The sequence below is a fragment of the Mytilus californianus genome, unplaced genomic scaffold (assembly GCF_021869535.1).
Source record: "Mytilus californianus isolate M0D057914Y unplaced genomic scaffold, xbMytCali1.0.p SCAF_6, whole genome shotgun sequence".
Taxonomy (NCBI): domain Eukaryota; kingdom Metazoa; phylum Mollusca; class Bivalvia; order Mytilida; family Mytilidae; genus Mytilus; species Mytilus californianus.
This window is the reverse complement of record NW_026262712.1, coordinates 106,619,341-106,763,519: the sequence shown is the minus strand read 5'-3', so window position 1 is coordinate 106,763,519 and position 144,179 is coordinate 106,619,341. Positions and strand designations below refer to the sequence as shown.

General features: G+C 32.4%; 1 protein-coding gene across 1 annotated transcript; it reads left to right on the top strand.

Annotated features, from left to right (window-relative positions):
* Positions 1-53,449: 53,449 nt before the first annotated feature.
* LOC127704294 (uncharacterized) lies at positions 53,450-120,233 on the top strand. Its single transcript, XM_052208302.1, has 9 exons — positions 53,450-53,485; positions 54,986-55,189; positions 58,154-58,172; positions 59,106-59,201; positions 60,741-61,031; positions 99,731-100,048; positions 100,497-100,592; positions 104,693-104,745; positions 119,523-120,233. The coding sequence occupies exons 2-9, from the start codon at positions 55,097-55,099 to the stop codon at positions 119,550-119,552; spliced, it is 996 nt and encodes a 331-aa protein (XP_052064262.1). The 5' UTR covers positions 53,450-53,485; positions 54,986-55,096; the 3' UTR covers positions 119,553-120,233.
* The last annotated feature ends 23,946 nt before the right edge of the window (positions 120,234-144,179 follow it).

Genomic DNA, 144,179 nt, shown 5'->3' with positions numbered 1-144,179 from the left:
TTGAAACAAAAAAAGACGTAGACAAGAGCATACAGATATGTTATTTGGTGATGTTACCAAAAATTTTTAATGAAGTAAATGATAAAAATCAATGGAAAATGTGATAAAACTTTTGTGATAAAATTTTTGAGATTTTACCTGTTGTGGTTAATTAAATAGTTATAATTGAACGTTTTTCACTTTTCAGCAGAACTTAAATTATGTGATAAATAGATCATCACATATTTGTTACGAAAACCTTGGGTTTTGCATATGTCATAACCCTACAATTGTCCTACTCATATTGCTGCCCGTGGCAAAAAAAGTGGTTATTGGTTATTGTGCCCCGGTTCCAAATTACGTGACGTCATTGCGTCCTTAACGACATTGGCGAACAATGACGGTGTTTGTATTGAAAATTATGAGAATTGTGCTACAATGGCCACTAGTAACAATGTCCAACCAATTATTATCGATTTAGGCCAAGTTATGCCAAATTCTCGCTTTCGTGTATTACCATATTAAAAAATAAGGGGAATGTTACAATAAATTTGCATGCAGTAAATATTAAAAATTAATGGAAAATGTGATAAAATCTTTTTAGATTTTACCTGTTGTGGTTAATTAAATAGTTATAATTGAACTTTTTTTTTCTTTTCTGTAGAACTTAAATATGTGATTAATAGATTATTTATAACATGTCTTTTCCATATTGGCCCTGGTATCATACCTCGACCCATATCGTCCCTCGGCTAAAGCCTCGGGCTGATATGGGAGTCTCGGAATGATACCAGGGCCAATATGGAAAAGGGCATGTTATAATCTATAATTATAACATGTCTTTTCCATATTGGCCCTGGTATCATCCCTCGACCAATATCGGCCCTCTGCTCAAGCCTCGGGCTGATATGGGAGTCTCGGGATGATACCAGGGCCAATATGGAAAAGGCCATGTTATAATCTATAAATATTCACCTGGAGAAAAGTGATATTCACCGCGCTGAACGTCACGCGCTTTTACATGTAACGTTATGAAAAAATGTTTGATATACAATTGGTTTTGGTAAATATGTAGGACTCTAAAGTGCGATGGTAATCTAAAGTGCGATGGTCACGCTTAAGTGCGATGGTCTACGCTAAAGTACGATGGTGTCTCACGCTAAAGTGCGAAGGTTGTTTGTTTGCTAAAGTAAGATGGTATATCACGCTAAAGCGCAATGGACCAATAGGGTAAGATTCGAGGGATTAAAACGTTAAAATGTATGGATTTTAAAAAAAATAGTCTTTTTGCAAAAGCTAGTATGCTAAGGTATTATAACATATGTGATAGGCTTTATAATTTACCGGTAGGCTTAAGTGATTGTTTCTTTTAGAAGACCGACCACGTAATAATTGCTAAAAGGGTAATTTAGGTGTCACAAAATACTGTATTTCCTGTTAAACGAGTTTTTAACAATCCGGGCGTATTAAATATTTGGATAATTGGTGTAGCTTGCCGCTCAAACAGTCTATCAATAATCTTAACACCCCCTTTTTAATTTATAGTCGTCATTGTAAATTACAAATACAAAATGCGTTCATTGTCGGAATAAGTAACATTTATTTGTACAAGGCTTGAAGCTTTAATTTCAATGCGAGAAAAATGCGATATTCGTCGAGCTTTCTCCTTTTTCGTAACGAGTACAAATACATGTTATATTTTCCTACACTGTAAAAATTATGTTTTAGCCGACAATTTATAATTTACGCTTAAAAACATGTACCTTTATTTTACCGACATTACTTTTCAATAAAATCCACAATATTCTAATGGGGACCGCAAAGTAAACTGCAACGTAAACAATGATTTAAATGTATCCGTTCGCTTCCATACTATTTTGTATCTATATAGTAAAATGATCGACTGCAGGTAACAAGTCCTTCTTCCAGCACCCGAAAAAAAAACACATTTGCTTCAGCCGACAAAGCACGGTTAGGTTTAAAATAATTAAGTCAAGGACATTTGGTTTAAAAGTTGTTAATCAAATATTCTTAATTTATCTTCCAGCATGTACATTTTTGGTTTGTATAAACGACTGTTAACGTCATAATCCAACTACGTTTCTTACGTCTATACTTTCGCGGACCATCGGACTTTAGCGTATGGAGGCATCGCACTTTAGCGCAGACCATCGCACTTTAGCGTGACCATCGTACTTTAGCGTCCCCATCGCACTTTAGAGTCCTACAAATATATGACTTCAAATACATTGTTTTCTCTCGGAAAATGGAATAAAACAATAACTGTCTTTTGTTTCGGTAAATATGTGGTTTAATTGATATCAGTTTTTCAAAAGTCAATAAAACCGCATATTTACCTCATCAAAAGACAGCAACTGTATAATATTCAATCAGCGCTTTTTTCATAGTTGCTTGAATGTCTTAAACAGTGATGAAAACCCCATAAATACTCAATACAGCAAGATAAATATAATTCCTAGCTACATATTGTATATTTTTGTGGAATTTCTCGATGGTCATATATCTTATGGGAGGAACATCTGTATAAAATGAAGAACTTTGTAGATTATAAACCAACACTCTATGACTGACGAATTAAAAATGTATATACCTCAAATCTGGATACCTTTAACTTCATATATACAACATACCTTAACAGTCGAATTCAAAATGGTTATTCCCAATTGTTTATATTTTGACACCAAAACTACTCCAACAGAGTTATTAGGACAAACGACTGTAAACAACACCATCACGAATTAGTTGACCTGTTGTATTTGTATGTGTCTCAACTCACTAGCGACATTTTTGTGCTGACTTAAATCTTTAGATACAAAAATAATCGTCTGATCTATAAATTTTCCGATTAAGTCCTATTCGCGATTGTGACATTTCGGCGTAACCTGGCGCTCATGCATTTCCCTCAGTTATTGTTATTTCCTTGATTTGTACCTTCTTTATAAATTTATAAGATTTAAAAATCCGTAAACTACTGTTACCTATGATAAATAACTCTTTTGCTTATGTACGTTTGCACAAATTAATCCTTTCACATCTTACTGTTTTTTTTTTGTTTTGGAAAAAGGCAATTTCAACAAACAAATCAAATCGAGAATAGTTATTGTATAAATTATGTTATGAATCTAGCATATGGACACAATTACAGTTTATTCAAAAAACGATAAGACGGTACATATTTTGGCAATAGAAAATCAAAGCTCAAGGCATACAAAATGAACCGAGGGTAATATTTTCTTGATTTTATGTAAAAAAAAACCGACTGATCTTTGACAGTTTGTGTTTGATTTGTTCATTACTTTTCAGAACTCAGAGCAATAAAGGAAAGCTTGACATGTACAGACTGTTGTCTATTGGTAAATATTTTAATATCTTTGTTTATCATTGGGTTGTTGTCACAATGTCGTATACTCAACATCTTTATTCATTCATATGTAAAAACAAGTTTTGGTCGACATGAGAATGAAAAGTTAATTTTTTGACTGGAATTAAACGTATTTGAATAACACTATCTGAAAATAATGCTGCCGAAAACAACCTAATAATTTTTATGACACTGTATTTCGTTGAAAGTTTTGTAAAGACGATCAGAACCTAGGTTGAATAAAAAACAACCCAGAAATACTATAGTAGAGGGTCCGGGAAGGGGGGTCCTTCATTTTGTATTCTTTAATTTTTTGGGCTATTTTTCTCTAATCTTTATTCTTTTTGCCCATTATTCTCTATTCTTTATATTTCAGCACCCCATATGCATTATTCTCTATCCTTTATTTTTTCCCCTATTTTTCACTATTCTTTATATTTTTTTTGTCCTTTAATCTGCACTTTGTGTCCATTATTCTCTATTCTGTAACCCCATCCAGACTCTCGTAGAAGATTAAAAAAAAACTTTCTTGAACGTTGAAATTTTGTCACTGTGGAACATATCAAAAAAGGAAAACCAAGAAATAACCTAAATCAGAAGTTTCTTTATTGTGAATTAAAATGCATCGGCCTGTAATTCAGTGGTTGTCGTTTGTTGCTGTATATCATATTTGATTTTCGTTCATTATTTTGTACATAAATCAGGCCGTTAGTTTTCTCATTTGAATTGTTTTACATTTGTCATTTCGGGGCCTTTTATAGCTGACTACGCAGTATAAGTTTTGCTCATTGGTGAAGGCCGTACGTTGACCTCTTGTTGTTAATTTCTGTGTCATTTGGTCTCTTGTGGAGAGTTGTCTCATTGGCAATCATACCACATCTTCTTATTTTTATATTATTTAGATATTCATTGTCCACAAAGGTTTTACCTGTTTTGTTTAATTTGATCTGATCTGCAATGTAATAATATGAAAATTTTACAATTGTACGCTTTGATTTGTTATAACCAAAATCTATTCGAATTTCATTAATCTGTACTGCAGTTTTCTAAAAACTTGATTGTAGTTTTGTCCGTCACAGTGTTACGTTACGGATATATTTTGGTATGCATTTCAAATAAACCGTCATCATGTCTGTCACACACCACGCTTCATAAGTATTTGCTTATTTGTTATATATGAAATGCGTTGGCATTTATTGAAAAGTATTATATTGCTCCATCAACAGGGACATTTTGATTTATTTCATAGAATGGTATTATATGTACTGTCATCCTGTGAATAATGATGGTTTTTACTCTGAGTCTTTCTTGACCTTTGTAACAATCTAAGTTATATTACCTTCTATCTTGAGATTTACTTCTAATTGCACATAAGTCAGGCTGGTGTCGATACATTTATATATCCCCTGCTCTGTTCTTGTAATGTTGAAGATTCTGAGGTTATATTCACCATGCTGTTTATTCCCAGTGATTTCCATTGAATTGCTGTATTTTGCATTTAGATGAATACCCTCTGTTAAAATGTAATAAGGAGCGGTTGTGTTCATTGTATACGACCATGTCATCATTTCTATCATGGTTTCACTTTTAGTTTTACATTTAAGTACAACAGTTTCTCCTGGTTTGAAATACTTGTTTATCGAATGTGTGTCAATTGTATCTAAATAAAAATAGAAAACGAACGCAACTAATGCCATAAATCTAATTCTTATTAATCACTTTATTCATTTTTTGTTCACTTTTTTTTTGTCCATTTATTTCATTATCTTTTATTTTTAGTTCATATATTGTGAATCGAACATGAATTCAGTGAGGTTGACGTTCAACGTGAAATGGGTGTGTCTACCTAAAGGTGGCACGGCATATATATATAGTATTTACATTCCGGAAATTAGGTTGCTCTTTTGTGTAACCTACTTTAGTCAATGTATTTTGAACACTGTGATTGGACAAAAAATACAGTATCAACTGAACATACTTTCCCAAGCTGAGGGATGAATCATGTATAGAAAATTATGAAATAATTTAACATACAAATGAGAATGAATTTTTGAGATTTTTTTAAAATTTTGTATTCACTGCATGACAAAAGACATAAAAGCACTAGTGGCCTAAGGTTTATAAAGATAGCAGAAAAGTAAACGGTCATCAAATTTATTTCTGAATATTATAAGGATAGTACTTCAATTAACTGTGTATGAAGGTTCTTCGGCAGTGGTAGAAAGTGGTGAAAATACTATAAAGGATATCATTTATATCCCCATGGGCCAGGAAATACTACCGTTCCACCTTAACTGGTATATATATGATGTACACTAAATTAATTAGGGTATTTTTTTATTGAATTTGTAAATTTATCAATGAAAATTTGATTTAGGACAACTATATATATATATATCTTTATTCTCAATAAATCATATACAAAGGTATAGAAGAGACATGTATGTACAATATTTACAATAAGACAGAACAAACAAAACAATTGCTAAGACAATATATATGAAGTACATTTTAGCCAGGAGCACATATACCTGTGTTGATAATCTTTATAAATTTACAAAGTTTAATCAGTTCTTATTTGTATTTTGAAAACATAATCTGCTTGTATTTAACAATAACTACATTACATGTATCATGTTTCATTATAACACGTTATTTTGATTGGCTAACAGCAATCTCGCGTCATTCTGAAATTAACCTTCATTTCAAAATGAAATGTAACATTCATGATGACATGAGCTTCCACAATAAAGTGCACAGGTAAATAAAAGAAAAAACTTGATAGAAATTGTGTTTTCATGATCCTAGCAAAAAAATGTAATTATAAGTATTGAATGTTTCTTCTAGTAATTTTATAGGGTTGTAAAAGCGTTGACCGTGCGCACATTTTTAGAATGAAGCGCTTCCGCGCTTCATACAAAATGTACTTCGGTCAACGCTTTTACACCCCAATAAATTTACAAAAAGAAGCATTCAATTCTTAAATAATGTGACATACAGTGTTTCCTGTTTTCGTCAAAGTATTTACATTCTAATATGTAATGAAATTCATCGCCAATATCATTTTTATTACATAGAAGACAAAGTCTATTATTTTTAACTATATTATTCTATCTACCCTGTTCAATAGAAAAAAACTAGAATAAGAACAGCCCTTAAGTTCCATCCCTGGGAGTGAAAATTGGTGATTCAGCAAATGACCTGTTGGTTATAATGTCAAAATTTACCTAGAGAGTAGAACTTTATAATTTTAATGTAACTTGCAATAGAAGTTTTATTATAAATGCTGGCTTGAACCTTTTGCAATGTCTGACATATGAGAAACCACTGGAATTTGAGATGCGACATATTTTAAATTAGTTCCCTGTACATCCTACAATTTTCATCGAAATTGATAAAATGTATAATTTTTTTTCCACACAAGTATAGTTATACTTGATTTTTTTGGGTTTAATTCGTAGCTCTGTGGTAACATGACGCTAGTATGAGCTTTTATTTTACCAGTAAGTGGTTAAGGGGTCCTTACTTATTCAATTAGCCCCATAGGTGAAATAGAGTTAGCATTAAGGGTTTCATTACACAGACAAGACAATTTTTTTGGACAAAGAATGTGATTACCATTATATGACAGAATGATTAGATAGTTTGTTTTTAATTTTCTATGCAAATGTCATGAATTGTTTTAATTTTCTGACCCTGAAAAGTACAAAAAAAGGTAAAATTGATTATGTAAGGGGACATTATTTAACTTAATGCATACATGAGAAAGAAACACACAGCCAACTAAGATATATATTATAGTACATGTATTGTCAAAAGATTTAAAAAAAATAGTTTACTGCCATCTATAAAATCTTGTTAAGTTGCCTACATAACCTGGAAATGTTTAAAGGAATGTAAGGCATGTTGTAAAATGAAGAATGGACTTTACTATCTTTTTTCATGATTTGGTACTTATACTGTTTCTTTCAGTCTGATTAACTAGAAATAGAGTTGGTAATTCAATAATTCCTCCTGAACCACCACGCTTTGCTTCTGTGCTGATTTGAAACATAATATATTTGGTTTTTGTTCACTCCTTAAGTAAAAGTGGTAAGATGCAAACAAAAATTAAAAGTCTGTCAGCTGCAATAGGGGTACACATTTTTTGTGGGTAAGAAATAAGTGCAAACAACTATTATTTATTGCAATATGTTTCCTAGTAAGAAGTCTATACATCATAGGTGTCATGACTGGTTTCAAGTTTGTGATTTCTTTGGTTAAGGTGGCACGGTAGTATTTACATTCCGGAATTTAGGTTGCTCTTTTGTGTAACCTACTTAAGTCAATGTATCTGAACACTGTGATTGGATAAAAAATACAGTATCTACTGAACATACTTTCTCAAGCTTATGGTGAATCAGGTGTTGAAAAATATGAAATAATTTTACATACAGGTGAAAATAATTTTTTGAGATTTAAAAAAAAAATTTTGTATTTACTGCATGATGAAAGATATAAAAGCACTAGTGGTCTTAGGTTTTTAAAGATTGCACAAAACGTAAACGGTCATCATACATATTCAAATTTATTTCTAGATGTTATAATGAACGTACTTCAGCTATTAACTGTGTATGTAGGTTCTTAGGCAGTGCTAGAAAGTGGTGAACATTCTAAAAAGGCTATCATTATCCCTATGAACAAGGAAATACTACCGTGCCACCTTAAAGACACATTTGTCACTTAGTTTTATTGATTACTAATAATTTTTATTGTCAACGTCAATTGTTGTAAAGTGTTTCTTTAAAGTTTATAACTCAATTTTGCAAAGATACCAAAACGTAAAAACGTGAATGTTGATAATACAAAAATGTTCACGGTAAATGCCATATCCAGTTACCTAACTGCTTTCGGATGTTGTGGGACCAATAACACATTTAAAAATATATTTATCACATTTAAAGTCAACATAAATACACGACACTTCATAAGATAATGAATTAAAGGGTAAAATGATTCCCTAACCCTGGACTCTTTCGGAGTCATGGGTAAAATATATATATTAATGTCCTACAAAATGATCACGTTTTCAAAGAAAGAATCTGTAAAGTTTCTCAAATTTCTGAAGAAATGCGCAATTTTTATATTGTAAAAATTCTGTTTTACGAACAATTTGTGGTAAAGTAAGAAACTATCAAATTAAACCTTTCTTACCTTTTGTTTCATTGATAAAAAAGTAACACGAACTTGCCCAGTGTCCACTTTGACGGTCAATTAAAATACTTATTTAGCCCTTTATTTATTTGACATTACTTAACGATGTTTTGATATTATTTAATATAGTATATGAAGTCATTACCTAATGATATTTCGATATTACATGATATGGTTTCGTATTGAATTGATATGTCATTACTTAGTATGCGTATAATACATAAATGAAAGTAGAACGTAATTAAAACATTTTATTGTTAGTATTTACAATGCGTACTCCTTAAAAAACCACAATTCTTTGGGAAATAATATCTTCTTCCATCGATTTGCTATTTCGTATCCTAATTTCCTATTCTATGGGGGAAAAACACTTTATAAATGTAATTTCTACTTTCACTTTTTGTTTCTACTTCGGTGTTTGCAAAATAAGGTGCTGATGTACAATTGCTAACTATTCTCACCTGGAGTTAATGCCAACAAGATACTACACATTTGTAAGTATGCACTGAACATTTTTACTCATGTATATATTCTAAAAGAAATAATAAAATTATTATTTAATATATCATCGAATTAAGTCTTGTTTACATTTGACTGCATGCCAAAAAACTAGTTATTTTCGTAAGGTTTTAAAAAAGAAAAAAAAATTGTTTTATCGGTGTCAAAATGTTTCAGAAATTTTTGTTTTTGACGATTATTTTAATAACAAGAGTCTGCTGTAAATATGACTTCGTTGTCTTTCATATAGTTCAAAGGTGCGTATATTTGTTCAAACTGATAGAAAAATTAACGAACTCGATATTAGCATATCAATAATACATGTTAGGCACTAAGGCAGATCTCAATCGACTGGCTATTACCATCATAGACCACAACACTGCTTGATCTAGGGACTCACTTGGAAACGATTTTGGATAAGAAAATTAAAAACGTTGGCACCAAATGGGATCAATGAAAAGGTGTAGTTCAAATCGCACAGTGCCATGCATTTGTGATGTATAATTACGCAGTCTCTGTTGTAATTTCTTTACCTTCGTCAACTTTGAATATAATATACTAGTACATTTATACGAAAACCGGTTATCAATATGTTATTTCTATACATGCTTATTATATGCTTAACAAAATTATCATATTTAAATTTGCCTGTGTACGTTACTTTATTTAACGCCATTTTGTCCTAGGTTAAAGTAGTCTTTTTGACATGGTTACATCTTTTTTTATTGCTTCGCATCACGGTGCGGAGCTATTAGTTTCAGTCGACATACACGCCATCTTGATATAATTACCTATCACATATAGATTCTGATTGGTTGCTTTATGATGCGGCTGAGATACAGCAACATCTATTGACTTAAATGAGATAAAGAATTACAGACTTTTCTCGTCACAGGATAAGACATCAAATGCCGGAAAATTAACTATGTGTATTTCAGTTCCGATCAACTGTCAGTAATTCATGTTCGTTTTATTATGCATATATTGCACACTGAAATTCAATAATGAAATATCAATTATTAATATATGTTCATTTGCTTTGTTAATCTGCAATGTGCACGATTTGTTTTGCTAAACAATATATATACTATATACAATGTTTACAAAAATGCATTATCTGTATTTTATAACTTCTGCCAATCTAGGCACACCTCCAGAGTCGTGTCTATTTGTAAATGTTTTAATTTTCAACAAAGTGAACAAAATTTTAAAAGCATTGGTGTACAACGCAAACTCTTAAAGTAGAACAACATCATTTTCACTGAAACTAAATATTTATTGCTGTTTACAATTATATTTTATTGGTTCGCATTGCAAGCTTTATGTAAATCGTCGGTGATACGAATATCAAGTGATAATTGTTTTCGCGCGGAAAATAATATATATACAAAAATTGATATTCCAAGTCTAACACATCCACTTTATATCAATCAATTTCTAAAAAAATACCACATTTCCAATACTAAATCAACAACCACATGCACACATATTACCTTAAATTAGGAAAGAGCGAAGCAGTCCACAGCTTTTTAAGAAAGCTCAAACTTGTTAATATTGTATTTATATTGTGTCATGGATCAAACTTATTCGTTCAGTGTATATTTACTTGTTTCTGTTTATATGTCTTTTTGATCGAGTTAAGCCATTCCAATTAATATTTTATTGTGTGTCTTTTTATGTTGTAATTTAACACTACTGTTTCAGGTTAGGGTGAAGGTTGGCGCCTGTTAAAACCCGCTGCATTTGTATGCACCTGTTTTAAGTCAGTAGCCTGTTGTTCAGTGGTTGTCGTTTGTTGGTGTGGTTCATAAGTGTTTCTCGTTTCTCGTTTTTTATATAGATTAGACCGTTGGTTTTCCTGAATTGTTTTACACTAGTCATTTTTGGGGCCCTTTATAGCTTGCTGTTCTGTGTGAGCCAAGGTTCCGTGTTGAAGGCCATACTTTGACCTATAATTGTTTACTTTTTACACATTGTAACTTGGATGGAGAGTTGTCCCATTGGCACTCATACCACATCTTCTTATTTATTTTTACATATGCTTTAATAAAATGTTCCGCAGGGCGCAGCTTGATACGACCGCAGAGGTCGAACCCTGAACAGTTGGGGCAAGTATGGACACAACATTCAAGCTTGATACAGCTTTGCATTTGGATTGTGATTAAATATTTGACACAGCATAGGTTTCTGACACAGAATGAATGTGGTCTAAGAACTTAAAAATTTTAAATTGGACATTCACCTATTATGGTCCAATATCCAAAATCTAAATACATGGTTAGATTCAGCATATCAAAGAACCCCAAGAATTAAATTTTTGATGAAATCAAACAAAGTTTAATTTTGGACCCTTTTGACCTCAATGTGGACACAGTTGATAACGGGGCCCAAAAATCAAAAATCTAAATACATGGTTAGATTCAGCATATCAAAGAACCCCATATATTCAATTTTTGTTGAAATCAAACAAAGTTTAATTTTGGACCCCGATTTGGACCAACTTGAAAACTGGGCCCATAATCAAAAATCTAAATACATGTTTAGATTCAGCATATCAAAGAACCCTAAGAATTCAATTTTTGTTAAAATCAAACTAAGTTTAATTTTGGACCCTTTGGACCTTAATGTAGACCAATTTGAAAACGGAACAAAAAATTAAGAATCTAAATACACGGTTGGATTCGGCATATCAAAGAACCCAAATAATTCAATTTTTGATGAAATCAAACAAAGTTTAATTTTGGACCCTTTGGACCTCAATGTGGACCAATTTAAAAATGGGGCCCAAAATCCAAAAACTAAATACAGGGTTAGATTCAGCATATTAAAGAACCCCAAGAATTCAAGAATAAAACCCCATTGAAATTGATCAAGAAATAAGCAATTTATATGAAGTATCTTCTTTTGCACAATACTGTGCAATTAAATATTTCTTGTTATTGTGCAATACTGTACAATTGACAATTTCTTCCTATTGCGCAATATTGTGCTATTGGATATTTCTTGCTATTGCGCAATACTGTGCAATTGAAGATTTCTTGCTATTGCGCAATACTGTGCAATTGAAGATTTCTTGCTATTGTGCAATACTGTGCAATTGAAAATTTCTTGCTATTGCACAATACTTATTATATAATAATTTACACATCCTGTTTGGTGTGTATCTCCTACCATATCATTATTATTTGCTTTTAAATATAAATCAGAAATAACCAACTTAAAATGGAAAATTTTAAAAGAAAAAAAAAAGGAAAAAAAAAAAAAATCCCCCCCCCAATTTTTTTGAACCCCCTTATGATACATCACCCCAAACTCAATCCCAGCCTTCCCTTTGTGGTATGGTACCTTGCAGTACAATTTCAGAGAGATCCATACACTTGAACACAAGTTATTGTCTGGGAACTAGAAAAATGTGTTTTTTGGCCCCTTTTGGCCCCAAATTCCTAAACATTTAGGGCAATTACCCCAAAACTCAAACCCAGCTTTCCCTTTGTGATATGGAACCTTGTAGTACAATTTCAGAAAGATCCATACACTTACACACAAGTTATTGTCCTGAAACTAGAAAAATGCTTGTTTTTTGCCCCTTTTTTGGTCCCTAATTCCTAAAATATTGAGGCAATTACCCCCATCATCAATCCCAGCCTTCCCTTTGTGGTATGGTACCTTGCAGTACAATTTCAGAGAGATCCATACACTTGAACACAAGTTATTGCCTGGAAACTAAAAAATGCTTATTTTTGGCCCCTTTTTGGCCCCAAATTCCTGAACGTTTCGGCAATTACCCCCAAACTCAATTCCAGCTTTCCCTTTGTGATATGGAACCTTGTAGTACAATTTCAGAAAGATCCATACACTTACACACAAGTTATTGTCATGAAACTAGAAAAATGCTTGTTTTTTGCTCCTTTTTTGGCCCCTAATTCCTAAAATTTTGAGGCAATTACCCCCAAAATCAATTCTAGCATTCCTTTTGTGATATGGAACCTTGTGGTACAATGTCAGAGAGATCCATACACTTACACACAAGTTATGTCTGGAAGTTACAAAAATGCTTATTTTTGGCCCCTAATTCCTTTACTGTTGGTACCATAACCCCCAAAATCAATCCCAACCTTCCTTTTGTGGTATTGAACCTTGTGGTAAAATTTCATAGAGATCCATTCTCTTAAACTAAAGTTAGAGTGCGAAAACTAATGTGTCTTCGGACAACGCAGGACGAGGCCGGACGACGACGACAACGACGACGACGACGACGACGCCAACGTCATACCAATATACGACCACAAAAATTTTTTTGTGGTCGTATAAAAAGTCATATGAAACGAGTTTCTTGAAATTATACCGTTATCGAAATTATTGAACCAATGCATGCATCTATACTAAACTAAATCCATTATGCACGGTTTTTTTTTTACATGTATTACGAATCTATATATATAACGTATTATCGACAAATAATATTTTATTTGGTGATTGTTGATCGCAACCAAATTAACTTTCAAAGTTGTTGCCGAAGTTTACCGGCTTGTGACATTGATAAACAATCAACAATACAATACAATACAAATAGTTTATTTACATCTCACTATTAATATTACAAAACATAACATAATACATGAATACATAAAATAATATGAAAATATTAATGCCATTCTAAAAAGAATTATGAAAGCACGTGGAGTACGTAAAAAAAAATAAGTGATTTGATAGGGCCATGAGATTTTTTTATAGTTTACATGCGTATCCATTTGTAAATAAAACTTTTCCTTAACAGATGTTTAATCATTTGGTGTATTTAATTTGTTCTTCAAGAATCATTTATTACTATAATTTACCTTCCAGTGCAAGTTTGTTTACCGGCATTCTTTCATCTCGGTTTCCCCCTCGCACTTGCGCTGTGCGTTGGCCGAAGTTCTAACGAGACGTCCCATAATTGAGGTGCATACGGGAAAATATCGACCAATTAGTGTACATGAGGACAATAATTCAACAGCAGTACATTTGTTAAGATTTTGATAATATAAAGGATTTTCTATTACAAGAAAGTTCACGTATACTTGTTTTATAGTAATTAAAAACTTAGCCATATAAGTGTATAAAACATATTCAACTAATTTTTAATGAATATTACCTTTTCATGAAGGCCATAACTGTATTATTATACTGAACTGAGTACAAAGAAATAGTTCTTGTTTGCAAAATCTTGAGGCGGCCGCCAGATTTTCCAGACGTCAACAAATGATTTGACGTCACTAGCTTTGTGCGCCAAATTTAAAAGATTTATTTTCGCCCTACGGACATTCCCGAACAGTTATTTCATGTATTTTGCCGACGCGCATATTTCCAAACAGTTATTTTGCCTACGCGCAATCTGCCGCGGGAAAAGGGGGTTAGTCTCCTTGAAGGCATGAAAAACATACGGTAATGTCTTAACTATTTCATTAGTGGTTACTATAATTCTTATTTGTTTTCGTCCTGAATTATTTACCACTGGACGTAACACAAGCAATCATACGGGTCTTTTAAACTGGATCCATATTATGAAATGGATTATAGCTGCAAACCGCTGCTTGTTGAATATAATTTTTTCGATTTTAAGTATATTGTTTAAAACTGAAGCATATATGCATTAATTTCAATTTACATTGAAAAAATAAAGGTTAACATACTACTTACCATTATAATCATAATATATTTTATGCTTCCCTTCTTTTTGATACCTTCCCCAAATAATATCCAATGACACCAGGAAATTTCTTTAAGTAGACAATTTTACATTATCTCAGAAACAATTAGGGAAATAAATAAATCATTTCCGTTTATCTCAAAATAAAATGTATTCACAATTCTCTGTGTCACATCTTCCGCCTTTATCTCAAATCAATGACTATTAGTTGAATTGCTATGGAAGTGTGCAATGAACACGTGAAAATCCTTACATGAACTTCCGAAAGCTACAGAAATTTTCAAAACAAATACCTCGATTATCAGTTTCACATATAGTAGAAAATATTTCAGCTGGAATCAGTATATTTACAACCACATACAAAAAACACTTGTAAGTTAAAATACAGTCCTACTTAAATTAATATTTTAGAAATGATTCCAGTCCAGTACAAAATAAGTGAACCCTTTCATATTTTTTAACATTTAATGTTAGACATTCACATTTAAATTTAACCAGTACAGTTTGATACATTTTCATGTATATGACATGTATATATGACATTTTTTTAAAAGTAGAGCCCATAAAATTATTGAGTTACCGACACATGGTCGAAATGCTATGCACGCAGGTTTTCCGATATTTTAATTCTTGAATTAGTTATTCGTTTAATAACACTGACTTTTAGAGTTAATTTAGTATGAAATACAAGAAAATAACTTTTTTTCTATTCGTCCTCGCTTCTTTTTTATGCAACATCGATCTTAAAAGACATTAGTGAATATATCGAGAGTATTTCACGCATGAAATATCGGTTTCTTTTCGACTGGAAAATCATGGAAGAATCTATTAAGAGAAATATTCAATTTGCAAAAATATGATTTTTATACATTCACTTGAAACTTTGAAGTACCATGAATTGAAGTAACATGGATTTATTAGTGTTTTAAATTTGTGAATGTACTGCAAATAGGATTAAAACATACGCCCACGTAAAAATCTGCTGATTCCTGGTCAAAATTAGCTCTTGCGTTATTTCCCTTTGACCGATATTAGTTTACGCTTACTTGATCTCAGAATATAGTGTTCGCTTTACACTTTTAAAGTCACTATTCTTCCCGCCATTACGTTACAATACCTTAAATGGATGAATTGCATAAATGTTATTAGCGTCCACTTTACAAAAATAACATATACAATTAAAAATCATACAAGACTAACAAAGGCCAGAGGCTCCTGACTTGGGACAGGCGCAAAAATGCGGCGGGGTTAAACATGTTTTTTGAGATCTCAACCCTCCCCCTATACCTCTAGCCAATGTAGAAAAAACAAACACACAGCAATACGCACAGTAAAACTCAGTTTAAAAGAAGTCCGAGTCTGCATATATGTCAGGACGATATTACAAGGATTAATATGACCCTTGACTTGTTCTCGATTCGAAATTTTTAATGTGCAAGTTAACAAGGTAATAGTACCCAGGAAGACATGCCAACCTAACCGGAAACATTATTCTGACACCGGGCTAACCGGTAATTATCCGTTCTCCTAAATACTACATAGCAGAGAAGCAGCAAATGCCAATTTTAAAGATTTAAGTTTTACTTGGCATGGAATCGAGCCCCGACCCCCGTACTCGATGTGTACACGTTTTCGAAGGACCGTCGACGCGTTTTGGAATTCCGTAAAATATTCATACGAAATTTGTCCCCCTCCCCCATTAAAGTATTTCCATTTTCTCTTGCATTTCATTCTTGGTCTATTTGGCTATATTGAACATCTTTAGCCCACTCTTAAGAATGAGGCAGAAGATACCAAAGAGACATTAAAAACCCGTAAGACAACGAAGAAATGACAATAAGTTTACAAAACATTACAAACTAAAGATAAGGGAACACACAAACCACATCAAAAACGGAAGGTGATCTCAGGCGCTCCGGAAAAGAAAGCTTATCCTATTCCACATGAGGCACTCGGCGTGTTGCTCACTGTAATAACAAATTTGGCGACAAGTCTCATTCAGTGATGTCACAATCGAGTAAAAGAGGCCATGAGAATGGCTACGACAATTGGAACAAATCCGTGGTCATCTGTGACACAGGTATCACAACGGTCAACCAACTCGTGCTGGTGCTCGTAAATCTTCAACTTTACCACTATGAATCCTTGGTTCAATAGCTTCCTTGTAAGCAGTGATCCTCTATCAAGGTAGTCATGAAGCAAGCTCTGGAATATCGTATCAACTAGGAGATATTACTCCATATGCAGGCGCTGCTGGTATGTTGCTTCATGGAAATGAAAAGTTCACATTTGGAATGTCAAATTATCCCTGTCGACCGACCGTCACTATCAATTTTGAGATGACAGAGACTAAGCTGAATCTGTTATGGTATCCTTATTTCAAGTTCGATTAAAAGAATCCGTTCAATATAGTTGTAGGACTCGGAGGTGCGATGGGGACGCTGAAGTGCGATGGTCACGCTGAAGTGCGATGGTCCACGCCAAAGTACGATGGTCCTTTCGCTGAAGTGCGATGGTTTGGCATGACGTTTGAATATTGTGACGTTTTCAAAAATAATGACACTAAAATACAACATGGATTCGCAGGCTGGAGGATAGGGTTTTGGAGATGAAAGTTTCATGCTAACAAAGGAAAGGAAGGGGGGATAACGAAAATAACGAACGATTCAAGTCCTGAACAGTTTTGAGCAGTGCAGGTGCAATTTACAAAAATATTTAAAACTATGTCAGACGGCAAGTCATGTGGCACAAAGCGGCAAAATGATGAACTTGGTTTGCAAATGAGCTAACCAGCGTTCGAAAGTATGCCGAACCTTTTTACGACAAATAACATGTCTTGATCTAAATATAAGTTTTGCTTAATTAGATATAAGAAGATGTGGTATCAGTGCCAATGAGACAACTCTCCATTCAAGTCACAATTTGTAAAAGTAAACCATTATAGGTCAAGATGCTTAAGTATGCCTCACACGATTTTGTGTGGAAAATTTAATAATGAAATTACTTACTAGTTAAGTCTCCCAAACAAAGTTTGGAGACTTATTGTTTCTTCTTCGTATCAATCTTTCGTTTGTGCATTGGGATTCTATTTAGTGGTATTTTGAGGGGCCTAAAGAAGGGAGGGGTTTACTATAGAACCCTATGGGATTTTATTTGTTTTAAATTTTCAAATGACTTTAACTTGAAATCAGTAAGTGATAGACACATGCGGTCTTCAGTAATGATCACAGGACAATAAAACAAATCAAATAAAATATAGGATGAGTCCCTGGGGGTCACCCCACCCCCTTTCAATTTGAGAATGTGCTTTTATCTTGTAAACAGTCTAGATCCCCACCCCTAAACCATATATATTCTTGTATGGGACAATAAAACAAATCAAATGAAATATTAAGGGAGTCCCCGGGGGTCACCCCATGCCCCTCCTGTTTGAGAACTTGTAAACGGTCGAGTTACCCACCCCTAAACCATATATATATTCATGTATGGGACAATAAAACAAATCAAATGAAATATAGGGGGAGTCCACGGGGGTCAACCTCAGCCCTCTTCTGTTTGAAAACTTGTAAACGGTCGAGATCCCCACCCCTAAACACTATATATTCTTGTATGGGACAATAAAACAAATCAAATGAAATATAGGGGGAGTCCACGGGGGTCACCCTCACCCCTCTTCTGTTTGAAAACTTTGTAAACAGTCGAGATCCCCACCCCGAAACCATATATATTCTTGTATGGAACAATAAAACATATCAAATGAAATAAAAGGCGAGTCCCCTGGGGTCACTCCCACCCCCTCCTGTTTGAGAACTTGTAAACGGTAGAGATCCCTACCCCTAAACCATATATATTCTTGTATGGGACAAAAAAACCCAAATCAAATGAAATAAAGGGCGAGTCCCCTGGGGATCACCCCCCTTTTTTAGAACTTGTAAACGGTCGAGATCCCCACCCCTGAACCATATATATTCCTGTTCGTCATTTCAAGAAGATTTGAATGACATACAGGGTCAATCCCTTGGCGTCACTTATGCATATCACTTTACTAGACCAAACCAATTTGTACTGGACTTTGCCCAATGTAAGGCGCCCATGGGAATGACGAATTATGGGAGCTTTGTTTGGGAGACTTCGTAACAGCATCCTGTTACAATTATTTCTTGTATTAGCAATGTTTTTGCAATATCAAGTTGATGTAATGTTGTTTTAGTCCCCCCCCCAAAAAAAATACTGATTTGTAATAACACTGTCGCTCTAGCCATGTTTTGTTGTGGTTACAGTGTTAATTGTCTACAACATGTTAGGCTGAAATTAACATGACTGGTCCCTTCGTGTACTTTCCAATTTATTTTATTCTCCTGAGCGGCGAATCAGCAAATTTCAAAGTTTTTGGTGGAAAACGTGACAAGTACTTTTATATAGACCTACACGCTGAATAATTTTCTTCACCCTTGAACACCATATTTTCTGACTCCATACTAATGCGTACTAATCGGAGAATTGGCAAATTCAAAATTAGATTAAAACAAATCGAGATTTTAAAGTCTTTGGTTTAAACTGAACAGAAATTAAAAGCTACTTTGGTAAAATCTTAATGATGTTATTTTATTTATACAGCTCATGTACATTTTGTTTTTTACTCAATGTCATGATCACAGGCAGACCATCGCACTTTAGCGTAGTTATCAACAAGTTAACGTCACAATGTCACCATCGCACTTCAGCGTGTTAACCAACGCACTTAGTAAAGTAATCTTTATTTTATTTTAAAGTCGGGTTTCATATATACATAATAAACAAGGAACATGAGCTCTTAAGAGCTGTTTAACCGACTGATATTAATAAACAAAACATGCATGTAATAACATCAGATTCATATACAACACAAACATACAGACAGCACATACATGTATTAATCATGTTAATACATAGATAGCACATGCAAAATAAAAGCTAAGCAAGATATATATTAAAACAAATGTCAAATATTAGCACATAGTAACACACACTATATGTATCCAAGTAGCACATGCAAAATTAAACACTATAAAGCACAAACAAAAGACTGCAAGCAGCTACAGCACAGGTAATGCATAAGCAAAGCAAATTACATATAAATTATATATAAATATACTAAATAAATAAATGATTTCGAAAATACGTTGAAGGTATAAAATGTCATGAGAATTCTGAATGCAAAATACGTTGAAGGTATAAAAAGTCATGAGAATTTCGAATGCAATTAGGTAAATTTCCGTTAATATATACTAAATAAATAAATGATTTGGAAAATACGTTGAGGTATAAAAAGTCATGAGAATTCTGAATACAAAATACGTTGAAGGTATAAAACGTCATGAGAATTCCGAATGCAATTTGGTAAATTTCCGTTAATATGTTAACATGTTGAACTTCGACCCCGGGTTCAACTGGGGTTAATAAACCAATTGACAAATAGAGATCTCCTTGCGCTCAAATGTAATTCTTAGTGAAGTATACTGGCAACTTCTTTTACAGAAATATATACACATTTTATCATTAATATATTGTCATGCTTCTGCATATTCACTTTTGTTTACGCTGAACTTTAGTTAAATTTGATTATATACAAATTTTATTACGTCAAGCAATAGGAGTAAGAATATTTTTCGCGCCAAAATAACCTGCATCACTGCCTGCATCAGTATTCTATCGTAATCTGTCTGACATTTCATTTAAGTAGCGTTTAATAATATAGAGTAATTTTGGTAAGTATTACTTATTAATGTTAAGGTTCTCCAGAGGTGGTTCTCTAGACCTTCTTGACGGTCAGTTAAATTCCATTTATCAATTATCCCCGATAACAGAAATGTTAACCCAGTCGATTTGTGTCATGAGTGAAAGTCTTATCTATTTGATGAACTAATTTCTTCATTAACTGTACATGCGATATTTTTGTATTATTTGACAACCAATCACATTCACTTTGCATGATAAATGGGTTATGTATGTGTGAATTGTGTAGTGTATTGTAAGGGCGATGCAAATTTGTGACGTCAGTGCGCGATCACGTGACATTGTTATTTGTAAACAAACCAGCTCCCCATGTAACACGTGTGGGAATTATCCATACAAAGTGCAATCAATCTTATATTTCACTATTTTATGATATTTTGTGTCTGTTTGTAGGTTTGCAGATCAGTAGTCAAAGTAAAATAGACATAGACATAGTATTATTGTTCCTTTTCTGAGTTGTGATTTTTTTTATATATCCCGGATAGAATTAGAAGGTTCATTTAAGTACATTAGTCGTTATTTAACTTAAGTCTGAAAAGATGACCCAACTTCCCTGTAATTTTTCCTCAATTTTTGAAACACGCAAAATTTAAAGAGCATTTGCTTCCCTTGAACACTATTTGACCCCCTCTACTCCCCATTTCCCTCCAAATTTGCTCAAAAGTCATACTCATAGTCCAACGGCTATTTTGTGATTTTGACATTTTAACTATTATTTTCATATTGAACACATTCAACCATTCAGCTTCCATGTATTTGCATCTTATATGAACGAGGTATTAGGTCATGTTTTCCTATACACTTTATTTTTATTTGTCTGCCATTACTGGACATCACCCAGGTTCCTGTAAAATTTTGATGTCACAATACAAAATATCTGATGCCACAATTGAAAAATGATTGTTGCATGACGTCAATAGTTCAAGCAGGACAGATTATCAGTTCAGCTTTCATGTATTCGCATCTTATATGAAAGAGGTGTTAGTTTTATAACATTAAACATTTCAGCATCGCCGGAAAATGAAGCTTTGAGGTAAATATCTTCTCATTTAAATTATTTTGACATTGGAAACTAGACAAAAATATAGAATCTTATTATATTTCCATAAACCTAGATATACAGTTTATCGCACATCCTTTTCTTTTTAAATCAGTCGGAAAGAAACTGTCAGTTTCATTTATTTGTTACCACTCATCCCTTATTTCCGTCTATTTTTCTAGAAGATTTATCTACACCAAATTAGGACATGGCAACTGGTTCAACATCCGGGTTGTTTGGTTGTAGAAACCCAACTTCTTGGTTCTATCCGTGTTCTTTTCTAATATTCCTGTTGAACTTTGAGAAGATATCCGCTAGTATCCGAATAAAGAGATATAGTAGGTCCAAGACGCTTACCTTGTTGTATATCATTTATACATTCCAGCATCGCTGGAAAATGAAGCTGTAAGGTAAATACCTTCTCATTTTAATTATTTAACATTGGGAAACTGGACAAAAACATAACATCGTATGCATCTTAACCCAAATATGCATGTGCAGTATATCTAACATCCGTTTTTAGAATCAGAGTCATTCCGTTTTCATTTATTTTTCACTATCATTCCTCATTTCCGTCAATATTTTTCTGAGAAGTTTTAAAAACACTGATTAGGACATGTCTTTCATTTGGCCAATGATATATGTGCATATAGCACTTCGATCCTTTTGTAGTAGCGGTGAGCATCTGGGACATCCATTTCCCTTTTCATATATTTTAAAAATATGTATCCTGTCATGCAATGCGGGATTAAGCTGTTCCGCAGAGAAATAAATAGATTCGACAAAAATCTGATGCACATGACACCCCACCAAGACTATGTCTCTAATCACGATTAATCACAAGCCCTACTGCCATGGCCAATATAAAAATCGGTCGGGTAAATTCATTTGTTCACCACTAGCCATATACATGTAACCTACACGAGTAAATTTCATCACTGGTAAGAGGCCTTACAAGTTACAATTTTAATACAGACAATGTAAAGTATAAGAAATTTGATTTAAGATTGATTTTCGGTCTAGAAAGTCAAGAAGCTTTTCAAAGACTGAATTCGCCCTGAAAAAAATGTCTCACAAAAAAAAGCCATATAAACCAAAAGAAATTCCATGAATTACTGATTTTCGGATTTGTAAGGGAGAATTTTCCTCGTACCAGGAGACAATAGACCATATCGCTAATTGAATATCAGAAAACTTGACCTGATAATCTGCTACACTTGAAGTATTGACGTCATACAACAATCACTTTTCCTTTGTGGCGTCACACATTTTGTATTGTGAAGTCAGAATTTTACGGGAACCTTTGTGATGTCCAGAAATGACAGACAAATAGTGATAAGGTCTATCCAGTTTACCAGAACGTTGAATATGTTTTTCGCATCTTAATTGCACGGGTCTGAAGGGAAAGTATTTGAAATTCTTTGTGGGGGAGGGGGGGGGGGATTTATTTGACATAACATTCATTTTCACCTGTTACTAAAGAGGCTTACCTTAAAGTCTGATAATACTGTGCTCATCTAGCAAGTTGGTTGATTTAATAGTTCATATCATTAAAACTGAGGTTCGAATCAAATCACAAGGATCATATGTGTCATGATTCAGGGGTGGATCCAGCCATTTTTAAAAGGGGGTTCCCAACCCAGGATAAAGGGGGGTTCCAACTATATGTCCCCATTCAAATGCATTGATCGTCAAAAAAAAGGGGGGGTTCCACCCACCCCCGTGGATCTGCCACTGCCATTCCACAGCTAATACAAATGTTGAAAAGGACCCAAATCGGTTAAGGAACCAGAGCTACAGCATATATAATAATAAGAAGATGTGGTATGATTTGCAATGAGACAACTCTCCACCAGCCTGAGACCATATGTCATTGAAGTTAACAACTATAGGGTACCGCGTACGGTCTTCAACAATGAGCAAAACCCTTACTGAATTGTCATGTATGAATATTAAAGGGTGAATGTCACTATGAATACTATGTAAATAATGTTTAAGAAAGGAGCACATATAGATTTATCGACTTAGAATAAAATTTACTCTAATACATATATTTTTATTCGACCGCAAACAAATTTTGCGGTCGTATATTGGTATGACGTTGGCGTCGTCGTCGTCAGGCGTTGTCGTCGTTGTCGTCCGAAGACACATTGGTTTTCGCACTCTAACTTTAGTTTAAGTGAATGGATCTCTATGAAATTTTACCATAAGGTTCAATACCACAAAAGGAAGGTTGGGATTGATTTTTGGGGTTATGGTACCAACAGTTAAGGAATTAGGGGCCAAAAATAAGCATTTTTGTAACTTCCAGACATAACTTGTGTGTTAGTGTATGGATCTCTCTGACATTGTACCACAAGGTTCTATATCACAAAGGGAATGCTTGGATTGATTTTGGGGGTAATTGCCTCAAAATTTTAGGAATTATGGGCCAAAAAAGGGGCAAAAAACAAGCATTTTTCTAGTTTCATGACAATAACTTGTGTGTAAGTCTATGGATCTTTCTGAAATTGTACTACAAGGTTCCATATCTCAAAGGGAAAGCTGGAATTGAGTTTGGGGGTAATTGCCCAAAACGTTTAGGAATTTGGATCCAAAAAGGGGCCAAAAATAAGCATTTTTCTAGTTTCCAGACAAATAACTTGTGTTCAAGTGTATGGATCTCTCTGAAATTGTACTGCAAGGTTCCATATCACAAAGGGAATGCTTGGATTGATTTTGGGGGTAATTGCCTCAAAGTTTCAGGAATTAGGGGCCAAAAAAGGGGCAAAAAACAAGCATTTTTATACGACTGCAAAAAAATTTTTGTGGTCGTATATTGGTATGACGTTGGCGTCGTCGTCGTCCAGCGTCGTCGTCCGAAGACGCATTAGTTTTCGCACTCTAACTTTAGTTTAAGTGAATGGATCTCTATGAAATTTTACCATAAGGTTCAATACCACAAAAGGAAGGTGGGGATTGATTTTGGGGGTTATGGTACAAACAGTTAAGGAATTAGGGGCCAAAAAGGGGCCAAAAATAAGCATTTTCTAGATTCCAGACAATAACTGTGGAACGGTGTATGGATCTCTCTGAAATTATACTACAAGTTTCCATACCACAAAGGGATGGTTAGGATTTGCTTTGGGGGTTATTGCTCAAACCGTTTAAGAATTAGGGGCAAAAAAGGGGGAAAAACAAGGTTGTCCTCATTAATGGACAAATACTTTAGTACAAAACATAATTTAAAGCAGTGTAAGGGAGATAAATCAAATACATCATTGAAATTATCTCCCTTACACTGCTTTTAAATTATGTATAAAGTAATGGTTAATGAACAATTAAGATAATTTAAAACAGTGTAAGGGAGGTAATCCAAATACAACGTTTTGGTTACTTCCCTTACACTGCTTCTAAATTATGTTTAAAGAAATGCATATTTATAAAGGAAGACCAGTATGGCGCATTAGATTTGTAAAATCTTTGACCACATTTATTTATTTGTTATGCCGAATCTAACCAAGTATTTAGATTTTTAATTTTGGGTCCAGTTTTCAAATTGGTCTACATTAAGGTCCAAAGGGTCCAAAATTAAACTTTGTTTGATTTTAACAAAAATTGAATATATGGGGTTCTTTGATATGCTGAATCTAAACATGTATTTAGATTTTTGATTTTTGGCCCAGTTTTCAAGTTGGTCCAAATTGGTTTCCAAAATTAAACTTTGTTTGATTTCAACAAAAATTGAATATATGGGGTTCTTTGATATGCTGCATCTAACCATGTATTTAGATTTTTTATTTGTGGACCCCGCTATCAAATTGGTTCATATTGAGGTCAAAAGGGTCCAAAATTAAACTTTGTTTGATTTCATCAAAAATGGAATTATTGGGGTTCTTTGATATGCCAAATCTAACAGTGTATTTAGATTTTTAATTTTGGGTCCCGTTTTTTAAATTGGTCTACATTAAGGTCCAAAGGGTCCAAAATTAAACCTAGTTTGATTTTAACAAAAATTGAATTCTTGGGGTTCTTTGATATGCTGAATCTAAACATGTGTTTAGATTTTTGATTATGGGCCCAGTTTTCAAGTTGGTCCAAGTTGGGGTCCAAAATAAAACTTTGTTTGATTTCAACAAAAATTGAATATATGGGGTTCTTTGATATGCTGAATCTAAACATGTATTTAGATTTTAGATTTTTGGCCCAGTTTTCAAGTTGGTCCAAATTGGGGTCCAAAATTAAACTTTGTTTGATTTCAACAAAAATTGAATATATGGGGTTTTTTGATATGCTGAATCTAACCATGCATTTAGATTTTTTATTTGTGGGCCCGCTATCAAATTGGTTCATATTGAGGTCAAAAGGGTCCAAAATTAAACTTTGTTTGATTTCATCAAAAATTTAATTATTGGGGTTCTTTGATATGCCTAATCTAACCGTGTATTTAGATTTTTAATTTTTGGTCCCTTTTTTTGAATTGGTCTACATTAAGGTCCAAAAGGTCCAAAATTAAACTTAGTTTGATTTTAACAAAAATTGAATTTTTGGGGTTCTTTGATATGCTGAATCTAAACATGTGTTTAGATTTTTGATTATGGGACCAGTTTTCAAGTTGGGGTCCAAAATTAAACTTTGTTTGATTTCAACAAAAATTGAATATATGGGGTTCTTTGATATGCTGAATCTAAACATGTATTTAGATTTTAGATTTTTGGCCCAATTTTCAAGTTGGTCCAAATTGGGTTCCAAAATTAAACTTTGTTTGATTTCAACAAAAATTGAATATATGGGGTTCTTTGATATGCTGAATCTTACCATGTATTTAGATTTTTTATTTGTGGGCCAGCTATCAAATTGGTTCATATTGAGGTCAAAAGGGTCCAAAATTAAACTTTGTTTGATTTCATCAAAAATTGAATTATTGGGGTTCTTTGATATGCCAAATCTAACCGTGTTTTTTAGATTTTTAATTGTGGGTCCCGTTTTTTTTAAATTGGTCTACATTAAGGTCCAAAGGGTCCAAAATTAAACTTAGTTTGATTTTAACAAAAATTGAATTCTTGGGGTACTTTGATATGCTGAATCTAAACATGTGTTTAGATTTTTGATTATGGGACAAGTTTTCAAGTTTGTCCAAGTTGGGGTCCCAAATTAAACTTTGTTTGATTTCAACAAAAATTGAATATATGGGGTTCTTTGATATGCTGAATCTAACCATGTATTTTGATTTTGGACATTGGACCATAATAGGTAAATTAAAAAAATTGAAGTTCTTAGACCACATTCTTTCTGTGTCAGAAACCTATGCTGTGTCAAATATTTAATCTCAATCCAAATTCAGAGCTGTATCAAGCTTGAATGTTGTGTCCATACTTGCCCCAACTGTTCAGGGTTTGACCTCTGCGGTCTATCAAGCTGTGCCCAGCGAAGCATTTTATTCTAGTTTCATGACAATAACTTGTGTGTAAGTCTATGGATTTTTCTGAAATTGTACTACAAGGTTCCATATATATCACAAAGGGAAAGCTGGAATTGAGTTTGGGGGTAATTGCCCAAAACGTTTAGGAATAAGGGGCCAAAAATAAGCATTTTTCTAGTTTCCAGACAATAACTTGTGTTCAAGTGTATGGATCTCTCTGAAATTGTACTGCAAGGTACCATACCACAAAGGGAAGGCTGGGATTGAGTTTGGGGTAATTGCCTCCAAATTTTAGGAATAAGGGGCCAAAAAGGGGCAAAAAAACAAGCATTTTTCTAGTTTCAGGACAATAACTTGTGTGTAAGTGTATGGATCTTTATGAAATTGTACTACAAGGTTCCATATCACAAAGGGAAAGCTGGGCTTGAGTTTGGGGGTAATTGCCTTAAATGTTAAGGAATTTGGGGCCTAAAAGGGGCAAAAAAACAAGCATTTTTCTAGTTTCCAGACAATAACTTGTGTTCAAGTGTATGGATCTCTCTGAAATTGTACTGCAAGGTACCATACCATAAAGGGAAGGCTGGGATTGATTTTTGATGTAGAGCCCCAAAACGTTTAGGAATTAGGGGCCAAAAAGGGGCAAAAAAACAAGCATTTTTCTAGTTTAAGGACAATAACTTGTGTGTAAGTGTATGGATCTTTATGAAATTGTACTACAAGGTTCCATATCACAAAGGGAAAGCTGGGTTTGAGTTTGGGGGTAATTGCCCTAAATGTTTAGGAATTTGGGGCCAAAAAACAAGCATTTTTCTAGTTTCAAGACAATAACTTGTGTTCAAGTGTATGGATCTCTCTGAAATAGTACTGCAATGTACCATACCACAAAGGGAAGGCTGGGATTGATTTTGGGGGTAATTGCCTCAAAATTTTAGGAATTAGGGGCCAAAAAGGGGCAAAAAAACAAGCATTTTTCTAGTTTCATGACAATAACTTGTGTGTTAGTCTATGGATCTTTCTGAAATTGTACTACAAGGTTCCATATCTCAAAGGGAAAGCTGGAATTGAGTTTGGGGGTAATTGCCCAAAACGTTTAGGAATTTGGATCCATAAAGGGGCCAAAAATAAGCATTTTTCTAGTTTCCAGACAAATAACTTGTGTTCAAGTGTATGGATCTCTCTGAAATTGTACTGCAAGGTACCATACCACAAAGGGAAGGCTGGGATTGAGTTTGGGTTGATGAATCATAAGGGGGTTCCAAAAATTTGGGGGTGGGGGTCTTTTTTTTCTTTAAAATTTTCCATTTTAAATTGGTTATTTTTGATTTATATATAAAAGCAAATAATAATGATATGGTTTGAATACGTAAATTAAATTTTTTTAAGCTCTTAGACCACATTCATTCAGTGTCAGAAACCTATGCTGTGTCAAATATTTAATCACAATCCAAATTCAGTGCTGTATCAAGCTTGAATGTTGTGTCCATACTTGCCCCAACTGTTCAGGGTTCGACCTCTGCGGTCGTATCAAGCTGCGCCAAGCGGAGCATTTTATTGTTGATCGAATCGGTCAACCAAATGGTTTAGTTTTAGTTTCACTTTTTGAGTTTCAATGTTGACATTCTTTTCCTTTTATTAGCTGAACATGCCTAGTTTATGCCTAATCAATCTCTAGCTAAGGAGTTTTATTGAAGGTCACATAAAAATGGATTTAATGAGGTTGAATTATTCACTTGCAAGTGAATAATTAATCAGCGATGTTTCTTAGCTTATTTTGATAAAATTGGACCAAACTGGCTGCTAAAAGCGAATTATCAATTCACTATTTCACTTTCATTAATTATATATATATATAATGATTGAACAAAATGGAAAAGTATTTTTTCCATACATGTATCTCGTAGCTCATGCCTCTTTAAAGCTGATATTTTCATTTCTTGCTTTTTTTTAATTTTGAAGCTCGTGACAGCTTGATTATAAAAGTTGAAAATAGCAAATAGCAAAATGAATGAAAAAGAAAATACGAAAAAATTAAAGAAAATGTAAATATCGCCACACAATGTTTGTGTTTTAGGACTAGGGTCAAGCAAAAAACAGAACATAAATTAAGATGTAAAATGAATCTACCCACGGGATTGCAATTTCATGAAATATCTCCAAATAGGGTATATTTCTCCAAAACGAATGACATTGATGAAATTGCACCCTTTTTATACGCCCGTTTACGGGACGTATTATAATATACTGTTTCCATCCGTCGTCAACATGTCCGACAATAACTCAAAAACGCTTTAACCAATTTGCATGAAACTTTGGTAAATTGTTTATATCTGTTACTGTGAGCTTCCTTTCGTTTTTTATAAATTTTAGATATTAACTTTCCAAGTTATGGGGTTTTATTCATTAAAAAGGGGGATTTTCCAGTTTTCGGAAAAAAAACTCAAAAACACTTTCACCAATTTGTATAAATCTTTATTGAATTGTTTATATCTATTGACGTAAGCTCCATTTCGATTATTATAAATTTTAGACTTTACGTTTCGGAGTTATGGGATTTTATTCATAAAAAAGGGGTGATTTTCCAGTTTTCAGACAATATCTTTAAAGTGCTTTGATGAGTTTTCATGAAACTTTGGTGACTGGTTTATATCTATTAAGATAACCTCCCTTTATTTTTTCATAAATTTCTGATATGACATTGAGAAGTTTTTGAACTTTATTCTTTTAAAAAGCGACGGGCGTATCATGCGCTCATGGCACAGCTGTTTATTTGATAGTGTATAGATCTGAGTGTTGTTCCATAATTATAATTCGATTTAATTAGTGGTTCAGATGTTTTTTTTTAATAGATTTATCTGTGACTACGCAGAAGCACAAGGCTTGGTATGGAAGTCTTTGGTAAAGTGAAGTTTAAATGGAGGTTTTCTTCAAACAATCATGCATTTTCTTGGGGTGGAAAAGGATGGGAGGGTGTAGGTAGTTTTTTTTTGCAACCAGAGTAGTCATTTTGAACATTGGGAGGAAAGCAATATATTTTTAACACTATATATTCTACATGAATATCTACTTTAAAAGTATTGTGATGTTACAACAAAAACTTATTGTTGACAATCTTTCATATATTTGCAAGATTTTATATGAAGAATATAGAATCATTGATTGCTTGAGGCCAGTGTATATTTTACTGTGAATGTAAAACTAAGGAGATGTGGTATAATTGCCTCAGAGACAAATATGAGCCCAAATTGTCGTGGATGAAAGACGTAAGCAACAGGAAACTCATTTTAAGCAATTTCTTTAAACATTTATATTGGTCAGAATATTTATCTGTATTAAAAACTATACTGTTTTCATGTCTCGTTTCAGTGTTTTTTAAGCAGTGGCTGTACCTTTCTGGTTACTATTCATGTGTTGTGTATTATGTATCGTAACACTTTATAGTTACTGGACAGGTTGAATTTAGGCGACAAAACATCCAAACAGCACCAGATCATTATGATCATTTGCGATTCCAGCTGATTTCAGATAAGTAATAAATGATAAAAGAAAGTTAGAAAGCTCTAGTTCATGTAACCGATTTTATTAGATGATTGATAAATATTGAATACAGAAGAAAGCTTAACAATGATCGTAATACTGAAAATGTAAGTTTTGTGATTGTAATAAAAGTAGATCATGACATGATGTGCCTACGCATGGGAAGTTGCATACAGCAAGTCCAGTGATATTGGCAATATCCAGTACATATAATTAAAATTAAAATTTAAAAGATTTTGCATTGTTATCAAAGTGGTACATGCATGACATGTATTATTGTATGAAGGCAACTGGGGAAAACAGATCTCCTTGTGAAATAAAAACAGATCATGACATGATGTGCATATAGCAAGTCCAGTGATATTGACAATATCCAGGCGGAAACCCAGTTGAAATAGAACAAAAAAATCGAAGCTCTTTGTTAGAGAAGGCGATAAATGCTTACTGTAATGTTTACTATAGTAACAAAATTTTTAAAAGTTAATAGAAACAAATAAAATGACAGTTTTCGGCTAAATTACGATGTATTTTTTCATAAAAACACAATTTGCATAAGTTTTCAATTTATCTATTACATAATTAAGCAGAACAATTAGATACCAAGTCGTCGACATGGTTGTCTATTCAGTTGGATCTAAAAAATGCATAACCTCCGATTTTTTATTTTTTTTAACCTCGGACGAAGAACATACAAAATGTATCAATCTATTTGTTCCTTAATTTTCGTTTCTGCCCTTCCATTATGTAACTCAAGAAAAAATTCAAAAAAAGGGTAACAATTGCATCGAAAAGATAAAACCGAGTGCACCTTTTTATGTTAGGGCGTGTTTGAGTTAAATATTTTGTCTTGAAAACGTATAAAGCAAGAGTATTTGATACATCATCTCGCTTCAGATTCTATTATTTTTATATATCAAGGCTACAGGTTGACTTTATAACATCGAAAGTTCACAGAACTAAAAAATTAAATATATGGGTCAAGTGAAATACCTTTCTAATGAATCACAAAAACAGAACAGGTGTGTTTGAATAGCAAATTTTTACTAAAAGTACTTGACGACTGACTTTTAAGTTGGATCTTAAAAATGCATATCTTCAAAAAAACTTCATTTTTTGTGTGTGATAATGAGGGTTTATAGTCTTCAACCACTGAAAATTTTTAGTCTGCCCTTCCACGAAATATTTAATTAGAATTTTTTTAAATGTTTATGAATTTCCAAAAATTCCACCTGACAACCGATCCGACAATAGTTTTAAGTTGACTGAATGCAGACAAGTTCATTAACTGATGCTCATTAGCTAGTAGATACATTTGTCTTTTAAAATACACCTGGCATATAAGAATCGTAATGGTGCTATGTGGATTAATTTATCGGTTTTCAAGAGCTAAATTGGAAGCGCGTCATCCCTACAATGGCTTCCATTTTTACGATTGTAAAAATGAACTGGCGTAATGGGGAGATAATTTTGACGAAGTAGAATCCTGACTGTATCCAGTACGTACAGATGAAAGAGACCAGTACTGATAAATAAAATAAAAAATTAAAAGATTTTGCATTGTTATTAAACCAGTACTGTATTATTGTATGCAGGCAACTAGGGAAGACAGATCTCCTTATGATCTCTTATATATTTAATGCCAATATATAGTTTAATTAAAAATGGGGGTTTGTCATAGACACAAAATTATAACGCAGGCTTACAGACTTCATATGAAGCACCTTAATAAAGTGCAGTCACCAATCTGAATAGTAGAGTGTATGTCTATGATATCATTTCAGCAGGCTATGAGGTTAAGCTCACTTTCAGTAACCCCAAACACTCTTTAATACAATATAATATTGTATATTACTGTTTCATTTTATTTGTATTTTTGTAATTCATTACAATAAAAGTCACCAGTTTTAGATTTATGTGCTTTTCCCATATATTTTTTATATACCGTAAATAATAAACAAACACCAAATATGTGAATTTTTTTTTAAAAGATAAAAGACTTTTCAATTGAGCGATTAAACTTAAGTCACCTGGTCAAATATATAAAGAAACATATAATTCAAAGATGTCAGCCTTTAAACAAAATGGCCACCGGCTTTCACAGAAACAGATGCAAGCATCCAAAGGAAATGACTGTCAGCATTCAATTTATAATGTGTTGAGACAACCTTTACTTACAACTGGGATTCCAGCATCCCTGAGATTAAGGATGAACATCCAATTTTTTTCATGGGATGGCAGCATCCAAAGAGAAAGTTGATTCTGCATGCATATACATGTAATTGAGATGCCAGCATCCAAACAAAAGGTATATCAAAGTCTATATATATGTTAGATGCCAGCATCCAAATGATGGTGTGTTCAATATGGAACTTTATAAAGCCATATCAGCATCCTGCAAAGATGAAGATGCTATTTCCATATTTTTATGCCCCCGCCAAAGGGGAGGGGGCATTTAGTTTTACCCTTGTCCGTCTGTACGTACGTACGTCCGTACGTCCCAAATTTGGTTTCTGTTCTCTAACTTAAGTTTGCCTCAAACAAACTTATATACAATGCTTATTACCACAAAACACAGATCAAGTTTGAATTTTCTTGGCGTCACTTTAACCTTTCTAGAGTTATGCCCCATTATAAATGGAAAAATTGCAAAAATTTTCATTTCCGTTCTCTGACTTAAGTTTGCCTCGACCAAATGTTATGAAACTTATACACAATGCTTATCACCACAATACACAGATCAAGTTTGAATTATGGTGGTGTCACTTTTACTGTTCTAGAGTTATGCCCCTTTACAATAGCAATTTTTCATTTTTTTCAAAAAATATCAATGATGCCATTGTTCAAGTAATTTTTATACGACCGCAAAAAAATTTGCTGTCGTATATTGGTATGACGTTGGCGTCGTCGTCATCCGAAGACACATTGGTTTTCGCACTCTAACTTTAGTTTAAGTGAATGGATCTCTATGAAATTTTACCATAAGGTTCAATACCACAAAAGGAAGGTTGGGATTGATTTTGGGGGTTATGGTACCAACAGTTAAGGAATTAGGGGCCAAAAATAAGCACTTTTGTAACTTCCAGACATTACTTGTGTGTAAGTGTATGGAATATGAAATTGTACTACAAGGTTTCATATCACAAAGGGAAAGCTGGAATTGAGTTTGAGGGAAATTGCCCAAAACGTTTAGCAAAAAGGGGCCAAAAATAAGCATTTTTCTAGTTTCCAGACAATAACTTGTGTTCAAGTGTATGGATCTCTCTGAAATTGTACTGCAAAGTACCATACTACAAAGGGAAGGATGGGATTGATTTTGGGGGTAATTGCCTCCAAAGTTTAGGAATTAGGGGCCAAAAAGGGGCACAAAAACAAGCATTTTTCTAGTTTCAGGACAATAACTTGTGTGTAAGTGTATGGATCTTTATGAAATTGTACTACAAGGTTCCATATCACAAAGGGAAAGCTGGGTTTGAGTTTGGGGGTAATTGCCCTAAACGTTTAGGAAATTGGGACCAAAAAGGGGCCAAAAACAAGCATTTTTCTAGTTTCCAGACAATAACTTGTGTTCAAGTGTATGGATCTCTCTGAAATTGTACTGCAAGGTACCATACCACAAAGGGAAGGCTGGGATTGAGTTTAGGGTGATGAATCATAAGGGGGTTCAAAAAATTTGGAGGGGGGATTTTTTTCCCTTTTTTTTTCTTTAAAATTTTCCATTTTAAATTTGTTATTTCTGATTTATATATAAAAGCAAATAATAATGATATATGGTTTGAATAGGTAAATTAATTTTTTTTAAGTTCTTAGACCACATTCATTCTGTGTGAGAAACCTATGCTGTGTCAAATATTTAATTACAATCCAAATTCAGTGCTGTATCAAGCTTGAATGTTGTGTCCATACTTGCCCCAACTGTTCAGGGTTCGACCTCTGCGGTCGTATCAAGCTGCGCCCAGCGGAGCATTTTATTAAAATTGGAGTTATCTTCCTTTGTCCATGATTATAGTTGAATCAGCTACAATCAATGCTTTATACAATGCAATGTTTAATTTTGCCTTCGGAGTTCCACTGATAAAACACAGATCAAGTTGAATTTGGGTAGTGTCACTTTAACCATTATTGAGTGATGCCCCTTTATAAATCGAAAAATTGCAAAATTTTTAGTTTCCTTTCTGTAACTTAAGTTTGCCCCAACCAAACATGAAACCTATACACAATACTTATTACCACAAAACTAAGATCAAGTACAAAATTGGGAAGCGTCACTTTTATTGTTCTTGAGTTATGTCTCTTTATAATGTATGCAAGCAGGGGCATCATCTGTGTCCATGGGGACACATTCTCCATTTATTTTGTATAATCCGCCAACACATTTTTGAAATATCCTGTATACAAAAATAATAGTTGTTAATTAAATAAACCAACCTCTCAACTACAAAAGGCAATGAAAGAATTATATAGGCATCCGATATTTTTTAAAACCAATAAAATTTGTTCAGCAGAATCTGCTACCCATAGAGATGAAATGGATCCGTATGCTTGAAGTAAGTTTAGCGATATGTTGATACTATATCATCATACATGAAATTGAATATTATGTCCAGAACAATGCAAGACATAGAGGTGTATACGAATGAAAGTTATGATAGATCCGAATTTTATTCAGAATGCACCAATAAGAAACCATATTTTTCTTCAATTTATTTACCTAAAACTATTATATCAGCTGAAAAATTATTATTATATGTACGCCTACATTGCACTACACAATGGAAATTAACAATGTATATTTATATAAACGATCAAACTTGTATACAAAATAAATAAATGATTTGGAAAATACGTTGAAGGTATAAAAAGTCATGAGAATTCCGAATGCAATTTGGTAAATTTCCGTTAATATGTTAACATATTGAACTTCGACCCAGGGTTCATTAAATAAATAAATGATTTGGAAAATACGTTGAAGGTATAAAAAGTCATGAGAATTCCGAATGCAATTTGGTAAATTTCCGTTTATATGTTAACTTATTGAACTTCGACCCCGGGTTCAACCGGGGTTAATAAACCAATTCACAAATGAGATCTCCTTGCGCTCAAATGTGATTCTTAGTGAAGTATACTGGCAACTTCTTTTACAGAAATATACACATTTTATCATTAATTATATATTGTCATGCTTCTGCATATTCACTTTTGTTTACGCTGAACTTTAGTTAAATTTGATTCTATACAAATTTTATTACGTCAAGCAATAGGAGTAAGAATTTTTTTTCGCGCCAAAATAACCTGCATCCCCTGCCTGCATCAGTATTACATGGTAATCTTTCTGACATTTCATTTAAATAGCGTTTAATAATATAGAGTAATTTTGGTAAGTACTACTTATTAATATTAAGGTTCTCCAGAGGTGGTTCTCTAGACCTTCTTGACGGTCAGTTTAATCCCATTTATCAATTATCCCCGATGACAGAAATGTCAACCCAGTCGATTTGTGTCATGAGTGAAAATCTTATCTAGGCCCTATTTGATGAACTAATTTCTTCATTAACTGTACATGCAATATTTTTGTATTATTTGACAACCAAACACATTCACTTTGCATTTTTGCATGATAAATGGGTTATGTATGTATTGCATGTATTGTGTAGTGTATTGTAAGGGCGATGCAAATTTGTGACGTCAGTGCGCGATCACGTGACATTATTATTTGTAAACAAACGGGCTCCCCAGGTAACACGCGTGGGAATTATCCATACACTTATATTTCACTACTTTATGATATTTTTGTGTCTGTTTGTAGGTTTGCAGATCAGTAGTCAAAGTAAAATAGACATAGTGTTATTGTTCCTGTTCTGAGTTGTGATTTTTTTTATATAGAATAAGAAGGTAAGTACATTAGTCATTATCTAACTTAAGTCTGAAAAGATGACCCAACTTTCCCTGTAATTTTTCCTCAATTTTTGAAACACGCATAATGTAAAGAACATTTTCTTCCCTTGAACACTGTTTGACCCCCTCTACGCCCCATTTCCCTCCAAATTTGCTCAAAAGTCATACTCATAGTCCAACGGCTGTTTAATGATTTTGACATTTTAACTTTTTTTTATTTTCATATTGAACACATTCAACCATTCAACTTCCATGTATTTGCATCTTCTATGAACGAGGTGTTAGGTCATGTTTTCCTATACACCTTATTGCTATTTGTCTGCCATTACTGGACATCACACAGGTTCCTGTAAAATTTTGACGTCACAATACAAAATATCTGATGCCACAATTGAAAAATGATTGTTGCATGACATTAAAAGTTCAAGCAGGACATATTATCGGTTCAGCTTTCATGTATTTGCATCTTATATGAACGAGGTGTTATTTTTATAACATTAAACATTTCAGCATCGCCGGAAAATAAAGCTTTGAGGTAAATATCCTCTCATTTAAATTATTTTGACATTGGAAACTGGACAAAAATATAGAATCTTATGATATTCCATCAACCTAGATATACAGTATATCACACATCCTTTTCTTTTTAAATCAGTCGGAAAGAAACTGTCAGTTTCATTTATTTTTTACCACTCATCCCTTATTTCCGTCTATATTTTTCTAGAAGTTTTATCTACACCAAATTAGGACATGGTAACTGGTTCAACATCTGGGTTGTTTGGTTATAGAAACCCAACTTCTTGGTTCTATCCGGGTTCTTTTCTGATATTCCCGTTGAACTTTGAGAAGATATCCGCAAGTATCCAAATAAAGAGATAAAGTAGGTCCAAGGCGCTTACCTTGTTTTATATCATTTATACATTCCAGCATCGCCGGAAAATGCAGCTGTAAGGTAAATACCTTCTCATTTTTGGAAAATGACGCTATCAGCGGCATGTTACGGATACCATTGACCAGAACTTACGGAAGTCGATTATTGCCTCCGCCTACCGCATTCGGTTTCATATTTACTATTTTACATACTTACTGGAACCTGCTTGTATTACGCTACACTCGGACAAAGTGTTGTAGTCGGACGGGAACCAGTTTACATACTTTATTTTATTTACCAAATAGATATCTTGACCTGTCCATATGTTTTTTTGTTATTAAATGGTATTTGGAGCTATCCCTTTGTTATATTTTTCATATTTGTTCGAGCTTTCATTTTTATGCACATGTCTTACAATCGTAAACAATCGGTATGTATACATGATAAATAGATCCGTTTTGTTATGGTGTTGGACTTTTTACCCTCCAATGATCAGCAATCGCTAGACAAAATAGTTCTCCTAAATAATGTCAGCCTTTCATGCCATTTCAACTTTACAATCATTAAAAAAAGTGAAAATCGGAATCATTTTGATATCCATTGGATAGAAACTGGTCTTTATCCAGATTTACGAAGATTTTAAAAATCGAAAATTAGTAATACGGTTATACCCACGCGGTGCGTATGAATCTTTGTTTACAAAACAGGATTTCGGAACGTCTCTAGTTTTTAGATCGTAAGTCACGATAAACTCAAACTGAAAGTAAACAGTTGTTTGTAAGACGCAGGTTTACTCACCATAAACAAGCTGAAACGTTCAGTATGGCATATATTTTAGGTTAAAGACGGTCCCACTCATTTAAAAAGCATTTTGAAAGTAGACGATGGGATTATTTCAGGTTTGGGGACCGAGTAAATTATCACAAAGTTCATTTCTTGACGACCTCATAATTTCATCATGTCGATGTTACAAATCGATTTTTACTGTTTACTGTCGCTTCTCATGTTTTGTATGTAAACGGTCGTTTATTTTTAAACCCGAACCAGGCATATGCATTCTGTAATTGTGCAAATATTCGTTCTTTGGTCAATTGGCTTATGGATAGTTGTATCAATTTCAACTCTTACATTATTTAAAAAAAAAAATATATTTGCATTACACATGCAATGGCAGTACCTTTCCAATTACTATTTATGTGTTGTGTCTAAATTAAAGTTGTAACACTTTATAGTGACTGGAAAGGGTAGAAAAATTCATCAGATGAGAAAAGGCTGAAGATACTTCAAACGGCACCGAATCATTAGATATTGCATCTTATAAAAAGAAACTGAGATTTGGATAGCTCCGGTACCTCGAATGACCGAATAACACCGTTATTATCCAAATAACACTTGTAATGACCGAATAACACTTGAAATTTTAATATTAGCACATATTGGTGACTTTTAAACATTGATTAATAAATAATAGTATATTATTAATGTATTTTATAACTTAAAAATTATTTACAAAAACCTGGTAAGTTCATAAAGATTATTTTAAATATAGTGTGTACATCCAACATGGCGACCAAGGAAATCACAATGGTCGCCATGTTGGATGTACACACTAAATTTAAAACTATCTTTATGAACTTACCTGCCTTTTGTCACCGATATGTACTAATATTAAAATTTCAAGTGTTGTTCGGTCATTACAAGTGTTATTTGGATAATAACGGTGTTATTCGGTCATTCGTTTTACCCGGATAGTTCCACTTCAAGGTAAAAATGTTTATCTCTTGTGAAATGAAATAAAAAAAATATTGTAACACTGTAGTTAATTAATAAAGATACTATTACGTGTATTTCTGTATTGGCCTTATTATTGGTCCTCGGCCAGCAGTATTGGCCTTCCGCTTCGCCTCAGACCAATACACCCAAGACATGGACCAATAATATAGCCAATACAGAAATACTTACGCAATGATATTATAGAATGACAGTATGGTTCAATAGCGAGAATCAGCCCCTCAACTACTTTTTACATAAATATTAACTTCTGGTTTCAACGCTTTGTTCGTCTTGTCTGGAGATCTTGCTGTAGTTCCAGTTCAGCTAGCATTTTAGAGACGTATCCCGTCCATCCTCTTTTGACTTGTAATCTCTGGTGATAGATTTTGCCGCTTGACATTGTATCCTTTCAAGCTTGTTTTTTTTTGTTACCGTGTGGGGGTCCCATACTATGGCTCCATATTAAATTATAAGATCCATTCCTAAAGATCTAGATCATTGTTCTAATCTGACACAAATTTCAATAACTGGAATGCTACCCAAGTTGAATATATGGTGACCCACGAGAACAGCATTATCACTATTGAAATTGTGTTTAATACCATGATTGTTCAATGTCATTAACTTAAATGGAGACAGACATTTGACCTGAAAGACATGAAAGGTGGTGTGGGAGTGCAAAATAAAAAACTAACTGACTATGATATATGGTTAAAGAATGAATATCAATTACATGGGTCAACATGGTCAAGGGCAGAGTTGTTATAAAATAACAATATGGCAGAGAAGTGGTTTCAAGTTTCATATAAAGCGACCTGACTGACATGAAATAAAAAATCGAGGGAGTATCCCTATTTGTCTAATCTTCAAGGTGAAATAAAACTAGTAAAACAATATTATACTATTGTCTAAATATACAGAAATATAATTTGCTTCAAGTAACAGAAATAACTAGGTCACTAGTAACTTATTTAATGAGTATGTGGGGTATAAGAGCTTGCTAACAACAGGCTCTTCATAATCATTTGGTTTGAAAAGGATACTAGTAGTCTATATTCTTGATTTAGAAAAATGTAATTGCAAGAAAAAAATCACATTGCTTAGAATACTTTAGATCATTCAGGTAGTCTTTATTTATATGTACAAAAGAACAGCCAGTAGTCATTGGATATTGTAGATCATTCAAATAGTCTTGACCTTTTTATTAGTACAAAAGAACAGCCAGTATTCATTGGATATTGTAGATCATTCCGGTAGTCTTGACCTATTTATTTATACAAAAAAACAGCCAGTAGTAATTGGATACTGTAGATCATTCAGATAGTCTTGACCTATTCATTTGTACTGAAAAAACAGACACATATACGAATATCAATTATATGCTTACGAGACATGTTTCAATGTTATACTTATTACGGTATGTGAAAATCAAGACTTGCATAAAAAATATCACAATATTAGAGACAGTGGCGTCATTTTTCCTCAGAGCTTTCAGCTCTTTGATAATTATTTAACATGGGAAACTGGACAAAAATATAACATCGTATGCATCTATATTAAACCAAATATGCAGTATATCTAACATCCGTTTTTATACGCCCGTTTACGGGACGTATTGTGGTATACCGTTGTCCGTCTGTCCGTCCGTCGTCAACATGTCGGACATTAACTCAAAAACTCTTTAACCAATTTCAATAAAACGTTGATGAATTGTTTATATCTATTGACGTGAGCTTCCTATCGTTTTTTTTATAAATTTTAGATTTTACGTTTCCGAGTTATGGGGTTTTATTCATTAAAAAAAGGGGGATTTTCCAGTTTTCAGACAATAACTCGAGAATGCTTTCACCAACTTGCAAGAAATTGTGGTTAATTGTTTATATCTATTGACATGAGATCCCTTTCGATTTTTTATATATTTTAGATTTTAAGTTTCCGAGTTACAGGGTTTTATTCATAAAAAAAGGGGGATTTTCCAGTTTTCGGACAAAAAATCAAAATTGCTTTCAGCAGTTTGTATGAAACTTTGGTGAATTGTTTATATCTATTGATGTAAGTTCCGTTTAGAATTTTATAAATTTTACATTTAACATTTCTGAGTTATGGGGTTTTATTCATTAAACCACGGGGGATTTTTCAGTTTTCGGACAATATCTCAAAAATGCTGTCAGCAATATGAACTTTTGGTGAATTGTTTATATCTATTGATGTAAGGTCCCTTTGCATTTTCATAAATTTCTAATATGACATTGAGAATTAATTGAACTTTATTTGTTTATAGTCTGACAACAGATTTACTAAGTATTGCACAACACTACAGTGTATTGCACAACAGCAAGAAATCTTTAATTGAATATAAATTCAATTCATATAACCAATTTTAAGTTCTTTGACTACATTTATTCAGAAACCTACAATATGTCAAATATTTAATACACTCCAAATTCAGACATGTATCAAGCTTGAATATTGTGTCCATTTTTGCCCCAACTGTTCAGGGTTGGACCTCTGCGGGCGTATCCAGCTGCGCTCAGCGAAGCAGTTTATTAGAATCAGTCGTTCTGTTTTCATTTATTTTTCACTACTCATTCTTCATTTCCATCAATATTTTCCTGAGAGGTTTTAAGAACACTGATTAGGACATGTCGTTCATTTGGCCAACGATATGTGCATAAAGCACTTTGATCCTTTTATAGTAGCGGTGAGCATCTGAGACATCCATTTCCCTTTTCATATATTTTGAAAATATGTATCCTATCATGCAATGCGGGATTGACACCCCACCAAGACTATGTCTCTAATTAAGATTAACCACAAGCCCTACTGCCATGGCCAATATAAAAATCGGTCAGCTAAATTAATTTGTTCACCACTAGCCATATGACCTACACCAGTAAATTTCATCACTGGTAAGAGGCCTTACAATTTTAATACAGGCAATGTAAAGTATAAGAAATTTGATTTAAGATTGACTTTCGGTCTAGAAAGTCAAGAAGCTTTTCAAAGACTGAATTTGCCCTGAAAAAAATGCCTCACAAAGCCATATAAACCAAAAAGAATTCCATGAATTACTGATTTTCGGGTTTGTAACTTACAAAGTCACTAAGGGAGAATTTTCCTCGTACCAGGAGACAATAGACCATATCGCTAATTGAATATCAGAACACTTGACCTGCTAATCTGCTACACTTGTAGTATTGACATCATACAACAATCACTTTTGTGGCGTCAGACATTTTGTATTGTGAAGTCAAAATTTTTCGGGAACCTTTGTGATGTCCAGAAATGACAGACAAATAGCGATAATGTCTATCCAGTTTACCAGAAAGTTGAATGTGTTGTTCGCATCTTAAGTGCACGGGTCTGAAGGGAACAAGTATTTGAAATTCTTTGTGGGGGTGGGGGAGGGGGGATTTATCTGACATAACATTCATTTTCACCTGTTACAAAAAGGCTTACCTTAAAGTCTGATAATATTGTGCTCATCTAGCAAGTTGGTTGATTTAATAGTTCATATCATTAAAACTGAGGGTGGAATCATATCACAAGGATCATACGTGTCATGATTCAGGGGCGGATCCAGCCATTTTTAAAAAGGGGGGTTCCCAACCCAGGATAAAAAGGGGGGGGGGGGGTTCCAACTACTAGTATATGTCCCCATTCAAATGCAGTGATCGTCAAAAAAAAGGGGGGGGGGGGGGTTCCAACATCTGGAACCCCCCCCCTGGATCCGCCACTGCGATTCCACAGCTAATACAAATGTTGAAAAGGACCCAAATCAGTTAAGGAACCAGAGCTATTGATATATAATAATAAGAAGATGTGGTAGAGAAGTGGTTTCAAGTTTCATATAAAGCGACCTGACTGACATGAAATAAAAAATCGAAGGAGTATCCCTATTTGTCTAATCTTCAAGGTGAAATAAAACTAGTAAAACAATATTATACTATTGTCTAAATATACAGAAATATAATTTGCTTCAAGTAACAGAAATAACTAGGTCACTAGTAACTTATTTAATGAGTATGTGGGGTATAAGAGCTTGCTAACAACAGGCCCTTCATAATCATTTGGTTTGAAAAGGATACTAGTAGTCTATATTCTTGATTTAGAAAAATGTAATTGCAAGAAAAAAATCACATTGCTTAGAATACTTTAGATCATTCAGGTAGTCTTTATTTGTATGTACAAAAGAACAGCCAGTAGTCATTGGATATTGTAGATCATTCAAATAGTCTTGACCTTTTTATTAGTACAAAAGAACAGCCAGTATTCATTGGATATTGTAGATCATTCCGGTAGTCTTGACCTATTTATTTATACAAAAAAAACAGCCAGTAGTAATTGGATACTGTAGATCATTCAGATAGTCTTGACCTATTCATTTGTACTGAAAAAACAGACACATATACAAATATCAATTATATGCTTACGAGACATGTTGCAATGTTAAACTTATTACGGTATGTGAAAATCAAGACTTGCATAAAAAATATCACAATATTAGAGACAGTGGCGTCTTTTTTCCTCAGAGCTTTCAGCTCTTTGATAATTATTAAGTCTCCCAAACGAAGTTTGGGAAGACTTATTCTTCTTCTTCTTCTTCTTCTTCTTCTTCTTCTTCTTCTTCTTCTTCTTCTTCTTCTTCTTCTTCTTCTTCTTCTTCTTCTTCTTCTTCTTCTTCTTCTTCTTCTTCTTCTTCTTCTTCTTCTTCTTCTTCTTCTTCTTCTTCTTCTTCTTCTTCTTCTTCTTCTTCTTCTTCCGCCACTTTTAAATTTGAACTTGTCCGCACCCGTTCTCCAAAACCGTTTGTCAGATTAACTTAGGGTTTCACAATATGTTAGACTAACATGTCTAGTGGTGCAATCAGGGTTTTGTTTGTGCAATGGGGTTAATAAAGGGGTACTTTGAGGGGCAAAAAGAAAAGAGGGTTTTACTATAGAACCCTATGGGATTTTATTTTTTTAAATTTTCAAATGATTATAAATTGAAAACCGTTTGTGATAGACACAATCTTTTTAATTGAAAATGTTCTAAATGATAAAGCCCATTAAATGAAATACAGGGTTAGTCCCCAGGGGTCACCCCCACCCCCTGCCATTTAAGAAAGTTCTAATACCTTGTAAGTGGTAAAGATCCCCACCCCTAAACCATATATATTCTGGTTTGTCATGCTAAGATGGTTTGAATGATATACAGGGTTAGTCCCCAGGGGTCATCCCGACCCCCTGCCATTTGAGAAAGTTCTTATATCTTGTAAATGGTCGAGATCCCCACCCCTAAACCATATATATTCTGGTTTGTCATGATAAAGCACATCAAATGTAATACAGGGTTAGTCCCCAGGGGTCACCCCCACCCCCTGCCATTTAAGAAAGTTCTGATATCTTGTAAGTGGTCAAGATCCCCACCCCTAAACCATATATATTCTGGTTTGTCATGCTAAGATGGTTTGAATGATATACAGGGTTAGTCCCCAGGGGTCATCCCGACCCCCTGCCATTTGAGAAAGTTCTAATATCTTGTAAATGGTCGAGATCCCAACCCCTAAACCATATATATTCTGGTTTGTCATGATAAAGCACATCAAATGTTATACAGGGTTAGTCCCCAGGGGTCACCCCCACCGCCTGCCATTTAAGAAAGTTCTAATATCTTGTAAGTGGTCAAGATCCCCACCCCTAAACCATATATATTCTGGTTTGTCATGCTAAGATGGTTTGAATGATATACAGGGTTAGTCCCCAGGGGTCATCCCGACCCCCTGCCATTTGAGAAAGTTTCTAATATCTTGTAAATGGTCGAGATCCCCACCCCTAAACCATATATATTCTGGTTTGTCATGATAAAGCACATCAAATGAAATACAGGGTTAGTCCCCAGGGGTCACCCCCACCCCCTGCCATTTAAGAAAGTTTTAATATCTTGTAAGTGGTCAAGATCCCCACCCCTAAACCATATATATTCTGGTTTGTCATGCTAAGATGGTTTGAATGATATACAGGGTTAGTCCCCAGGGGTCATCCCGACCCCCTGCCATTTGAGAAAGTTCTAATATCTTGTAAATGGTCGAGATCCCCACCCCTAAACCATATATATATTCTGGTTTGTCATGATAAAGCACATCAAATGAAATACAGGGTTAGTCCCCAGGGGTCACCCCACCCCCTGCCATTTAAGAAAGTTCTAATATCTTGTAAGTGGTCAAGATCCCCACCCCTAAACCATATATATTCTGGTTTGTCATGCGAAGATGGTTTGAATGATATACAGGGTAAGTCCCCAGGGGTCATCCCGACCCCCTGTCATTTGAGAAAGTTCTAATATCTTTTAAATGGTTGAGATCCCCACCCCTAAACCATATATATTCCTATTTGTCATGCCTCGAACATTTGAATGACGTATACGGTCAGTCCCCAGGGGTTCCCCCCACCCCCAATGTTTTAATATCTTGTAAATGGTTGAGATCCCCACCCCTAAACCATATATATTCCTGTTCGTCATGTAATGAACATTTGAATGACGTATAGGGCCAGTCCCCAGGGGTTCCTCCCCACCCCCAATGTTCTAGTATCTTGTAAATGGTCGAGATCCCCACCCCTAAACCATATATATTCTGGTTTGTCATGCCAAGATGATTTGAATGATATACAAGGTTAGTCCCCAGGCATCACTAATGCATATAACTTTACTGGACCAAACCAATTTTCACTGGACGTTGCCCAATGTCAGGCGACCCTGGGAATTACGAATTATGGGAGCTTCGTTTGGGAGACTTCGTAACAGCATCCTGTTACAATCATTTCTTGTTTAACATGGGAAACTGGACAAAAATATAACATCGTATGCATCTATATTAACCCAAATATGCAGTATATCTAACGTCCGTTTTTATACGCCCGTTTACGGGACGTATTGTGGTATACCGTTGTCCGTCTGTCCGTCCGTCGTCAACATGTCGGACATTAACTCAAAAACTCTTTAACCAATTTCAATAAAACTTTGATGAATTGTTTATATCTATTGACGTGAGCTTCCTGTCGTTTTTTTATAAATTTTAGATTTCACGTTTCCGAGTTATGGGGTTTTATTTATTAAAAAAAGGGGGATTTTCCAGTTTTCAGACAATAACTCGAGAATGCTTTCACCAACTTGCAAGAAATTGTGGTTAATTGTTTATATCTATTGACATGAGATCCCTTTCGATTTTTATATATTTTAGATTTTAAGTTTCCGAGTTACAGGGTTTTATTCATAAAAAAAGGGGGATTTTCCAGTTTTCGGACAAAAAATCAAAATTGCTTTCAGCAGTTTGTATGAAACTTTGGTGAATTGTTTATATCTATTGATGTAAGTTCCGTTTAGAATTTTATAAATTTTACATTTAACATTTCTGAGTTATGGGGTTTTATTCATTAAACCACGGGGGATTTTTCAGTTTTCGGACAATATGTGCATAAAGCACTTTGATCCTTTTATAGTAGCGGTGAGCATCTGAGACATCCATTTCCCTTTTCATATATTTTGAAAATATGTATCCTATCATGCAATGCGGGATTGACACCCCACCAAGACTATGTCTCTAATTAAGATTAACCACAAGCCCTACTGTCATGGCCAATATAAAAATCGGTCAGCTAAATTAATTTGTTCACCACTAGCCATATGACCTACACCAGTAAATTTCATCACTGGTAAGAGGCCTTACAATTTTAATACAGGCAATGTAAAGTATAAGAAATTTACACTCATCTAGCAAATTGGTTGATTTAATAGTTCATATCATTAAAACTGAGGGTGGAATCATATCACAAGGATCATACGTGTCATGATTCAGGGGCGGATCCAGCCATTTTTAAAAAGGGGGGTTCCCAACCCAGGATAAAAGGGAGGGGGGTTCCAACTACTAGTATATGTCCCCATTCAAATGCATTGATCGTCAAAAAAAGGGGGGGGGTTCCAACATCTGGAACCCCCCCTGGATCCGCCACTGCGATTCCACAGCTAATACAAATGTTGAAAAGGACCCAAATCAGTTAAGGAACCAGAGTTATTGATATATAATAATAAGAAGATGTGGTATGTTTGCCAATGAGACAACTCTCCACCAGCATGAGACCATATGTCATTGAAGTTAACAACTATAGGGTACCGTACGGTCTTCAACCATGAGCAAAACTCTTACTGCATTGTCATGTATGAATATTAAAGGGTGAGTGTCACTATGAATACTATGTAAATAATGTTTAAGAAAGGAGCACATATAGATTTATCGACTTAAAATAAGATTTACTCTAATACATATACTTGAAGAAATTAATTTGCTACATGTTGTTATGGGTCAAGCTAGTCCTATATATATATATATATATATATATATATATATATATATATATGCTGTATTTAGACCCCTCTACCAAGAAATTTGTTTTACATGCACACGTATAAAAATTGCGTTTTTTATCCAACGCAATCATAGGTTTGAACGTTGTTTTCAATTTAGACTTATATATATATATATATATATATATATATATATATATATATGCCTTTGCGTCGTCTTTTCATTATTTAGTGTTTTTAAAGGGGCATTAGCTGTCAAATTCATGTTCACCGATATGACTCAAATTCTCATATTTGATTTATAACATACTTAAACGTATATCCCAATTTAAAAAAAGTCTTAAATAAACAATTTGCAATGTATGAACTCGATAATATGTATCAGAATTTCGTGTGTATTTTAGTCTAGACGCCTCTAATTAACCATCGAGGTGACCTCCAAGACTGCCGACGGTCATGTAACCTGATATAAACATGAATACAGATATAAATAGATAGCAAACACGTGCAATTGGACTTTTCTTGGTCTGTTTGATTTCATATTGTAGGTTAAAAAAATATGTTAATCATCATTTTTTCCTGTATAAGAATGAGTTTTTGTTGATCGAATCTGTCAACCAAATGGTTTACTTTTGTTTCACTTTTTGAGTTTCAATGTTGACATTCTTTTCCTTTTATTAGCTGAACATGCCTAGTTTATGCCTAATCAATCTCTAGCTAAGGGGTTTTATTGAAGGTCACATAAAAATGGATTTCAATGAGGTCGAATTATTCACTTGCAACTGAATAATTATTCAGCGATGTTTCTTAGCTTATTTTGACAAAATTGAACCAAACTGGCTGCTAAAAGCGAATTATCATTTCACTATTTCACTTTCATTAATGATTGAACAAAATAGAAAAGTATTTTTTCCATATCTCGTAGCTCATGCTCCTTTAAAGCTGATATTTTCATTTCTTGCTTTTTTTTTAATTTTGAAGCTCGTGACAGCTTGATTATAAAAGTTGAAAATAGCAAATAGCAAAATGAATGAAAAGAAAATACGAAAAATTTAAGAAAATGTAAATATCGCCACACAATGTTTGTGTTTAAGGACTAGGGTCAAGCAAAAAACGGAACATAAATTAAGATGTAAAATGAATCTACCCATGGGATTGCAATTTCATGAAATATCTCCAAATAGGGTATATTTCTCCAAAACGAATGACATTGATGAAATTGCACCCTTTTTATACGCCCGTTTACAGGACGTATTATACATGAACAATATTCCTGCGCATTTTGCCATTTAGGAAATATAAACGACTTGTAATTACCGATTTTCGGCGATGAAATATTTCATACAATTGTTCTTTGACATCGTAGCCAAAAGCACAGGGGATAATAAACTACGTACGGATTTATATTGAGCACTACTTCCTATGTGCAACTTCAAAAGTTTTGGGTAGTTCGACGATCATTTAAGGTTTTTCTGGTCATACTTTTTGTATTCAAGAAATAAAAGTATTAAAAAAATGTTTAATTAGTTATAAATAGCATAATAGCCAGTTAGATAATAACAATGGCACCTATTTCAGCATTTATTGGGTAGAACACAAATCTAGGGTGCTCGCATAAGGCAGCTTAACTGCCTAAAAATAAAAAAAAACATAAAACAAACTGCAGGCTTCAAGGTCAAGTCATGTGGCAGCAAGGAGTTACATTATTTACAAGAACTGCAGGTACAACTTTCTGAAAAACACCAGGTGGAGATAACATTTTTGAACTGGCCAAAAGTTGATAAGCTCCTTTCCTCATTTGGCAAGGAGTTCCAGAGTCTTGCTGCCTCATAACTAAAGCTTTTCTTACCATACCTTGTTGTTTTTGGCCGTGGTATATCCGCTATGCCTTTGTACCTGAAGTTATATGAATTTTCTTTGTTTTATTAAACTATGTAGGAATTCTGGACTTGATTTATTAATTATTTTATAAGTCTCTAATGCCATGGTACTCATTCTTCTGATTTTTAGTGCTGGTAGCTTAGACTGTTCAAGGAGTGTATCGTAAGAATTTTTGTAGTCATCATAAATGAATCTGAGTGCTCTTTCTTGTATTTTTTCTATTTTCTTTGTGTTTTGTTCACTGCAGAAGTGCCATGTGAGAGGACAATAGCTGAGGTTTGACAAGATAAATGAGTGGTATATTGTAAGTTAAGAAAGTCTGGTGAGATGAGTACCGATTCTTTTTAGTACGTTTAGTTGTGCGGCTTTTTTACATATATTTGAAATGTGAGTGTTGAAATCCAGTTTAAAGTCTATTGTTACACCTAGAAGTTTCACCTCATCGTCACATTTTATGTTGAATCCATTTAGGTTGAAGACCATATTTTGAGTGTGTGTTTTTGAGTGCACTTCAGCGTGGACCGTCGCACTTTAGCGTGACCATCGCGGTTCCGAGTCCTACATAGTCACCAAACTTTAAATTATTTAGTGCGAGGACATTATCTATATAACGGAACGATTAGTTAACGGATAAAGCTAGCTTCTTATCATTCTTTCTGTCAATCGTCTATATTAGGTCTGATCAGGAACATATATATTGACATACTGTTCCCAGGTCTGATTCGAACGAATAAAGGTACCAGTTTTGTATTACAACTCCAGTTTCTGGTGCCCCATTTTTTTTCTGAATTTTTTTCTGGACTCAATTTCATCTGTTTGATTAAAAGTTTATTCTAAATTGAAACTTGTATTAGATTTAAAAAAATATGGCATCTTTTTGGGGATATTAAACCAGGAAAGTGGAAGGATATCATGTTTGCTGGAAGTGGTGCGGCCTAGTAAAAACAGCAAACAGAAAGTAGAAAAACCGAAAAAAGTAGTTTTGACTTCGGGGTTTTATAACTTTTTATTCTTCGTGGCAAGACCCACATTTTTTTGCATTAAATCACAATTTCACATTACTACATACATGATATGTACATGAAAACAAATTTTATATGTAGCATTTTATTTTAAAAAAAATTCAAAGATCAGCTTTTTTACATGTAAGCCTATGGAGCAGTCAATTACAAGACTGCAACCTGCATAGGGAAATTTTTGCATATGTTCACTGCAAGGAAGTAGCTCGTGTGGACTTTTGTGTGCCCAGAATGACATAACATTATGATTTAAGTACTTTCTAAGAAATAAAAATCATGGGGTATCAAGTTACACTGAACAAACTGAAATTATGTAATAACAGAGACATATAAATACAATATATATATATATATGTCTCTGGTAATAATTATGATTTTTTTTATGCAAGACACCATACAAAAGTATAAAAAGATGTAAAGCACAACAGTTTGAGGTAAATTGAGATTCTTGTAGTATTACATATATGATTTTCAATTAAAAAGAACATAGAAAGATTTTTTTCTCAATGAAAACTTCTTCTTGTGATGAAAATTCTAGTTGAGCAGTTTCATTGAAAATCAGTGTAAAGTTGAATAGACAGCTTCACAAAAAAATCATTTTTTCTTTACGGTTATTTTTTCTATGGCTCAATTGTTGACATTTAGGTAGAGTATATATAAAATGAACTTTCGCTGAAAAGATTTTCACTTTCCAAGAGTCTGTGACTTCTTTTCCTGTCTGCAGCATTGCATCGTTAATTAAAAATTCCACATTTGGGTTAAAAATTTGTTTAAAAAGGCGAATTTTTCTAATACTATCCATGATGACAAGGATTTTTGTGATAAGGTGTGACAAGTAATCAATATTCTTACCAAAAACACCAACTTGAGCATTCATTTTGTTTATTCTAGGATTTTATTGCAAATTTTATATGCATGGGGGTGTGAAGTACAGCCTAAAAACCATGATATAGTAAGTAGGCATGTATGAAGATATGAATAGTCAAAAAAGAGAAAGGTATAGTTGTTCTTGTCTTTAAAAAGTTGTATTGCAACAAATTATTCATTATGGAAAAGTTTTGGGGTAGTTTTTCAATTTGACTAAAACAAGAGGCCCACTTGGATAGATTTCATGGAAAAAAGGGGGAGTGGTAAAATATTGTATGTGGTTTGATCAAAGCGAAGGAAAAAAATAAAAAGAATAAATAAGAACTCTTCCCTGGCTTCACAGTATCCAAATAATTAGTAAACATTCATAAAGATAAACTAGAATGAGATTTACAGATCATTTGATAGGCATGACTTATTTCCCAAATTTTGTCTTGTTTCTGAAAATAGTACTCCTATAATAATGGGATTATATTTAATAATATAACTAAACAATTCTTTTGATAGCATTTTTTATGTTCAAATATGGCTACTAAATGAAATAATTTAAATGATTTATTTTTTAAGGCATTTCATTACAGTTATAGGTACCAGTCTTGTATCACAACCCCCGTTTCCAGTGCATGTTAAAATTTAAACATGGAGAGAAATAAAAAAGTCCATTTTTTTCTGATTTTTTTTCTGGACTCAATTTTATCTGTTTGATTAAAAGTTTATGCTGAATTGAAACAAGTATTTAGATTAAAAAAAAATATTGCATCTTTTTTGGGATATCAAAACAGAAAATTGGAAGGATATCATGTTGACTGGAAGTGGTGCGGCCTAGTAAAAACAGCAAACAGAAAGTAGAAAAAAGTAGTTTTGACTTCAGGGTTTCATAACTTTTTATTCTTCGTGGCAAGACCCACTTTTTTTTTGCATCAAATCACAATTTCAAATTATTACATACATGATATGTACATGAAACAAATTTTCTACGTAGCATTTATTTAAAAAAAAATTTCAAAGATCAGCTGTTTTGCATGTAAGCCTATGGAGCAGTCAATTACAAGACTGCAACCTAAAGGAACAAGTCGACAAGAAGAACACAGTCGGTTCCAATAAGAATGTCCATTGTGTACTGAAAAACACGTCCTCATAAAAGTAACAAATATCTACTCAATCAAAATATAAAGCATCTTAATGATGTCAGTTTCAGATAATTTTTTGTTTGAATCAGAGTGGTTTTAAATTGTTTACAAAATATGATTTATCCAATCCTAAAACAAGATAGTTGTATCTACTTTGGCCAACTTTTTTTTTTTTATAAAACAAAGTTGGACTAGTTATTTCAATCTTGCTCATTAACATGTACATTACAATTGCAACATGTACATGTACTCGTATGTGCAATTGTTCTTCAGATGTATGTAATGTTGGTTGAAAAATATCAAAATTCAAATTGAAACCGTCCGAGTGATAAATACACCAAAACTAACCCGCCGTTGTGCACTGTGAAACGAAAATTGCGTTTGCGATGACCTTTTCTTGTGTGCAATAATAATAATAATATGAATAATAATGTAAAAAATTAAAATAATTCGGGCACAATTTATACCATTTATTTGGTAAATTAAAACGAAATCAAAATAAAACGAGTATTGTCTTTACGTAATGTACTATGCTATTGGTCAAGAAAAAAAAATTCTTTATATTATACCTTCAAAAATTCATTTCAACTCTTTATATAGAGCCCAGGAGTTATTCAATCAGGGGAAAATATAAGATGAAAATTTAGAAAGAGAAACTTAGAATCAAGTTAATTAATATGTGCCAGACTTTTCACCAAATGATCCTCTAGTTTACAATTTCTGGAGCAGGTTCTTTCTGAAATAGCTGAAAAAAAATACTATTATTTAAATTGAATTGGTTTGTTCATTGTAATAGAAAAAAAATAAGTCAAATAATTGTCTAATATAAATTAACGAATATTTTTTTTATTTCTTTATTTACTTTAATGTGACCGAGACATGAAGGATCCAACCAAAAACCGAACCCACCAATGAAAATAACCTGTCCATCTAGAGGACAACAAACAATCATTAACAACATACAGGTGTCCTTTTTTTTAAAGACCTCAAACCTCCCCCTTTTTAATCTCAACCAGCTAGTAGATTGACAAAACAATTTTACATGCAAATGTTCACCTTCATTCATATATCTTGCATTATGACCTTTTACTCTGTCCCCTTTTTTTATATCAATCTTATAAAAGCAATAATTCGAAATATGGACAAAATAAAAGTGAAAATCTATCAATAACAACCGCTTCATGTCGACCACTGGGGGATTCTCACGACTTTTTGCGCAGTAAGTTGTTACTGTGATATTCATTGATGTCTTAATGATTTGTAACAAATTTCATTATAATAGTTATCTTTTGTGATTCAAAATGTTATTGTGAAGAGATACAGAATTTCCATTTCGTACACAAAATATGAAACCTCTGAATTCCATGCAAACCTATATGTATAGGTTAATATATTCTTTTTGACGTATCCGTTTGAACCTAAAATAAGTGTCTGATCGCGATAGGCACATTGATATCACGTGACTGGCGGTGAATCGAGGCAAACTGCCATGATACTTTATCCGTATGTTTTATATTAGTTCCGCGTCTTTACGTATTATGTCATAGCTACATAGTTATAACGTATTTATGAGGGTCTGGATGGGTATATAGATTTGGGTATATAGATTATATATATATATCTATCTTTATCTCTATGTATATACTACAAAATAATAAGCCAAAAAATTAAAATAAATGAAGAATTGAGAAAAATAGGCCAAAAATAAAGAATAAAGAATAATGAGATTTAAAATATAAAGAAAAAAAAAATAATGGGCAAAGAATTAAAGAATACAGAATTTAAGAAAAACCAGTATTTAAAGAAAAGGATAGCAGCATTTTAAAAGTAATACTAATGCTACATTTTATATATTCATCAACAATGAAAAAAAAACAGTACATTAATAATGGTTAAAGTGTATTGAGAAACTGTTTTAACTTTGTGGATGTTTTTTTTCTTCTTAAAAAAATGGAGAGGGGAGGTTGAAGTGGGCTCGGAATAGGCAACTTTTTAGGTAGGTCAAGTATACAAGTATATTGATGAGTGCAATTTCACGGAGGTAATATAACAATTTGTAGAAATTTATTCCCCTAAAAATATTCGATCGGTAATGATTTTTGATCCAATTCAATATTTTGAAGATAAAAACATTTTGCCCTAACTTCATTTAACTTGAACAAAGATTTGTATAGTAAGTCTTACTATACAAATCCTTGACTTTAATGATAAACGATAGCACAAGAGCGCATGGTAATGTCGATTTCTATATTATTTATATTTAAAACGGCATAAAAAAATAAAGAATACAGAAATGGAGGACCCCCCATCCAGACCCTCATGTATTGCTGGTGTAATATTGATTTTGTTAGTTGACTGATGCCTTCTAAAATCGACTTCATCTAGAATTGTAACACATATTGTGATATATTTTGACATGTTGATACGACAAAAAGAAGCCTAAAGTTACACAACGAGGGCTGACACCTGTAGCTTAACATTATATAATCTGGAAATTTGCGGTTGCATATTTTTGTCCTTTAATTGAAGTTAGCAATATTTAATGAAAATAATAATAATAATAATAATCTTTATTTAGAGTCAAGAATAGTATACAAACAAGGACATAACATAAGTTCTATTCAGCTTTTAGCCGACATGTGATCATCGTGTGACATATTTGATCCCTATGCTTCTGTAACATCGTGTCGAGTTAATATTAAAATTGTTTTTTTTTCAGCGAAAATGATTAGTTGATTAGTGTTACAAAAGCAAACGATGATACTTAAATGCAGGCCATTCCACATTGCAATGAAAATTAAGATGGCATAGTAATTCATTAAAACACATTATGTTTATATCGCCGGTTGCCAGTATTTACCACAACAAACATGCAACTACCACAAATGAAAATCGTCATGGAAGATCATCTTGCATAAACAAAGTAAGTGCTATCTTGTTTAAAACAACCGCTGGCCGTCTGTGGACAAAAGTATTATGATAAAAGATCATGTTTTTTTCATTAATCAGGCCATTAGTTTTTCTCGTTTCACATTTTGTCATGTCGGGGCCTTTTATGGATGACTATACGGTGTGGGTTTTGCCCATTGCCAAAGTCCGTATAGTGACCTGTAGTTGCTAATTAGATCCATGTCATTTGGACTAAGGTGGTGGATAGTTGTTTCATTGGCTTGAAACCCCCGATTTATTATTCGAAAATCAAGTGGAGACAATTAAAAAAACAGTCCACAGATGTCGCTGCGCAGTAAAAGAAATCCCCGCCAGGGATGAAGATGATATAACATCATAATATAAAAACTGCACTCATTCCCTGTTCATCTTCTCCAGGCAATCCTTCAAAAGTTCAACTATCAGCATCCAGTTGATAAATGAATTCTTTCTAGTGATGAGTTAGTCCCTTCAATGTTTACATTAGTTGTTTAGCAGTCACTTGAATTCTGCATGCCATGCACATGCATTGAAGAATATTGATTTCAGGTCAACATGGTCTTCTATTTAATTGCATGACAATTCTTCATTATTCCACATATTTATACATGCCAGTTACATATTAGACCTAAAAAACGTTTTTACAACCATTTTATAATAATTAGTTTTCGCATCCCATGGCCTTGTTTTATGTTGTGAAAGAACTTTAATTTTCTAACATTTTTTTCCAGAAAACATATAAAATTACAGATTAGAGAAATGCAATTTTCAGTTTTTGACAGAATATGGACATTTCACTTTATTACATGCTTTTCAGTATTATTTGGTTGCTTAACGTCCCTACTTTCCACTGGACGTTAAGCAACCAACAATCAATCAATCAATCAATATTAGTTATTTGATAAACATGATTGAGGATAGGGTTTTAAGTTGACAGATACTTGGTAGCTGTCACACCCAGAATACATCCTGATACTCTTGGCATTGACAATAACTGTTATTGGATAACTATTACTATGCATGTGCTATAAAGTAATATGACATTTCTTTTGAAGCCTGAAAATGCAAAAAGAAAAAGAAGCTGTTATCATTTTATAAAGCTTTCTGCAATTGATGGACTGGTAGTTTCATTTAACAATAAGAGCTGAAGTTTTTATTTTCTACTGAACCACATTGAAAATTTGATATCTCTTGTTGGAATACAGGCATGGCAAAGATGTCTGTATTCAATGGTAGACAGGTATCAAAGTCAAATGTCAATCTCAATATCTCTCCCCCTCCAAGTCGCAATGATTGAATACAAACTACAAAATATTTGCCTTCTGAAATGAGATAACACTCGATAGTTTACAATCTCTGTCAAATCCAAGGTCAAAATAGAATTAGACTGAAAACCTTTGCAAAGAAAACATTTCTTCAAAGAAACATGCAATTCTTGCATTTAATTGTTTCAACCTAGCTGCGCATAATCAATCTGCCTTTTACAGTTTCACTGTCATATGGCTGGAATTAACAAGGAAGCTACTAGTATTTACTCTTTTTTCTCGTTGTCTCTTTATTTAAAGGCCTGTTTAACGGAGTTTGTCTCTCGTGCAGTGTGGAGTCCGTAGAAAGTTTCCCCGTGCTTGAGGTGTATGCTCTTATGTTTTTTTTAAGTTTTGACGCATTCCTTTTTCTTTTTTTTTGCTGTGCATGTACTGATTGTGTGTCATGGATGGGATACCCCATACCCTTTCTTTTCTATCTGATTTTATTTTGAATTTATTGTTATCATTTTTACTAACTGTTTATATTTCTACCTACATACACATACTATTTTAATAGATGTTGGATGAATGGTAGGCCTTTTTATAGAGAATACCCGAGGAACAATAGAAATATCAAGGACCCAAACATGACCAGTGGCCAGAAGCTGTTACATTCCAGTGTTCATCTAAATACTATCCCTTTGTTTAACAATTGCATATATAACATGCATTTAGCATGATAACACATTTTTTCTCCTTTATTGCTGGACATTGTTTCATCAAAGCTTGGCATCAGTATTCTAATTATTTACTGGCCCAAACCCCTTACTTTATATAAAATAAATGTGGCATATGCTTCTTTTCATTTCGTTTGAAAGCGAATTGTGTAATATAGTTCTAAAAGCAATTATAAATGTTTATTTTAGAAAATTAAAAAAAATCTTAACATAATAATTGCCAATTTCTGGATGATAATAAAAAAATTTGGGAATATTTCAATAAAAAAGTATATTTTCTGTAATGTTTTCTTTCTCTTTCTCATTCATTTCAAAGTTTTTATGGGACGAAACCGAAGAAGAGAGTTGAATTTTTTTTTTAATGTTTTATTTTAATTGATATATTGATGGAAGGAGTGTCAAGGTTTCTTTGACGTTTAGAGCGCGAGGCACTACCCAGACATGAGGCATTGAATTTAATATCCCCATTCCAACCGGACGTGGCTACTTATTTATACATCTCGCATACCCAAACGGACTCCCTATTTTTGTATTGCTTTCGGACGGGAGAATACAGGAATGACCTGATTTCTAAACCCCAGTCCGCCCTGATGAAGGATTAAAATGAAATCCTCAATATTAAATTCATATCGTTACACATACAGTGAATCATGTTCCAGTGTGTATTTATATGTTGGATACCCACTTGTGTGGATGCCGATACAAATGAGGTATGCTAGTTACTGTTTTTTTTATCGAAGACCGAGTATAAAGATACAAATGAGGTATGCAAGTTACTGTTTTTTTTATCGAAGACCGAGTATAAAGATACAAATGAGGTATGCAAGTTACTGTTTTGTCGAAGACCGAGTATAAAGATAAAAATGAGGTATGCAAGTTACTGTTTTTATCGAAGACCGAGTATGAATAAGATGTAAAAGTATCATAAAACATATAATTATGTCCTTTTGAATAATCTTTTTCTTTTTTTTTCAGAAAAGCAATGAAAGAAGAGGTAAGTTTATTAACTGCTAATAAAGCACTGCATAATTTTTCATAGAATAAATTTTCAGTCCAACTACATTTTTACATTTGTTCACGTTATTTTAAAAGCCACGGTTCCAAAAAACCGAATATATAACAATATAGATTGATAGTATAATCAATATGCCTTGCAAATGTTCGAAACACGATTCATTAACGGGTAAATAATCCAATACAAGTACTGTCAGATCGGAGCTTTGTGTCTTATATCCTGTTAGATCGGAACTTTGTGTCTTATATCGGTTTGGTAGTTGTTTTTATACGACCGCAAAATTTTACGTCGAAATGATAAATATTAAATACTTTAAATTGACTCTATGCAAAGACAACATATCAAACTTTGCCTTAATAATCCGTATATATTCAAAACTAAGCATTTACCCCGGTATATTATTGGAACCGACCAGCCAATATGTCTGTAGTTGCAAGCAAGTTAATGTACAGGTAAACTAGTAATTCTTGTAGTATTTTATAACCTTGTCAATGATTGCTGAGTTTTCTGACGCTTTTTAATTCTATTTTTTTCTTTATTGAAATTAAGGACCTTGAAATCGAAAGATTCTCCCTCGTAACGTTGTGAGTCTTCACTAGTGATATTTAAGCTACACATTACATGTACAAAATTACCACATAGTTTTCTATATAGGTAGCTCTAAGACATATGCAGTCTTTTTGTGAATGCATTTTCGATATTTTGAATTGGGAGTTATCTGTCTAAAAATTGTCTCAGATGAGTTGAGTTAAAATTATCCCTGATTTGCCCTAGTCAACTTGCGTTCATGTTCAAAATCAAGTTCATGACAACGACCAGTTTTGTATCGTTTTGAGTTATCTTATTAGATAATGAGCATAAAGCCGAGTTGCCGTATCCTGACGTAAACCTTATTATTGTTGTTAATTTCAGGTATATATAAACAGCCATCTTTTTTAAGTCGCACTATAATATTGATGGTGCTCTTACTAAAAGATGCTTATCAAATAAAGGGAGCTGAATGTTTAGGTGAGTGCATGATATATATCATAATTATTAGTCCCCTAACGACGAAGTCGAGGGGGACTTTAGGTTTGCCGTCCGTCTGTCTGTCTGTCTGTCTGTCCGGCAAATCAGTTTTCCGCACTTTTTTTCTTTGTGCTTGAAGATATTGATTTGATATTTAGTATATTGTTTTATCATGACAAGTTACAGATCAAGTTCGAATTTTGTTCTGATCTGATAATTCTGTGCAGAGTTATGGTTCTTGGACTTAGAAAATTCACTCAGATATTCAGTTTTCCGCACTTTTTTCCGTCATATTTGAAGTTATTGATTTAATAATTGGTACATTGTTTTATCATGACAAGTTACAGATCAAGTTCGAATTTTGTTCTGGTCTGATGATTTTGTGCAGAGTTATGGTCCTTGGACTTAGAAAATTCACTCAAATAATCAGTTTTCCACACTTTTTTTCGTCATGCTTGAAGATATTGATCTGATAATTGGTATATAGTTTTATCATGACAAGTTACAGACCAAGTTCGAATTTTGTTTTGGTCTGATGATTTTATGGAGAGTTATGGTCCTTGGACTAAGAAAATTCACTTAAATAATCAGTTTTCCACACTTTTTGTCATCATGCTTGAAGATATTGACTTGATATTTGTTATATAGTTTACACCGTGACAAGTTATAGATCAAGTTAGCATATCGTTCCAGTACAATTAATTTTTAACCGGTAGGGGACTATGTATTGCCATGCAATACTCTCAGAATGCGTGATGTTATATGTAAATACATGCATCACTGGGTTTGAAAATTCGTTAGAACTTTGTGGTACTAGAAAGCAAAGGAAAGTTGATGTTACCAATTTGAAAACTCATTCATTGAAACCACTACGAGCTGATACAAATATGATTACAAAACAGTTAATAATTAGGCAATTATCAAATGATAAATTTACACTTATTTTAGACTGAAAGACCATCTTGATTAAATATTTGAATTCATAATGTCTGAACATTTAAATAATGTGATTTATTTCATGATCAGTACCGCTACATTGTAACGATCAGTTCAAATTTATGTATTTATTAACAGGATGAAACAATCTTACAGTTGTATAACACATGCTGATTACAAACCATTTTACATTAGTGGAAAATTGGAAGGAAGATTAAATATATATTCATACACATTTTATATTTTTTTCAGTTAAAACAAAATTGATATTTTAGTCAAAAGACAATTTTTAGATCCCACGAGGGTAATACTATAAAGTTTTTGACCCGACCGTCCGTCAGTCCGTCAGACAGTCCGTCAGTCCTGTTCTTGTCATCGGAACTCTTCTGAAACCACGCAATATAATTTCATGAAACTTTGTAGATAATAAGGACATACTATGTAGATGTGCATATGTATCAGTTTACTTTTATAGGAGTTATAAGTCTTTGAGCTTAGAAATCTAGGAGATTTTGTTCACCCAGTGACCATGTCGGAGCGTGGGGTGTTTAATCTAGCGACAATTCGATTCTATATTAACTATCAATTTTTTTTTAATTCCAGTCAATTGGAAAATTATAACAAAGGCTATCGTTATCGGGGAAGAAACCAAGTTAGAATGTGATATAAGAGACACTATTACATGTCCGGGAATTCCGAGATGGACAGGCGGACCAGAAAATCAGATAATAACCGTTGGTAAATCTGTTTTCCATCCTCAAAAGTATGGATTAACAAGATCCCCTGGCAAATACATCTTGACAATTCGAAACATTGGAAAAGAAGATCTCAACAGTCGATATAGCTGTCATGTTAGATTTTCTAAATATGAAGCTCTCTTAAAAGACAAAAATCGTAAGTTTACAAAAATATGGTATGATAATAATGGCTCCTTGTTGTGTTAATGTCTTTATTATTCATTTATCTATATACGAAATGTTTAATAGTAAGGTATGTGTGTATAGTCTGAACCCTGCTTATTCCGGAAAATTGTCGTAAGTAAAATCTTAAGACCGAGTTCACTTTAATAAATTGGACGAAAATGAACAAGAAACATAAATAACAAAAGTAAGTTAAGACACCCATATTTCAAGATGAAAAAAAAAACAAATGTGGTTTAATAGTTTGGTCACAAACATGTTTTCCCCCATCTCATTCGTAATATGCCTTTCCTAAGCTATTTACCCATAATCCGTTGGTTGTCGTTATTTGCTGTCTGCAATGCTGTAAATGTTGCGATTTTGGCGCGGGGGTTGTAACGCTTATTTCGCCATCCATTAAGATGTCCGAAAATATCACCAACGCTTATGGGTAGAGAAAGTATCAATAGTGGTGTGAAGGGCTAAATTTTCGTTCCAAGTATGAATTTAACCCCTGTGCAATATTTGTATGCATTGAAATCTCAAAAATTAACAAACTTCGAAAATATCCACATTAATAATATTTGTTTTTCATTCATTTCTTAAAATAAATCCAGCTTTTGGTTGCAGTCTTTGATTTGTTTCACATTTTGTCATACCGGGTCCTTTTATAGGTTTCTTAATGCATATGTGTTCCTGAGGGCCGTACGATGACTTGTTATTGTTCACATGTTTAGATGTATCGTGGATATTATTTTTTTTATTATCATGAAATTTTCTTTTAGTGAACAAAACGAAATTTCTGCTGGCTTTTCTGTCTGGTATCTGTGACCAGGTTTACAACCACTGGGTCGAAGCCACTGCTGGTGGCAGTTTTGTCCCTGAATGTTTCACCAGTCCAGTAATCCGCTTTTCTTCTGACTTGAAATATCATTGATACTGTATTTTTTTTTTGTAAATATACTCTTTTTAAAATGTTTTTCTCAAGGCATGTTGACACAACTTTTTGAATGTTTTTGGCTTCAGTGTTCTTTATCTTCGCTGTTGACTTGCCTTTCCAACTGTTTTGATTTATAGTGCAGTGACAAGAGTGAAAAAGACGTCTAAATTTCGAATTTAATCCCCCAAATAACACAGCTAAAAAAAAGGTCTCAACTTACTCACATATATGTCTACTTTATTATCCACCCTGTAAGAATTTCGTATGGTAAATTCGTTTTAGTGACAAGTATATTGGTGAATTTGTAACCCCCCTTTTCAAAATTTGAATTTGAATATACATGCATACATAAAATTTATATTTATTTATAAACATATTTTTATTGTATCCGTTATCATCTTTTAAAATGTTCAATTAAGTTTTTTATTTACATCTAATCTATAAAATTTGCAAATTCTGACTATTTAAAAGTTTAGTTATATTTGTTGCAAATTCAGACACAAACTTAAGTTTCTTCTTCTTAGTACTTGTTATGACTACTTAATAATGTTTTATGCAATTAGCACTTCATAAAACTTGTAACTGATAAAATTTCAGAACGCAGATACTAAAAACTGAAGAAAGAATAAATAAAAAATTGCAATTTCATCACGAAACTTGATCACTCCCCTATCGTCGCATTTCTTGTATTATCAAACCTTACGGTCATTAACTAGGACTAAACTAATATATGAAATTACTACCTTTCTTCGTTATTTTATATATACATATTGCACTTATATATATTTATAAAGTTTGTTTGCAAATCACTGACAGATATTTTCTGTTAAAATTCAGCGACACGTATGAATCGTCAAGTCCTTTGAAACTTGTTCCTTCAAGACCAAAGAAAAGACGAATGTTGTTAAATTTTATGCATTGCATAATATGCTAGAAAAAAAAACTTCGACTGAAAGTTTGAGTCAATTAATTATTAAAAGGAAATCGATTTTTATTTCTGAAATGAATAAATATTAAAAGGTTGGATGAGGTGTATGTTAACTGGAATGCATGTATCGAAAGAAATACATACCTCTCTGACGTCGGCTGTTGATGATGGTAACATCATGGCATTATCGATGGGCCTTTGCGGAAGGTAATATTCGTAGTTTCTTTCTTCCATCCTTCGGTCAATATTAAAACAGTTGAGGACCTAACGATGAACATTAGTGTTATCGAATAGTCGAGATGACTTCACCGTTGAAACAGTTTTGTCATTTTCGATTGGTTCGACCTCTTCAATCCTTGTTTATGATGACATCTCAATGAAAAATCATGTAAAGCCGATCTTTGCCATCAACTCGCGATCGAGAACGAACATCGTATTGTCACCATACGAGTTCGATAAATCGTTTACCTTTTTATACGACCGCAAAAAAATTTTGCGATCGTATATTGGTATGACGTTGGCGTCGTCGTCGTCGTCGTCGTCGTCGTCCGAAGACACATTGGTTTTCGCACTCTTACTTTAGTTTAAGTGAATGGATCTCTATGAAATTTTACCATAAGGTTTAATACCACAAAAGGAAGGTTGGGATTGATTTTGTGGGTTATGGTACCAACAGTTAAGGAATTAGGGGCCAAAAAGGGGCAACAAATAAGCATTTTTGTAACTTCCAGACATAATTTGTGTGTTAGTGTATGGATCTCTCTGACATTGTACCACAAGGTTCCATATCACAAAGGGAATGCTGGGATTGATTTTGGGGGTAATTGCCTCAAAATTTTAGGAATTAGGGGCAAAAAAGGGGCAAAAAACAAGCATTTTTATATGGACAAATACTTTAGTACAAAACATAATTTAAAGCAGTGTAAGGGAGATAAATCAAATACATCATTTGAATTACCTCCCTTACACTGCTTTTAAATTATGTACAAAGTATTGGTTAATGAACAATTAAGACAATTTAAAACAGTGTAAGGGAGGTAATCCAAATACAACGTTTTGATTACTTCCCTTACACTGCTTTTAAATTATGTTTGAAGAAATGCATATTTATAAAGGAAGACCAGTAAAAATATCTGCAAATGTTGCATCTTTTTTTTTTACAAAAAAATCCATATGAAAGATTTGACACCATATTTTAAATTCTATTATAAAATAGATTACGTTAGCACTATGGTAAATTTAAATGGGTAATTATGGTTGCAAATTCCATTGGAAATTTGAATTGAGATTTTGACCATATCTTGAGGGAAAGAATTTTTTGGGGGAAAAAAGGGGGGGGGGGGGTAAAAAGAAATTGTGGGGGGGGGGGGGGTCAATTTTTTCTCATTTCAGATTTCAGAAATTAAAAAGAATTATTCTTCAAATATTTTTTTTTTTTCAAATTTCAAATATTGAAAAATTTCAAGAAGTAATCTTTAATTGCACAGTATGGCGCATTAGATTTGTAAAATCTTTAACCACATTTATTTATTTGTTATGCCAAATCTGACCGTGTATTTAGATTTTCAATTTTGGGTCCAGTTTTCAAATTGGTCAAAATTGGGGTCCAAAATTAAACTTTGTTTGATTTCAACCAAAATTGAATATATAGGGTTCTTTAATATGCTGAATCTAACCATGTATTTAGATTTTTTATTTGTGGGTCCCGCTATCAAATTGGTTCATATTGAGGTCAAAAGGGTCCAAAATTAAACTTTGTTTTATTTCATCAAAAATTGAATTATTGGGGTTCTTTGATATGCCAAATCTAACCGTGTACTTAGATTTTTAATTTTAGGTCCCGTTTTTTAAATTGGTCTACATTAAGGTCCAAAGGGTCCAAAATTAAACTTAGTTTTATATTAACAAAAATTGAATTCTTGGGGTTCTTTGATATGCTGAATCTAAACATGTGTTTAGATTTTTGATTATGGGCCTAGTTTTCAAGTTGGTCCAAGTTGGGGCCCAAAATTAAACTTTGTTTGATTTCAACAAAAATTGAATATATGGGGTTCTTTGATATGCTGAATCAAACCATGTATTTTGATTTTTTATGCCCCGTTATCAAATTGGTCCACATTGAGGTCAAAAGGGTCCAAAATTAAACTTTGTTTGATTTCATCAAAAATTGAATTCTTTGGATTCTTTGATATGCTGAATCTAACCATGTATTTAGATTTTGGATATTGGACCATAATAGGTAAATTAAAAATTTTAAGTTCTTAGACCACATTCATTCTGTGTCAGAAACCTATGCTGTGTCAAATATTTAATCACAATCCAAATTCAGAGCTGTATCAAACTTGAATGTTGTGTCCATACTTGCCCCAACTGTTCAGGGTTCGACCTCTGCGGTCGTATCAAGCTGCGCCCAGCGGAGCATTTTATTCTCTGCTGTTTATCTTCCAACGAAAATACTAGTAAGCATTAATTGATCCAGTTTATTGGGAATTTTATTTGTTGCTACAACCAAAACTAACCTAATTTACTAGCAAGTAATAATGAACTAACTTTAGCTGGAACTTAAGCTTTTCATGCCATTCATATCGATTAACAGTTTGGAAGTCGAACCTGTAAAGGAAGGATCATAGGATACGGACATTTTAGTTCGTTGTGTCCACTATTTTCTTCTTAAAAAAAGCACAGAAAAACTTTGGTTTGATACTGGAACTGTAAACAGAACCAAGGATGCAAGATGCTTTATACCTATATATGAACTATGCAGTTCTTTCGTCGTCAGTCAATGCTTTAATTGCCTGCCGCGCATGTAAATTCTGGAAGTGAGTCCACATAGGCAATGTTTTTCATGCCAAAAACAATTTGGTTTTCAAAGTCCTGAAACAGGTGCGTAGTGATGTGTCCGATTCACTAAACCTCGCAAACTGTGATGTTGGTGAATCTATTTCAGTTGGAAGAAAGCTTGTGGCTTTGGTTTATGATCAAAAGGGTGAATGCAAAAGAGTACACAGTGACCTTTATAAATAAGGTGTAAAACTACAAAAGATACGTCTCTGCCTAAGCTTCCCCCTTTGTGAATCAACGTTTAGACAACACTTGCTTCGCGCATCTTTGCAGACAAGTATATGGATGACAACACAACTTCCCAAACCACCTGTTAGATCTCCGCTAAAGTTTAAACGGATTGATAAGGATGGTTTGAAGCTGATATTGTTTTAGGGTCAAATGTATTCGGACTTCCTATAATACCTGGTCTGTACTTGTAAAGGAAAATATGTGTGCTCAAAAGAATTTGTTTGCTTTAAGCAGGACTTCTCTTGTACAAACCTGTGTCCAAGCCAGTCAAGTAAAATGTGTGGAAACATTAGTTCACGTCTTGTTGATGTTGACGGAAATTATTATGCTGAAGATCAGGCTTGAGTATCTTTTGAAGTCTGTGATACGGTGCAAGGAAAGAACGGGGGTTTAATAAGGAAGTACAACCGATCATGTAACAGACATTAACCAGAGTAAACTACTCAACAGGAGACAATGGTATGGAAGCATCAATAATCGGTAAACAATAGTCCGCAAAGTACCGCAAATTCAATATGAGGTCATATTTGGCCGTAGTGTTTTTTTTAGGGATGTCAAAAGATCTGAAATTTTATACTCTTGAGTACTCGGTCATGGTACTCGCGAGTACTCGAGTACTCGGATAAATATTTAACGTCATGTGAAAAGTTTTGATTTTGTTTTGGGATGCGTTATTTTTGTTATTACCTTTCATAAGCCTAATTATAATATGATGACATCGCTTGACATCTTAACGAAAGACATACGTATTATTTCAAAACATAAACTGTATGATTACAAAATATAACTTGATCCTTGGTAATGTTTATCGCTAGTCCATTTTTATGTTAATTAAACAATGAATAACTGACCACCGTTTCTAAAGGTAACCTACATGTATCATAATAGCAATTATTGTTTATGTGTTCATTAACAAAATCAGAAACATGCCAATACAACCATCAATATGTTCATAAAGTCCGACTTGATGTACAATCCATATCATCTGTTCCTGTGAAGTTAGTATTTTTTATATTAAGACTTGTCCTATAACTCGTCATTAAAATATTGGACTTCAAATTACTTGTACGAAACGATGTTTAATTATAAATTTAAGAATAAAAAAAGTTTCAAATAGACATTTATTACATAAAATGTACATCTCATACCAATCATGTTTACAAAGAAGTCTTGATTAACAAACAAATGTATGTTTACGGCTTGTGAGTTATTAATCCGTGAAAGTGTTGATACGTGTACAAGCATCTTCTTATTTATATTTGTTACAACAAGTCCTTTTTACTATAACACATACTGACATAGTAGTCTCAGGATAAACGTATTTACGTTGTTAATAGTTATTAATTAGTATTACGAAGGGGATATTTAGAATTGAACTAAAGTGTGGGGTAATGTGAGGAGAAGTATCTCCAGATTTATAAACGGCAAACGAGTATCCGAGTACTAAAATTGTATTCGAGTACTCGGCCTTACGAGTGAGTATTCGAATACTCGAGTACTCGTAGCCATCCCTAGTTTTTTTTAACTTCAGGCTTGATACCTCGCACACTATAGCTGTTTTAAAAAATAATTTTGACGTATCGTTTTTCATGGACACTTGATTTTACGTGAAATTCATATAATTTAGCGTTAAGGTGATATGAACATTTTATTGGTTGGAGACGTCGTTTTGAGAAATGCTTTGAGAAAAAATATCTTCGATAAAGGCTTATGTATAAACACAAACATTACTGAAGCCAGAAAGGTATAGTTTGTATTAAGCAGAAGTTTAAAATAGTAAAAAATGACAAAATGGAAATCCATTAAAATTTTCACAGATTTTTAAAGTTGACCTTTGACCTCAGTTAAAAAAAAAGTTGTGACCATATCCAAACCTTATATAACGCATATTCTTATAGTACAAGGTTTCCTCTTTCGAATGTTATATACAATAGGTGTGTGTTCGGTGGGGAGATTGAGTTAAATAAATCTGTCTTCAGTCACCGCACTATTAAGAGCAATTGATGAGTCTTATGTGGATGACACGGTCGCCTGTCCTATTTACTAAATTATTATTTGTGTACTATTGTTTGTCTTTTCGTCATTTCTCATTTTTATACGACCACAAGATTCTTATCAGATTACAGGTCTACTTAGCCATTTTATAATCGAGAGTTGATAAATAATTTTCACTTTGAAGAGTTTAGATGTAAGACTTTAAATTCTATATTTAGAGAAGAAATTATGTACAAATATAGTTTGAAATTTTCTGTTCATTATTAGATATTTTGAAAAAGGAAAGTTTTATAGATTTTTAAAAGACATTATATAAATGACGAATGATATGTTGTTTTCTTTCAATTCTTTTGGGTAAATTTTTTGAATAACTTCGTGGTAGGTTTGTTTTTTATTCTGTATAACTAATTTTCAGAATGCTAGTCTTTTTATGTTGTAATGTTACACCACTGTTTCAGCTTAGGGTGAAGATTGGCGCCTGTTAAAACGTTTAACCCCGCTGCATTTTTATGCACCTGTCCTAAGTCAGGAGCCTGTTGTTCAGTGGTTGTCGTTTGTTGGTGTGGTTCATGAGTGTTTCTCGTTTCTCGTTTTTTGTATAAATTAGACCATTGGTTTTCCTGTTTGAATTGTTTTACACTAGTCATTTTGGGGCCCTTTATAACTTGCTGTTCGGTGTGAGCAAAGGCTCCGTGTTGAAGGCCGTACTTTGACCTATTATTGTTTACTTTTTACACATTGTGACTTGGATGGATAGTTGTCTCATTGGCACTCATACCACATCTTCTTATTTATATATATATATATTTATTTATGAAGTGAACCCCTTTAAAAACTTACCTTATATTGTCCATAAATAAATATATAAATCAAATTCTTGGTGTACTTGGATATGCTGAATTGAACTGTATTTAGATTTTGGATAGGTAAAACTCCAATTTCAAATTTTTCAGTTCTTTGACCACATTCATTCTGTGTCAAAAACCTATGCTGTGTCAAATATTTCATTGCAATCCAAATTGAGAGCTTTATATATCAAGCTTGAATGTAGTGTCCATACCTGCCCCAACTGTTCAGTGTTCGACCTGCGGCAGTGGAGCATTTTATTTGCCATGGCATCGTCATTTTGATTTCGACGTCAGAATTTGAATATCCCTTTGGTATATTTCGCCTCTCTTTTACAACAACTGCGTCCTTGTCTCTGCTAATGGACATTATGTTACCCAATATAAAAAGTTCGGAAACAGATATCACCACGGAAACGGTGTCGTCCGAAATGGCAGCTGTCCCCTAATAACCAGATATACGACATATTCAGATCATCATACTCATGACAAACTTTCAAAAGTCACATTTCTAAATGTAAAACCCAAGACTGCAAAACCTGTAAAATTTTAATAACAGATGCTCAATTTACTGGCAATTTAACTGAAAAAATCTTACTATACCAGAAGCTACGATGATCTGAATAGTAAATCAACAAGTCTTGTCTACGGATTAGATGGTATCATTTGCGGATTGGAATGTTGGTGATTCCAAAGGAAGGTTTAAAGACGTATGTGCGGCCACAGACATTAAAATGATAAATATGTTGTTATCCCCACAGATAAAGCCCCGAACAACATCGTTATTGTGTGCAACTCACATGACATAAATTGCTTGTCAGAGGTTTTAGGAATTGACATTTCACTTAGAAACTCAACATAAACCCCAACGACACTTACCAAGGAGGAAATTCTGAATAAACACAGGGTCTGTTTTATGTTCCTTAGGAATGTCAACCAACGATGAAGCACTGGATCTTCCTCCTCTGTATTTATACCTAAATTACATAAGTGTCCTTACCTTATGTTGCTGGGTCTTCCAAGTGCTCCTCGAATCCTCTTTCTAAATGATGTGTATACTTAAAATCCCAAAGATCTGTTAGAGTACATACAATCGAAGTCACTTTTCTCTTGCAATAGTATTAAACTTTTGACTTTCTACCTTTTACACAAGTATTTCCCGTTCCCCATTAAAAGATCAATTAAAAGAATTGATCCTGCTTTGTTTCATAAAAAAGAATGGCAAACTTAGATACAAGTCTTGTCTTAGGGTGGGATAAATCGTACTTTGAAAGGATAACTCTGATTCAAACAAAAAATTCTCTAAAACTGACTTTATTAAGATGCTTGATTTCTTGAGGTGTAATACCACCAAATCATAGTACGTCACATCCGGTTGCATACGAAAATAGGTCGAAAAAAAATATTCCCTTGAATTTGACAGTTGTAGGTAATTGGTCCTACATTTCATTGCAGTAAAACATTTCTGGGTCATAAACATATATCTTTGGTATTTCAAAGCACCATTATTTTTTTATTTGGGGTTTCTATAGAATATTTTGGAAACTTGAGGTTACATGGTTACTAAAGCTTGTACACAGGTTAAGAAAGGGGGAAAATTTGATTGGTTAACTTCCAGTGATGGTTATTTTCTTATATGCAATGAAATGTTATGTGAATTTTTTTCTATAGTACTGGACAGGATAAAACTTTACTCATGCCAAGTATTTCTTTATTTGAAACAAAGATAAATTCTGCACAATTTTTTGAAAAGTGCAAATTTAACAAAGACTAATAGGGGAAAATCAATGGTGGTATTACACCTAATATGGGAAGCTGTACATGCACCTTTGACCTTGTGAGTACTCTCATGTGTTAAAATTTCTTGCTATTTAAGTGAAATATTACAAATAATGAAATATTCTGAGTGGATTGAGTCTCCAAAACACATTTTATGAGAAAATTTCCTTGAAATAGGACTTTACCATGAATATTAGTTCACAGAACAAGCCATACTTAGAGTATTGGGGAGTTTTTTCTCCTTATTTCTTATATTCTGCTATACCAGAAAATTTTTCCTAAGAAATACTTTAATAAATATATAGTTTTAAGTAAATGAAATTATTTTAAAAGCAGTAACAACAAATTATTCACCAAAAGAGAAGCTTTTTATGTCCCTCTCTGGAACGCGGCGTAAATTTAAGTTTTACGTAAGGACTAATTGAAACCTCCTTGGAGACAGTAAACTTTTATACGGATAGTTCATTCAGCTTGAATACTTCAATTAATCATTTATTATAACATTTCTATCATAAATGAGTGAAAGTTACCCCAAAATTTTTATTTATTGGCCTAAAAAGTAGAAATTTTGAGGAAATTAGAGGTATAAATGGACCAAAAGAGACCTTATAAGGAAGACAAAGAGGTCCATTAGTAGTATTTATCATCCTAAAGTCATCTTTTGTATCATATTCAACTGTTTGTAGGCAGATGAGATAAATATTTGATCATTTATTGGTCCACACTATATTCTATCATGATGCGGCTTGGTTTGGATTTTTCGAAGAAATTTTGCTCGAATCGCTGTAGATGTCGTCTTACATTATACTAGATTTTTCTCAAACTATTGAACTGATTATGACAAAACTTGACAGGAATGCTTGAAATAACCAGTATTACAAAGGAAAAAAGTCACATTCAGTTTATTTAACAAAAAAGTCTTCTTTAGGTGTAATACCACCAAATCATAGTACGTCACATCCGGTTGCATACGAAAATAGGTCGAAAAAAAATATTCCCTTGAATTTGACAGTTGTAGGTAATTGGTCCTACATTTCATTGCAGTAAAACATTTCTGGGTCATAAACATATATCTTTGGTATTTCAAAGCACCATTATTTTTTTATTTGGGGTTTCTATAGAATATTTTGGAAACTTGAGGTTACATGGTTACTAAAGCTTGTACACAGGTTAAGAAAGGGGGAAAATTTGATTGGTTAACTTCCAGTGATGGTTATTTTCTTATATGCAATGAAATGTTATGTGAATTTTTTTCTATAGTACTGGACAGGATAAAACTTTACTCATGCCAAGTATTTCTTTATTTGAAACAAAGATAAATTCTGCACAATTTTTTGAAAAGTGCAAATTTAACAAAGACTAATAGGGGAAAATCAATGGTGGTATTACACCTAATATGGGAAGCTGTACATGCACCTTTGACCTTGTGAGTACTCTCATGTGTTAAAATTTCTTGCTATTTAAGTGAAATATTACAAATAATGAAATATTCTGAGTGGATTGAGTCTCCAAAACACATTTTATGAGAAAATTTCCTTGAAATAGGACTTTACCATGAATATTAGTTCACAGAACAAGCCATACTTAGAGTATTGGGGAGTTTTTTCTCCTTATTTCTTATATTCTGCTATACCAGAAAATTTTTCCTAAGAAATACTTTAATAAATATATAGTTTTAAGTAAATGAAATTATTTTAAAAGCAGTAACAACAAATTATTCACCAAAAGAGAAGCTTTTTATGTCCCTCTCTGGAACGCGGCGTAAATTTAAGTTTTACGTAAGGACTAATTGAAACCTCCTTGGAGACAGTAAACTTTTATACGGATAGTTCATTCAGCTTGAATACTTCAATTAATCATTTATTATAACATTTCTATCATAAATGAGTGAAAGTTACCCCAAAATTTTTATTTATTGGCCTAAAAAGTAGAAATTTTGAGGAAATTAGAGGTATAAATGGACCAAAAGAGACCTTATAAGGAAGACAAAGAGGTCCATTAGTAGTATTTATCATCCTAAAGTCATCTTTTGTATCATATTCAACTGTTTGTAGGCAGATGAGATAAATATTTGATCATTTATTGGTCCACACTATATTCTATCATGATGCGGCTTGGTTTGGATTTTTCGAAGAAATTTTGCTCGAATCGCTGTAGATGTCGTCTTACATTATACTAGATTTTTCTCAAACTATTGAACTGATTATGACAAAACTTGACAGGAATGCTTGAAATAACCAGTATTACAAAGGAAAAAAGTCACATTCAGTTTATTTAACAAAAAAGTCTTCTTTAGGTGTAATACCACCAAATCATAGTACGTCACATCCGGTTGCATACGAAAATAGGTCGAAAAAAAATATTCCCTTGAATTTGACAGTTGTAGGTAATTGGTCCTACATTTCATTGCAGTAAAACATTTCTGGGTCATAAACATATATCTTTGGTATTTCAAAGCACCATTATTTTTTTATTTGGGGTTTCTATAGAATATTTTGGAAACTTGAGGTTACATGGTTACTAAAGCTTGTACACAGGTTAAGAAAGGGGGAAAATTTGATTGGTTAACTTCCAGTGATGGTTATTTTCTTATATGCAATGAAATGTTATGTGAATTTTTTTCTATAGTACTGGACAGGATAAAACTTTACTCATGCCAAGTATTTCTTTATTTGAAACAAAGATAAATTCTGCACAATTTTTTGAAAAGTGCAAATTTAACAAAGACTAATAGGGGAAAATCAATGGTGGTATTACACCTAATATGGGAAGCTGTACATGCACCTTTGACCTTGTGAGTACTCTCATGTGTTAAAATTTCTTGCTATTTAAGTGAAATATTACAAATAATGAAATATTCTGAGTGGATTGAGTCTCCAAAACACATTTTATGAGAAAATTTCCTTGAAATAGGACTTTACCATGAATATTAGTTCACAGAACAAGCCATACTTAGAGTATTGGGGAGTTTTTTCTCCTTATTTCTTATATTCTGCTATACCAGAAAATTTTTCCTAAGAAATACTTTAATAAATATATAGTTTTAAGTAAATGAAATTATTTTAAAAGCAGTAACAACAAATTATTCACCAAAAGAGAAGCTTTTTATGTCCCTCTCTGGAACGCGGCGTAAATTTAAGTTTTACGTAAGGACTAATTGAAACCTCCTTGGAGACAGTAAACTTTTATACGGATAGTTCATTCAGCTTGAATACTTCAATTAATCATTTATTATAACATTTCTATCATAAATGAGTGAAAGTTACCCCAAAATTTTTATTTATTGGCCTAAAAAGTAGAAATTTTGAGGAAATTAGAGGTATAAATGGACCAAAAGAGACCTTATAAGGAAGACAAAGAGGTCCATTAGTAGTATTTATCATCCTAAAGTCATCTTTTGTATCATATTCAACTGTTTGTAGGCAGATGAGATAAATATTTGATCATTTATTGGTCCACACTATATTCTATCATGATGCGGCTTGGTTTGGATTTTGCGAAGAAATTTTGCTCGAATCGCTGTAGATGTCGTCTTACATTATACTAGATTTTTCTCAAACTATTGAACTGATTATGACAAAACTTGACAGGAATGCTTGAAATAACCAGTATTACAAAGGAAAAAAGTCACATTCAGTTTATTTAACAAAAAAGTCTTCTTTAGGTGTAATACCACCAAATCATAGTACGTCACATCCGGTTGCATACGAAAATAGGTCGAAAAAAAATATTCCCTTGAATTTGACAGTTGTAGGTAATTGGTCCTACATTTCATTGCAGTAAAACATTTCTGGGTCATAAACATATATCTTTGGTATTTCAAAGCACCATTATTTTTTTATTTGGGGTTTCTATAGAATATTTTGGAAACTTGAGGTTACATGGTTACTAAAGCTTGTACACAGGTTAAGAAAGGGGGAAAATTTGATTGGTTAACTTCCAGTGATGGTTATTTTCTTATATGCAATGAAATGTTATGTGAATTTTTTTCTATAGTACTGGACAGGATAAAACTTTACTCATGCCAAGTATTTCTTTATTTGAAACAAAGATAAATTCTGCACAATTTTTTGAAAAGTGCAAATTTAACAAAGACTAATAGGGGAAAATCAATGGTGGTATTACACCTAATATGGGAAGCTGTACATGCACCTTTGACCTTGTGAGTACTCTCATGTGTTAAAATTTCTTGCTATTTAAGTGAAATATTACAAATAATGAAATATTCTGAGTGGATTGAGTCTCCAAAACACATTTTATGAGAAAATTTCCTTGAAATAGGACTTTACCATGAATATTAGTTCACAGAACAAGCCATACTTAGAGTATTGGGGAGTTTTTTCTCCTTATTTCTTATATTCTGCTATACCAGAAAATTTTTCCTAAGAAATACTTTAATAAATATATAGTTTTAAGTAAATGAAATTATTTTAAAAGCAGTAACAACAAATTATTCACCAAAAGAGAAGCTTTTTATGTCCCTCTCTGGAACGCGGCGTAAATTTAAGTTTTACGTAAGGACTAATTGAAACCTCCTTGGAGACAGTAAACTTTTATACGGATAGTTCATTCAGCTTGAATACTTCAATTAATCATTTATTATAACATTTCTATCATAAATGAGTGAAAGTTACCCCAAAATTTTTATTTATTGGCCTAAAAAGTAGAAATTTTGAGGAAATTAGAGGTATAAATGGACCAAAAGAGACCTTATAAGGAAGACAAAGAGGTCCATTAGTAGTATTTATCATCCTAAAGTCATCTTTTGTATCATATTCAACTGTTTGTAGGCAGATGAGATAAATATTTGATCATTTATTGGTCCACACTATATTCTATCATGATGCGGCTTGGTTTGGATTTTTCGAAGAAATTTTGCTCGAATCGCTGTAGATGTCGTCTTACATTATACTAGATTTTTCTCAAACTATTGAACTGATTATGACAAAACTTGACAGGAATGCTTGAAATAACCAGTATTACAAAGGAAAAAAGTCACATTCAGTTTATTTAACAAAAAAGTCTTCTTTAGGTGTAATACCACCAAATCATAGTACGTCACATCCGGTTGCATACGAAAATAGGTCGAAAAAAAATATTCCCTTGAATTTGACAGTTGTAGGTAATTGGTCCTACATTTCATTGCAGTAAAACATTTCTGGGTCATAAACATATATCTTTGGTATTTCAAAGCACCATTATTTTTTTATTTGGGGTTTCTATAGAATATTTTGGAAACTTGAGGTTACATGGTTACTAAAGCTTGTACACAGGTTAAGAAAGGGGGAAAATTTGATTGGTTAACTTCCAGTGATGGTTATTTTCTTATATGCAATGAAATGTTATGTGAATTTTTTTCTATAGTACTGGACAGGATAAAACTTTACTCATGCCAAGTATTTCTTTATTTGAAACAAAGATAAATTCTGCACAATTTTTTGAAAAGTGCAAATTTAACAAAGACTAATAGGGGAAAATCAATGGTGGTATTACACCTAATATGGGAAGCTGTACATGCACCTTTGACCTTGTGAGTACTCTCATGTGTTAAAATTTCTTGCTATTTAAGTGAAATATTACAAATAATGAAATATTCTGAGTGGATTGAGTCTCCAAAACACATTTTATGAGAAAATTTCCTTGAAATAGGACTTTACCATGAATATTAGTTCACAGAACAAGCCATACTTAGAGTATTGGGGAGTTTTTTCTCCTTATTTCTTATATTCTGCTATACCAGAAAATTTTTCCTAAGAAATACTTTAATAAATATATAGTTTTAAGTAAATGAAATTATTTTAAAAGCAGTAACAACAAATTATTCACCAAAAGAGAAGCTTTTTATGTCCCTCTCTGGAACGCGGCGTAAATTTAAGTTTTACGTAAGGACTAATTGAAACCTCCTTGGAGACAGTAAACTTTTATACGGATAGTTCATTCAGCTTGAATACTTCAATTAATCATTTATTATAACATTTCTATCATAAATGAGTGAAAGTTACCCCAAAATTTTTATTTATTGGCCTAAAAAGTAGAAATTTTGAGGAAATTAGAGGTATAAATGGACCAAAAGAGACCTTATAAGGAAGACAAAGAGGTCCATTAGTAGTATTTATCATCCTAAAGTCATCTTTTGTATCATATTCAACTGTTTGTAGGCAGATGAGATAAATATTTGATCATTTATTGGTCCACACTATATTCTATCATGATGCGGCTTGGTTTGGATTTTGCGAAGAAATTTTGCTCGAATCGCTGTAGATGTCGTCTTACATTATACTAGATTTTTCTCAAACTATTGAACTGATTATGACAAAACTTGACAGGAATGCTTGAAATAACCAGTATTACAAAGGAAAAAAGTCACATTCAGTTTATTTAACAAAAAAGTCTTCTTTAGGTGTAATACCACCAAATCATAGTACGTCACATCCGGTTGCATACGAAAATAGGTCGAAAAAAAATATTCCCTTGAATTTGACAGTTGTAGGTAATTGGTCCTACATTTCATTGCAGTAAAACATTTCTGGGTCATAAACATATATCTTTGGTATTTCAAAGCACCATTATTTTTTTATTTGGGGTTTCTATAGAATATTTTGGAAACTTGAGGTTACATGGTTACTAAAGCTTGTACACAGGTTAAGAAAGGGGGAAAATTTGATTGGTTAACTTCCAGTGATGGTTATTTTCTTATATGCAATGAAATGTTATGTGAATTTTTTTCTATAGTACTGGACAGGATAAAACTTTACTCATGCCAAGTATTTCTTTATTTGAAACAAAGATAAATTCTGCACAATTTTTTGAAAAGTGCAAATTTAACAAAGACTAATAGGGGAAAATCAATGGTGGTATTACACCTAATATGGGAAGCTGTACATGCACCTTTGACCTTGTGAGTACTCTCATGTGTTAAAATTTCTTGCTATTTAAGTGAAATATTACAAATAATGAAATATTCTGAGTGGATTGAGTCTCCAAAACACATTTTATGAGAAAATTTCCTTGAAATAGGACTTTACCATGAATATTAGTTCACAGAACAAGCCATACTTAGAGTATTGGGGAGTTTTTTCTCCTTATTTCTTATATTCTGCTATACCAGAAAATTTTTCCTAAGAAATACTTTAATAAATATATAGTTTTAAGTAAATGAAATTATTTTAAAAGCAGTAACAACAAATTATTCACCAAAAGAGAAGCTTTTTATGTCCCTCTCTGGAACGCGGCGTAAATTTAAGTTTTACGTAAGGACTAATTGAAACCTCCTTGGAGACAGTAAACTTTTATACGGATAGTTCATTCAGCTTGAATACTTCAATTAATCATTTATTATAACATTTCTATCATAAATGAGTGAAAGTTACCCCAAAATTTTTATTTATTGGCCTAAAAAGTAGAAATTTTGAGGAAATTAGAGGTATAAATGGACCAAAAGAGACCTTATAAGGAAGACAAAGAGGTCCATTAGTAGTATTTATCATCCTAAAGTCATCTTTTGTATCATATTCAACTGTTTGTAGGCAGATGAGATAAATATTTGATCATTTATTGGTCCACACTATATTCTATCATGATGCGGCTTGGTTTGGATTTTGCGAAGAAATTTTGCTCGAATCGCTGTAGATGTCGTCTTACATTATACTAGATTTTTCTCAAACTATTGAACTGATTATGACAAAACTTGACAGGAATGCTTGAAATAACCAGTATTACAAAGGAAAAAAGTCACATTCAGTTTATTTAACAAAAAAGTCTTCTTTAGGTGTAATACCACCAAATCATAGTACGTCACATCCGGTTGCATACGAAAATAGGTCGAAAAAAAATATTCCCTTGAATTTGACAGTTGTAGGTAATTGGTCCTACATTTCATTGCAGTAAAACATTTCTGGGTCATAAACATATATCTTTGGTATTTCAAAGCACCATTATTTTTTTATTTGGGGTTTCTATAGAATATTTTGGAAACTTGAGGTTACATGGTTACTAAAGCTTGTACACAGGTTAAGAAAGGGGGAAAATTTGATTGGTTAACTTCCAGTGATGGTTATTTTCTTATATGCAATGAAATGTTATGTGAATTTTTTTCTATAGTACTGGACAGGATAAAACTTTACTCATGCCAAGTATTTCTTTATTTGAAACAAAGATAAATTCTGCACAATTTTTTGAAAAGTGCAAATTTAACAAAGACTAATAGGGGAAAATCAATGGTGGTATTACACCTATTTAATATGGGAAGCTGTACATGCACCTTTGACCTTGTGAGTACTCTCATGTGTTAAAATTTCTTGCTATTTAAGTGAAATATTACAAATAATGAAATATTCTGAGTGGATTGAGTCTCCAAAACACATTTTATGAGAAAATTTCCTTGAAATAGGACTTTACCATGAATATTAGTTCACAGAACAAGCCATACTTAGAGTATTGGGGAGTTTTTTCTCCTTATTTCTTATATTCTGCTATACCAGAAAATTTTTCCTAAGAAATACTTTAATAAATATATAGTTTTAAGTAAATGAAATTATTTTAAAAGCAGTAACAACAAATTATTCACCAAAAGAGAAGCTTTTTATGTCCCTCTCTGGAACGCGGCGTAAATTTAAGTTTTACGTAAGGACTAATTGAAACCTCCTTGGAGACAGTAAACTTTTATACGGATAGTTCATTCAGCTTGAATACTTCAATTAATCATTTATTATAACATTTCTATCATAAATGAGTGAAAGTTACCCCAAAATTTTTATTTATTGGCCTAAAAAGTAGAAATTTTGAGGAAATTAGAGGTATAAATGGACCAAAAGAGACCTTATAAGGAAGACAAAGAGGTCCATTAGTAGTATTTATCATCCTAAAGTCATCTTTTGTATCATATTCAACTGTTTGTAGGCAGATGAGATAAATATTTGATCATTTATTGGTCCACACTATATTCTATCATGATGCGGCTTGGTTTGGATTTTTCGAAGAAATTTTGCTCGAATCGCTGTAGATGTCGTCTTACATTATACTAGATTTTTCTCAAACTATTGAACTGATTATGACAAAACTTGACAGGAATGCTTGAAATAACCAGTATTACAAAGGAAAAAAGTCACATTCAGTTTATTTAACAAAAAAGTCTTCTTTATGGGAAGCTGTACATGCACCTTTGACCTTGTGAGTACTCTCATGTGTTAAAATTTCTTGCTATTTAAGTGAAATATTACAAATAATGAAATATTCTGAGTGGATTGAGTCTCCAAAACACATTTTATGAGAAAATTTCCTTGAAATAGGACTTTACCATGAATATTAGTTCACAGAACAAGCCATACTTAGAGTATTGGGGAGTTTTTTCTCCTTATTTCTTATATTCTGCTATACCAGAAAATTTTTCCTAAGAAATACTTTAATAAATATATAGTTTTAAGTAAATGAAATTATTTTAAAAGCAGTAACAACAAATTATTCACCAAAAGAGAAGCTTTTTATGTCCCTCTCTGGAACGCGGCGTAAATTTAAGTTTTACGTAAGGACTAATTGAAACCTCCTTGGAGACAGTAAACTTTTATACGGATAGTTCATTCAGCTTGAATACTTCAATTAATCATTTATTATAACATTTCTATCATAAATGAGTGAAAGTTACCCCAAAATTTTTATTTATTGGCCTAAAAAGTAGAAATTTTGAGGAAATTAGAGGTATAAATGGACCAAAAGAGACCTTATAAGGAAGACAAAGAGGTCCATTAGTAGTATTTATCATCCTAAAGTCATCTTTTGTATCATATTCAACTGTTTGTAGGCAGATGAGATAAATATTTGATCATTTATTGGTCCACACTATATTCTATCATGATGCGGCTTGGTTTGGATTTTTCGAAGAAATTTTGCTCGAATCGCTGTAGATGTCGTCTTACATTATACTAGATTTTTCTCAAACTATTGAACTGATTATGACAAAACTTGACAGGAATGCTTGAAATAACCAGTATTACAAAGGAAAAAAGTCACATTCAGTTTATTTAACAAAAAAGTCTTCTTTAGGTGTAATACCACCAAATCATAGTACGTCACATCCGGTTGCATACGAAAATAGGTCGAAAAAAAATATTCCCTTGAATTTGACAGTTGTAGGTAATTGGTCCTACATTTCATTGCAGTAAAACATTTCTGGGTCATAAACATATATCTTTGGTATTTCAAAGCACCATTATTTTTTTATTTGGGGTTTCTATAGAATATTTTGGAAACTTGAGGTTACATGGTTACTAAAGCTTGTACACAGGTTAAGAAAGGGGGAAAATTTGATTGGTTAACTTCCAGTGATGGTTATTTTCTTATATGCAATGAAATGTTATGTGAATTTTTTTCTATAGTACTGGACAGGATAAAACTTTACTCATGCCAAGTATTTCTTTATTTGAAACAAAGATAAATTCTGCACAATTTTTTGAAAAGTGCAAATTTAACAAAGACTAATAGGGGAAAATCAATGGTGGTATTACACCTATTATATGGGAAGCTGTACATGCACCTTTGACCTTGTGAGTACTCTCATGTGTTAAAATTTCTTGCTATTTAAGTGAAATATTACAAATAATGAAATATTCTGAGTGGATTGAGTCTCCAAAACACATTTTATGAGAAAATTTCCTTGAAATAGGACTTTACCATGAATATTAGTTCACAGAACAAGCCATACTTAGAGTATTGGGGAGTTTTTTCTCCTTATTTCTTATATTCTGCTATACCAGAAAATTTTTCCTAAGAAATACTTTAATAAATATATAGTTTTAAGTAAATGAAATTATTTTAAAAGCAGTAACAACAAATTATTCACCAAAAGAGAAGCTTTTTATGTCCCTCTCTGGAACGCGGCGTAAATTTAAGTTTTACGTAAGGACTAATTGAAACCTCCTTGGAGACAGTAAACTTTTATACGGATAGTTCATTCAGCTTGAATACTTCAATTAATCATTTATTATAACATTTCTATCATAAATGAGTGAAAGTTACCCCAAAATTTTTATTTATTGGCCTAAAAAGTAGAAATTTTGAGGAAATTAGAGGTATAAATGGACCAAAAGAGACCTTATAAGGAAGACAAAGAGGTCCATTAGTAGTATTTATCATCCTAAAGTCATCTTTTGTATCATATTCAACTGTTTGTAGGCAGATGAGATAAATATTTGATCATTTATTGGTCCACACTATATTCTATCATGATGCGGCTTGGTTTGGATTTTTCGAAGAAATTTTGCTCGAATCGCTGTAGATGTCGTCTTACATTATACTAGATTTTTCTCAAACTATTGAACTGATTATGACAAAACTTGACAGGAATGCTTGAAATAACCAGTATTACAAAGGAAAAAAGTCACATTCAGTTTATTTAACAAAAAAGTCTTCTTTAGGTGTAATACCACCAAATCATAGTACGTCACATCCGGTTGCATACGAAAATAGGTCGAAAAAAAATATTCCCTTGAATTTGACAGTTGTAGGTAATTGGTCCTACATTTCATTGCAGTAAAACATTTCTGGGTCATAAACATATATCTTTGGTATTTCAAAGCACCATTATTTTTTTATTTGGGGTTTCTATAGAATATTTTGGAAACTTGAGGTTACATGGTTACTAAAGCTTGTACACAGGTTAAGAAAGGGGGAAAATTTGATTGGTTAACTTCCAGTGATGGTTATTTTCTTATATGCAATGAAATGTTATGTGAATTTTTTTCTATAGTACTGGACAGGATAAAACTTTACTCATGCCAAGTATTTCTTTATTTGAAACAAAGATAAATTCTGCACAATTTTTTGAAAAGTGCAAATTTAACAAAGACTAATAGGGGAAAATCAATGGTGGTATTACACCTAATATGGGAAGCTGTACATGCACCTTTGACCTTGTGAGTACTCTCATGTGTTAAAATTTCTTGCTATTTAAGTGAAATATTACAAATAATGAAATATTCTGAGTGGATTGAGTCTCCAAAACACATTTTATGAGAAAATTTCCTTGAAATAGGACTTTACCATGAATATTAGTTCACAGAACAAGCCATACTTAGAGTATTGGGGAGTTTTTTCTCCTTATTTCTTATATTCTGCTATACCAGAAAATTTTTCCTAAGAAATACTTTAATAAATATATAGTTTTAAGTAAATGAAATTATTTTAAAAGCAGTAACAACAAATTATTCACCAAAAGAGAAGCTTTTTATGTCCCTCTCTGGAACGCGGCGTAAATTTAAGTTTTACGTAAGGACTAATTGAAACCTCCTTGGAGACAGTAAACTTTTATACGGATAGTTCATTCAGCTTGAATACTTCAATTAATCATTTATTATAACATTTCTATCATAAATGAGTGAAAGTTACCCCAAAATTTTTATTTATTGGCCTAAAAAGTAGAAATTTTGAGGAAATTAGAGGTATAAATGGACCAAAAGAGACCTTATAAGGAAGACAAAGAGGTCCATTAGTAGTATTTATCATCCTAAAGTCATCTTTTGTATCATATTCAACTGTTTGTAGGCAGATGAGATAAATATTTGATCATTTATTGGTCCACACTATATTCTATCATGATGCGGCTTGGTTTGGATTTTTCGAAGAAATTTTGCTCGAATCGCTGTAGATGTCGTCTTACATTATACTAGATTTTTCTCAAACTATTGAACTGATTATGACAAAACTTGACAGGAATGCTTGAAATAACCAGTATTACAAAGGAAAAAAGTCACATTCAGTTTATTTAACAAAAAAGTCTTCTTTAGGTGTAATACCACCAAATCATAGTACGTCACATCCGGTTGCATACGAAAATAGGTCGAAAAAAAATATTCCCTTGAATTTGACAGTTGTAGGTAATTGGTCCTACATTTCATTGCAGTAAAACATTTCTGGGTCATAAACATATATCTTTGGTATTTCAAAGCACCATTATTTTTTTATTTGGGGTTTCTATAGAATATTTTGGAAACTTGAGGTTACATGGTTACTAAAGCTTGTACACAGGTTAAGAAAGGGGGAAAATTTGATTGGTTAACTTCCAGTGATGGTTATTTTCTTATATGCAATGAAATGTTATGTGAATTTTTTTCTATAGTACTGGACAGGATAAAACTTTACTCATGCCAAGTATTTCTTTATTTGAAACAAAGATAAATTCTGCACAATTTTTTGAAAAGTGCAAATTTAACAAAGACTAATAGGGGAAAATCAATGGTGGTATTACACCTAATATGGGAAGCTGTACATGCACCTTTGACCTTGTGAGTACTCTCATGTGTTAAAATTTCTTGCTATTTAAGTGAAATATTACAAATAATGAAATATTCTGAGTGGATTGAGTCTCCAAAACACATTTTATGAGAAAATTTCCTTGAAATAGGACTTTACCATGAATATTAGTTCACAGAACAAGCCATACTTAGAGTATTGGGGAGTTTTTTCTCCTTATTTCTTATATTCTGCTATACCAGAAAATTTTTCCTAAGAAATACTTTAATAAATATATAGTTTTAAGTAAATGAAATTATTTTAAAAGCAGTAACAACAAATTATTCACCAAAAGAGAAGCTTTTTATGTCCCTCTCTGGAACGCGGCGTAAATTTAAGTTTTACGTAAGGACTAATTGAAACCTCCTTGGAGACAGTAAACTTTTATACGGATAGTTCATTCAGCTTGAATACTTCAATTAATCATTTATTATAACATTTCTATCATAAATGAGTGAAAGTTACCCCAAAATTTTTATTTATTGGCCTAAAAAGTAGAAATTTTGAGGAAATTAGAGGTATAAATGGACCAAAAGAGACCTTATAAGGAAGACAAAGAGGTCCATTAGTAGTATTTATCATCCTAAAGTCATCTTTTGTATCATATTCAACTGTTTGTAGGCAGATGAGATAAATATTTGATCATTTATTGGTCCACACTATATTCTATCATGATGCGGCTTGGTTTGGATTTTTCGAAGAAATTTTGCTCGAATCGCTGTAGATGTCGTCTTACATTATACTAGATTTTTCTCAAACTATTGAACTGATTATGACAAAACTTGACAGGAATGCTTGAAATAACCAGTATTACAAAGGAAAAAAGTCACATTCAGTTTATTTAACAAAAAAGTCTTCTTTAGGTGTAATACCACCAAATCATAGTACGTCACATCCGGTTGCATACGAAAATAGGTCGAAAAAAAATATTCCCTTGAATTTGACAGTTGTAGGTAATTGGTCCTACATTTCATTGCAGTAAAACATTTCTGGGTCATAAACATATATCTTTGGTATTTCAAAGCACCATTATTTTTTTATTTGGGGTTTCTATAGAATATTTTGGAAACTTGAGGTTACATGGTTACTAAAGCTTGTACACAGGTTAAGAAAGGGGGAAAATTTGATTGGTTAACTTCCAGTGATGGTTATTTTCTTATATGCAATGAAATGTTATGTGAATTTTTTTCTATAGTACTGGACAGGATAAAACTTTACTCATGCCAAGTATTTCTTTATTTGAAACAAAGATAAATTCTGCACAATTTTTTGAAAAGTGCAAATTTAACAAAGACTAATAGGGGAAAATCAATGGTGGTATTACACCTAATATGGGAAGCTGTACATGCACCTTTGACCTTGTGAGTACTCTCATGTGTTAAAATTTCTTGCTATTTAAGTGAAATATTACAAATAATGAAATATTCTGAGTGGATTGAGTCTCCAAAACACATTTTATGAGAAAATTTCCTTGAAATAGGACTTTACCATGAATATTAGTTCACAGAACAAGCCATACTTAGAGTATTGGGGAGTTTTTTCTCCTTATTTCTTATATTCTGCTATACCAGAAAATTTTTCCTAAGAAATACTTTAATAAATATATAGTTTTAAGTAAATGAAATTATTTTAAAAGCAGTAACAACAAATTATTCACCAAAAGAGAAGCTTTTTATGTCCCTCTCTGGAACGCGGCGTAAATTTAAGTTTTACGTAAGGACTAATTGAAACCTCCTTGGAGACAGTAAACTTTTATACGGATAGTTCATTCAGCTTGAATACTTCAATTAATCATTTATTATAACATTTCTATCATAAATGAGTGAAAGTTACCCCAAAATTTTTATTTATTGGCCTAAAAAGTAGAAATTTTGAGGAAATTAGAGGTATAAATGGACCAAAAGAGACCTTATAAGGAAGACAAAGAGGTCCATTAGTAGTATTTATCATCCTAAAGTCATCTTTTGTATCATATTCAACTGTTTGTAGGCAGATGAGATAAATATTTGATCATTTATTGGTCCACACTATATTCTATCATGATGCGGCTTGGTTTGGATTTTTCGAAGAAATTTTGCTCGAATCGCTGTAGATGTCGTCTTACATTATACTAGATTTTTCTCAAACTATTGAACTGATTATGACAAAACTTGACAGGAATGCTTGAAATAACCAGTATTACAAAGGAAAAAAGTCACATTCAGTTTATTTAACAAAAAAGTCTTCTTAATATGGGAAGCTGTACATGCACCTTTGACCTTGTGAGTACTCTCATGTGTTAAAATTTCTTGCTATTTAAGTGAAATATTACAAATAATGAAATATTCTGAGTGGATTGAGTCTCCAAAACACATTTTATGAGAAAATTTCCTTGAAATAGGACTTTACCATGAATATTAGTTCACAGAACAAGCCATACTTAGAGTATTGGGGAGTTTTTTCTCCTTATTTCTTATATTCTGCTATACCAGAAAATTTTTCCTAAGAAATACTTTAATAAATATATAGTTTTAAGTAAATGAAATTATTTTAAAAGCAGTAACAACAAATTATTCACCAAAAGAGAAGCTTTTTATGTCCCTCTCTGGAACGCGGCGTAAATTTAAGTTTTACGTAAGGACTAATTGAAACCTCCTTGGAGACAGTAAACTTTTATACGGATAGTTCATTCAGCTTGAATACTTCAATTAATCATTTATTATAACATTTCTATCATAAATGAGTGAAAGTTACCCCAAAATTTTTATTTATTGGCCTAAAAAGTAGAAATTTTGAGGAAATTAGAGGTATAAATGGACCAAAAGAGACCTTATAAGGAAGACAAAGAGGTCCATTAGTAGTATTTATCATCCTAAAGTCATCTTTTGTATCATATTCAACTGTTTGTAGGCAGATGAGATAAATATTTGATCATTTATTGGTCCACACTATATTCTATCATGATGCGGCTTGGTTTGGATTTTTCGAAGAAATTTTGCTCGAATCGCTGTAGATGTCGTCTTACATTATACTAGATTTTTCTCAAACTATTGAACTGATTATGACAAAACTTGACAGGAATGCTTGAAATAACCAGTATTACAAAGGAAAAAAGTCACATTCAGTTTATTTAACAAAAAAGTCTTCTTTAGGTGTAATACCACCAAATCATAGTACGTCACATCCGGTTGCATACGAAAATAGGTCGAAAAAAAATATTCCCTTGAATTTGACAGTTGTAGGTAATTGGTCCTACATTTCATTGCAGTAAAACATTTCTGGGTCATAAACATATATCTTTGGTATTTCAAAGCACCATTATTTTTTTATTTGGGGTTTCTATAGAATATTTTGGAAACTTGAGGTTACATGGTTACTAAAGCTTGTACACAGGTTAAGAAAGGGGGAAAATTTGATTGGTTAACTTCCAGTGATGGTTATTTTCTTATATGCAATGAAATGTTATGTGAATTTTTTTCTATAGTACTGGACAGGATAAAACTTTACTCATGCCAAGTATTTCTTTATTTGAAACAAAGATAAATTCTGCACAATTTTTTGAAAAGTGCAAATTTAACAAAGACTAATAGGGGAAAATCAATGGTGGTATTACACCTAATATGGGAAGCTGTACATGCACCTTTGACCTTGTGAGTACTCTCATGTGTTAAAATTTCTTGCTATTTAAGTGAAATATTACAAATAATGAAATATTCTGAGTGGATTGAGTCTCCAAAACACATTTTATGAGAAAATTTCCTTGAAATAGGACTTTACCATGAATATTAGTTCACAGAACAAGCCATACTTAGAGTATTGGGGAGTTTTTTCTCCTTATTTCTTATATTCTGCTATACCAGAAAATTTTTCCTAAGAAATACTTTAATAAATATATAGTTTTAAGTAAATGAAATTATTTTAAAAGCAGTAACAACAAATTATTCACCAAAAGAGAAGCTTTTTATGTCCCTCTCTGGAACGCGGCGTAAATTTAAGTTTTACGTAAGGACTAATTGAAACCTCCTTGGAGACAGTAAACTTTTATACGGATAGTTCATTCAGCTTGAATACTTCAATTAATCATTTATTATAACATTTCTATCATAAATGAGTGAAAGTTACCCCAAAATTTTTATTTATTGGCCTAAAAAGTAGAAATTTTGAGGAAATTAGAGGTATAAATGGACCAAAAGAGACCTTATAAGGAAGACAAAGAGGTCCATTAGTAGTATTTATCATCCTAAAGTCATCTTTTGTATCATATTCAACTGTTTGTAGGCAGATGAGATAAATATTTGATCATTTATTGGTCCACACTATATTCTATCATGATGCGGCTTGGTTTGGATTTTTCGAAGAAATTTTGCTCGAATCGCTGTAGATGTCGTCTTACATTATACTAGATTTTTCTCAAACTATTGAACTGATTATGACAAAACTTGACAGGAATGCTTGAAATAACCAGTATTACAAAGGAAAAAAGTCACATTCAGTTTATTTAACAAAAAAGTCTTCTTTAGGTGTAATACCACCAAATCATAGTACGTCACATCCGGTTGCATACGAAAATAGGTCGAAAAAAAATATTCCCTTGAATTTGACAGTTGTAGGTAATTGGTCCTACATTTCATTGCAGTAAAACATTTCTGGGTCATAAACATATATCTTTGGTATTTCAAAGCACCATTATTTTTTTATTTGGGGTTTCTATAGAATATTTTGGAAACTTGAGGTTACATGGTTACTAAAGCTTGTACACAGGTTAAGAAAGGGGGAAAATTTGATTGGTTAACTTCCAGTGATGGTTATTTTCTTATATGCAATGAAATGTTATGTGAATTTTTTTCTATAGTACTGGACAGGATAAAACTTTACTCATGCCAAGTATTTCTTTATTTGAAACAAAGATAAATTCTGCACAATTTTTTGAAAAGTGCAAATTTAACAAAGACTAATAGGGGAAAATCAATGGTGGTATTACACCTAATATGGGAAGCTGTACATGCACCTTTGACCTTGTGAGTACTCTCATGTGTTAAAATTTCTTGCTATTTAAGTGAAATATTACAAATAATGAAATATTCTGAGTGGATTGAGTCTCCAAAACACATTTTATGAGAAAATTTCCTTGAAATAGGACTTTACCATGAATATTAGTTCACAGAACAAGCCATACTTAGAGTATTGGGGAGTTTTTTCTCCTTATTTCTTATATTCTGCTATACCAGAAAATTTTTCCTAAGAAATACTTTAATAAATATATAGTTTTAAGTAAATGAAATTATTTTAAAAGCAGTAACAACAAATTATTCACCAAAAGAGAAGCTTTTTATGTCCCTCTCTGGAACGCGGCGTAAATTTAAGTTTTACGTAAGGACTAATTGAAACCTCCTTGGAGACAGTAAACTTTTATACGGATAGTTCATTCAGCTTGAATACTTCAATTAATCATTTATTATAACATTTCTATCATAAATGAGTGAAAGTTACCCCAAAATTTTTATTTATTGGCCTAAAAAGTAGAAATTTTGAGGAAATTAGAGGTATAAATGGACCAAAAGAGACCTTATAAGGAAGACAAAGAGGTCCATTAGTAGTATTTATCATCCTAAAGTCATCTTTTGTATCATATTCAACTGTTTGTAGGCAGATGAGATAAATATTTGATCATTTATTGGTCCACACTATATTCTATCATGATGCGGCTTGGTTTGGATTTTTCGAAGAAATTTTGCTCGAATCGCTGTAGATGTCGTCTTACATTATACTAGATTTTTCTCAAACTATTGAACTGATTATGACAAAACTTGACAGGAATGCTTGAAATAACCAGTATTACAAAGGAAAAAAGTCACATTCAGTTTATTTAACAAAAAAGTCTTCTTTATGGGAAGCTGTACATGCACCTTTGACCTTGTGAGTACTCTCATGTGTTAAAATTTCTTGCTATTTAAGTGAAATATTACAAATAATGAAATATTCTGAGTGGATTGAGTCTCCAAAACACATTTTATGAGAAAATTTCCTTGAAATAGGACTTTACCATGAATATTAGTTCACAGAACAAGCCATACTTAGAGTATTGGGGAGTTTTTTCTCCTTATTTCTTATATTCTGCTATACCAGAAAATTTTTCCTAAGAAATACTTTAATAAATATATAGTTTTAAGTAAATGAAATTATTTTAAAAGCAGTAACAACAAATTATTCACCAAAAGAGAAGCTTTTTATGTCCCTCTCTGGAACGCGGCGTAAATTTAAGTTTTACGTAAGGACTAATTGAAACCTCCTTGGAGACAGTAAACTTTTATACGGATAGTTCATTCAGCTTGAATACTTCAATTAATCATTTATTATAACATTTCTATCATAAATGAGTGAAAGTTACCCCAAAATTTTTATTTATTGGCCTAAAAAGTAGAAATTTTGAGGAAATTAGAGGTATAAATGGACCAAAAGAGACCTTATAAGGAAGACAAAGAGGTCCATTAGTAGTATTTATCATCCTAAAGTCATCTTTTGTATCATATTCAACTGTTTGTAGGCAGATGAGATAAATATTTGATCATTTATTGGTCCACACTATATTCTATCATGATGCGGCTTGGTTTGGATTTTTCGAAGAAATTTTGCTCGAATCGCTGTAGATGTCGTCTTACATTATACTAGATTTTTCTCAAACTATTGAACTGATTATGACAAAACTTGACAGGAATGCTTGAAATAACCAGTATTACAAAGGAAAAAAGTCACATTCAGTTTATTTAACAAAAAAGTCTTCTTTAGGTGTAATACCACCAAATCATAGTACGTCACATCCGGTTGCATACGAAAATAGGTCGAAAAAAAATATTCCCTTGAATTTGACAGTTGTAGGTAATTGATCCTACATTTCATTGCAGTAAAACATTTCTGGGTCATAAACATATATCTTGGGTATTTCAAAGCACCATTATTTTTTTATTTGGGGTTTCTATAGAATATTTTGGAAACTTGAGGTTACATGGTTACTAAAGCTTGTACACAGGTTAAGAAAGGGGGAAAATTTGATTGGTTAACTTCCAGTGATGGTTATTTTCTTATATGCAATGAAATGTTATGTGAATTTTTTTCTATAGTACTGGACAGGATAAAACTTTACTCATGCCAAGTATTTCTTTATTTGAAACAAAGATAAATTCTGCACAATTTTTTGAAAAGTGCAAATTTAACAAAGACTAATAGGGGAAAATCAATGGTGGTATTACACCTAATATGGGAAGCTGTACATGCACCTTTGACCTTGTGAGTACTCTCATGTGTTAAAATTTCTTGCTATTTAAGTGAAATATTACAAATAATGAAATATTCTGAGTGGATTGAGTCTCCAAAACACATTTTATGAGAAAATTTCCTTGAAATAGGACTTTACCATGAATATTAGTTCACAGAACAAGCCATACTTAGAGTATTGGGGAGTTTTTTCTCCTTATTTCTTATATTCTGCTATACCAGAAAATTTTTCCTAAGAAATACTTTAATAAATATATAGTTTTAAGTAAATGAAATTATTTTAAAAGCAGTAACAACAAATTATTCACCAAAAGAGAAGCTTTTTATGTCCCTCTCTGGAACGCGGCGTAAATTTAAGTTTTACGTAAGGACTAATTGAAACCTCCTTGGAGACAGTAAACTTTTATACGGATAGTTCATTCAGCTTGAATACTTCAATTAATCATTTATTATAACATTTCTATCATAAATGAGTGAAAGTTACCCCAAAATTTTTATTTATTGGCCTAAAAAGTAGAAATTTTGAGGAAATTAGAGGTATAAATGGACCAAAAGAGACCTTATAAGGAAGACAAAGAGGTCCATTAGTAGTATTTATCATCCTAAAGTCATCTTTTGTATCATATTCAACTGTTTGTAGGCAGATGAGATAAATATTTGATCATTTATTGGTCCACACTATATTCTATCATGATGCGGCTTGGTTTGGATTTTTCGAAGAAATTTTGCTCGAATCGCTGTAGATGTCGTCTTACATTATACTAGATTTTTCTCAAACTATTGAACTGATTATGACAAAACTTGACAGGAATGCTTGAAATAACCAGTATTACAAAGGAAAAAAGTCACATTCAGTTTATTTAACAAAAAAGTCTTCTTTAGGTGTAATACCACCAAATCATAGTACGTCACATCCGGTTGCATACGAAAATAGGTCGAAAAAAAATATTCCCTTGAATTTGACAGTTGTAGGTAATTGATCCTACATTTCATTGCAGTAAAACATTTCTGGGTCATAAACATATATCTTGGGTATTTCAAAGCACCATTATTTTTTTATTTGGGGTTTCTATAGAATATTTTGGAAACTTGAGGTTACATGGTTACTAAAGCTTGTACACAGGTTAAGAAAGGGGGAAAATTTGATTGGTTAACTTCCAGTGATGGTTATTTTCTTATATGCAATGAAATGTTATGTGAATTTTTTTCTATAGTACTGGACAGGATAAAACTTTACTCATGCCAAGTATTTCTTTATTTGAAACAAAGATAAATTCTGCACAATTTTTTGAAAAGTGCAAATTTAACAAAGACTAATAGGGGAAAATCAATGGTGGTATTACACCTAATATGGGAAGCTGTACATGCACCTTTGACCTTGTGAGTACTCTCATGTGTTAAAATTTCTTGCTATTTAAGTGAAATATTACAAATAATGAAATATTCTGAGTGGATTGAGTCTCCAAAACACATTTTATGAGAAAATTTCCTTGAAATAGGACTTTACCATGAATATTAGTTCACAGAACAAGCCATACTTAGAGTATTGGGGAGTTTTTTCTCCTTATTTCTTATATTCTGCTATACCAGAAAATTTTTCCTAAGAAATACTTTAATAAATATATAGTTTTAAGTAAATGAAATTATTTTAAAAGCAGTAACAACAAATTATTCACCAAAAGTGAAGCTTTTTATGTCCCTCTCTGGAACGCGGCGTAAATTTAAGTTTTACGTAAGGACTAATTGAAACCTCCTTGGAGACAGTAAACTTTTATACGGATAGTTCATTCAGCTTGAATACTTCAATTAATCATTTATTATAACATTTCTATCATAAATGAGTGAAAGTTACCCCAAAATTTTTATTTATTGGCCTAAAAAGTAGAAATTTTGAGGAAATTAGAGGTATAAATGGACCAAAAGAGACCTTATAAGGAAGACAAAGAGGTCCATTAGTAGTATTTATCATCCTAAAGTCATCTTTTGTATCATATTCAACTGTTTGTAGGCAGATGAGATAAATATTTGATCATTTATTGGTCCACACTATATTCTATCATGATGCGGCTTGGTTTGGATTTTTCGAAGAAATTTTGCTCGAATCGCTGTAGATGTCGTCTTACATTATACTAGATTTTTCTCAAACTATTGAACTGATTATGACAAAACTTGACAGGAATGCTTGAAATAACCAGTATTACAAAGGAAAAAAGTCACATTCAGTTTATTTAACAAAAAAGTCTTCTTTAGGTGTAATACCACCAAATCATAGTACGTCACATCCGGTTGCATACGAAAATAGGTCGAAAAAAAATATTCCCTTGAATTTGACAGTTGTAGGTAATTGGTCCTACATTTCATTGCAGTAAAACATTTCTGGGTCATAAACATATATCTTTGGTATTTCAAAGCACCATTATTTTTTTATTTGGGGTTTCTATAGAATATTTTGGAAACTTGAGGTTACATGGTTACTAAAGCTTGTACACAGGTTAAGAAAGGGGGAAAATTTGATTGGTTAACTTCCAGTGATGGTTATTTTCTTATATGCAATGAAATGTTATGTGAATTTTTTTCTATAGTACTGGACAGGATAAAACTTTACTCATGCCAAGTATTTCTTTATTTGAAACAAAGATAAATTCTGCACAATTTTTTGAAAAGTGCAAATTTAACAAAGACTAATAGGGGAAAATCAATGGTGGTATTACACCTAATATGGGAAGCTGTACATGCACCTTTGACCTTGTGAGTACTCTCATGTGTTAAAATTTCTTGCTATTTAAGTGAAATATTACAAATAATGAAATATTCTGAGTGGATTGAGTCTCCAAAACACATTTTATGAGAAAATTTCCTTGAAATAGGACTTTACCATGAATATTAGTTCACAGAACAAGCCATACTTAGAGTATTGGGGAGTTTTTTCTCCTTATTTCTTATATTCTGCTATACCAGAAAATTTTTCCTAAGAAATACTTTAATAAATATATAGTTTTAAGTAAATGAAATTATTTTAAAAGCAGTAACAACAAATTATTCACCAAAAGAGAAGCTTTTTATGTCCCTCTCTGGAACGCGGCGTAAATTTAAGTTTTACGTAAGGACTAATTGAAACCTCCATGGAGACAGTAAACTTTTATACGGATAGTTCATTCAGCTTGAATACTTCAATTAATCATTTATTATAACATTTCTATCATAAATGAGTGAAAGTTACCCCAAAATTTTTATTTATTGGCCTAAAAAGTAGAAATTTTGAGGAAATTAGAGGTATAAATGGACCAAAAGAGACCTTATAAGGAAGACAAAGAGGTCCATTAGTAGTATTTATCATCCTAAAGTCATCTTTTGTATCATATTCAACTGTTTGTAGGCAGATGAGATAAATATTTGATCATTTATTGGTCCACACTATATTCTATCATGATGCGGCTTGGTTTGGATTTTTCGAAGAAATTTTGCTCGAATCGCTGTAGATGTCGTCTTACATTATACTAGATTTTTCTCAAACTATTGAACTGATTATGACAAAACTTGACAGGAATGCTTGAAATAACCAGTATTACAAAGGAAAAAAGTCACATTCAGTTTATTTAACAAAAAAGTCTTCTTTAGGTGTAATACCACCAAATCATAGTACGTCACATCCGGTTGCATACGAAAATAGGTCGAAAAAAAATATTCCCTTGAATTTGACAGTTGTAGGTAATTGATCCTACATTTCATTGCAGTAAAACATTTCTGGGTCATAAACATATATCTTGGGTATTTCAAAGCACCATTATTTTTTTATTTGGGGTTTCTATAGAATATTTTGGAAACTTGAGGTTACATGGTTACTAAAGCTTGTACACAGGTTAAGAAAGGGGGAAAATTTGATTGGTTAACTTCCAGTGATGGTTATTTTCTTATATGCAATGAAATGTTATGTGAATTTTTTTCTATAGTACTGGACAGGATAAAACTTTACTCATGCCAAGTATTTCTTTATTTGAAACAAAGATAAATTCTGCACAATTTTTTGAAAAGTGCAAATTTAACAAAGACTAATAGGGGAAAATCAATGGTGGTATTACACCTAATATGGGAAGCTGTACATGCACCTTTGACCTTGTGAGTACTCTCATGTGTTAAAATTTCTTGCTATTTAAGTGAAATATTACAAATAATGAAATATTCTGAGTGGATTGAGTCTCCAAAACACATTTTATGAGAAAATTTCCTTGAAATAGGACTTTACCATGAATATTAGTTCACAGAACAAGCCATACTTAGAGTATTGGGGAGTTTTTTCTCCTTATTTCTTATATTCTGCTATACCAGAAAATTTTTCCTAAGAAATACTTTAATAAATATATAGTTTTAAGTAAATGAAATTATTTTAAAAGCAGTAACAACAAATTATTCACCAAAAGAGAAGCTTTTTATGTCCCTCTCTGGAACGCGGCGTAAATTTAAGTTTTACGTAAGGACTAATTGAAACCTCCTTGGAGACAGTAAACTTTTATACGGATAGTTCATTCAGCTTGAATACTTCAATTAATCATTTATTATAACATTTCTATCATAAATGAGTGAAAGTTACCCCAAAATTTTTATTTATTGGCCTAAAAAGTAGAAATTTTGAGGAAATTAGAGGTATAAATGGACCAAAAGAGACCTTATAAGGAAGACAAAGAGGTCCATTAGTAGTATTTATCATCCTAAAGTCATCTTTTGTATCATATTCAACTGTTTGTAGGCAGATGAGATAAATATTTGATCATTTATTGGTCCACACTATATTCTATCATGATGCGGCTTGGTTTGGATTTTTCGAAGAAATTTTGCTCGAATCGCTGTAGATGTCGTCTTACATTATACTAGATTTTTCTCAAACTATTGAACTGATTATGACAAAACTTGACAGGAATGCTTGAAATAACCAGTATTACAAAGGAAAAAAGTCACATTCAGTTTATTTAACAAAAAAGTCTTCTTTAGGTGTAATACCACCAAATCATAGTACGTCACATCCGGTTGCATACGAAAATAGGTCGAAAAAAAATATTCCCTTGAATTTGACAGTTGTAGGTAATTGATCCTACATTTCATTGCAGTAAAACATTTCTGGGTCATAAACATATATCTTGGGTATTTCAAAGCACCATTATTTTTTTATTTGGGGTTTCTATAGAATATTTTGGAAACTTGAGGTTACATGGTTACTAAAGCTTGTACACAGGTTAAGAAAGGGGGAAAATTTGATTGGTTAACTTCCAGTGATGGTTATTTTCTTATATGCAATGAAATGTTATGTGAATTTTTTTCTATAGTACTGGACAGGATAAAACTTTACTCATGCCAAGTATTTCTTTATTTGAAACAAAGATAAATTCTGCACAATTTTTTGAAAAGTGCAAATTTAACAAAGACTAATAGGGGAAAATCAATGGTGGTATTACACCTAATATGGGAAGCTGTACATGCACCTTTGACCTTGTGAGTACTCTCATGTGTTAAAATTTCTTGCTATTTAAGTGAAATATTACAAATAATGAAATATTCTGAGTGGATTGAGTCTCCAAAACACATTTTATGAGAAAATTTCCTTGAAATAGGACTTTACCATGAATATTAGTTCACAGAACAAGCCATACTTAGAGTATTGGGGAGTTTTTTCTCCTTATTTCTTATATTCTGCTATACCAGAAAATTTTTCCTAAGAAATACTTTAATAAATATATAGTTTTAAGTAAATGAAATTATTTTAAAAGCAGTAACAACAAATTATTCACCAAAAGTGAAGCTTTTTATGTCCCTCTCTGGAACGCGGCGTAAATTTAAGTTTTACGTAAGGACTAATTGAAACCTCCTTGGAGACAGTAAACTTTTATACGGATAGTTCATTCAGCTTGAATACTTCAATTAATCATTTATTATAACATTTCTATCATAAATGAGTGAAAGTTACCCCAAAATTTTTATTTATTGGCCTAAAAAGTAGAAATTTTGAGGAAATTAGAGGTATAAATGGACCAAAAGAGACCTTATAAGGAAGACAAAGAGGTCCATTAGTAGTATTTATCATCCTAAAGTCATCTTTTGTATCATATTCAACTGTTTGTAGGCAGATGAGATAAATATTTGATCATTTATTGGTCCACACTATATTCTATCATGATGCGGCTTGGTTTGGATTTTTCGAAGAAATTTTGCTCGAATCGCTGTAGATGTCGTCTTACATTATACTAGATTTTTCTCAAACTATTGAACTGATTATGACAAAACTTGACAGGAATGCTTGAAATAACCAGTATTACAAAGGAAAAAAGTCACATTCAGTTTATTTAACAAAAAAGTCTTCTTTAGGTGTAATACCACCAAATCATAGTACGTCACATCCGGTTGCATACGAAAATAGGTCGAAAAAAAATATTCCCTTGAATTTGACAGTTGTAGGTAATTGATCCTACATTTCATTGCAGTAAAACATTTCTGGGTCATAAACATATATCTTGGGTATTTCAAAGCACCATTATTTTTTTATTTGGGGTTTCTATAGAATATTTTGGAAACTTGAGGTTACATGGTTACTAAAGCTTGTACACAGGTTAAGAAAGGGGGAAAATTTGATTGGTTAACTTCCAGTGATGGTTATTTTCTTATATGCAATGAAATGTTATGGGAATTTTTTTCTATAGTACTGGACAGGATAAAACTTTACTCATGCCAAGTATTTCTTTATTTGAAACAAAGATAAATTCTGCACAATTTTTTGAAAAGTGCAAATTTAACAAAGACTAATAGGGGAAAATCAATGGTGGTATTACACGTTGATAGACAACTTATTTCTAACGTGTGTTCAACAAACAGTTGGCAGTCTCATTGGAACCGACTGTGCTCCTCTTCTTGTCGAATTGATCCTTTATTTAATTGAAGTTTGGTGACTATGTTGAACGCATTTATCTCATCGAACTTGAAAAAGAGGATACAATTATAAATATACTCATTGTAGATATAAGGATTATAAGTTTATACGACAGACGCGCGTTTTGTCAACAAATGACTCATCAGTGACGCTCGAATAAAAAAAGTTTAAAAGGCCAAATAAAGTACTACTAGTAATTAAAACAGATACACTTGATATAAAAATAAGACAACTCTCAACCCGATACCAAATGACGAAGAAGTTAACAACTATAGTCACCGTAAGGCCTCCAATAATGAGCACAATCCATACTCCATAGTAAGCTATAAAAATAAAGACATCGAAATGACAAATGTATAAAGCAATTCAAACGAGAAAACTAACGGCCAGCTTTATGTACAAAACAATAAACGAAAAACAAATATGTTATACAGCAACAAACGGCAACCTCAGAATTACAGGCTTATTAAGGGAAGACACACACATAATTTTGCGGGGTTAAATATGTTTCCTGGTGCAAAACCCTCCATTTAACCTGGTACAGTGGTATAACAGTACAACATAAAACAAACTAAATAAAAAATAAAAGGCCCCGACATGAAAAATGGGAAACAATTCAATTGAGAAAACTGACGGCTTAATTTATAACATTGTCAAAACAATATACGAAACACAAACACTTAGTGTAAAGACGTCAGTCAGAGAAAAACATGACCTTGTGCAATGCCAAAAATATAGGTGTCAACAGGTTGTTGGACCGTGAATGATAAAATGTGTTAAACAATGATATTTAGTTTGGTATTAATTTATTGATAACAAAATCAATACTTATACCGATAAAAACAATATTCAAGGATCTAATTACAGTGGTGAATTGGTAGTTTTAGAAGTTGTGTATTTAAAGAATTGACAGGTTTACCCACATCATATCTAAATTTTCGGGCTCGGTAAATAACATCACGCAAAATTAAAGATGCCTAATTATTTGATTTACATCTATAGGTAAATTGACAATGATGGTCGGTTTAGAACAAAACTTTAATATGAAAGAGATGATTTAAGCTTCTCAATTGTGAACTTTCCATTCATTTCAACATTCCAGCAGCGCCTGCATATGGAGTATATATCTCAAACTTGATTCAATATTTCAGAGCTTTCGTTTCCCCATTATAATTTACGTCATAGAGGGTTGCTGCTTACAAGGAAGCTATTGAACAAAGTGTTCTTAGTGGTGAAGTTAAAATCATCACTTAGAAAAGTTTACGAACGCCATCACGAGTTGGTTGACCGTTATGGATTACCTGTTTTACAGATGACAGCGGATATATTCCCATTGTCGTTTCCACAATCTCGTCCTCTTTTCCTCGAATGTGACCTTCCGAATGAAAATTATAACATGGTGAATATTTCCATGAACAATATTCCGGAGCACCGAAGATCATCCCCAGTTTTCGTGAAGTTAGTTTTACTATGTTGTGTTTTGTGAAATGTTGTTTGTCTTTTCTTCGCTTTTCGTTTTATGCCATGGCATTATCATTTTGTTTTCGAGATATATATTAGAATATCCCTTTGGTATATTTTGCCTCTCTTTTATAGGCCCAGTAATTGATATTGACTATTGTCATATAACATGTTTTGTTGATTTTTTGAAGTAGTATATGTCTAAAGCTAATGATATTTATTTTACCAGCGACTTATAGTTTAAAGTTTGCTGAGCCCAAATCATTACAAGAAGACCTGAGAATATTTGCTAATATATCAGCATTTCCAGTAAACAGAAATGAAAGTCAACATGTGTGGTTGCGTTATCCAGTAAACAATGCAACAAACAAAAAAGAACTGCAAATTAGCAAAAAGTTTCAAGAAAAGGTAGAAGATGATGGTATCAGTTTGACAGTAAAAAATCTGTCCAAAAGAGATATTAGTATGACATACGAGCTCCTCTATAATAATGCGACATTTTCGGCCGACGTAACACTATCGCTGAAGAGTAATGATGTCAGTCACAGTGAGTGTAACTTATTTTGCTGTGAACACGCACATTTTAAAATATGTAATTATATGATAGAATAACAATAACATAGCATTATGTATAATGATTTCCAAAAGATAATATAACATCCGTCAGTCGAACACAAACTGTCTGAAAATTACACTACTCATCCCTCAAATATGGGTGAAGATTAAATTGATGGTTCAGTTTTGAAGTTTGTCCAAAAACACATTCCACTTTTAGTTTTGTTGTTGGGACATTTGATTTGAGTAATTTGACTTTTAAAGGGACAATATTTCGAGTAATTTTTTTTTAGTTTCGTCATACATTATTTATTTGTGATTTGAACTTTCTCTCGTTTAGTCGCACGTGATACGCGTCTTACATTACTTACATATAGAAATATGTTATCTAGCATTGGGATTGTACAAAATCAACAGATAGTATTCCTTTTTAATTGTAGAAAGCAGTTTTGATCAAGTCGAACTTGAATGGCTATTTATTCCAGCGGGTGTAATAGTTCCACTTTTGTTGCTTATCAAACATGTTTACAGAAAATGTAAGTTTTATTTAAGAAGAAAAGCTTGATTTTGAGAACATTTGATAAAAAATAAATCAAGGATACTGTTCAGCCTTTAGCAATTAGCAATTAGTAATCCAAAAGGTATACATTTGTAGTAAGCTATAACAGGCACAATATAACAAAATGTAAAACCTTTTAAAAGAGAAAACTAATGACCCGAGATGGACACTTTTTGGTAGGGTCAGAGATTATTGTGATCGCGCATACATCCCCTGTTTTTAGGCAGTGGTGTTACGGCAAAAATTAAAACACACAATAAAAATAATTTTAGATGGCATTGACTTATCAGATATGTACTAATCACATAAAATGGAACTAATGATACGAAAAAAAAATATTTAAAAAAGTGATGTATGAATATTCCAAATGACTCAAAGCCGAGGTTTACTTAATAACTATGCTATGTTTTCCAAGACTAAATTATTTGGATTGGCACTTCCAACGGAATTTGTGTAAAAGCGTCATTAGCAGTCTTTAAAAGCATAACCTTGTGCAATGCAAAAATATGAATTTAAAGTACTTTGGAATCTGGTACACCACTACATAATTGGGTATATCAATTGAGTTGGGAGGTAGACATACATTTTGATCATATCGGTTATTAAAACAAGAGGCTCATGAGAGCCTGATATCGCTCACCTGTAATTTCAGTTTCAGGCATTTGACTTATTTGTAGATCTTATTTTGCTGAACAATTTTGTCATTTACACTTTCTCTCTTTCTATAATAATATTAAAGATAATACATAACCCAAAACTGTAACATTTCCTAAAAATTATCTATTTCTGGACAGTAATCCAACAATAAGTTGTCCTATTGGTCTGAAGATTACTTGACAGGTAGATCTAAACCTGTTTAACACTTTCACCTATGTCAGTTTTGCTCTTACTGCTTTAGTTTTTGAGATGAAAGCCAAACACTTCATTTGACCCCTATGTCGTATTTTTAGAAACTGCCGCCATGTTTTTGAATGGATCAAATCCTCGAATACAATCTATAAACTAGATACCCTAAGTAACATTCAAGTAAAGTTTTTAAGTATTTGGCCAAGTAGTTTCAGAGAAGAAGATTTTTGAAAAAGTAATTAGACTTTCACAAAAAATGTAAAAAGAAACGTTTTAAGGGCAATAACTCCTCAAGTGGTCAATTGACTATTTTGATCATGTTGACTTATTTGTAGATCTTACTTAGCTGAACATTTATTGCCAACAATTTATTGCCAAAAATTTCATAGCAGATAGATCTTGACTTATTCATCACTTTAACTCCGTGTCACTTTTGCTCTAACTGCTTTAGTTTTTGAGATAAAAGCCAAAAACTGCATTTGACCCCTATGTTCTATTTTTAGCCATTGCGGCCATGTTTGTTATTGGATCAAAACTTCGGATACAATGTATAAACCAGTTACCCTAAGGAACATTCTGTTAAAGTTTAGAAGTATAAGGCCCAGTAGTTTCAGAGGAGAAGATTTTTAAATGTAAGCAAACATGATGAACAAATTGTGTTAAATTGTCTTTAGAGGGAAATAACTCCTTAAGGGATCAATTGACAATTTTGGTCATATAACTGTTTTGTAGATCTTACTTTGCTGAACATTTTTGCTGTTTACAGTTTATCTTTATCTTCAATAATATTCAAGATAATAACCAAAAACTGCAAAATTTCCTTAAAATTACCAATTTAGTGGCAGCAACCGAACAATGGGTTGTTCGGTTCGTCTGGAAATTCCAGGGCTGATAGATCTTGACCTATTGAACATTTTTATCCCCGTCAGATTTGCTCTAAATTAATGCTTTAGTTTTTTGAGATATAAGCCAAATCTGCGTCTGACCCCTATGTTCTATTTTTATCCATGGCGGCCATGTTTGTTGATGGATCAAAAGTTCGGATACAATATATAAACTAGATACCCTAAGGAACATTCAGTTAAAGTTTGAAGGTATTTGGCCCAGTAGTTTCAGAGAAGATTCTTGAAATAGTTTACGACGACGACGACGACGACAGACGACGGACGACGAAGGACGCCAAGTGATGGCATAAGCTCACATGGGGCCCTTCGGGATCAGTGAGCTAAAAACATAACAATAAATGATCAAGTCATGTCCAGTTTTTCAGTCAATGATGAATCTATGAGAATTATCCACTACGGTAAATTCAATACTATTCAGACAATTCGCTATCTGTTCAGCCTCATTCATACTGTTTATTAGTTGTTATTTATTTGTATATATGTAATAATAGCGTGCTGAATAGTCTAAAATCTACTGAACAGTACTGAATTTGGTGCACGCCATTTGTCTGAACAGAGCTAAATTTAGCACAAGAAAATATTTGAAAATTAAATGAAAAAACTTCCAAAGACGGCCATTTGAGGACAGGACTTTTCAGATGGAGTTAGGATTAACATGATCATTACAGACTCAACATCTTTGCTAGCAAAGGCTTACAATCCGGTCCCCTACTCCTTAATCTTGGCAGATGGAGTTGGAATGTCGGATCCACGAGGTAATGATTTTCATTGGTTGCAGTTACAACGTGCTGCATCCAATCAAAAAGCGCCTCTAAAATGATCACGTGTAAATGTAGAAAATGTCATTACACAGATTGTGCAAGGAGTCTTTACCCCCAATATATAGGACGATATTTAGTGACACTTTTAAAACTCTTAGTCAATATAATTGAATTAATGGGTAAATTTCTCGTGGCAATGTTTGAATGTCAACGTATATTATAAAAATAAGGAGATATGGTATGATTGCCAATGAGACAACTATCCACCAAAGTTCAAATGAAGTGGATTTAAGCAATTATAGGCAACTGTGCGGCCTTTAACAATGAAAAAACCCATACCCTATGGTCGGCTATAAAATGCCCCGACATGAAAAATATGAAATAATTCAATTGAGAAAACAAACGGCTTAATTTATAAAAAAGCAATTTACGAATAACAAATATGACAGACATGAACCAACGACATCCACTGAACTACATGCTCCTGACTTGGGACAGGCACATAAAGAATGTGGCCGAGTAAGACATGTTTGTGAGCGCTCAGCCCTCCCCTAACCCGGGACAGTGGTGTAACAGTACAACATAAGAGCAATCTGTAAAAATCAGATTAGCCGTTCCTGCTTCACGAAATTTGTAAACACATGACATAATCATTTTTACACCTCCAAAATGGTGAGAGTTCAAGCGCTGCCATTAGTCAAGAAGACGACGAGGGTGGTTTTTAACGACCTTGACTACCCATGAGGGTCTTGGTCAAGAAGTAGGAGTGGGAGTAACTTTTATCTGTCATTAGATGGCGCAACGCTGTATACATAAATTGTATCAAAGGTGTAGAGTAAGTGACTGGATCATAACCCTTGGCTAGCGAAGATGCAGACTCAAATGAATTTACTACTGAAACGACAAAGGAATATCACACCAAAAAGCGTGCTTATTGCAATTTGGAAAATGCTTTGATATATATAGCCTTTATAAATTAAAGAAATTATATTTAAAACACGTATCAGCTAGTAACGGTTCACGTACGAATAAAACAAATTTAAAAATGATTTTCTTAGAGAATGATAATATTAATAAAAATTGTTCGTCTTTCCACTGTTTTCTATTTAGCGATGTTTTAGTATGATGCAAATATTGAACTCAAATACTGGTCTAGTCAAAGTTTAAACAGTATTATATTTACTGTACAGTTTTATATTTTTCCTGACTGATATTGTATGAATATTTATGATCTTGATGTATAATTAGGGTTACATGTACCTATGTCTTGACCATGTGATAGCTAACTTAAGAATGAAGACTTATTATATTTTCGAAATACAAATGATTTCTACCCCAGAAATAGATTACCTTAGCTGTATTTGGCAAAACCTTTCTGAATTTTGGGTCCTCAATATTCTTCAAACGTCGTACTTTATTTGGCCTTTTTAACTGTTTTGAATCGAGCGTCACTGATGAGTCTTATATAGACGAAACGCGCATCTCGAGTACAATATTTTAATCCTGGTGTGTATGATGAGTTTATTGATACAACTTTAACACAATTATTTTTTTTTTATTTGTAGACAAGGAGAAAAAGAAATCTACAAGAACAAATCAAACAACGAACAACGACGACGTAAGTATGCAACAGTTAGTTCTTATGACAGTTTGTAAATATGTAGGTTGAGATCATGTATTTGAGATCAATGTAGTAAATCGGATATTCTGCTGAAATGAAGCTCGGTATAATAGATCGACAAAGTTGGTATTTTTGGATTGTATACACTCGTTTCTATGGTGATTTTAAAGTTTAATGCAGCTGTACAAGAAATATTTGTTTTGTATGCTATATGTATATTGATTGATACTGTAATTTCTGACACATGATTTTTTATTAGTTATTATGGCTGTGAACTTTCTTTTAGTAATTGCGAGTTCTCTAAGATCGATACGTTGAGTCTTAAGTCTTTTTGTTGTTGTATTTTGTGTGCGTTATGTCTATCTGCGAGTCAAGCCCTCTTCAGTTGGATCTTACAATTTGTAAACAAAAAATTGTGCTGTTGCACCACTGTTACAGATCAGGAAGAGGATGGGCGTCTGCTAACATATTTTACCCCACCACATTATGTATGTGCCTGTCCCAAGTCAACAGTCTGTAATTCATTGGTTGTCGTTTGTTGCTGTTTATTTAATTTGGTTTTCGTTTATTCTTTTCTACACAATCAGACATTAAATTTAGTGTTTTCTCGTTTGAACTGTTTTACATTTATCCTATCTTGTCCGTTTAAAGCTTGCTATGCGTAATGGGTTTTGTACGCACGATGACCTATAGTTGCTAACTTCAACTTCATTTGGTCTCTTGTGGAGAGGTTTCTCATTAGCAATATTACACATCTTCATAGTTTTATACCTATTTATACACAAATAATTGTATAGAGCTAAAAGATATAATGCATATTTTTGATTATGGGTAAATAGTCACAAAACAACTGATTATAGATAGGTGCAAACTCTTTTGAATCTTGAAGATGCATATCAATAAAGTCTATATTGACTTATCACCGGGTTTGTACTAACATGAGCAACACGACGGGTGCCAACTGTGGAGTAGGATCTGCTAGCACTTCCGAAGCATTGGAGATCACCCCCAGTTTTTTCATTAACATTCAATATCTGTATATCACAATGAGCATGTAGTACATTCATAATATATATCAAACATAATTGATGAATACACACTATTTATATGTATTGAAATCTCAAAAGTACTTAATTTCATATTCACAAGGGGCTACATATACATTATGCATCAATTTTAAATACAATTATCTTAATGGAATCCTATTTAATATGTAGGAAATATACATTGGATTGAAGTGTGATACGGTGCTTTCGGTCCGCGATTTGCTTTTTGTCCGGTTTTGCTTTTTGTCCGATAATTTAGCTTTTAGGCCGACATTTTTGCTTTAGTCCGTTGCTTTCGGTCCGTTTTGCTTTTTGTCCGATACTTTTGCTTTTCGTCCGACACTTTTGCTTTTTGTCCGATACTTTTGCTTTTCGTCCGACACTTTTGCTTTTTGTCCGTTGCTTTCGGTCCGTTTTGCTTTTTGACCGATTATTTTGCTTTTGGTGTGACACTTTTGCTTTTTGTCCGTTTTGCTTTTAGTCCGTTGCTCTTTGGCCGATTTTCTGTTCGTCCGATGATTCTGCTTTATGTCCATTTCAAAACGTGCATATTTTTTGCAGGTTCTATTTGAACTTCGAAACTCCATGACATCTTTGAAATTAAATACAAACCTTATTTCTCTCTATAAATGAGTGGCACATGGAGTATCTGTTTTATATACTAATCTGATCAATTATATGTTCTCACTTTACCGCTGGTAAAGCCAAGCATGCTTTAATTAACCGTACGCTTCGGTTAAAAATAATTCATCATACATTTTTAGATGATCGTTGTAATGAACATTGCAATTCCTCGTTCTTTATATTTGAAAGAAGTTTCGCCTGAGAAAGAAAGCCACATTATGCGAAACATAAGGATTCAAATCCGGCGTCACTATCTTATGTTGTATTTTTTTGTCTCGCCTGCGTCGAAAGTAGCGGAAAGCTAGACTAAGGGATTGCTTTTCCGGCGACGACAATTGTTACGTTTTCTGCTTAGGTTAGTTTGATAGGAACTACTTGTGATAGATTATAGTTATTTGATACAAAGTTTCATTACTATCAATACATATCAGTTTGACGACTATTTTGAGGCCTTGCATCTAAAGCCATGGTCCAGCCACTTTCAATTGATAAATAAAGGCAACAGTAGTATACCGCTGTTCGAAATTCATAAATCGATTTAGAAAAAAACAAATCCTGGTTACAAACTAAAACTGAGGGAAACACATCAAATATAAGAGGAGAACTACGACACAACAGAAACACAACATTAAAATGTAACACACACAGAAACGAACTATAATATAACAATGGCCATTTTCATGACTTGGTACAGGACATTTTAAGAAAAAAATGTTGGATTGAACCTGGTTTTGTGGCTAGCCAAACCTCCCGCTTTTATGGCAATGTTAGATATAACACCATAATGACAACATTACATGACAGGACTACAATACAAATAAATGGAAGAACATGCAGGACAGAGAAATACACAAATAAAAAAAAACGACAATGCAGCACTCACAGAAACAAACTACATGATAACAATTGCCATTTTCCTGACTTGGTACAGGACATTTTTTTAGAAAAAAATGGTGGGTTGAACCTGGTTTTGTGGCTAGCAAAACCTCCCGCTTTTATGGCAATGTTAAATATAACATTAAAATGACAACATTACATGACAGGACTACAATACAAATAAATGGGAGAACATTCTAATGTTAAGTGTTGGTATTTTGTATAAAGTTACATTACTATCAGTACATATCAGTTTGGCGACTATTTTGAAGCCCCTTAGGTCATGGTACGGTGATTTTGAATTAATTCGCAATTTTTAATGTTTAGTTATCTGCTTAAGTTAGATTGATAGGAACTACTTACAATAAACAAAGATATTTTCTATAGAGTTACATTAATGTCTACAAATCTCAGTTTGTCGACCATTTTCAGACCTTGCACAACAGATCATGGTCCAGCAACTGATTTAATAAGCAATGTTGCTGTCCATCAGTTTGTCTTTTTCTGAACTTTATATGTCAGACAACAATTTAATTTTAAATCATTTGGAGAGAAGATATGAATGATTCAGATTTTGTATACAAATGCCTTATATATGTTTAAATAACATCATTTTCCATTGTGATTGATTTCATTTTCGTGATTTCGTTCGTGTATAGGCTGATTGTATGGTGTACATGTCCGACCGGTAGGTTTCAACGGACCGTGATTCATTGGTCAATGTTATGTTTTCATGGTTCGTTTTTTTTGTCTGATACTTTTTCAGCAATGGGTCAACTGCAATTAGCGTATGCAATGCTTGTTATTTCTACTCGAATATTGAACGGAGTTCATCTAACTCTGACGTCATTTTCATGTTTCATTGGTCATTTCTAATTTTTCATGTGAAATACATGCTAGCCGCGAATGGTTCGTCTGAAATTTACTTAAACTTTTATGGTTTGCTTTTTTTCTTAATAAGTTTCGAGGTTCATCTCTCAGGTACTAAATACAGTGGTGGACAATGTTGGTTGTATTGGATGACTGCATGTAATATGCAGATGTCAGATCCTTACTTCAATCGTTCTTCGATCAATCTTGAATTCTCATTTAGGTTGGTTTCTCCTATAAGATATAGGCTAGATTAAATTGACATATCCGACAAGAAGTGTCAATCTGACCTTGAGCTCAGTTTCATAGTTCATTGGTCAAAATTTTGTGGTAAGTCTATTTCTCAGATAATAAAAACATTTATAAAAGATACAATACAGACTTACAACTGTATTCTACGAACTCGCGTTTTCCCCACAAATGACTCACCAGTGACGCTCAATTCTAAATATAAAAGATAAAGAATAATTGTTAAGATTGCCATTGAGAAAACTCTCTACAAGAGACCAAATGTCTATTTTGCTAGCAACTACATGACACCATACGACCTTCAACGCGGAGCAAAAGTCTACATCTCACAGACTTTTCAAAACGAGAAAATCAACGGCATGATTTATGCATAAATTTGAAAAATGAAAATCCAAGGTGTCAATGTCTGACTTGTAATTGTTAATTTGACCTTGACCTAATTTTTATATTATTCAGTTTTAGAGGTATGGTCAGTTTTTAGCTCACCTGACCCGAAGGGTCAAGTGAGCTTTTCTCATCACTTGGCGTCCGTCGTCCGTCGTCCGTCGTCGTCGTCGTCGGCGGCGTCGTCGTCGTCGTCCGTCGTCGTCAGCTTTTTACAAAAATCTTCTCCTCTGAAACCACTGGGCCAAATTTAACCAAACTTGGCCACAATCATCATCAGGGTATCTCGTTTAAAAAATGTGTCCGATGACCCCGCCAACCAACCAAGATGGCCGCCATGGCTAAAAATAGAACATAGGGGTAAAATGTAGATTTTGGCTTATATCTCTGAAACTAAAGCATTTAGAGCAAATCTGACAGGTGGCAAAAATGTTTATCAGATTTAGATTTATCTGCCCTGAAATTTTCAGACAAATCCGACGACCCGTTGTTGGGTTGCTGCCCCTGAGTTAGTAATTTTACAAAAATTTTGCAGTTTTTTGTTATTATCTTAGATATCATTATAATATCTAATATCTAATACTATTAATTATGATTTTAACCTTATTTTACATGATTTCCAAAGCATCAGTAAATACAGGTGAGCGACACAGGCTCTTGAGAGCCTCTAGTTCAGATATATTTTTACTTATCGGTCAAGTTTGTTAGTTGACTGATTTACTTTTAAGACTATTTAATCGAAAATGATGCCAATTTGAAAATTGAGACAAAATGACACAAAAGTTAACAACTATAGATCACCGTTCGGCCTTCAACAATGAGCAAAGCCCATACGGCATGGTCAGCTATAAAAGGCCCCGAAATGACAAATGTAAACAAATTCAAACGAGAAAACTAACGGCCTAATTTATGTACAAAAAAATGAACGAAAAACAAATATGTAACACAGCAACTAACGACAACCACTGAATTACAGGCTCCTGACTTGGGGCAGGCATATACAGAATGTGATGGGGTTAAACATGTTAGCGGGCGCCAACCCTCCCCTAACCTGGGACAGTGGTGTAACAGTACAACATAAGAACAAACTATAAAAATCAGTTGAAAAAGGCTTAACTCGCCAGATGGATACAAATAGAAATACATCAAACAAAAACACAGAGTAGACGTGGACGCAGTCTATTATATTCTAGACTAGTCTATTTTGATCTATTATATTTTTCTATTCTAGTCGTTTATAGTCTAACCTAATCTTATCTAGTCTATTCATTCTAGTCTAGTCTTTTCTGTTCTTATCTATTGCTTAAGATCTTGATTATAGACATAATGCACCACTATTTTAAACAAGATTCCAGTCTAATCTATCTAAACTAGTCTAGTCTATCTTATTCTAGTTTCTTCTAGTCTAGCCTAGTATATTCTGTTATATTTTTTTTCTATTCTAGTTTATATAGTCTATAAGATATAGAATAGTCTATAGATATAAGAAGATGTGGTATGAGTGCCAATGAAACAACTCTCCATCCAAGTCACAATTTCTAAAAGTAAACCATTATAGGTCAAAGTACGGCCTTCAACACGGAGAAATGAGAAACACTTATGAATCACATCAACAAACGACAACCACTGAACATCAGGTTCCTAACTAGTCTAGTTAAGTCTTTTCTATTTTTATCTATTATAGTCTAGTCTAGTCTATATAGTTGCTTGTTTTTCTCACGAAACAGAATTCGGGGTAGATATAAAAAGAATTATGCATTTTTTTTTAACAGAAAACCCATAACAATCTACGATTACCCGGAAAAAGTAACAATAAGAAATAATAATTGTTACTGCCACGACTTATTGCCTAAATGTATTTCCGGACAGGGACCGAATTTTCATACGGAAATTACAAGTAACAATAATATCTTTTTTTATTGTTACCTGCACATGCTGCAGTTATTCTTATCTGCAAAATTTTACATAAAATTTGCAAATGATGTCTTGTGTGTGTAGCATCTTGATACTTCGTACTGTCTTCGTGTCATTGCCTCGTGTACCTTGTTTTGAACATTTGAACAAGCATATCTGTATAGAAAATTATTTAGTGATCAAAGCAATGATAAATCGAAGGCACATTTATAAATACATATTTATAATTCTTTTAGCTATTTATTTTGGTGGGACTTCCCGCACATTCAGTATGTAACCTATGGGAGTATCTTGAGGCCAAAACATTTCCGGTGATACCCCTTCTAACACCTGTGGAAACTATAGATCCATTTATACAGAGACATATACGCACGTGTATACCACATACTAAACTGTACAACTCTGTTATATCCTTCTTCAGCGATATCTTGCTTCTTCTATATAAATGCACAAAATTTGCATCTTGAAACCGTTGGAGTTTCTCATTAAAATCTTGAAAGGTTATGTTAACTATCCAATGACCACAAATTGGACACCTTGCTCATTCGTATCCATAATTAAGAATAATGAGCTATTTAAATCTGCCCCCTATGGAAAAAGTGAACGTCATATTGGTCAATAAAACTGTAAGTTTAATCATGTAATTGTTTAAATTATTTCAGATTGTTCTCAAATCAAACATTTTTTAGATCAGTGCCTGCCTGAATATATTTTGCGGGTAACAATAACTGCAGGTAACAATAAATAATGATATTATTGTTACCTGCAATTTCCGTATGAAATCGGGTCCCTGTCTGGAAATGCTTTAGGCAGTTAATCACGGAAGTAACAATAATTATTTCTTATTGCTACTTTTGGCCGGTAATCGTAGCCAGTGCCTTTATAAAAATAGGAAGGGCTGTTTGCGATAGAGAGTAACTCATTTGTAGAAAACAAGTGCACACAATCGATATTAAGATTAGAATATTAGGATAAAGAATATAAGCTGTCTCACGTATTACTCAATAACATACATGCACGTCGAGCGAGTTGGTGCACATTCACACTATTCTTTGCTCATTCGGTACACTCAATTGTACGGTCGAGTCTAATATACGTTTTATACGACCGCAATTTTTGCGTTTGTATTATGTTATGGCGATGTCTGCATCGACGTCGTCCGAAGCGTTTGTCATCCGAAGACATTTTGGTTTTCAGACAATAACTTGAGTACAAGTGAAGGGATCTTTATGAAATTTTACCACACGGTTCCATACCTCAAAAGAAAAAAAAATTAACCTAATGTTTACAAATATGAAGGAATGAACCATTAAAATAAGAAGATGTTGTATGATTGCCAATGAGGCAGTTTCCACAAGAGATCAAATGGCGTTGACGTAAACAACCACGGCTAGGTTGTTGTGCGTATAAAAGGCTATAAAAAAAGACAAGTGTAACACAATTCAAAACGAATTTGATAGACAGACAAAAGACAACTGTTGAATGGCAGGATCCTAACTTTTGACAGGCATATATAATACTAGTATGCGTCGGGGTTAAACATGTTTTCTGGCAGCAAATTCTCCCCTTACCTTGAACATTGGTGTAACGCTTCACAATTTTTTTTTAAACTTTAGGGCCTGGGTGGCCGAGTAATCCAAGTAGTTCATCTAAAGTAATCCCTAAAGAGTCAATACTGAGGTTGTAAGTTCATGCTGATGTGCTCGACTGTAATTATTATTTACTGTTTTGCTGCAGAAAATCGATGGTTCTATCACTATATCACATATACAAATTTTTAAATCGGACATAAAAAGCGAAATCATCGAAAAAAAAAAAGCAAAACGGACCGAAAGCAACGGACAAAAAGTAAAAATGTCAGACGAAAAGCAAAAGTATCGGACAAAAAGCAAAACGGACCAAAAGCAACGGACAAATAGCAAAAGTTTCGGGCAAAAAGCAAAATTATCGGAGAAAAAGCAAAACCTGACAAAAAGCAAATGTCGGACAAAAAGCACCGTATCAGATTTGTGTTATTTATCTTATGTAATAAGAAGAAATATAGATATATATTTAATAATCTGAATAAAGACATAATCCAGTGTTTTAGAATCCTTGCATTCAAATAACATTGTTCTTTGAACACCATAAGTCATTCATTTGCTAATATTTCTTAAAAGAGGACAGGGGAAGGGTGACAAAGTTTTAAGTTCTATTGTCACCTGTCACAAATGAAAATGACCTTCACTCATCATGATTTCCGGACAAGTATTGGATATTGAAGGTATATAACTATTCTTGTATAACCTTGGATCAGACAAGACTTCATGGAAATTTCAGATTTGCATTGCAATTCTTTTTTTTAAAAGTATGGTTTTTAAGTAAAAATGCTTTATGATTCATATCAAATTTACCATGTTTCCATATATTATTTGTAGCATTTTGTGTTATATATGTCTATGTTATATTCAAAGCAATATAAATAATCAGAGAAATTCCCAATTGATCTGAGAAATAATAGGCCAATGTACATTTACAAATCTAAATGGCAAACTTATCTTTAGTTTCCGATTTGATTTGCAATTTAAATACTTAACATACTTTTTAAAATTTCATTTCTTTAGCGAACATTAAAATATATACATGTCAATATGTTAATTCTAAACTGTTGGTACACAAGCCTCAATATAGCAATACTACTTTCAAGTTCATGGAGTCTAAAAATATCACCATTTTCTATTTTAATTCGAATCATCATGGATGTAAATAACAAAATGCAATATAATCATGATGAAAACTTTATAAAGTCTATATAATTATTTATAGTTACTACTTTCTTGATAATATGTTGTTTGACATACTAATGTGCGGAAGAAATCCCAATACACTATGATACAGTTGTTATAAAATGTATGTTTTAGCCTAAACAAGGCAACAATTAGTCAAATGAAACATTATTTATAGACAATGTCAGTGGTAAGTTATCATATTCCTTTTAAAAAAGAAAAATATGTCAGATAATTCATGATCATCATGAAAGCAGAATTTACATTTTGAGAGATAAATATTCCTATTCTACATAATACTTTATCATTTATAGCTGCTACCATTGGTGTAATTTAAATAAATGTATAAAGCTTATCACATCTGTTAATTTATTGAAATTGTAAGGCACAATTTGATTTGAAAAATTAGCATATCATCATGTATATGCACATTTATAAAATCTGTTGTCTAAAAGTCAGAAAAAGAACTTTTAAAAAGAATCTTCTCCTGCCAGATTCTAATTAATTCCTAAATAGCTGTAATTTACAGTGAAAGATGGTCACTTTTACTGATATCCTTAGAAAAACAGGATTATTGTTTAAAATCATGTACATGTTGTGATTTGAAAATCATAGTTTCAAAAATATTTCTTCAGAAAAGAGCTAATCTTTTCTAAGACTTTATGTTTGTTTTAATTATCATAAATGCTATAAAAATACCAAGATAGAAGACTAAAAATAAAAACTCTGTTGTCTTATTTTCAGCTACATTAAGATTTATCTTATAAAGATCCAGTAATGAATGTACATTAATGTCTCATTCTAAGGTCAAAATATTGAATTGTTATCTGATGTCTTCATTAATAAGTTTCGAGAAAATGCTTTAACCATCCAATGGAATGTATTGTCATTCACTTCCACACTATGCCAAACACTTTGTCCTTGATAAAAATGATTTTTCATCTGACAAATGCGTGTCAATGATAGAAATTGTCAGGAAGCCATTGATCTTTTTTTTACTCTAAAGTAGCATTGGATAAACGACGAGCGATTATAGGTCATCGCATCGTCTTCAACAGTAGACAAAACCCATTCCATATATAAAGCTTTAAAATGTTCGGGTATATAAAATGTGAAACAATCTAAAGAGGGAAACCATCAACCTTATCTTTACTTTAACAATACAAAAACGAAACTAGCAGAGAGCAGCCAACAACAAAAATGTGAAACAATCTAAAGAGGGAAACCATCAACCTTATCTTTACTTTAACAATACAAAAACGAAACTAGCAGAGAGCAGCCAACAACAAAAATGTGAAACAATCTAAAGAGGGGAACCATCAACCTTATCTTTACTTTAACAATACAAAAACGAAACTAGCAGAGAGCAGCCAACAACAACCACTGGATTACAAAATCATAGCTTTTGACAAACATATAAAGAATGTGAAGGGGTTAGACATGATTGTGTTCACTAAACCCCCTCTCATCCTTAAAAATAGATTTAAACAATTATCTCGATACTTATAATTACACGAAATGTGAGATAGATTGCATTCGAGATAATAGTTTGTATTCAATTTTTTATAAGCAAAGTAGTCGTCATTTTTTCCAAGCTTTTATTCATATACCCAGAATGGATGCATATAATACCGGATAAATGTTGTGTGAATTATTTATTTTAACCGACATTTCCCGCTTAAATTTTATTTGTGTTGGAATGTTTGTAAGTTACTATCTTTAACTATTTATTTTGTTTGGTAATAAAAATGAAAAAAATAAATACCATTTAGCCGATATGAAATAGCGTCATGTAATAAGTGTAAGAATGCAAAGTATGTTCTTCAAATATGCTTTAAATATTGTTTTATGGAAAACTATTGTTATTAAATTAAAGTACGATATCTGTTAGGGATTTTACAGCACTAAGATATATGCCAAATGGCTTCTCTAGAATTTGTTTACCGTACCCAGAAATTTTGCAGGACATATACAACTATTTGATCAGAATAAATAAAAAAAACTTTCTCGTTCTTTATAATTTTCTTTAAAGAATGTGATTTCACGAAACCCTAATCATAATGCTATCTGGAATGGAAATATGTAAATGACATAAAAACAATGGCAGAGTCATTACCTTTTGTTTCTATGTCATATTCCCCTGATGTATAGCTGTGCCCATTTGAGTCTATTTTGGCTAGTAATACCGTTATGTTCACGCACCTTTCTGACTCAGGTTTGATTCTGTTGAGAATCACAAAAAAAGCTAAATGTCACTAGTTTTAGCTTTCTAAAATCCTTTGAATTGCTTCGCTGTATCATACTTTTACGTGGTTGTTCAAGTATGGGAAAGGAGTTATTATTCTCTTTTGTGCATTTACTCATAAGTGTGGTATTTTAAGCCCGTCTTATCATTTTTGACGCAATATTTATTAGCATTTGGATATCCTATTACATATTTTCCTACACCGTCATTTTACTAACTTGTTAGCAGATGCCTCGTAAAAGTTCCAGATCATTCTCAAAACAATTTTAATGTACAATTTGGTGTAACTGTGGTTTTGGTATATCATTTAGGTTTATAACATGGAATACATGTATTCTGACAAAATTCTGGAAGATAATTGGCAGTAATATGTACTTTTGTCTCCCGCGTAACGCGTTGTGGGGACATAGAAATACCGGGCGTCCTTCCGTCCGTCCGGTCTTGTTAGCGCTCTCACATGTACAATTGTTGCCAGATTTTTATGAACTTATATCATAGGTTTATATTAGCAATGTCGTGGACGAGTTCGAAAATAAGTGCGGATCAATCATTTCTAATAGAGTTATGCCCCTTTGGAAACATTAATTGTATGGAAAATTGAATTGTTAGCGCTCTCATGTGTACAATTCTTGCCAGATTTTTATATAATTTATTATATAGGTTTGTATTATGAATGTCTCGGACAAGTTCGAAAATCATTGCCGATCAATTATTTTTAAAAGAGTAATGCCCTTGGAAATATTAATTATATGGAAATTTGCCTTGTGAGCACTCTAATGTGTACAGTTCTTCCCAGATTTCTATGAAATTTATATCATAGGTTTACATCATCAATGTCATTGACGAGTTTTTTAAGTCATTGTCGATCAATTATTTTTAAAAGAATTATGCCCCTTGGAAATATTGATATATGGAAAGTTGCACTGTTAGCGCTCTCATGTGTACAATTCTTGGCAGATTTTAATTATGAAATTTGTTTTATAGATTTATATCATCAATGTCTAGGACAAATTCGAAAATCCATGCTGATCAATTATTTTTAAAAGAGTTTGGCCCTTTGAAATATTGATTATATGGAAAATTGCGTTTTTAGCGCTCTGTTGCTTGCAGTTCTTGAAAATATTAATTATTATGGAAATCACATTGCATTTGCTCGGAAGCCTTTATTTCTCTACGATATTTATAAAAAGTTTTAAAGAAGTAATTGCCCTTGTACTTTGGATAGATAAAATATGTGCAACGTGAGGGACATTGGAATTCTGTTCTATTATTAGTGTTGGTGTACATGCATATACAGTCAGAGGAAAACTCAGAAACTTGTCCGTCTTAGTCCCTCCTTTTATTTATTAACAATGAGTTGCCGCGACATTATAAAGCAAGGTAATCCAGGAAAGGCAAAATTGTTCATTGCTCGTGTACTGGATCGGATCTTGAATACTGATACTGTAATCATGTCCGTATTTAATAACTCTTCTGTCTGGGACATGTTCCCAATTCTATATTTCATTCTACCCGATAGAATCTTTCCCACATCATGAGGCAACCAATGAGAACCGATATCTGTTATGTAATAATTTGAAGATGGCGTGAATATCGTATGCTACTAATAGCTTCGCAACATGATGCGAAGTAAAAAAGACCCATAGAAAAACTACTACTTGAAAGTTGGCTCAATTTGTTTTCGTAGTCTCCCGTCTCCTTTTTATCAGTGCAATCACATGTTAATCATCCGCCCTGAAACTACATCTTCTCTTATTCTACAAAGTACCAAATCAGTCTTAAATAAATGTGCCACAACAAATAGAATGAAAACCCCCCTCCACAAAAGATAGTCTCATTTCTCTCTGATTTAATTAAATTAATTTGTTTGGCGATTCATTAATCTTTTCCTTCATTTGTATAGGGATGGTAAGTATTGAACATTGTTTGAAGTGTTGATACATAAATACATTTCTTCGATTTTTTAACACCTGCGTTTGAAAGTTGCATACATAGTGGCAATGACAAATTGAAGTTTCCAATACAGCTTAATAGTTGTCGCCTTGTTATGTTTGCTTATCAGAGCCAAATGTTAAAATATGCAGATTTTTCCTCTTTTGAACGATTTGGGCAAATAATTGCCACATGAACGAATCTTTATTTTGAAGGGTACATTTTCATATCCGTTTTCGAGTTGATTAGAATATCAGCATAGTTATGACACACTTTGCACAGAAGTATAATTTCGATCGGAAACCAATCATGGTTGACATGCATACTGTTTTGAAAATCCTTCATACTACTTAGTTATACATGTGTCATTCCCTTGAGACAAAGTGATATTTTTACAAGAGGCAGTGGTCTTGATATTTATTGTGTATGTAGTTTTGAAGAGTGGCCATTGCTCTTATTGGTTGTTGATTTAAATGACACATACATTGATTTTTTGAAGTTTAGTTTTTTTAATTGTTTCATATTTTCTACCATTAACCTACACAGTAACCACAGCATCTCGATAAAATTATTTTTTTAGCTCATGAGCCTCTATGGCTAAGTGAGCTTTTCTCATCACTTGGCGTCAGTTGTCCATTACCGTTCGTTATCTTTTTTAAAAAGCCCTCTCCTCTGAAGCTACAAGGCTTACTTTAACAAAATTTGGCCACAATCAGCATTTAAGTTTATAGTTTTAAAAATGTGTCGAATGACGCCACCTGTCAACCAACACGGCTATCATGACTGAAAAAGAACATAAGAGTAAAACAAGTTTTGTCTATTATCTTCAAAATCGTTATAATTAGAGAAAATCTTGCAGGGCATAAACGTTCAGAATATTGCGATCTACTTACTGTTCATTTACATCAAAACTGTCGGACGACATTTTATAGGAGTTTTCCCCTTAAGTTGATATGGAAGTTTAAAAGAAATAATAAAGTTATTTTTCAAAGTTTGCCAAAATGCAGCAAATATTGTGATATTTTCAAAATTAAAATAAAAACGATAAGTCACCGAGCTTCTTTTTAAGCTACAGATTGTGGAAATGATCCACTCTGTATGGATAATACCAAGAGTCCATAATTAGGATATTGAACTGATTATACAGAGAAAAGGCATCAGTATGCGAACAGAAGGTTAAGTAAAAAAGATAGCCCTTATAAGATGCTTTCCGAATATCAAAATAAAAAATGGGTTAATTGTATGTTTTTTTTCTGCTATAACATGAAATAAAAACTGTGTTTGTAGATTCTTTTAAGAAATATACATTTTTAAAGTGCTTTCCCTTAGTACATTATATTTCGGTCTACAATTTGTAGAGTGTCTATTGTTCAAGATGTATGAGCGACATAGACTCTAGTTCTGTAACGTTAGTGTTCATATAATGTTAAAAGCATTCAAAACACTAAGGGATTTCTATCGCACGAACAAATGGCTTCACCAAAACTTGACACTATTTTCTTTCAATCCTCTTCAAATTGTAATTGATTTGGCCTTCCAACTGTTTGACTCAAGCGCCACTGATGATTGTATTGAGACGAAACGTGCGTCTGATGTACTAGAAGATTAGCCTGGTATAATTGATGAACTTGTATCTAAAAGATTATGTCATTGTGGTTGTTTTATTTTGTTGATGTGTCGTTGAATTTAAGGTAGCTTCTCTCAACTTGAATCCAGTGAACTTAATTTCCTACCTGTTCTGTCTATATAAATACAGAAGATAAGTGGACAACGACACATGTGTAGAAAAAAACATCTTTTGTAATTAAAATAAGATTTTGAATACCAAATTTTTTAGATTGTATAAATTATTTTATTACCTATTTTTAGATACTTTTAAAGAATGGCGAAGAAGCTTAAGCAAGTGACATCTTCAAACAACTTTTATAGACCGTGAAGAATTCAGTCCATACACATACATATTTATATTTCTTAAACACTGTACTGAGATATAAAAGATATTTATCAAGAATGTTTATGATGACTGGAAATCAAATTATGAAAATGTTACAAATCATTTACTTGAATAACGTTGAATTCAGAGGTAAGAATTTTCATACCACCGCAAATTTTTGGCGGTCGCATAATGTTATGATGTTGTCAGTGTCGGCGTCGTATTTTATTTTATTTTCAGACAATAACTTGAGAATAAGTGTATAGACCTCTATGAAATCATACCGAAAGGTTCCATACCACAAAAGCAAAGATAGGATTAATTTTTGGGGTTATTGTCTTAACTGTTTAGGAATTAGGGGTCAAAAAGGGGCCAGAAACTAGTTTTTTTCTTGTTTCAGGACAATAATGTATTAGTGAATGGATCACTATGAAATTGTACTACAAGGTTTCATACCTAAAATGAAAGGTTAGGATTGATTTGGGGGGTTATGGCCTAAACCGTTTAGGAATTAAGGTATAAAAAAGAACCAAAAAAACTAGCATTTCTGGTTTCCGAACAATAACTTAAGTATAAGTCTATGGAATACTATGTAATTCTACCACAAGGTTCCATTCCAAAAAGGAAGGTTGGGATTGATTTGGGGGGGTGGGGGGGGGGGGGGGGGGGGGGGTGGGGGCATGGTCAAACCGTTTAGGAAAAGGCGCCAAAAACAAAACATTGCTTATTTCTTGACCAATTTCAATGTAGTTTAATTCAAAGTCTAGAATTCTTAGGGTTCCTTTATATGCTTAATGTAACTGTGTATTCAGATTTTGGATTTTGGGCCCCGTTTTTGAATTTGTCAACATTGAGATCCAAAGAGTCCAACGTTAAACTTTGCTTGATTTCATCAAACATAAACTATTTGGGTTCTTGATAATGCCGAATCGGACCTTGTATTTATATATTTGATTTTGGACCTGGTTTCAAATTGGTCCACATTAAGGTTTAAATGGTCCAAAATTAAACTTATTTTGATTTTAACAAAACTTTTATTCAAGAGATTTTTCGATATACTGAATCTAAATATGTATTTAGATTTTTAATTGTTGGTCAAGTTTTTAAGTTGGTCCAAATCGGATCCAAAATTAAACTTAGTTTGATTTCAACAAACAATGAATTTATAGGGTTTCCTTGGAATGCTGAATTTATCGTGTTCTTAGATTTTGGATTTAGGCCCCGTTATCAATTGGTCCACATTGAGGTTCAAAGGGTCCGAAATAAAACTTTGTTTGATTTCATAAAAGAATGAATTCTTTTGGGTTCTTGGATATGCTGAATCTAGTTAGTCACAATCTAAATTCAGAGCTGTACCCAGCTTGAATGTAGTGTCCATACTTGCCCCAACTGTTCAGGGTTCAACATTTGCGGTTGTATCAAGCTGCTCACAGCGGAACATTTTATTATGATTGTCCCGGAAAATTCACACTTATCACACATATATTCTATATGCAATACATATATATGGAATTTTATCATATCCAGACCATGAAAGGATAACTGCAAAACTTCCGCGCGATGCTTTTTATGCTTATTTCACTACACGCGAATATTTTGTATAATTTGGCAATATTTGTTCGAAGAGGGCGCTATTCATTTAATGCAAAAACTTGAAGAGCAGGGGCATTAAAGCCACGTTTTGGCCCAAGAAAATAACGTTTTTGAGAACAATTTTAAATTTGCGCATTATGTTTGGAAATGTATAAAATCAAGAAATATAAATGAATGACAAAAGATTTTTGATGTTATAACGTCACAATTACGTCATAATACCACCATTTTTATGAAAATAGAGCAACCTGCGAATTTTATGCAGTTTTTCGTAAATATTTCTTCTGCGGAAACATCGTGCGCAGACAAGAACCAACAAAACAATTTAAGAGAAGCTTTATTATAACCATTGCCATATTCTAACCAAATATAAAGTTGTTTCTTGGGTGCGCACATACTTTTCCAATCTAATTTATACAAATTTAAAGTTGACGTAAAACAAGGAAAATCACGAAATTTTACAAAATATACACATTTTGTCATACTTTGTTGCCATGGTAACTTGTAAAATGTGAAACTGGTTTTATTTTCTGAATACCTTGTACCTAAGTGTAGTTTGGACAAAGTTCAGAATATGAAACGTTACTTTTTAATTTGCACTAATATTTGGACTCAATAAGGACCTTATTGCCCCTACTCCTTTGTAATGTAATATGCAAAAATGACCATGTTTACAGTACATTGTTTAAAGAATACTTCAATTGTTTTTATCAGCGCTTCAACGTTTGTAATAGGTTTTAGATTTTGAAATATTTTGGCATCGAGTATTACTGAATAGACACTTATTGCCGAAATGCGCATTCTTTCTCATATATAGCTCTGATACCTTGTTCCGATTTGCTTTACTTTCGGTATTTTTGGTTTTGGTATCAGCTCTTCATTATTTGTTATAGGTTTTTTATTTTCAAATATTCATTACCTTTCATTTGGATTAAATACTTCAGTCATGCTCAAATTTAATAAGCACTTAGTTTCATTGGCAAATATATCTATTGTCTGGCGGTTTGTCTACAAAAGACTCATCAGTGACGCTAGAATTAACTTATTAACTTACTTACAAATACAGCTAAGGTAATCTATTTCTGGGGACGAAAATCCTGATTATTTCGAAAAATTCAAAGTTTTGTAAACAACTATTTCATAATTATGACCACATCAATGCTAATTCATGTCAACGCAGAAGTGCTGAATACTGGGCTGGTGATACAAGTGAACCAATGGTCATATTAATTTTATTTTTTGTGTTGTGTAAAAGTTATCATTTTGTACAAATTATAATTTGTACAAAAAGTTGTACAAATTATAATTTGTACAAAAAAATTGTACAAATTATAATTTGTATTTTGACTTTGTACAAATTGTAATTTGTACAAAAAGTGCTTGTAGAAATTACAATTTGTACAAAATTTGACTAAAATTCACTTATAACTTGTACAATAATTTATAGTACTGATTTTGTTATAAAAAAGCATTGATACACGTTATAGAATTTATATTCAATGACCATACAATAAACCTTATTTACAAAATACAAAAATAACCCGATGTAGATAAGAAATGTAATTGAAACATGCATGCCAGTTAATTCTGATAGTACAATAGAAATTGGCCCAAGTGACAATTTTGATAGAATATTAAAATTGGCCCCAGTGACAATTCTGATAGTATAATAGAAATTGACCCCAGTGACAATTCTGATAGTATAATAGAAAATTGGCCCCAGTGACAATTCTGATAGTATAATAGAAATTGGCCACAGTGACAATTCTGATAATCATACGTGCAAGGAAGCGTGCACTGTCTGGCCAACAGATCCCGGTGCATTAGATTTGCGTGCATTACCATTACATCTTTACTGATTTTACTTGTAAAATGAATGCACGCAAATGTAACCAAAAGCTCGGCGCAAACGTAAAATTTTTTAACCCCCAAATGCGCACTAATGTAATGCGCCCACAGATCCAAGCCGAATATCTAACCAAGAAAATGAAACGGAAATTATCAGAACTTACTGTGGGGGATCATGAATGTCATTATACCAATTCCTAAGTATGATCGTGCCCCAACTGATCCTCGAAATATCTTAGGTGTAATTATTTAATCTGGAGAATTTGGGTACCGCATTGGAACAGCTGTAGGAATTTTAACAGGATATTTGTCGAGAAATCAAGTTTAAGCTGTTAAAAGACACATCTTTATTTGCAGCAACGATTTCTGAGCTTCAATTTTCGCTACGTGAAGCAGTTAAAAAGCTTTCAAAAAATGGTGGTCAGGGGTTTCTTTCATGGAAATGCAAAGGGGGTGAAGCACTTCTAAATGTAAATGTAAAAAATAAAAGATGTTGTGCAATCCCCGATGCCATTATTTACTCGCATGCTCAAACAAATGATACAGAACTATTTTTGTATTTTGTAAATAAGGTTTATTGTGGGGTCATTGAATAAAAATTCTACAGTGATGTATAAATGCTTTTTTATAACAAAATCCATACTATAAATTATTGTACAAGTTATAAGTGAATTTTAGTCAAATTTTGTACAATTTGTAATTTGTACAAGCACTTTTTGTACAAATTACAATTTGTACAAAGTCGAAATACAAATTATAATTTGTACAATTTTTTTGTACAAATTATAATTTGAACAAAACGATAACTTGTACACAACATATATATATATTATATTAATCTAAATGGTTATGGTTTCACATACTTATTTATTAAACTGAGTGGAATTCGACATGTATGTAAAATGTTTGATACACATCTGAATTTCGAAATCTTCATTTATACATTTTTGATAGTTCAACGTGTAGCAGTTTGTAAGGACTTAGTGCAATGAAATAGTGTCCATACTGTGATGATAATATATTTTTATCTATTTACTTTTTATTACTATGAATTTATATATGAGTGTGTAACAGGAATGATATTATTTTCTAGTCAAAACTGAACATTTTCTAACAAATGTTTTTTTTTTATTAATACTCGTTTTTTATACAAATAAGAAGGCATCTATGATGCATTTAAAATGTGTTTTTCGGACTTCAACTTTTTGATGTATGTTCATCCCATTAGATGTTGGAATTGTATTTCTTGTGATAGATCTTACCTCACTAAGGCAGGTTCCGAATCTCCATATATACTTTTTCATTGGTTTTAAACCATTTTTATACACAAAACGATATATAACCGGTTTCGTATTTTAACATGAAAATTGAATACTTGTTTAATATGTACTATTGTTCTCGTCGAATCTTCTCAGATGCAGTTAACACATTGAAGATTAGAAAATAAATCACAAATAGAGTACATGTTGCATTTTCTATTCTAATTTTTGCGTAATTGTCAGACTATGTGTGTTCATCATGTACAATTACTATTCTTATACATTTTTGTCTCTAATTTTGATCAAAGATAAACACATTACAAGCTTGGCATTTAAATTTTGGATTGAAAATAAAAATGTCAAGGAAATATAAATATCAAAATATTTGAAAAAAAAGTCCATGACAACATTACGTTCAAAAACTATAAAGTCCCCTTAACATAATTTTGTGCTATTCAGTGTATTACTTAGAGTGATTCCGTTGACATTTTTTTTAAATACAACACGATAAAGAAATTAATCGCAATCAACATAATTATACTATAGCATATTTTAACTATAAAAATATCACGTGCATATTAATATAGTCTCTCGTTATTCTATTCATAGAGGTTTTTGTAAAGTTGTTCTGACTGTTATAAATTATATTTGCCATCCACTGCAAATTCCATATAACATGCATTTTTATACCACTGCATATGTAACCATGTTATTCCATTCATCTCTGTTATTGTTGTTATTACTTTTTATATTCCCATACCCATGATGGGGTCTTGAGAAATTAAAGTTTCAAGTTTCAAGTTTTAAACTTGTATTTTAACTTATAAAATTGCAGTTTTATACAATGTATATATATTATGGTGATTGTATTATATGCATTATAAGTGGTGTGGCTATGATAAAGTATTGAATCTGAATCTGTGTAAGCATCTTGAAATTTATAATTAGATAATCTTTTATGATATTAATTATATATAAATGCAGAGAACACTTTATCGGTATGAACACTTTGTATGTATATAACTACTTTTATTTGTAGTGTTTCATACTTTCAAGCAAAAACACATCAAATTGTAAATAACTGATTGTGTTTGAACTTGTTATAATGAATACAATTTATTATTTTTTAAAAAGGTTATTATTAGAAAAAGGGAAAACAAAACAATTATTCGAATGTTAATGTTTACTTGAAAAACATCTACCTATGCAGATTTTTCTCTGAAACGTAACTGAAACCAAATTGTTTATTCTATTTCAAGAGACTTACTCTAAATAATCCACGACAAGATAAGTCCAATCTGTCTGGTTGAGGGCTTTTTAAACATGATTATACATTGCATGGATAGTTTTTTTTTTAAGAATTAGTGTCCAGAGTACTGTTTTAAATTTCCTAACACATTTAATTATTTTCATATTCCTTATTTTGCATGTTGATAGTTCTGATTTTGTTTACTACAAGATTAGTTTTCTTGATGAAATGATCACTCTGTTAAGTTCTATTTGGGAAACTTTAAAACAGATTCTATTGATTATTCAGACGTATTAATCGTTTTTCGTTATCTAAACTTATATTTTATCTAAATCTCCTATCTATCGGCTAGAAGGAGAAGGTCCAGTAAATGCTGAGTATGGCCTAAAATTTGAAGCACATCTGAGGAATGATTTTTGACATTTTTAAATACGTAAGTGTCTTCCTCAGTTTATTCAATTAGTTTATTTAAAAATATTTGAACTGATTTGGCCATTAAAGACGCTTACAATCAAGCTTAAACATGAAATATCTATCAAATATGCCATAAAACGCCTCTTTTAAGATGGTTTTTGTCTAAAATATAAGGCGCCGCGTTCGTGTTCAGCCTCAACCTACATATATGGTATGTATTATTATCAAATACAACATATATCTAAATATTAAGACTGAACACAAGTGCGATCAGTTACGTTTTAAACAAAACCCGCCAAAAAATTAGCACAAATGTTTAAATTGTGCAAATTTGAGTAATTTTGCATGAACTAATGATGCTAGTACCTGATGCGTTGGCATTATATTGTCAAAACGGTCCATATTTATGTAACAAAAGTATTCTACTTTCAAATAAATAGCTTAAAGTTTACATTTTTAAAAAAATTTGTTAAAATGCTATATTTTAGGGCCAAAGGGGGGTCTAACTGGGCCTACTCCTTCAAATCTAAAGGAGGAGGTACGTTAAAGAGTCTTTATTCAGTTCCTAGAATTAAACAAAATAGTAAAAATTTTCAAGACTTTCAAATATAGAAATAAGCAGACGGTATGATTGCCAATTCTTCATTTTATTCATTAATGAACAGGTTAGTATAATATGGACTCTTAAACAGATCCCATTAATTGGTAACTATTTTTCTCGTATCTAAATATCATTGAAATCTGCAAATGTGGCTATTTTGGCTGATTTTGCAGATTTTTACTAATCGTTGGATACATTAAAGCAAATTCAAAAATGTAAATACTGACGTGTGACAGACTTATTTATGTATTATGAACATCTGGATGATGTTATTTAGTAAATTTATGATAATTAAGGGTCTTCATCATACTTCTTCGTTTCGATTTATTATAGATTGTGTTAATATACTTGAATACAGTAACCCAACTTATTTTGGCAGATAATTAATTTCGTGTTTAGTCCTCTCTATCCGACTAGGCGACGATTTATTTTTGCATTGTTCTCAATTTCCTGATATATTTTTTTATTGAATACTCATATTCGCGACGATTTATAATCGAAGTTTTTTTTTTCTGGCAAAATCGCGAAAAAAAGTTGGTTTACAGTAGTATGTGCCATAAAAAGATGACATGCAGATACATGTAGCGGCCATTTTTTTTTACATTTTTAATTATATATATCTGTGCATAGTTAGTTTTTAATTTATATTCGTTATTGTATTATAGTTATCTATTTTTTAAGTATATATTGAATTATAACTATTTATCTCCTTGATTGTATAAAATCAATTTTTACACGACTGCAAAACTTCTGCGGCCGTATAATGGTATGTCGATGTCGTCGTCGTCGTCTTCCGAAGACATTTGTTTCGAGACGATAACTTGAGTATAAGTATGGATCTCTACGAAATTGTACCACAAGGTTTCATACGATAAAAGGAAGGTTGGGATTGATTTTTGTGGTTATTGTCATATCTGATTAGGAATTAGGGGTCAAAAAGGGGACCAAAACAAACATTTTTCCTGTTTCAAGACCAGACACTTGTGTATAAGTGTACACTTATATCTCTATGAAATTGTACCACAAGGTTTATACCTCAAAAGGAAGGTTGGGATTGATTATTTGGGTAATGACCCTAACGGTTCAGGAAAAAGGGGCAAAAAACCACACTTTTCTAATACTTTGTATGTATTGTTAATTTCTAGACTAATTTCAATGAGGTTAAATTAATTTTTTTTGCTTTTATACATGCTGAATCTGATCGTGTATTAAGATTTTGGATTTTTGGCCCTGTTTGTAAATTGGTCCACATTGAGGGCCAAAGATTCCAAATTGAAACTTTGTTTGATTTATAAAAATGAGTTCTTTTATATGCCGAATCGAATCGTGTATTTAGATTTTTGATTTTGGGTCCCGTTTTCAAATTGTGCCACATTAAGGTCCAAGGGTCCAACATTAAACTTTGTTTCATTTTATCAAAAATTGAATTGATGGGGTTCTTTGATATGCTAAATCTAACCATGTATTTAGATTTTGGATATTGTAACATAATAAGGTAAATTCTCCATTTTCAAATTTTTAAGTTCTTAGACCAAATTCAGTCTGTATCAGAAACCTATGCCTTGTCAAATATTCAATCACAATCAAATTAATAGCTGCATCAAGCTTGAATGTTTTGACAATACTTGACCAAACTGTTCAGGGTTCGAAATCTGTGGTCGTATCAAGTTGCGCCCTTCGGAGCATTTTATTAAGAGTTGTTCAAACAGCCCACTGGCGCTTTCAAGTTATTATAATTTCAAAAATTTCAAAATTTATCACTGAAGTATTAATTGTAACAAATGTATCTTATCAAATGGTCTTATCATGACAATACTTTAAATGTTTTATATCTTGATATTATAACCGATAGAGAAAATTTCCGAATGTCAGAATTTACCAACTACCTATTTTCACCTAACTTTTGTAATGTACTATTATATTATTTATTTATGTATTTCTCTGTGCTGAGTGTTCTTGCGTTTGTTTGTACTGTATTCCTGTCACGTAGTGTTGTCCTTTTAGCAGTAACATTGCCACATAAGCGGGAGGTTTGGCTAGCCATAAAACCAGGTTCAACCCACCATTTTTTTCTTAGAATGTCCTGTACCAAGTCAGAAATATGGCAGTTGTTATCAAATCTCTGTTTTTCGATGTATGTCGGCGTTTGTTTTTGTTGCAGTTCAGTTTTCTGTTGTTCCTTTGTTTTCCTCTTATAGTTGATGTGTTTCCCGCAGTTTTACTTTGTAGCCCGGATTTGTTTTCTCTTAATCGATTTATGACTTTAGAACAGCGGTATACTACTGTTGCCTTTATTTAGATGATTCCCGATAGGTGTTATTTCCCTTCCTTTGCATATAATTCTAATCCAGCAGCTTGCCTATTACTATGAAAAGTATATATAATTGGAAGAAACTGTAAGCACTAAAAGTGAAAAGCAATACAAGATATGCAACAATCCATAATTACGAACCCCATCGGATAACTTATATGAGGTAAAGCCCTTAATTGACAGTTTTTTACTAATTTTTGAAATTTTGCCTATCATCTCCAAAATATAATTAATAAAAAATTATCAACAATACAAGATCTTCTTGATGTTAAAATGACCAAAACCAATGAAGACTCCTTACATGTTTTGTCACCTTAAATGCCTATTTTTGACTAAATCTAGAGTTTTTGCATATTATGTTCTTTTTTGAAAAGATAGACCAATCCAGCTCGTAGGAACCTCTTGTTTTATGTTTTTTCATATTTGGTATCTGTATGATTATAAATCAATGAAATGATCAAAAGACAATTTATCACGATTATTGTGTTGTCTCACAAGGGAAAATGGTCAAATTATTTCAGCCAGCTGGCAAATTGGGTCAATTTGAATAACAACTGTTAAAAACGAGAGATTGTATTTTTTCTACTTAGACTAAAAGGGTGTAGGGCAGAGTAGTAATTGTGTTGAAATCAGAAGGAATTGATAGTCAATAATAGACATTTTCGAAAAGTCTTCTACACTGACGCTTACACCGACACCGATACATACACTGACTACAAAAATATAGCGACTGTATCAAAATGTCGTAACATACTGAATCATCGGAATGAATGACCTCGTAAAACTTGGTTGCAGATATTAAAAAATACATTCCGTAATTTTTCGTATATAATTTTTTATTCGCAATCGGAGATAGAAACACCGAATGCTCTCATTGGATTTGGATTATTTTAAGCAATGAATTTGTGATAACTGATAATTGACAACACGAGTATTGCTATTGTTATAGTTATTTGCGTGTTAAAGCAACATCAATATCACTGTTACCGTAAACCGGAAAATGTCATGTTTGAAAACGGTCCGAAAAATGTCCAAGTATGTGCAAAGTAGGCATATATCTGGTTTGCGCATTTACATCGTGAAATTGGAAAAGTCGAGAGGAAAAATATTTATAATATTTAAAAAGTTCATTTACTTTATTCCTGGTTCAAGATATTTTTTGCTGGACACATGAGTATTGTTTCTATCGCAATGACTTCAAAAAGTATAGCCATCCTGTCACAACGAAAAAAACGTTATATTTTTTTTTACAATTGAGGTTTTAACCGGCTGTATATAATATGAGAATGGTTAGATCACTGAAAATAAAAATTGGTGGTAAGTTTTTTCAGTTTTTCTTTTTTAAACAAAAAAGTGTATAACATTTTTTGTTAGGCAACAAGATTTTTAGATCGTTTCAAAAGTATAGCCATTTTGCCACAACGTCCACAAAACGTGATTGATGTCATGCTCGGGTTTTTAATTTTAATTTTTTTTATTTTATAAATATTTGTTTCCAGTTTAATTCGAATACAAATGAGAAATACAAGTTATAATATAACCAAAGTATGAGAAAGGAAATGTTTAAGTTTAAATTCAAATTTTGATCAAATGAGATTAATAGAATAAAATAAAAAAAAAAAATATCGGGATCTTCGTTTTTTAGTATATTTGTTTTACTTAAGTAACGTTGTTTAATTACATGTTTCAAATTGTTAATAGAAAAATGTATAATATTATCGATAATAAAAAAAGAGAGAAAAATCATTTTCGGCAAATTATAACATACAAAGGATAACAACATGCATAATGCCACAAAAATACGGAAATGAGAAAAACATGACTCCCAAATGATAAGCTACCTAGATATTTTGCGACAAAGAAAGCATCGGGAAATGAAAAAACATAGAAATGAAAGGAATTGAAGGAAATGCGACGAAGGAGTATATATATCCAAAAGTAGGGAATATCAATTCAATATCTAATTTATATTCTAAAAAAATCTGTGTAATTTTGGAAATCAATGTATGCATTCATTAATGCGAACTGCTGACCAAGGGAAAATTTTCAATTATGGCCTTGAAAGACTGACAACTCCTGTAAACGAATATTCAATAAAAAAAATTATATACGACCACTTTGAGTTTCATTTGTAAAAGTATGCGTTTTTTGACAAACCGAAATCTGGTTATCGAATTCATAACAGTTAATATAGCTCATCAAATATAAGCTTGAACGCTTGAGACGTTCTTTGTAGTCGTCAAAACGCCTTATTATAAGGAACGTCGTGTAAAACTCACTAGTATCAACATCGTGCGCAACGTCAGTACATATTGGTATGATCCCTTCTCAAAAAGATTACCTGTAGGCATAGGTAAAGGTATAAGCGACGGTTTTGAATAGTTTTCGAAAATGTTTATTATTATACGTAGGGGATAGGTGAGTTATACAGGCTGTTTGTAGCTTAATTAGTTTTTGGTTAAGGTATGTTAATGCATTTTAGTTCAAACCATTTGAGAGAGCTGTATAAATTTGGGAATGTTGTCTATTTCATGCACACATATTACGATTTGTTGTAATATGTTTCACAATAATATATATATATATATATATATATAGTAAGTGTATGCATTTTAAATTCTATAACTTTACTTGGTTTGTTTTAGTTAATAAAAGTTATATTTTTAAAAGTATTTTTTATATCTACGGACGAAATCTATGTTGTAGAACAAAAGATTATCATCAACCCACAGCTTTGAGTTTTTTTTTTGTCTTAATAAAAAATAATAATCATAAACGGCTTTTAAATATATCCAATTCAGAACATATTTCTCAATGTGAAAATGTGAACTTACATTTTTCTCATAATACCATACATAAATTTGAGATAATAGCATTGTGGGAAAAGAATAAGTTCTCGTGTTCACATTGAGAAATATGTTTTGATTTTGTATATCATGTAGCTCATTTTGGTGGTATGAGTGTCTTATTCCATTTTGGATTGTAAGATAGATGAACACAATAGGTCTAGAATTTTAATTAGGTCAGCAAATTTCGATGCAGGAGTGCAACTTACTAAAGACATTCTACACTAAATTACATCTGTTTAAAAAAAATAGATTAAGGTCATATGATCCTTCAATTTAACAAAAAAAAGACGTTTTATATACTTGGATGGCTATGTTTTACTATAAAACACGTGTAAATAGACTTTCTTTTAAAATCAAATCCTTTATTTTATAAATCTTTAGAAATGTACTCTACTGCTATAGGATTATTGTCTTTTTGTACTCATATCTGCAAACACCTAAACACCATGACACTTCGGTAGCAATTGGGCAATCACACAGCGCAAGTGCGAATGAAAATTCCTTGAGGGAAGAAAAAGTATAAAAACGTGAAAGAAAGATAGTTTTATACGATTGTGAAAGAAAATATTTTAATACACCAAATCAATAAACCACTGGTATGACGAAGTTTAATTAACATATGAAAACGAGAGGATAATACAAAACAAAAACAAACATAAGGTATGGGTTTTTCTCATTGTTGAAGGCCGTACGGTTGCCTATAATTGCTTACATCCGCTTCATTTGAACTTTGGTGGATAGTTGTCTCGTTGGCAATCATTCCACATCTCTTTATTTTTATATAATCACATGAAACTCGTTTCATATGACTTAAAAAAAAAATACAATTAACACATTTGATATATGCGGTTTTGGCATTGAAAATGCGAGAATGGGAAATGGAGAAAATCCAACGCGTGTTCGTCCGCTTGGTGGTTCCTTTTTCATATTCCTAGTAAAACTAACTATTCAACACGCACTTATATATATATACATATTATATCTGTATTACATTTTGCTAGAAATACATACACAATATTTCTAATGAGACATTGCCAAATCCTGGATTTTCATTCTTCATTATTTTACAACTATACAATCCCGTGTCTGATCTCGTTATATTGTGAATATACTCCAGGGAAGAACGAAAAGAGGGTATTTGTTCACCATCTTTCAACCAAATGACAGAAGGTGCAAATTTCAAGTCATGTATGCATTCAAATAAAACATCAGTTCCTTCTTGTACTGTAGAATTAGGTTGAACTGACACAGAAACCTTAGGAACATCTACAATATAATGAACAACAAAAAACAATTTTCTTGCTAATTATGTTGTGGAATTTAATATCATTCTATTAACAGAATTACAATATAACAATATAAAACCCGATTAAAACACAACAGGAAAACAAATGTGCATACAAATGAATTGAAATTGACAATAAATCTCTCTCTTGTCATTGACCAAAACAATTGGATTTCAAAGGAAACTGTATGCTGACTTTTAAGATATCGACAATGTATACGTAATTGCAACTGTAATAAATCGACATGCAAAAACAGGTCAACATACGGTTTTCAATAATGAATGTTGGTCAAAACAACATGGTCATTTTGAGAATTAGGAGTTGATGGTAGATGTTTGAATTTTTTTATAACTTTAAAGCTCATGGCCACATGAGCCAATGCCATCATTTTCTATAGGGGTCCACCTTATTCTCCACTTCACGAAGAATAAAGTTATAATGATTTATAACCACTGACGAGGTACTTGACCTGGACAGACACATTAACATGAGGTGGCGGCTAAGCTAGTTTTCCAGTAAAATCTGTCAGGAACTGCCAGGAAAATCGTTTTAAAATAGTATGTAGAACATTTCTTCTGACACCTTTAGACCAGTTTCTGACAGAAGCAGTTTTACTCTAAAACGGTTTTGGACAGTTCCAAAATAAAACAGACTCTGACAGTTGAACAATAGAACAGGTCCTGCAAGTTCTATCTCTATATAGCAGTTTTGAACAATTTCATCTATTTATACATATTATTTATTTACTGAATTACATTGATTAATTTTATTAACTTAATTCATACACTTTATTAAATTTATTTAATTCATTAAATTTGCATAAGAGTTGTATATATTTTACATAAAATTTGCTGATTTTTGTCAGAAAGCCATAGAAAAGATAATATTATAAAATCCAGTAAAATCCACACAAAACCTGAGATCATTATGACAATAAAATAAACATCCTGTAATATTAATAGATACATCTTTTCATATTTGCGTGGCTAACGCCACTCAGATATGACAAGACTTATCTAATACTTATTTGATTAAATTAGTTATATTAATTATAATATTAATTAGACTTCTGTGACGTAGAACCAAGCAAGCTACTCGAACACGCAACTACAAGATGGCTCAGTTTGGAAACCTGTGTTGACCGCACTCTTCATCACTGGCCAGCTCTCACCAGTTACTTCAACTCCCACTGTGAGGTAGAGAAACCCGGAGGTATTCAGAGAGTAGCAACTCAACTCAGTGACCATGAGATCCACCTTTTCTTCTACTTCCTCAGCTTTATCTTGGGACCACTCAACAACTTCAACACCATCTTCCAAGCTTCAGAGGCACGTATTGGTTACCTGGCAGCAGAGATGAAGACCCTTCTACGTACCTTCCTGGGAAAATTCGTCAAGGCCAAACTCATTCAGACTACTCAAGATCTGACAACCATAGATTACAGCAATCCTGACAACCAACTACCAAACTGTATTCTCAGCATTGGACCAAACGCAAGAGGCTACCTGTATGGTCACTCAGATGACATATCTCCAACAGTACTTCAGAGACTTTTAGGTATTTATAACATTTTTTACTATAAATTATAAGCACTTGGGGTATATGTCAATGAGATACAAAGTCAAGTACTTGCCACTGGACATTAAGCAATTATGCAAATCAATGAGACAATTATTTCTATAACTTTATTAGCAGTTGTTGTATGTGTCAATGAGATAAAATGTTAATGAGTTAACTGTCCTGAACATGCATGAAGTATTTGCCACTGGACAAAACAATCTAATAGATAAAATATGATTTGTACTCTTTTGCTTAAGTGTGCTGTTATAGTCTTAGATATTTATTATTTTTTTTCTTTTTCAGCTCAGTTCGTCAATTCTATTGTGCAGTAGTAAAGAAGATGGTGACCAAGTTTCCCTTCAATGATCCAGTTGTTTCATGTTTGGCTTTCCTCAACCCAGCAGAGAGAGGTAATCTAGACTTCAATGACACACTGAAGATTGTCAAGAGATTTCCAGTACTTGTACCATCTACCCAGTTTGCAGCATTGGAAAAAGAGTTAGTTGACTACCAGGTGACACCAGCTGATGAGCTACCCAAGTTTGACTCAGATACCAGAGTAGACTCCTACTGGGCAGCAGTTTCAGCAATGACAAACAAGATCACAGGATCAGCAAGATTTCCACTACTAACAAGAGTTACCAGAGCAATGTGTTGTATACCCAACTCCAATGCAGATTGTGAGAGAGTCTTCAGTTCAAGAAACAAACCAAAATTGACCCTAAATATACATGAAATACTTTCTACTGGACATTATGAAAAAAAAAACAGTCACAAGATGAAGCGATACATTTAAATTTTTTCCCCGGGGAAAATCCCCCATGGAGGTTTTCAAAAGTTGGCAGGTCTGATATTATTAATCTAATTTATTATTTATCAATGTTAATATTTCACTCATTTATTTATACACTTATTCAACTATTTGTTCATTTCCCTACCTTCTTGTTTTCTTTTTCCTTAACATTTATTCATCATTAAATGTCTCTCCGGATCGTGATCGTGAGAGAGAGAGAGAAAGAAAGAGAGTGAGAGAGAGAGAGGCCTGGATGCCAAAATGTTTGTCTCTATCCAATATACCATTGTTTCCAGTGAAACTCAAAATTTCGTGATATACAGTAAGGTTTTAAAATATATATCTGAGGTGAAATATATTTTGTAACAGGCGTACAATTTACAAATCTATTTCTTAATAAAAAGCTGTATACTAGAATATAAAATATTTGCTATTACCATTTTCAAACTTCGATTCACATGACAAACTATACTGTACAAATATAATGTGAATTGATTATAAACCTATCCATGCTGTACTTTTCCCGGGGTTTTAGAGAACGTAAAAATGCAGACAAATATAAAGAGATAAAGGCTTCTAAAAACAGACAAATATACGGATTTCTAGATGTACAGATTCAGATAGACATAATGAAGGTAGTGATATTGTCATCATCAACAATGCAAAATTGTAACGTGTGCATATTTCAAATGCACTGTCGTCGCTCTTTGTCAACACTTCGTATATGCCCTTTTAATACTATGTGCAAAAATGCAAAAATGCTCGAAAAGTTAAGATCGACAGCAAATCCATCAAGTTTTAAGACCATTTTTATTAGATTTACTGCTTTCAAATGATGATTTCTATGAATGTTTAGTATTTTTAGATATAACATTGAAAACAAAACTGGATAACAAGAAACGGTAAACAGCTAACTAAAGTAAATAATCGGGAAAATAACATATTCATGCTCCTTGGAACTGTAGATTAGCCTAGGTACGAGTTAAAGCTTAACGTATTGTAAAAACATGCCTATTGTTGAATATCGTACAGAATGTTGACCTCTAGACGACATGTTTTGTTCCGTTTGATTGCTGTTTAATTGACCTATACCCACATTTCCTTTTGTTTATTTCGCTCTCGCTGCGATATATCGTTATGCTCTGAATTGACGTAAGGCAAATATCAATAGATTAATCCTTGTATTCATAATACAAATCTGTAAAGAAAGATCCTTCACTATAATTAATGTAAATGACGATTATGTATTAAAATATCAACACTTACAATCAATATTCAAAGTTATATTTCGTCTCAAAGGTTTCTTCAGATATCTACTCTCAGCTTAGCATTTATATACTCTATAGTCAAATATCCGGTCTGGTGTGATGGTATACTTCAGCGAGTCAGAGGAATTGTCTGATACTAATACTTCATCATTAAAGATCCAGGATAACGTTTCCTTATGTGTTCCACTGATCACTGTACATATCAGATTGAGAGGTATTGATTCAATCCCATAAATGAATTCTTTGGAATCGGCGTCTATAATTCTTAGATTATTAGGCAATTCTACAAAAATTGACAGAAAATTATCATTATTTAACATACATACTTGCCAAAAGTGTAAAAGTTAACTTTCTTATTAAATGCTTTGAATTACATAAATAATATGGTTATAGAGAAAATAACAAAATTCAGTTTATAAATGTACATGACGGGAATGTCAAAGCTCATGACAGAAACAAATTAAATAAACGTAATGAATCCAGGAATTCAGCATAATACGTTTTAATTAAGATGAAAAAAAAAGTCGCAGTTTTATTCTTCTTATAAACATTAATACCTGTGTGCATATTTCGTTACAAAAAGTATTTCCTGAAAGGATAGTGTTCCGTCGTAACTGGTTCACAGACCAACGGATATAATTTTAAAATGTTCTTTTCCAAAAATAATAATTATATATAACATTATTTCTCCCATTTTTTTAAATTTCCTACCTGTAATTCACAATTTATAGAAACTGTACTGTACATACCGATTTTCTTCAATAACATCGAAAAGCTTAGAAATGGTTTGTCAACTGATGTTTCACACCAATAATGTCCTACTACACAGTCCTCAGCCATGTTGATATTAAGCGTGGATGTATTTTCGTTTCTGAATACACTGTACTTTTTATGGCACGAAATCTGGGGATTAATATTATCTTTTTTGTCAGCAATTACATCATGATTTTTTCCCCATACGGCAATTGCCATAGAGTTATTCAATTGACATACAAAAGAAACATTTTCTCCGTGTCTGAAGTAATGTGTTGTATGACTGCTCACCGAGACGCACAATTCTGTAAACATCAATTTAAAATTCAATGACAGGCGGAAACATTATTTATTTAAACTTCACTGTTTTATGGGGTAAATAATATAATTTCACGGCTGTCCAAATACACACTGCGTCAACCCATACGAAACCTTGGTCGGTAATAATAAAATAAATAAATATGTTTGCCGCAAAAGACTAATCAATCTAGATATCGTATAAGTAAATGGGCTGCACAGCGTCTTCGTGGTGCATATCAGACTGCACCTTACCTACTGCTCGTTCTCTTTCCCTTTCACCTATCCGTGGATAACACATTACCTATGCCTTAACAGGCTTCAGAAATGTCAAAACATTATTTTTACTGAGAACACTACATATCAGTGGGAAATCTAGCGACAAAAAATTACCTCCCCTGTAAACACTGAAAACTAGATCTTTTCAATGTTTGTCCTATTTTTGCAAGGACGCTATCAATTATGGATTCACGGGAAAACGTTCTGACGAATAGTAAAAATAGAAATAAATTGAAATAAAAACAAAACTGCCATTTAATGTTATCATTTCCCTCCTCAAGTAGCAAACGACGAGTACAGCAGGCTATAGAAGCTTGATGTAAAACTGGTTTAAAATGTTGCTGTGCGAATAAATTCCCGGAGTACCAACTTCAATTTATTTTTTACTGGCTGTATACCTCTCTGGAACATGCTAATTATCCGTATATATATATATATACAGCTAGATCAGAGAAAGTCAGGGAAAAAATTCCAATGAAATCGAATGATATGCAGCAAAGATTGGCACTTTTGAAATTAAGTTACTAAGTAAATTCAAACGGACCTTATCTCGATGTAAACATTGAATGTGAATAAATCGAGAAGACCGCAAATACGTGTACAAAAATCGAGACGACCTTTTCTTAAAATTGTATAAAAAATAGTAGAAAGAAACCTATTTTATAAGAATAGTAATCTAATTTCTTAACATGCACAGACAGACTTTTAAATTTTTATATTCACGAAAAGACAATACTTCTCTATTGAATGTACATGTGACAAGAGCAGACCGGTGTGCATGATAACTTAGGTGTGAAAAAAATAAGTATACTTTGGGAAATTGTAAAATGCTAAGGACTATGTGGAACACTCCGAAAATTGGTGACCCGAAAGATCTTTGAATTTTGTATGTACATGATTTTTCTATTTTTTTTTATCAATATGCAGCAAAGATTGCCATTTTTTAAATTTCAATTTCACAAGCTAATAACATAGTTTAACAAAAAATATTTTTAAAATGTACAAAATGTAAAATGGCAAATTCTGTAAAGAACAAAAAACATTAAGATATAAATCAACCACAGACGAGATTCCTAACTTGGGACAGGTGCATTAAGATATAGTTGGATTTAACTACTGTGTTAGTACTTTGGGATTGACATTAGGCGTATAGTAGAATATACAATAATAATCAGTGCAGGAAACACGATCAACTTGATGATCCTCACAACTGAAATAATGAAATAATTCTAAAATATTAAATAAAGCTCCCTATGGAAAAATAAATTCGATACTTGTTGCAAAAATGAACGAGAGGTCAATGATTTTTCCGACCATGCGAGTCTTTCGTGAGTAGTTAGTTAGTTTAAACATAATTTATTGTTCAGAAACTAAACAAACGAATGAGACACAAGTTTTACAACTTAGTAATGTCTTCTACAATTCATACACAATTTACAAAAAAATTAACATTACAAGAAATATAAAATATATATATTTCAAATATACATATAAAACGTCTAGATATTAGTCAACGATCTTTCTTACGAGGGCGCTAGATCGTTACGAGTACATTGTAACGATACATGTACACAATAAGTAAATTATATAAACGCCTAAAAAGTGTACAAAACAACACCAATATTAAAAAAAAGAAACATTAAATGTAATTATCTATGAATATTTCGGATAACAGATATCCTTCATCAGTAGGATTATGATGTAAAATGAATCATATCAATTTATTCTGATTTAACACTAACAATACTTTTTATAATGTATGAAGACGTTGAAAATGAAATGGAAAATGGTTTAGGTATATAAAAGTTTGCGAGTCGATGATTTTACATAACTAATTAAACGCACCTTTTGATCATTTGGTGTTCTATTTAGTACATTAAACACTTATATACCTGACGTAACGCATAATAAATGACTTTATTATATAAACAGCGTGTTCATTGTAGTATATCAATTAGTATTCTCTGTAACTTTTTTTATTGATTAAACATGCAAAGAAAATTGAACTTCCCTCAAAATATGCGCTTTAAAAAAATATGGAAAGAAAAAAATTTCGGAAGATGAGATGTGGGGTAGAGTGCATAGTGACATTTTTTCCGAAAGGGAACTTAAACTAAAAAATTGCCTCTCCATTACGCCAGCTAATTTTTACAATCGTAAATATTGAAACCATTGTAGGTGGCACGGTAGTATTTCCTGGCCCATAAGGGATAATGATAGCCTTTTTAGAATTTTCACCACTTTCTTACATTGCCAAAAATTCTACATTCACAGTTAACTGAAGTAATTTCATTTTACTATTCAGAAATGAATTTGAATATGTATCATGACCGTTTACTTTTTTTTGCTATCTTTAAGAACCTAAGGCTACTAGTGCTTTTAGGTCTTTTATCGTGCAGTGAATACAAAATTAAAAAAAATTCTCAAAAATTCATTTTCATCTGTATGTAAAATTATTTCATATTTTTCTACACCTGATTCATCCCTCAGTTTGGGAAAGTATGTTCAGTTGATACTGTATTTTTTGTCCAATCATAATGTTCAGATACATTGACTTAAGTAGGGTACACAAAAGATCAACCTAAATTCTGGAATGCAAATACTACCGTGCTACCTTAACCAAGACATTTCAAACTTTAAATTAGTTATGTCACCTATGATGCATAGCCTTTTTACTATGTAACATATTACAATAAAGAATACTAGTCTGCACTTATTTCTTACCAAAAAAAAAAATGAAAGATTACACCCTGGCAGATTTTCACTTTTTTATCATCTTACCATTTTTACTTAAGGAGTGAACAAAATCCAAATATATGATGTTTCAAATAACAACAGACGTCAAACATGGTGATTCAGGAGGAATTATTGGACTGCCAACTCTATTTATAGTTAATCTGACTGAAAGAAACAGTTTAAGCACCAAATCATGATTCACATGTGTCAGAAACTGCGAAATGTTAAAGCGAGCATTTATAATTAAAAATGTATTGCAAGTTACATAAAAATAATGAAGTTCTACTTTCTAGGTAAATTTTTACTTAATTACCCACAGAGCAGGCAAAATTTGCTGAATCAGCAATTTTCACTCCCAGGGGTGGAATTTAAGGGCTGTTTTTGACATAGTTGCCCTTAATCAACTTTTTATTGATAAACTTATAAATTGCATAGGTCAAAAAAAATCCTTCATTGATTTAGTGTAAACATGTATATCCCCCTTAACCAAGACATTTCAAACTTGAAATCAGTCATGTCACCTATGATGCATAGCCTTCTTACTATGTAACATATTACAATAAAGAATACTAGTCTGCACTTATTTCTTACCAAAAAAAATGAAAGATTACACCCCTACCCCAGCTGGCAGATTTTCACTTTTTTATCATCTTACCATTTTCACTTAAGGAGTGAACAAAATCCAAATATATGATGTTTCAAATCAACACAGAAGTCAAACATGGTGATTCAGGGGGAATTATTGGATTGCCAACTCTATTTATAGTTAATCTGACTGAAAGAAACAGTGTAAGCACCAAATCATGAAAAATTATATTAAAGTCCATTCAACATTTAACAGCATGCCTTACATTACTTTAAGCATTTCCAGATTATGAAGACAACACGACAAGATTCTTTAGATGGCAGTTAACTATTATTCTAAAATCTTTTTGACAATTCATGTACTAGAATATATCTCTAAGCTGACTGTAGGTCTATTTCTCATGTATGCATTAAGTTAAATTATGTCCCCTTACATAATCATTTTACCTTTATTGTGCTTTTCACTGTCAGAAAATCAAAACAATTAATGACATTTGCATGGAAAATGAATAAACTATTTAATCTTGCTGATAAACAATCATAATTACATTCTTTGTCAAAAAAAAATGTCTTGTCAGTGTAAAGAGACCCCTATTGCGATCTCTATTTCAGCCAAATATGAGGGCTAAATGAATAAGTAAGGACCCCTTAACCACTTGCTGGTTCCAAAAAAGCTCATACTGGTGTCATGTTACCACAAAACTACAAATTAAACCTAAAGAAAACTAGTAAAGCTGTACTTGTGTGAAAAAAAATAAGAAATTATGCAATTTATTTATTTATTTCGATGAAAATAATAGGATGTACAGGCAAATAAAATATGTCGTGTCTCAAATTCCAGTGGTTGCACATGTGTCAGACACTGTGAAAAATTAAAGCGAGCATTTATAATTAAAAATGTATTGCAAGTTACATAAAAATAATGAAGTTCTACTTTCTAGGTAAATTTTTACTTTATTACCCACAGAGCAGGCAAAATTTGCTGAATCATCAATTTTCACTCCCAGGGGTGGAATTTAAGGGCTGTTTTTATCATAGTTGCCCTTAATCAACTTTTTATTGATAAACTTACAAATTGCATAGGTAAAAAAAATCCTTCATTGATTTAGTGTAAACATGTATATCCCCCTTAAGGTGGCACGGTAGTATTTCCTGGCCCATAAGGGATAATGATAGCCTTTTTAGAATTTTAAACACTTTCTTACACTGCCAAAAATTCTACATTCACAGTTAACTGAAGTAATTTCATTTTACTATTCAGAAATGAATTTGAATATGTATCATGACCGTTTACTTTTTTTTGCTATCTTTAAGAACCTAAGGCTACTAGTGCTTTTAGATCTTTTATCGTGCAGTGAATACAAAATTTAAAAAAATTCTCAAAAATTCATTTTCATCTGTATGTAAAATTATTTCATATTTTTCTACACCTGATTCATCCCTCAGTTTGGGAAAGTATGTTCAGTTGATACTGTATTTTTTGTCCAATCATAATGTTCTGATACATTGACTTAAGTAGGGTACACAAAAGAGCAACCTAAATTCTGCAATGCAAATACTACCGCGCTACCTTAACCAAGACATTTCAAACTTGAAATCAGTCATGTCACCTATGATGCATAGCCTTCTTACTATGTAACATATTACAATAAAGAATACTAGTCTGCACTTATTTCTTACCAAAAAAAAAAAAATGAAAGATTAAACCCCTACCCCAGCTGGCAGATTTGCACTTTTTTATCATCTTACCATTTTAACTTAGGGAGTGAACAAAATCCAAATAAATGATGATTCAAATCAACACATAAGTCAAACATGGTGATTCAGGGGGAATTATTGGATTGGCAACTCTATTTACAGTTAATCTGACTGAAAGAAACAGTTTAAGCACCAAATCATGAAAAATGATATTAAAGTTCATTCCACATTTTACAGCATGCCTTACATTACTTTAAGCATTTCTAGATTATGAAGGCAACACGACAAGATTCTTTAGATGGCAGTTAACTATTATTCTAAAATATTTTTGACAATACATGTACTAGAATATATCTCTAAGCTGACTGTTTGTCTATTTCTCATGTATGCATTAAGTTAAATTATGTCCCCTTACATAATCATTTTACCTTTATTGTGCTTTTCATTGTCAGAAAATCAAAACAATTAATGACATTTGCATGGAAAATGAATAAACTATTTAATCTTGCTGATAAACAATCATAATTACATTCTTTGTCAAAAAAATGTCTTGTCAGTGTAAAGAGACCCCTATTGCTATCTCTATTTCAGCCAAATATGAGGGCTAAATGAATAAGTAAGGACCCCTTAACCACTTGCTGTTCCAAAAAAGCTCATACTGGTGTCATGTTACCACAGAACTACAAATTAAACCTAAAGAAAACTAGTAAAGCTGTACTTGTGTGAAAAAAAATAAGAAATTATGCAATTTATTTATTTATTTCGATGAAAATAATAGGATGTACAGGCAAATAAAATATGTCGTGTCTCAAATTCCAGTGGTTGCACATGTGTCAGACACTGTGAAAAGTTAAAGCGAGCATTTATAATTAAAAATGTATTGCAAGTTACATAAAAATAATGAAGTTCTACTTTCTAGGTAAATGTTTACTTTATTACCCACAGAGCAGGCAAAATTTGCTGAATCATCAATTTTCACTCCCAGGGGTGGAATTTAAGGGCTGTTTTTATCATAGTTGCCCTTAATCAACTTTTAATTGATAAACTTACAAATTGCATAGGTAAAAAAAATCCTTCATTGATTTAGTGTAAACATGTATATCCCCCTTAAGGTGGCACGGTAGTATTTCCTGGCCCATAAAGGATAATGATAGCCTTTTTAGAATTTTCACCACTTTCTTACACTGCCAAAAATTCTACATTCACAGTTAATT

Bases quoted from the DNA above. Each gene is read 5' to 3' on its own strand.
- LOC127704294 (XM_052208302.1), top strand. From the start codon at position 55,097: ATGTTTATATCGCCGGTTGCCAGTATTTACCACAACAAACATGCAACT. The intron at 61,032-99,730 runs GTAAGTTTACAA...TTATTTTACCAG, and splicing joins TCTCTTAAAAGACAAAAATC to CGACTTATAGTTTAAAGTTT. The intron at 100,049-100,496 runs GTGAGTGTAACT...TTTTAATTGTAG, and splicing joins GAGTAATGATGTCAGTCACA to AAAGCAGTTTTGATCAAGTC.